General features: G+C 35.1%; 8 protein-coding genes, 1 non-coding gene and 5 pseudogenes across 14 annotated transcripts; 9 read left to right on the top strand and 5 right to left on the bottom strand.

Moving 5' to 3' along the window:
- The first annotated feature begins 7,600 nt into the window (after nt 1-7,600).
- Nucleotides 7,601-12,515, top strand: LOC146908238 (uncharacterized). Its single transcript, XM_085724641.1, has 5 exons — nt 7,601-7,829; nt 7,911-8,155; nt 10,000-10,069; nt 10,158-10,244; nt 12,368-12,515. Exons 2-4 carry the CDS (start codon nt 7,973-7,975, stop codon nt 10,205-10,207), a joined length of 303 nt encoding a protein of 100 aa, XP_085580767.1. The 5' UTR covers nt 7,601-7,829; nt 7,911-7,972; the 3' UTR covers nt 10,208-10,244; nt 12,368-12,515.
- Nucleotides 12,516-26,702: 14,187 nt separating this feature from the next.
- Nucleotides 26,703-28,685, top strand: LOC146908237 (soyasapogenol B glucuronide galactosyltransferase pseudogene; annotated as a pseudogene). Its single transcript, XR_015019030.1, has one exon. The product of XR_015019030.1 is annotated as a soyasapogenol B glucuronide galactosyltransferase pseudogene (transcript).
- A 1,672-nt stretch (nt 28,686-30,357) lies between these two features.
- LOC146908236 (uncharacterized) lies at nt 30,358-43,340 on the bottom strand. Its single transcript, XM_085729245.1, has 2 exons — nt 42,707-43,340; nt 30,358-30,745 (listed from the first exon to the last, which is right to left on the bottom strand). Exons 1-2 carry the CDS (start codon nt 43,219-43,221, stop codon nt 30,358-30,360), a joined length of 903 nt encoding a protein of 300 aa, XP_085585371.1. The 5' UTR covers nt 43,222-43,340.
- Nucleotides 43,341-44,330: 990 nt separating this feature from the next.
- Nucleotides 44,331-46,338, top strand: LOC146908235 (soyasapogenol B glucuronide galactosyltransferase pseudogene; annotated as a pseudogene). Its single transcript, XR_015017585.1, has one exon. The product of XR_015017585.1 is annotated as a soyasapogenol B glucuronide galactosyltransferase pseudogene (transcript).
- Nucleotides 46,339-48,316: 1,978 nt separating this feature from the next.
- LOC146908234 (soyasapogenol B glucuronide galactosyltransferase pseudogene) lies at nt 48,317-51,947 on the top strand (annotated as a pseudogene). The gene has a single exon (XR_015017584.1). The product of XR_015017584.1 is annotated as a soyasapogenol B glucuronide galactosyltransferase pseudogene (transcript).
- Nucleotides 51,948-52,399: 452 nt separating this feature from the next.
- Nucleotides 52,400-56,527, top strand: LOC146908233 (uncharacterized). The gene has a single exon (XM_085722870.1). The coding sequence runs from the start codon at nt 52,400-52,402 to the stop codon at nt 53,564-53,566; it is 1,167 nt and encodes a 388-aa protein (XP_085578996.1). The 3' UTR covers nt 53,567-56,527.
- A 2,470-nt stretch (nt 56,528-58,997) lies between these two features.
- LOC146908232 (soyasapogenol B glucuronide galactosyltransferase pseudogene) lies at nt 58,998-60,943 on the top strand (annotated as a pseudogene). The gene has a single exon (XR_015017583.1). The product of XR_015017583.1 is annotated as a soyasapogenol B glucuronide galactosyltransferase pseudogene (transcript).
- A 3,312-nt stretch (nt 60,944-64,255) lies between these two features.
- Nucleotides 64,256-66,683, top strand: LOC146908231 (soyasapogenol B glucuronide galactosyltransferase pseudogene; annotated as a pseudogene). The gene is made up of 2 exons (XR_015020198.1): nt 64,256-65,215; nt 66,204-66,683. The product of XR_015020198.1 is annotated as a soyasapogenol B glucuronide galactosyltransferase pseudogene (transcript).
- Nucleotides 66,684-78,870: 12,187 nt separating this feature from the next.
- TRNAQ-UUG (transfer RNA glutamine (anticodon UUG)) lies at nt 78,871-78,942 on the bottom strand. Its single transcript has one exon. It is a non-coding gene; the product is annotated as a tRNA-Gln (tRNA).
- A 3,875-nt stretch (nt 78,943-82,817) lies between these two features.
- On the top strand, nt 82,818-85,956 carry LOC146908229 (putative WRKY transcription factor 26). The gene is made up of 5 exons (XM_085722368.1): nt 82,818-83,142; nt 83,236-83,421; nt 84,122-84,720; nt 84,829-84,990; nt 85,227-85,956. The coding sequence occupies exons 1-5, from the start codon at nt 82,912-82,914 to the stop codon at nt 85,681-85,683; spliced, it is 1,635 nt and encodes a 544-aa protein (XP_085578494.1). The 5' UTR covers nt 82,818-82,911; the 3' UTR covers nt 85,684-85,956.
- LOC146908228 (CASP-like protein 4B1) lies at nt 85,900-88,740 on the bottom strand. Its single transcript, XM_085722369.1, has 3 exons — nt 88,270-88,740; nt 87,992-88,127; nt 85,900-86,267 (listed from the first exon to the last, which is right to left on the bottom strand). Exons 1-3 carry the CDS (start codon nt 88,548-88,550, stop codon nt 86,076-86,078), a joined length of 609 nt encoding a protein of 202 aa, XP_085578495.1. The 5' UTR covers nt 88,551-88,740; the 3' UTR covers nt 85,900-86,075.
- Nucleotides 88,741-94,868: 6,128 nt separating this feature from the next.
- Nucleotides 94,869-101,520, bottom strand: LOC146908227 (soyasapogenol B glucuronide galactosyltransferase-like). Its single transcript, XM_085727527.1, has 3 exons — nt 101,391-101,520; nt 100,131; nt 94,869-96,358 (listed from the first exon to the last, which is right to left on the bottom strand). Exons 1-3 carry the CDS (start codon nt 101,499-101,501, stop codon nt 95,001-95,003), a joined length of 1,470 nt encoding a protein of 489 aa, XP_085583653.1. The 5' UTR covers nt 101,502-101,520; the 3' UTR covers nt 94,869-95,000.
- Nucleotides 101,521-103,835: 2,315 nt separating this feature from the next.
- On the top strand, nt 103,836-107,492 carry LOC146908226 (uncharacterized). Its single transcript, XM_085729244.1, has 2 exons — nt 103,836-106,092; nt 106,204-107,492. Exons 1-2 carry the CDS (start codon nt 103,836-103,838, stop codon nt 107,490-107,492), a joined length of 3,546 nt encoding a protein of 1,181 aa, XP_085585370.1.
- A 2,816-nt stretch (nt 107,493-110,308) lies between these two features.
- LOC146908225 (uncharacterized) lies at nt 110,309-122,776 on the bottom strand. Its single transcript, XM_085729243.1, has 2 exons — nt 122,224-122,776; nt 110,309-110,769 (listed from the first exon to the last, which is right to left on the bottom strand). Exons 1-2 carry the CDS (start codon nt 122,774-122,776, stop codon nt 110,309-110,311), a joined length of 1,014 nt encoding a protein of 337 aa, XP_085585369.1.
- Between the last annotated feature and the right edge of the window lie 7,637 nt (nt 122,777-130,413).

Genomic DNA, 130,413 nt, shown 5'->3' with positions numbered 1-130,413 from the left:
GTATTGGAAGACTCGAACTCAAATTGAATTTCCTCTACCACAAATTCACATAAGAAACCCTTCGGCCGACTAAACCTCCAAATGCATACATCCATTATGTGTAACCTAAGAAACTTATTTAACTGGTTTGTTTAGTTCCATCGTGCATTGAAACTTGTTTAACTATTCCAACTAAACATGTGTCACTAATATGCAAAAAAACCAAAAATCACAAAGCCTGATTGTGTTAGACCAAAATTGGCTAAAAGAACAAAACCCTTAAGTTTTGATGATAATAAGGCACATACGAAACATGTTTGAGAAAAATCAGGATTCTATAATGTGTGTTTATGTGTGCAACAAATTCTAAGTACAAGAAAAGTTTTGACTTTGGACCAAGTCAAAGCTCTGGACATGAAGTCAAAGCTTTATATTATTAGCCAACGCTTTGGATTATTTAATTTAAGTCTTTATTCAGATATTTTATGAATCCTATTTAATTTTATTATTAAATTATTTATTTCTTCTAAAGCGAACCAACCCTGAGATAACAGTACTTAGGAAAGTGACATACCTAATATTAGTGAAAACTTACTTGAATCTGGAAGTAACTAAGATAACGAGTACGGTAATTAGGGAAAGAGTAGTAACAACAGAGAAGTAAATTAGCATAATAACTTTATTCTTCGTTCATTCTTGGTAAGGTAGACAAGATAGGGTTGCCCGTTTGTAGAACTATCGAGAAAGAGAGAGAGAGAGAGAGAGAGAGAGAGAGAGAGAGAGAGAGAGAGAGAGAGAGAGAGAGAGAGAGTGAAAGTTGTCGATGAAATTCTAAGATTCATAGATGAGTGAACCTTTAGGACCATTGAAAATTTAGGAACCCTAATTTAAGTATGCGTTTCAATTACCTCTGAGAGAGTAAGGCCCCACACTAATAATCCTTGTGAAGGTGTACGGACCCTTACGAAGGTGATCAATAGGTGAACTCGACAGTTGAAGGGGAATAGACCTAGACCTCTGGAAGAGTAAGACCCCACATGTACAAACCCGTGTGATCAGTAGGTGCAACTCGACACCTGAAAGGAAAATAAAACCCCACAAACTCATCACTTAAATAGAAGATGTAAAACCAATATCGGAATAATGTTTGACCATTAATTTATTCCAACAAATGAATATAAGAGATTTAAAGAATCCTAACCGTCGCTAACATTCTGCAATCAAAATAGGTTACTCCTAATTAAGCCCTTGCTATGTGCAAACAGACTAAATTGCAAAATCCCCATTTATCTTTTATTTTATTTTATTTATTGCTTTATTGTTCCCAACTAAGTAACGCTAATTGCCTAGTTGAAACGACAATCCCCGTGGATATGATACAACAATTATCATTTTATTATTTGGTAAAAGATTTGGTACACTTGCCTAAATCCGACCATCAAGTTTTTGGCGCCGTTGCGGAAGATTGTTGATATTTTCGACAAACTATTTAAATGACTTATTCGTATTTGTCAGTTTTAATTTTTAATTATTTTATTTTCATTTCTTTTTATAATTATCCAAAAAAAGGTATAGTAATAGTAATAGTAATAGTAATAGTAATAATAATAATAATAATAATAATAATAATAATAATAATAATAATAATAATAATAATAATAATAATAATAATAATAATAATTATCATTATTATTATTATTATAACAATAATTATTATTATTTACATTAACTCCTAGAACAGTGCTACTTGGGTATTGTGTTTATAATTGTTTCAGGGAACGAGTCTTGAATTATTTTGCAACAAATCAGTTCAATCATTGCAACAATACATACCCTATAGAATGGCACCAACCTCACATAGGTCAAGTGAGATATCAAGACGAACATCGAGATACAAGGTATTTAGAGAATACGATCGCAAATATGAAGAAAGTAACCGAGAGTTATTTGTAGGACCCCTCTGAATATACTAAAGCATCTTCCGCAAGGAAACACACACTCCTTCCTGGGGTGTCTGAATGTTTTGTTGAGATGCAGATAAATCTCAATAAATTCCAAGACTCCCAATAAGAAACCTATCAAGCCATAGTCTTGGAAGAACGACTCAAGGACGAAGAAGAAAATACCCCAAATAAACCCTCTCCTGAGACTGTAGTGCAAGATGTTAAGGAATACATTCTCACATAAGTCAAGAAAGAACAACACTGTAACAATTAGAAATTCATCTTAAGAAGGAAGAGATGCAATGTGGACAACCAACACTTAGAGAATGGGAATGGGAATCAAAGAAGAAAGAAATCCAAAAGACAAAGCATCTCCCTCAACTTTTCAAAGCATGTTCAAAGAGAAATAGAATAGAACAATATTTGAGCCTCTTATATTGACAAAAATTCCATCATGAGGATTGATAGACGAAAAATACTAGAAGAAAGTGAGAATCCTGACGAACTCCCTAACTACATCAAGCTACCATACCCTAAGAAGTTGAAGAGTGGAAAATCTACTGCACTAATCGGAAGTTGTAATACAATATTTCAAGGACGGTTACCACAAAAGAAGTATGGTACATGAAGCTTCAATTCTATTGAAAAGTTGTCCATCAAAGAAGCTCGGTGTGGTCTAGGTGAAGGCATTAACTCAATTCCATCTCAAATCAAGTGTTTCAAATTACTAAATATTATTGTTTGTGTTTATTTTATTTTGGAAAAAGCTTGATAGTGCGATAGCATTGACAACGAAAAACAGCGAATACATGTGAACCGTAGGATGTGCATTAGATTTGCAATTTGTTTTGACTTTTCTTTATTTTGAAACTATAAAACCACTACCCCATGTATCGTGTGCCAGTCGCACTTTGATTTATTCGCACCATATAGCAATTCTCTTTTATTTTATATTGAATGTCCTCTCCCTCAATATTGACCACGACTTTCTTTGCAGCACAGTATCATAATAGGGTGAGTGTTGAAAAGTACTCCATTTATTATTTCATAATAAGTCTCACATTTACAAAAAAGCATTGTCCTAAAAAATATTAATTTCAATTTTTTTATATAATTTTTAGGGTTAATTAATTTTTGGGGTAATAGTCACTTTAGTCCCTGAATATGTAATGATTAGTCATTTTAGTCCTTCATTGTATCAAAATTTCGAAATAGTCACTGGTTGTACATTTTGTTAGTCAAAATAGTCCTCGACACTAAAATAACCTCTCAATGTTCACAATAACTCTTTTCATATAGAGACTAAAATGACAATAAACATGTACTTATAAGGACTAATATGACAATAAGTAAGTATATTGGAGGACTAATCTGACAATATTAATGAAGTATTTTAACATTAAGGACTATTTTGACTAACAAAATGCACAATCAGGGATTACTTTGAAGTTTTGATACATTGAAGGACTATTTTGACTACTCATTACAATTTCAGGGACCAAAGTGATTATTACCCCTTAATTTTTTGGTCTCTAAAAATATCTCAAATTTTGTTTTAAGTTCATCTAAAAAACTTTCAGCAAGGTTTGGCCCCTCATCAAATCTTTTCCATCATGACTTTTGTGTACCATTCACATTTTTTAATAATTTTTTGCATAAATAATTAGAATATAATAACAATCTCTTCCACAAAAATTTAGAATTTTTGAACAATGTATGAATTAAATATAATTTTTAAGAGCTAAAAACAAAAAAATTCATTTTTGGTTTAGCCATTGTTAAATTTTTTTTACCAAAAGATATTTCCACAACTAAATATGATTGCAAAGAAAATAGTTAAAATAAAAAATAAAATATTTTTAAAATCAACATATTAAATTTAAAGAAAAATTTAATTTTAGTCCAATAAATTATAACTTTTTAGGTTTACGCACTACAAAAAAAATTATTCAATTTTTGCCTAAACAATGAGTGTTTTTGGTCATTCAATCTTGATAACAGCAAATTAAGGACTAAAATTAAATAAAATATTAGGAACATAACTTAAAAATCGAGAGTGTTCTATAGACTAAAACCAAATTTAACCCTAAACTTAACTAATATGTTAAAAAAACACAATAATTTTTACTTACATGAAATGTAAATTAAAGCAATAACAAAGAAAATAAAAATTGACAATAACTATTTAAAAAACTTGGGCACAACACGTTTTAAAAAGTTAATTTTATTCATAATTGATTGTATACTAAATACATTAATAATGTCTTTTTCAATGTAAGCAAATAAGTTATTTGCAAAAAAAAACTCATTATATGTTTAATTTGTTTATGACTATTGTTTTGACAATCTTTATTCTTACAAAAGTTTTCTCCATATTTATTATTGAGACTGAAAGTGTTAAACTAATACAAATAAATCTATCAGTCCCGTGGTAATTTCTTAACTTTCTTATTGATGCTAATTTTTAACAAAGAAATTTGTTTGGAGTAGCTAAATAATTTTTATTTGGGGTAGCTAAATGTAAAAACATACCAACCTATTCAAGAATAATATATTTTTTTTCTGGGGTAGCCATGGCTACCTCATGCCAATGAAGGGAACCGCCCCTGGTTGTATTATAAGTAAAATTTTATATTTTAGATTCATTCAATTAATGATGTATGTAGTCTTTATTATAGACCACATACACAATTTATTGAATGAATCTAAAATGTGAATTTTTGTTTATAATAGATGAATGAGTTGTATACATAATAACACTAAAATACATGATAGTAATATTTATTCACCTGTGAAATATAGGATTAGAATAAATGATACATGGTGTATAAAAAACTAAAATAAATCATAAATGACAAATTTATATAATCATATTGCTTTTATCTAATAATGATTTTACATAATCATATATCTCTTTATTGCAGCTTATTTATATGGGTTAAAATCCTCTCCATTTGTAAATGGAAAAAATGGAGACACTAACAAAAGGAGAAGATCTTAACTCTATTTATATGTCTGCAAATGACACTTTTATTTTCCATATATTGTAAAAGCAAACAAATGAAACACCTCTTATCTTACATATGCTTATGTTCCTGTAAAAGAAATTTAAAGGTCAGAAAGAGAGAAAATTTGAATGTCAAGAAAGCATCAAGAGTATCAATATGTTAAAATTACTATAAAAAGAGTTAACAAGTAAAAATAAAATTATACTTTTAGCAGTAACAAAATTATTGTCGACCTTTTGTAAAAAAAGATAAAATTATTGTCAACCTACCTAATTAACTATAAGTTTACAATGACACTTAGAACCAATACACTTTGGAACGTTAGGCAAGACACAAAATAAAGTTGGACAATCAGTGTCATATTTGCAAATAGAAGATTTCATATAATGGCTCTCTTCAGTGACAACAAGAAGTGGATAAATAAGTAAGATGATAAGATATACAAACTTGAGAATTGTAACCATTTTTCTCATTTGCATGTAATCAATGAAAAATTGTTTGGCCATTTTATAACGTGAAAACATTAATTTTCTACTTATAAAAATCCAAATCCTTTTCAAAATTAGATTGTAAAATGTCTTTAAACTATATCCATGTGTTGTATTTGTCCTTTCCTCACTCAATCATTCATTTGTTTCTTTAAAAAAAATATATATTGATCTATGAACTTGAGTAAGGATCTCATGTTCAAATATTTTAGGTCATTAAAATTCTTTTTTTATCCACGTTATTATTTGTTTCCTCTTTTTTTAGCCTTTCGTGGTAGTCAAAGGATATATGCAAGTATAAGACATTGGGGGTTCAAAGTTAAATTTTGAGGGGATTCAAAATTGAATATTTTAGATTTTTGGTGCAATTTTTAAAATTTGAGGGAGTACAACTGCATCCGCTAAGTCCAATGTTGCTCCACCAAGCTTATTAGATATATGACTTGAAGTTCCACGTTGGGGGACATGTTATTAATTTTAAATTATTAGAAAAGGTGTTTTGAATTTGGATCAAAACTCATATCAATAAACTTTGGTGCATGGAGCAAGGGTCAGCAACAACTAACAAACAAATAGATCACAAGCAATAACATTGGTGTAATGCAAAACCACAATTGAATCGAATAGCAACAAGATAAAAGAGTAGCCAAGAAGAGGAAGGACCCACAATATTGTTTATTTAGTTCTGCTCAAATTGACCTACTTTGGAGGAGAGAGCAACTCCTCATTTCACTATCAAAGAATTTCTTAACAAAGGGAAACAAGGGTTACAAGAAATTAAACTTCAATGAGTTCTCCAAGAACTTTCTACCATTTTCCTGAATCTTTTATCGTGACCAATAGACTCAATGATATCTCTACCCGAGGTATATACAATTGTTTCTCAATCCTACTTTCTATACCAAAATGAATCGACCTTTAACCTTTGATTTCCTAAGAGTGTGTTTGGATGATGTAATTGAAATTTTTTAAAGAATTTAAAATTTTAGGCAATTTAAATGATTCAATTAAATTACTTTCATATTCAACACTTTTGTTTAGATGGAGTAATAAAATTTTCATTGTCATCATTTTTGGGCAGCTTTTATAAATATTAATTTTTGTGGGCCAAATTTGAAAATTGAAATTAGGGGTCAGTTTATAAATTTCAAAAATATTGAGGGGTTAAAATATATTTTTTGAAAAAAATGAGGGGTCAATTTACAATTTTTTGGAAATTTATTTAGGTCAAATTGAAAATTTTGGAAAATTTGAGGACCAAAATGCAAAATTTGAAAAACTATAACAATGAAGAATTTTGAAATTCTTAACTTTTAGGTGTCATTCAAAATTCTAAATTTAACTTGAACAAAATACTTCATAAATTTCCATCAATCTAAAAATTCTTCAAATTATCATCCAAACAATAGATTTACCTCAAAGTATTTAAATTCCCTCATAATATTACATTCCCTCAAAATATTCTCCATCCAAACACACTCTAAAAATCTCATCTTTTGGTAAACCCTAGTTTGCCTCAATCTCTAAACAATATTTGGATTTATAGGAAGAGCCAATGTAAGAAAGCAAATTAGTTGGATGTCGTTCTTTGTTCAACTCACCACACTTAAAAAGAAAAAGACTATTTTTATTTGAATATTTTCATAATATGTATAACTAAATTTATTTTTTTAATAAATGTATAAACAAATATTTATATTTCTTACCTTCTTTTTGTCCCAACTTTTAATCTTTGAATATTCTCATAATATGTACAAACAAATATTTATTCCCATAAAAAATAACATGTTTTCAACTTTCAATGCATTTGAGAGGACTTTTAAGTAGATGAAATATAAACATTTTTGTAAACACTCTTCGAGTCTTGAGATCTATTTGACTTTTATGAGTTTCGAAATTCCACTAACCTAAACTTTATTTTATTAAAAAAATCAAATATCTATGAATTTTGATAGTATGATAAGATGAAATATATATATGAGGAGAGATTAAAATACATCCGATGTAATGTTACACCGTTTAATATCGTTTTACTTTATAAATATTTTTTAAATTTAACCGTCAAATTATAAGTTTATATCACATAACGTAGATTTTTATGAAAATTTAAAATCATTTCGGATATATATTTCCCCTCAAAAAGAAAAAGATGTAATATATTTATATTTAATATTATATTAATAAAAAAAAAAAAACTAAGTTTTCACTAAACAAATTTCGTAAATTGGTGTTTGTGTTAAAACAAGACAAGAAGCATAACAACTCTGTTATACGCCGCACTGTCTTTTTCTCCGATAGCTGCCTCTCTCTTTTTCTCTCTCTAAACTGCAAAACCCCTTCTTAATTCTCCATTCAAATCCATCCATGTTCTTCATATAGCATCACACACACCTTCAAATAACAACAAAAAGGTAACAATTTTCACAATCTCAATTGGGTCAATATCAATTTTCTTTAAATTTATGTAACAAATTTTGGGATTTTTTTTTCAGGTATAAAAAAAATCAAATTTTGAAGAAAACCCATTTGCTGAAATTGAAATTGGAAGGGATATATGGAGAGCAGTATAGGGAAAGATGGAAACGGGCGTTTTCCTTTATCTGGGGTTGTGGCAGATTGTGTGAAACGTTGGTTTAAGGATACTCTTAGAGAGGCTAAAGCTGGTGATGTTAATATGCAGATTTTGGTTGGTCAGATGTATTATAGTGGCTATGGTGTTGCAAAAGATGCTCAAAAGGTGGTTTTTCTTTGCTTTCTTGTTTTTGGTTATTTGATTTAGTTGTTTTTATTTAAGTTGCATTGGATTTTTGTTTGTTTGTTTGTTTGGTTGGTGTTGATTTTTTGGGTTCTCTAGTGTTTGAAGAAGTCAATATTGCATGATAATAGTGAGGAGAATAAGTTTGTGACTATGAAGAAATGAATAAAACCTAGGAAGCACCGACATAGATTTGAACACCAGACATGACACTGACACGTAGAAAGTGATAATAAATTTGGAAGATAGAAGTTGATTGTTGGTAATTAACTACAAGTGTTAGTAACGTGTCAGACTTTAAGACGTATTATGATCTTGATAGTTTTATATGCTAACAACGCTTTAAGTCACGGCCGCGTCGCAATGCTCAGTGTTGCGAAGAATTGCAGCTGATATGGCCTCAATGCAGTTGTGTTGCGATTGTGGAAGCATAAAAAAGTTTTAAAAAAAATCGCGTTTACCAAAGTGAATAAAGAAATTAGTAAAACCTAGGTAGAACCGACATGAATACCAGACATGACACGACACTGACACGTAGAAAATGATAACAACTTTAGTAAATTGAAGTTATTTTGTATGTAAATAATTACGAATGTTAGTAATGTTTCAGATACTAAGACATGTCTTAAATTTGAAGTATCGGTGCTACACAAAACAAACATTAAGTCGTTATGCGATCCTAATACTTGCAAATGCTAACAACGTTTTAAGTCACGGCCACATTGCAATGCTTGGTATTGCAATGGATTGCAGATGATATGGCCTTGATTGCGGTCGTGTTGCGATCGTGGAGCTGCGTTGTTAAATAACTGGTATAGTGCCGCTAAACCACTATTATATATCATATCGGAATTTGGAGCAACCGTGACAAAAGCCGATATCCTATTGTGATTCGACTACGACTACAATAGCAGTGAAATTTTGCAAATCGGCTATAGCGGTTATTGCATATCGGAAGTTATTGTTTTTATGTTTTTCTCCCAAATCATAACATTAAAAATATATGCGAGCTGCATATGACATATTTTTAAAAACATTAAAAATAAAATAATGCTGAGTTGGGGATGAGATGGGGTCTTATATAACCCCTAAACCCCACTACCTAGGTAACCTCTCATCATTAAACCGCTTCTGAGTTCTGCCTTTTCATCTTTCTCTCTTCCCTTCATACTTTACTTCATATTTATATTTTTAGTTTTAAGTAACTTTTAATTTATGTTTCTGGCTTTTGTTTGTGTGAAACATGTCTTATATAATTATTTATTTCAACCGCTTTGCGGCTTCCTCTATTTGCCCGCTACGCTATCCACTTTTTCTCATATTGGATTTTAGGTGATCCACAATTTTCCGCGATTCGCTATTGATAAAACTGTCGTGGAGGCATAAAATACTTTGATGATATTGCTTAGATTGCAGTCGCGGTTTTTTTTTTTTTTTTTTTTTTTTAAATCATGTTTACCAAAATCCACACATTTTTATGAATTTAATTGCATGCTCGTGTTCCTGTTTTATATGTGAAGATTAGAAAAACATTGGAAGTTCTATTGTAGGTGGACATAACGACTTGAAAGTCTTTTGAAGTTAAGCATGCAATTATAAGTCCAGTTTAATGATGTTAAAATGCAATGATTTGTGCTTTGGATTCCTTGCTTTAATTTATATATCAGAAGTAATAGTTTCTATTGTGAAAAATAGAGTTATTTGAATATATAGAGTAATGGTCTAATTATGAAGTATGAACAATGCGTGGAGTCTTTGGAGTGTAGATGTACTTGTTTGTCTGTCTTTTGGTTTGGGAGGTTAACATTATTTGTTTGGGAATGAAGGGAAAACTTTGGCTGACAAAAGCATCGAGGGTTAGGTCTTCAGTTTGGAAAGTTGGAGATAAGCGTCCAGGTAAACCTCTACTGTTTTAGCAGCTTATTGTCTTTTTTTTTCTTTGTAAGTTGGTGTGGCTAAGTTTTGTTTGCTGCATTTTTATTAGGTTATAATGCAAGTGATTCTGACTCTGATGAATCAAACGAGGATTCTTAACCAGACTAAATTTGGTTCCATCCCTAAATTCTGAAAGGTGAGTTTTTCCCAATCTTTTGAACACCCATGTTGTTACTTAATAATGACCTCTTTTTGGTGCCACATTTACTATCTAATTGAAAAACTTGAGCTTTGAACTTTCAGATGTGTGATTTATTTTTTTAGATGATTGGTGTGAAGGATTTTAACAGAGATAACCCAAAATCATAGATAAAAAATTATGGCATATTATAAAATACGGTAAACGTGCACCTTGATCATGGATGGTAATCGAGTGATTTCGTCAGAGAAGCCTTGAACAGAGTAGGGTTGAGAGATTCTTCTCTCCCTTCCTGATGCCTTTAGAACGAGAGTTTTTTGAACAACTATCTGACCTAATGGGATAGTCAGTATATATAAGCACCAGTAGGGAGAGGGATCTCTCAACAGACTTACTATGAGAAACTGCCCAACCCATCACGGCCCGTTTCTAATTACTGCCCATTAATAAATATCCTTTTATTCAGTGCATTATTATAATTAGAAATGGGCCGTGATGGGTTGGGCCGTTTCTCATAGTAAGCCTGTTGAGAGGTCCCTCTCCCTAATGGTGCTTATATATACTGACTATCCCATAAGGTCAGATAGCTGTTCAAAGAACTCTCATTCTAAAGGCATCAGGAACGGAGAGAAGAATCTCTCAACCCTACACTGGTCAAGGCTTCTCTGACAAAATCACTCGATTACCATCCATGATCAAGGTGTACGTTTACTGTATTTTATAGTATGCCATAATTTTGTATCTATGATTTTGAGTTATCTTTGTTAAAATCCTTTATGGTGTGTTTTGTATCAGGTTGCTCAAATTTATTTCTGACTTGGAAATATTAATACCCTTTTTTCTTAGTATTTGGATTTAATGCAGTAAATGCATCACACAGTTTTCGATCTCAAATTAATTGTCAAAATCGTTCATAACTGATTTTAGTGTTGTGTTATCTAAACGGTCTGATCTCAATTTAACATACAAGATCGTTTAGTGTGTGACATGTGATTTGATTTCAATTTCATACAAAATTCAAGAGTTTATGTTGAATCTACATTGAAAGGGGTTTCAGGAATTAGAGATGTCAATATTTTCTTTATTAATACATAACCGTGTATGATTTGAATTTGAAAGCTTAATATGACCTACGTGTTCTCTTTTATAATGTTTGTTGTTCTTTTTAACCTTGCCTTTAATCTCATGCATGGAAAATGGAATGTAATTGTCACAGTTAAGAATATCAAGATGTAAGCTCTTCCTTATTGTTTTGAATCCTTAACTGTTGTGGTATTGTCAATTGACTGTTTTCAACATTCTTTCTTCTGAGAAAAAGCTATCAATTGTTTATTAGATATATAGATAATAGTACAAAGCAACTTGTTTGGTGGTTGAGTTTGGTACTTGGTTTTTATCACTTTTCTTTTTAACCGTCAAGAAGTTTAACTGTGTTTTTGGAACAGTCCACCTTAAGTTTTATAGTTAGATAACTTGCTGAGTCTAGGATAGAGTGCTTATCAATTTGGATGAACATACATTTCATTTGTTCTTATCTGCACAAAGTGAGAGAGTGGCAGCGTCGAATGACAGCATAGCTTTGTTCTAAAACGTAAAAAAAAAAATTAAAAATTAAATTATGTAAATTTTACCATTCACAAATGGACAAATTTTTGGTGTGGTTTCGGTAATAAAATATTAAATGATTCAATGTTGATTCTACCAGTTGGAAATGTAACATACTGATATGAAAAGACTTAATTAAAAGTGTAATGGAAACTGAACGGGTACAATACTACAAAGTACAAACTAAGTACATGTTTGGGATCACGGTGACTCCGTGGTTTTGTTGAAGTTTCAAACCGTAGCTTTGTTCAAAATCATGGTGGTTCATTGTGATTCGCCAAACTCACTGTCAATCCAAACAACACCAAGTTAGTTGCCCTGAACTTTTGTATTCCAGAAGGCATCTTTTTCAACAATGATATTTTCTGGGGTGAGTTTATGTAATTTGTTGAAAATGCTAACTATCTCGAGTCTTTGCCTTAGTGAGCTTCACTGAAATTCAGAACAGACCATTTTCTTCTTCATATTATATTGCCCTTTATGGTAAATTGATTTTGTGCTCCTTTGTTTTGTAGGTATATGCATTGCGCGACATCATGCTTCTTCATGGCCACCATATGGATGTTCTTTTAGTTATACATTTGCTTTGTGATTAATGTATGATTTGCTATACCATTTTTTTTATCAATCAATGAAAACAAAAAAGAATCTTATTTGATTTTTAACCATATTGTTGATTGTTAATTTTAGAATTCTTTCTCACTTTCCTTGACATGACATCACATCTTGCAAATAGAACAGGGAGAGTCTAGCTTTATAGTTTATTTTTGTTTTTTAAACTTTTATCATTTTATTGACTCATTTGTCTATAAAATGATGTAAACCCTTTCATTTTTATAGACTCGTTTCGTTTTTCTGACTTGAAGCTTCATGGCATGCGCCGCCATTCTGTCACATGTTTTAGTTAATCTGTTACATTAAGGTTTGGATAAAGCATGTTTTATTTCATCAGTAGGAGTTGAACTTGAGACTATGTGGTTTACACCACTCACACACACTCCTCACCAATCACTTGCGCTCGACTCCGGTGTGGTGGATATAAACATACGAATGCGCGTCCATGAGTAGTCCCCATGATTGTATCGATAACACTAATGAAGTTCTTTCACTTCTTTGTCAATGCAAAGTTATTTATTTGTTAGAATTCATGACTTGTGTTTTTATTCACCTCTAGTAACATCAACATTTGCTTATATGGCCAAAAGATTGTGTATCCTAATCAAATCCAGTTATGTGGATGTTGCTAGAGGTAAATGAAAATCTTGAGGAGTTGAGGTATACTCTCGTCAATATTGTCATTTTAGTTGATAGTTGAGTTTAAATTTAAAAATGTACAAATTTAGGACTAAATAAAAGAGAAGTATGATATCATTCCAACTTGTCTAACATAAACATTCATATTTGGTAAGTAGCTTTCACGACCAAAATAAATAGATTGGTAAGTGGTTGTTTGATGAGAATATTACAAGACATGTATTGGTGATTAATTTCTAACTTATGTAAGCTTTTCTTAATTAAAATAATTATATGGTTTTTTATTTATGAAAAAGGTCCTTAGAAGCATATAGGAGTTTACGAAGAAGTTAAATGAGATGACTAATTTCTAACTTATATGAGAATTTATTATTTTAAAACTCTTCTAATATTCCCCTTTCAAAAAATTGTTATTATTTAAAGACTTTAATTATTGTAAAACTCTTCTAATATTTCTTTTTCTGCGGGTGGTTGCTGAGTTTCAATAAGCAAGTAAAACATGAAACTTATTAAGATAAGTAAAGTTTTTTGCTCTAACCAAATGAAGAGAGTAAAGTTGAAATGATTTGTAATAATTGTTTGACGTTTAAATGCTGGCTTCTTGCATCTATGAAAATCTAGAAACCTATAAGCGTTTTTCATTATTTAGAGATAAAACTTGTATCAATTAAAAAAGTTTTAGAGTTTAAGCCTAATTTAGTACAGGCAATGGTGAGGTAGAAGAGGATTATCATAGGGAGTTAAGAAAAAAATGTAAGTTTTAAAAAAAAACTTTTGAACACATGCTCTTCAATATTATAAGAATATTACATACAATAGTGAGTTTTTCAAACAATAACTTCTCATACAAGTTGAAATTATATTTTGCATATACTAAATTAGCTCTCTTACTTAACAAACTCATAAACACAACAAGTTTATAAGAAATTTTTCGCAATTAAAGAACTAAAAGTTTATTTAAATGGAAACTTTGTTTTGGGAAGAACCCTAGAGTTGTGGAAGAATCCTAAAGGTGCATTTATCGCTTTTTGACTAAATAAATTAGCAACAAGTTTAAGTGAGGTAGAAGTAAGGGAGAATGTGAGAGATAAATACGAAGGTAATCAAAATTAGACCGGCCATTAAAACGACGTATTCATATGTTCAAGGTTCAAAGTCGGATTGAAGTTCAACAGGGGTTCATTGGTTTAATTAAATATATATTATATTTTTAATTTTATATAAAGCAATAATACACAAAATATAATAGTCATATATTACACACTATTAAAAAAAAAATCATTCAGGTTCAACTAAATCGCCGATACAATTACAAGGTGGTTTCAATGGAAAATTGGATTGGACACTGGTCTGGTTCCCGTCCAATCGGTTGAACCGGCCGGTCCGGTTTTGATCACCCTGATATATAGATATGGGGAGGTGGGAACTCGGGACGGTTGTCGTCGGGTGGAGGAGACAATATTACTTTTTTTGAGTTGATAGACGAGATAACAATAACCTTTGGAAAGACAAGCAGAATAGTCAGAGTTCGAACCCCATTCACAACGTCCGACTTGAACTAGGACTTGTGGGCAAGTCAATTTCATATTATCCTCAGAATGCTCATTTTTCGAACCGTACGAAAATTTCAGGTGGAGAGAAGAAATTATGGTTTACAGTTATATGACAACTTGAAAAGCAATAAGTGGATATTATATCTTTAAAAGGAATAGTGTCCTTGGTCAGTGATGTCATAATGCTGGTTGCTACTTTGCTAAGTTTTAGGAAATTGCTTTCCTTCCTTTTGTTTTTCTCATTCACCGAACTTAAAACTGTCAGCACGAGTTAATTTACGCTGAAAAATATACATCGTGAATTAACTCAAGTTGAAAAATGTTGAACGTGAGTTAACTCACGGATGCAACACTGAATTAAGGGAATGAACAATTTTAAAAGGGAGAATAGTAATTTCCAAGTCTTATAGGTGTATAGTGTATTTAATTTATATATCATATCTCTTCTGAACTCAGACTCAAAATCACACCAATAAAACTATGATGTGTGGAACAAAGGAAAATAGTAATCAATATCAAAGTGACCCAAGCAACAACAACAATAACAACCAACCTAGATCTAACATAGGAATCAAGTGAAAAGCACAAAACCACAAGCAAAAGATAAAGAGAAACACACCAAAGATTATTTACCGAGTTCGGTCCAATATGACCTACTCTGGGGAGAGATAGATATCTCCAATTCACTATCAATGAGTTCTTACAAAGAGATACAAAAGGATTACAAGAAATTAGCTTCAACAAGCTCACAAAGAACAAACCCTAATTTCTACCCTTTTCCCAATGTCACCAATGAACAAGGCACTCAAAGATTATCACTCACCCAAGGTGTTTACAATGTTTCCCAACCCAAGAGAACCTCTTAAGAGAACTCTAATCAAAGACCCTCAACCGTAAAGTTACCTCCTTTGATTTTCCAAGTTTCTCTCTCTTGAAGCTCTACTAAAAAAATGAACTGAAACACTTAACTAGTGCACTGTCAAAATCGTGTCACGATTCCTTGCGTACGACCCAAGGTACACAAATCTTATCCACAAATCGTGTAACGATTTGGCTTCCAGGAAAACCCTCCCATTCTGCCTCAACAATTGTGACACGCCATAAGAATCGTGTCACGATTCCTCACTTTTACAAACTTTCATTTGTGAGTCATATTGTAACAATATCATCGCTTGTGGTTCTAGTTGAAAGTTTCAAGTTTGAAAAATCAACCATAAGTGGCTAGTTTTTATGTCAAAGTTAATACAATCCAATACCAAAACATAAACAACCTAATTAAATTAGAGTAGATATTTTACAAAATCAAATAGAAAAAATTTGTCCGCCTTTTATTGTTGTATCAAATCAATCGATTCTAGTTGAATTGAATCCCGTAACTATCAATTGATTGTTCTTGCCATAGTCACCAGGTTCGCGATTCGCTCGGTACGCGGTACGAATACGCGGTACGCAGTTCGCCATTGATGACATGCTGTCATTACGTAATTTTTAGGACTTATTGTGACATTTTGTTAGAGTTCTCATGCAATTTTCACTATTCCGGGGTACAAAAAGATGAAAAACTGAAGTTCTGCCAGACCAAATCGCGCCACGCCAAAATGGAGCCTTGCCGCGACTTTGAAACAACAAATACACACTTCCTGTAAAGAGGAAATCGCGGCACGCCTATATACATGGCGCGGCGCGATTTTGCTAGGTCAGGCCCATAAATCTCTATAAATACTGCACTCAGCCGGAAGAAAAGGGGTTACGATTTTGGAGAGCAAAGTGCGATTTTGAGACATCAGAGACGGCTAGAAGGGCGATTTCTTCATCCTTTTACCAATTCATGTATGTTTTAATTATTTCATTGATTATGCTATTTGTAAACTCGATTATGAGTAGCTAAATCTCTTAGAGATTAGGTCAGAGATGAATCTATGTAACCCTAATTGATACATGTTGCTGTGAAACTCTATTACTTATTAATGATATTCTAGTTTTCATTCAATTCAATTGTTCTTAATGCTTTTTATATCCTGATCAAATATAAACATGATTTTGTGAGAACGAATGACTACTGACCATAGCTTTCGACTTAGACCTAATTGAATTGTTCTAATAAACATGGTTAGTCTAGGAATGGATAATCGTTTGTTAGTGATATTAGGTTAACGTGCTTAAACCTTTGATGATTATTAGACCACCTAAGGAATTAGGGGCTGTAGTTTTAAAAGAGGGTCCTAACTCAAGGGATTGATTAGGGCTAATTTGTTAACTATCGTGAAACTAGAGAATCATTAGTAACAATAGGTGCAGTAACCAATTAGGGGAAACATAGAGGATTCGAAGACCTGATCTCATCTCTCTCCATATTTTCTTAATCAAATCTATTCTTTTTTATTTGATTTCTTAAAATCAAACCAAATCTACTGCCTAGTGGCAAAACAAAATACGCTTTTATACATCCTAATTATATAACGCAATTGAATTATTGAAGTTAAAAACAGTCCTCGTGGGAACGATATTTTTACTACTTCGATAGTATTTGGTGCACTTGCCAAACGTCTATCAAGTTTTTGGCGCCGTTGCCGGGGACTGTTGAATTATTTCAACAAGGCAATTACGTTATAATTTAGGGTTTTTGCAATTTACTTTTCTGTTTTTAATTTTTATTTTTCTGTTTTCATATTCACTTGATTACTTTGCGTTGTGCAGTGCTACTAAGGTATTTTGCTGTTTATGCGAGGTAAACAGAGCTCAGACGACCTAGAATACGATCCGGAAATTGAAAGGACTGCTAGAGCACTTCGGAAAGCTGTCCGATCGCAAAGGTTAGCTCAGTCCGTTCCACCGGGTGTTCGAGAACAAATACCGGAGCCACTCTCAACTGAATCTGAAACAATCTCTTCTCCTAAATCTGCAACTATGGAAGGAGAAGGAGTTGTACCACCGAGACCTAAGCTAGGAGACTACGGGTTAGCCACTCATCGCGGTCAACTGACCCACACTTTTCAACCAGCTAACCCTGTAGCTTTCGACATCAAGACAACTGTCCTCAACGGTTTGAGGGACAAGCAATTCGATGGGACTGAAGCTATGAGTCCTCATGAACACTTGAGCCGCTTTGCTGAAACCTGCGAGTTTTGTGTGCAACCAGCCACCGTGACTGAAGCTCAAAAGAAGCTAAGGCTGTTTCCTTTCACCTTGACGGGAAGAGCAAAAGATTGGTTGCTGACAATACCAAACGGGACTGTCCAAACATGGGAAGAGTTAGAGCTGAAGTTCTTGGAGAAATATTTCCCTATGTCTAAATATTGGGAAAAGAAGATGGAGATCTCTAACTTCAAGCAAGGAGAAGGTGAATCATTATATGATGCTTGGGAGCGATTTAACTTACTTCTTAAGAGATGCCCAAATCATGAGTTCACCGAGAAACAATACCTCCAAATCTTCACTGAGGGGGTGACTCCAAACACTAGAATGTTCTTAGATGCTTCCGCGGGAGGTAGTCTCAAAAGCAAAACTGATCATGAAGTACAAGCTCTAATTGAAAACATGGCTGGCAATGAGTATCGTGATCAAGCTAAAAAGAAAGAAAGAGGAGTGTTTGGGGTGAGTGAACAAACTGCTATCCTTGCTAACCAAGCAGCTATGAACAAACAAATCGAAGCTCTAACTAAGGAGTTTCAAGGCTTCACTTTGGCTCATAAGCAACAACAAGTAGCTGCAATCAAATGTGACTTATGTGGTGAAGAACATCCCAACGGTGAGTGTGTTCCAGAAGGATCAAGTGAAGAAGCTAACTTCATGGGAGGTTATCAAAGGCAGAATCAATACTACAATTCAGGCATCAATAAGCATCCAAATTTAAGCTACTCAAATAACAATGCTTTGAACTCTCAAATGCTCACTCCTCCTCAACAACAACAAAGGAAGCCATCAGCTCTTGAGGAAACTATGATGAACTTCATGAAGATGACTCAAGGCAACTTTGAAGAGATGAAGAAGAGTCAAGAAGCTGAAAGAAAGAACAATGAAGCTTCTAGGAAGATGCTTGAAACTCAACTGGGGCAATTGGCTAAGCAGTTGGCTGAACAAAGTAAAGGCGGATTCTCAGGTAACACTAAAGACAACCCTAAGAACGAGTCTTGTAATGCTATTGAATTGAGGAGCAAAAAGGTTTTGACACCTTTAGTTCCAAGAGCTCCAAAGAAGGTTGATGATGTAGTTGAGGTGGAGGAGGATGATGTAGTTGAAAAAAATGATGAGGGTGTAGTTGAAAAAGAAAATGATCATGGAGTAGTTGAAAATGAAAGGAAGAAAAAAATAGAGGGAGAAAAAAGTGAGAAGTTAATTGATGAAGATTCAATCTTGAGGAAGTCGAAGAATCAAATTTTGAAAGATGGAGACAAACCACAGGTTATTCCATCATATGTGAAGCTTCCATACCCTCACCTTTCGAAGAAGAAAGAAAAGGATGAAGGCCAATTCAAGAAGTTCATGCAACTTTTCTCACAACTTCAGGTGAATATTCCTTTCGGTGAAGCTCTCGATCAAATGCCGTTATATGCTAAGTTCATGAAAGACTTGTTGACTAAACGAAGGAAGCCTAAGGATGATGAGAATATTGCACTTTCTGAAAATTGTAGTGCTATTCTCCAAAAGAAGCTGCCACCTAAGCTGAAGGATCCTGGTGCTTTTACTATCCCTTGTTCAATTGGACCGGTAGACATTGGAAGAGCTTTATGTGACTTGGGAGAAAGTATAAATCTGATGCCTCTTTCAATGATGAAGAAGCTTAAGTGTGGGGAACCAAAACCAACAAGAATGACCATTACTTTAGCTGATCGGTCAATCTCTTATCCTTTCGGTGTGCTTGAAGATGTGCTAGTCAAGGTTAATGACTTGGTGTTCCCAGCAGATTTTGTGGTCCTAGATATGGCTGAAGATGAAGACATGCCACTCATTCTAGGAAGACCTTTCCTTGCAACTGGTCGTGCTTTGATTGATGTTGAACGTGGAGAGCTAATGTTGAGGTTCCATAAGGAGCAGGTAGTCTTCAATATCTTTGAGGCAATGAAGCACCAAGATGAGAATCCCAAGTGTTACCGAATTGACGTTGTGGAAGAAACAGTCGAAGATAAATCCCTTGAATCTCAACCTATTCGATCTACGGAGGTGGAAAGTGTGGAATCTATAGACAGACAAGAAGTGATTGAAGATGTTGGAATGATAGAGGGTGTTAAGCAACTGGAAGTAAGCAAAGAACAGATGCAACAACAATCATCAGGAGACATCCGTGACAACAAGTATGGGGGATTGACAACTGGTAACAATGAAATAAAGACTACTACCATTGGTCCAGGTGGTAAATTGGCTTATAAAAGGATTCCCTGTGGGATGCGTAATGGGCCGGCTGTTTTTCAATGGTGTATGCTTTCAACTCTCTCTGATACTTTAGAAAGAATTAGGAGGTACTGTGACGAAGGGTTGGCAAGGAACAAGCCTGTTGATGAAGCTGTGAACCTAAGGAAGTCTGGTGCACAAGGAACTTTCAAGGGTAAGGAACAAAAGCTGAAACGGTACCGTAAAGGAGGACTCCCAAACAACGAAGAGGGAGCCACATCAACTGATCCTTAGGGATGGTCATCAGTCAAGCTAGTGACGGTAAAGAAGCGCTGAGTGGGAGGCAACCCACTATTTATTTTTTCAGGTATGATTTTATTGCTTTCAAAAAAATAAAAACACAAAAATATTTTTCTTTTCTTTTAATACAAGGCAGGAAAGTTTAAACATTTGTTCAAGGATACCTCTTGCCAAGAAAGTCATGCAAGGTACTGCTGTCTTGCATGATTTTCTCCTCAAAAGTTTTTCAAAGATTCAATGAACTCAGGCATTTTTCAAGAAAACAAAATTTTTGGCCTGAGAAAGCAAGGAATTCCCCCCTGTACATTCAAAATCGCGCCGCGCCTATATATGGCCGCAGCGCGATTTTCAGAAGCAGCAAAGGTGACCCCCTGTTTCACCAAAATCGCGGCACGCCAATATACAAGGCGCGGCGCGATTTTGGCTGTTATGTGAAAAAAATAGCCGTTGGAACTTATAGCCGTTACTAGCCGTTCCAAATTTGCCCGTTATTGCCCGTTACAATGCAAAATCGCGCCGCGCCTTGTATATTGGCGTGCCGCGATTTTGCCCAAACAGCACTATAAAAACCTCACTATTCATCATCATTTTCATTCCATTTTTCCTACTTTTCTTTACCAAAAATTTCCCTAGACTTCCCATTCATGAATTTTTCCCATCTTAATCTACCTTATCACTTCCTAAACATCATCAAACCACAATCCAATCACAAATTCATCAATCCAAACCATTATCATTCACAATCCATCACAATCCATCATAATTTTCCCAAACTTCACAAAACTTCCTTTTCACCATCTTCCTTAACCACAAATGGCCTCCAATCCACGAAACACCCGCTCAAAGAAAGTCACCAACCCCAAGCCATCCACAAGCAAAGCCAAACGTCCTCGTACCGCATCCGAACCACCCGAAAACGCCATTCATTTTATCAATGACCAAGCCCAAGAGTTCCACAAAGCCATGAAAAGTTTTGAAGTTGTGGGGGAGAGGAAGTTTGAATTCACAAAGCTTGTGAATTATCCGTTCTTTGAGGCTGAGTTACGAAGGAGAGGGTGGACGAAGTTGAATGAGATGATCGATGAAGCGAACAACAAAACCGTGATTGTCGAATTCTTTGCAAATGCACGGGTTTCCGATACACCCTTTCAATCTTTTGTTTGGGGCAAGATCATTGATTTCAGCCCTGAAGCCCTTAATGCATTGCTGAATGTTCAACCGCCGGAGGAGTGTTGGGTTGAGAAACTGAGGAGGGAAATCACTGACGATTTCAATGCCACCAAGCAAGATCAAGGGGATGGCATCTTTGAAGGATTGAGGACACCGGGGGCTGGACACTCGGATGATGATGTGAACATGGGCTGATCTACTGATGGATTAGCATTTTCTGCTTTGTATTTTATTTTCAGTCATTTTTCTTTGATGTATTTTCTTTATTTTCTTTTTAATGTCAAAGTCCATTGAACTTATTTCCCTATTGTAATTGCTCCTGCACTTGTTTAATTAATGAATTTGTTTTGTTTCATGTGACCTATTCCAGTTTAGTAACAGTTGTTTGATGAAACGGTATTCCAAAAGTTCTAAAGGAGGGGTGACTTGATTCAAAGGCGAAGTGTACGGCGTTGCGAGGTAGTCACATACTCCCAGAAATCTCAGCCATAAGGTTCATTGCCAAATTTTGTTTTTCAATTTACTTATATTTAGAATAGTTTTCCATGCAACTACATTTCTAGAACTTGCATTGTTTCTCTATTATTGATTGGTCTTTGTCAATTACACACTGAGGCAAAAGTGCTTGGTCCTGTGAGCCTTTGTGAAGCCTACCCTGTTTTAAATTGTTAAATTTATCCTTTCTTAACCAATTGTGAGCCGGTAGGATTAGAACTTTTTGTTCGGTGACAAACTACATTACAAGCCTAGAGACTTTTAGGACTTGTCCCTTAATGTATTTTCTGAGTTAAGGCATTGTAGAATGTTGCTAAAGATTAAGTTTGGGGTTGCTATTGGAATTTGCAACCAACTAAGTTTGGGGTGGGGGTACTAGAGAATTAGAGAACAAAAAATGAAAGAAAAAGAAAAAATTGTCATGCAAAATATACACAAAAATGGTGTATCAAAAAAAAAGAAATTGAATGATGAAAAAGGGACAAAACATTTAAAATCCGAGTAACTTCAAACTCGATTGTCCCTAAATGTTAAAAATGTTCTCTAGTACCTTTACATTGATTGTTATTCCAAAAGGGTGAATGAATGATGGATTGAAATTTTGTGCTTTCACTTCCGTAGGAATGCCTAACTCAAATTTTGTGTAGCCTACTTATCCAAATATATCCCACCTTTCACCTAAGCCCCGTTATAACCCTAAAGACCTCAAAAGTGTGTAATGATATTGACTTTGATTGATATTTAGAAACTTTTCAAGCGTATGGTAATATGTAGACCTGCATGTCGACTGGTAGAACCCTGTTTCAATTTGATGCGTGGAGTTGTGAACTGGTGGATGCGAACAAGTCAAACTAGCTCATCTTTAGCTAGAAGGAGAATGAACTTTTGGGTACTATCGTTTTGTTAGGTAACTGTTATTTTACTGTCGTTTGTCATTGTTGCAAGCAAATTCCTTGAGGACAAGGAATGGTTTAAGTTTGGGGTTGTGATGACATGCTGTCATTACGTAATTTTTAGGACTTATTGTGACATTTTGTTAGAGTTCTCATGCAATTTTCACTATTCCGGGGTACAAAAAGATGAAAAACTGAAGTTCTGCCAGACCAAATCGCGCCACGCCAAAATGGAGCCTTGCCGCGACTTTGAAACAACAAATACACACTTCCTGTAAAGAGGAAATCGCGGCACGCCTATATACATGGCGCGGCGCGATTTTGCTAGGTCAGGCCCATAAATCTCTATAAATACTGCACTCAGCCGGAAGAAAAGGGGTTACGATTTTGGAGAGCAAAGTGCGATTTTGAGACATCAGAGACGGCTAGAAGGGCGATTTCTTCATCCTTTTACCAATTCATGTATGTTTTAATTATTTCATTGATTATGCTATTTGTAAACTCGATTATGAGTAGCTAAATCTCTCAGAGATTAGGTCAGAGATGAATCTATGTAACCCTAATTGATACATGTTGCTGTGAAACTCTATTACTTATTAATGATATTCTAGTTTTCATTCAATTCAATTGTTCTTAATGCTTTTTATATCCTGATCAAATATAAACATGATTTTGTGAGAACGAATGACTACTGACCATAGCTTTCGACTTAGACCTAATTGAATTGTTCTAATAAACATGGTTAGTCTAGGAATGGATAATCGTTTGTCAGTGATATTAGGTTAACGTGCTTAAACCTTTGATGATTATTAGACCACCTAAGGAATTAGGGGCTGTAGTTTTAAAAGAGGGTCCTAACTCAAGGGATTGATTAGGGCTAATTTGTTAACTATCGTGAAACTAGAGAATCATTAGTAACAATAGGTGCAGTAACCAATTAGGGGAAACATAGAGGATTCGAAGACCTGATCTCATCTCTCTCCATATTTTCTTAATCAAATCTATTCTTTTTTATTTGATTTCTTAAAATCAAACCAAATCTACTGCCTAGTGGCAAAACAAAATACGCTTTTATACATCCTAATTATATAACGCAATTGAATTATTGAAGTTAAAAACAGTCCTCGTGGGAACGATATTTTTACTACTTCGATAGTATTTGGTGCACTTGCCAAACGTCTATCAGCCATCTATCAACGTTGCAATTGCTCCAACTGTTAGGCATAGGTCTATTAAGTAGGCTTGGGAATTATCGTTAGAACGTTGTGAAACTAAGTAAATAGTTGTAGGCTATGGACCCGGCTACCAAGAAGCGAGAACATGACCTAAATCGCTCTTTTATCTATTTTTACTTTGTTATGAAATAGCCAACCATGTACCAATTGCAACCCCCACCAACACATCTTAATTACAATCGTAGTAGTTGAGTAGAAATTTCACAATCCCTGTGGAAATGTACTCAGTGGCGGAGCCACTCATGACCTAGGGTGGGCCACGGCCCACCCCAACCCTAAAAAAAATATTTTTTTATAGGTATATATTTACATATTAATATATCAAGTTATATTATATATAATATGTTGCACTATAATTCAAAGTTGTATAGCGTGCTCCAGCGGTTAGGCATAGGTCTATTAAGTTTTCATGTTTCTTCAAGTTCGACTCTACTCTCACTTGGATCTTTGGTAAAGTATGTTTCAAGTTCGACTCTCACTTGGATCTTTGGTAATTTTTTATGCGTTTTTTTTTAATTTATCAAAAAACAAAACCCCTCGTCAATCAGGATTTGAACCGGCGTATGCTGGTAGACAAAATGATTTCCTTGCCAGCATGGTAACAATCTTCTACGTTGAAACATTGCTTTAAAGTATTATATATCTTAAAAGAATTGGTCCACCATGAGTATTATTTCTTGCTCCGCCCCGCCATTGAATGTACTTAACAACTTTATCATTTGATGACAATTTACTGCACTCGTTAAATCAACCATCAAGTTTTTGATGTCGTTGTCGGAGATTGCCGATAAATCACAACAAGGCAACTGCTATTTAAGGTGTCTTTTTCTTTATGCGCAACACAGGGCAAGTAAGGAGCTGCTCTATGATCGAGAAATCGAAAAGACAATTGGAGAAAATTATAAGAACATTTGATTAGCTGAGTTGGCGGAAGAAGCTAATTAGTTAACTTTGATTCACTCACTTTTTGACGAATTATACAAGGAGGATAATCTGTATGATGGAGGGGCACTCGAGGACTCAATGGAACGACAAACTCTCTCTAAGAGTTTTAACGCTATTCCATGTCCAATCTCCCTAAAAGATTTATCGTTACTGCATCGCTAAGACTGGATTCGAACCCATGACCTAGTAGAAGAGACCCGTGTCATCTAATCTACATGCTCTTAGGTTGATATTTTTAAAAGTTTAGTATAACATAATAGTTTATATGTGATTGGAGATATATTGTGAGTTTCAATGAATTTTATACAAAGAGTATCAAATTAAAATCATATGCAGTCCCAATCGAGTTGAATGACTCTGTTGGAAAATAAAATTAATTTGATCCAACCAAATTCAATTTATATTGAATCAATTTTTTATTGATCTAACTACCAATTGAAAAAAAAATTATATATTTAATATTAATATTTTAAGAGATTGAAGGATATGCACCAGGGACGGAGCCATAAATTATGTTTAGGGGACCAAACATAAAAGTGTAGTATAGTAAAAAATATATATATAAAATTAAATGCTAACTTATATAAAAATATTGAAAAATTATATGATATGTCTGAAGTTAATATTGTCAAACAGATGTAGACAAAACTAACATTTTCTTCTAATAAATTAATCATCATGCTTGTTTTAGATTTTGCTTAGTTAAAAGACTTTTGTGAGGCATTATCATGGTCTTTTGATAGAAAAACAACACGGGTTTATTTCTTTTTGGTAGTGGTCGGGGTTTGAACCCCGGACCTTGCATATCATTAAAAACATTATACAAAGGGATTATCTCTCTATCATTAAATTGATCGAAGATGGTCCAACTATTTTACGTGTTTCTCATCATTTGTTATCTTAAGTTAGGTGTTATGTCATATGTCCTTTGATTTTTGTTGTCAACATGTTTCTTATTAATTTGATAAAGTGGTTGGTCCTGCCATGTATTGTCTTAGTCAGTTTGTTACATTAAAAATGTTTAATTTATTTTTGAATTTGTTGCCCTTAACCATCTTGGAGGATTAAGTTTGTATTTCTTTTTCTAAAGGTGTCTAATTTACTTTGAACATTTGACTTCTTTTGTTCAAAAAAAAAAAAAGTTGAAAATTAAGTATTCAATAATCAATATATTGGATAAAAAAACCGAGTATACAATATCTTATAAAGTTCATAACAAAATATAGACTAAAAAAATCTTAAAGGGGATTGTGGACTGTGCTGGTCTCTGACCTACACCTAGTACTTACAATCAATTAATCCTTGACAATATTCACATGCATCGTCCTTCTTTGGTTTTGCAATATGAATCTTATGCCTTTTTTCTTTAGGCTAGACTCATGCATCGTCCTTCTTTAGTTTTTTTTCTTCTGGAAGCAAGAGGTCATTTTGGGAGCATTTGGGTCCACCCGAACAAGACTAATCTTGTGGAGTTGATTGTATGTCTCAATCAATCACCTTCACCATCTCTAAAAGTTTTGCAAGATGGCATTGTACTGTTGTTTTGCAAGATTGATCTTGTGTTCACTATTAATTACCGACAATTATATAAGGACCCTCTCTTTAGAAACTATATGGATACTCATAAATCTCGCCTCTTAGACAAAAAGTACTTGTGGAGTTAATTGGTGGAGCGACGTTTTTCTGTTTTTTTGTCTCATTATTCGTATCCAACACGTAAATAGAACCTACCATCCTTAAATAGAACCTACCATCCTTAAACACATAAATAAAACCTACCATCCTTAAAAAACAACTCTCCCAGTAATAGAACCAAGAAACAATGGAGTCCCAACAATCCCATTACAAACTTCATATAGTTTTTCTTCCATATCCATCTGCTGGCCATATGAACCCTATGATTGACACTGCAAGACTATTTGCCATGCATGGTGTTAATGTTACCATCATCACTACACATGCCAATGCTTCAACATTCCAAAAATCCATAGACAATGACATCAGTTCAGGATACTCCATCAAAACTCATCTTCTTAAGTTCCCTTCAGCTCAAGTTGGTCTCCCTGATGGTTTTGAAAACATCAAAGACGCCACTTCAGCTGAAATGTATTTAAAAATCACGCGTGGAGTAGGAATGCTCCAAGATTCTATTGAAGTTTTGTTTAAAGAACTTCAACCAGATTGTATAGTGACAGATATGAAATATCCTTGGACTGTGGAATCAGCTGCAAAACTAAACATTCCAAGGATTTACTTTTGCAGCTCAAGCTACTTCTCCGATTGTGCAATTTATTTCGTTCGAAAATATAAACCCCATTATAATTTAGTTTCCGATACACAGAAATTTACAATTCCTTGTTTACCTCATACCATTGAGATGACCCGTCTGCAGCTTTGTGATTGGGAAAGGGAAAACAATCCGATGAAGGCCATTTATGAACCAATGTATGAATCTGCGGAAAGAAGCTATGGGTCACTGTACAACAGTTTTCATGAACTTGAAAGTGATTATGAGAAACTTAGTAAAACTACAATCGGAATCAAATCATGGAGTGTCGGACCAGTTTCGGCTTGGGCAAACAAGGATAATGAAATAAAGGCGAATAGGGGACACATGGAGAAAAGCTTAGGAAAACATACAGAATTGCTAAATTGGCTTAACTCGAAGGAAAATGAGTCTGTATTGTATGTAAGTTTTGGTAGCCTTATTAGGCTTCCTCAAGCTCAGCTTGTAGAAATTGCACACGGGCTTGAAAATTCAGGTCATAATTTTATCTGGGTAATAAAAAATGATAAAGATGAGGATGGAGAAGGTTTCCTGCAGGAATTTGAGGAAAGGATGAAAGAAAGCAGCAAGGGCTACATCATATGGGACTGGGCACCACAGCTGCTGATATTGGAACACCCTGCAACTGGAGGGATTGTGACTCATTGTGGTTGGAACTCAACTCTTGAAAGCGTAAATGCTGGTTTGCCAATGATCACGTGGCCAGTGTTTGCCGAGGAATTTTACAATGAGAAGTTGCTTGTTGATGTTTTGAAGATAGGCGTCCCAGTTGGAGCAAAAGTAAACAAGTTATGGACTAACATTAGTGAAGAGGAAATGGTGAGAAGGGAAGAGATAGTAAAGGCTGTGGAGATTTTGATGGGAAGTGGCCAAGAGAGCAAAGGAATGAGGATGAGAGCGAAAAAGCTATGTGATGCTGCCAAGAGGACTATAGAGAAAGGTGGAGATTCTTACAACAACTTGATTCAGTTGATTGATGAGCTGAAATCATTGAAGAAATCTAAAGAACTCGGTAATAAAGAACATTAGAAAATTCAAATGAAGGTCTAGCTATTTCTTGCTGCTATCTGTAGTTCAATAAGATGAAACAATATCAAATCATTGTTGTGCACTGCAACAGCAATGATGATAAAATAAGTTAGTTTTTAGTAAGCAGTTCTCACTTCCTGCTGCTCTGCTGTCCAACTTGTCTCAGTTTGGCTGTTTTAGTATTTCTGTTTTGTTTTTTCGTTGCTGGATGGGGTTCTATTTTGGGCGCTGAGATTTAGTCGTTACATTGAGATCCTTGTTCTTATCGCTCTTGCCTTCATCCGTGGCACGTCTTGCGAGCGGATGCAAATGTTTAATAAATTTAGCTAAAAAATCGTTTTCTACTTTTGTTTGCCATATAATAATTTCCTACTATTATTGAAATGAAATTGAATTTTTCCAAAGAAAAGAAATGGAATGGAAATTCATAAGGAGGAGCATAAGGTTTAATAAGAACAATTGAGATTAAAAACTAAGTTTATGCATATATCCAATTTCATAGTTATGCAGAATTTTGTACAGAACACCCAATAACCCTTTGTTTGGAAACATAGAAGAATGATGATAACTTTTTTTTTTTTTTGTGGTGTCTGGGGTTCGAACACCGGACCTTGCATATATTATGCATTGTATTTGTCTTTACCACCTGAGCTAAGCCCACGGGGACAGAATGATGATAACTTAGAATAGCAAGTAACAGGCTAAGGATAACCCAAATATGCCTTTAATTGTTCAAGAGCAACAATTAAAACCCTAATCTCTGCAATTTAGTTGACACCGCATGTAAACCTACGCGTTGTGCAGGTGCTTAAATAAGCGATTCGGTATCTAAAAATGATGAAATATATTTTATAACAAATTAGTGTGTTCATATCCAAAACCAATCGGTGCGTTTGTAATCTATCAACATAGGAAGTAGACACTCTAGGGTTTTTTAGAGGCTTTGAAGTTGTTGGATGAATTACAATTTCACCATAAAATTAGACACTTGAGAAATTTACCAAACTATAATGTTAGTTTCAACAAGAGCAAGTAAATTTTGTATCATTATCAATCTTTAGGTAGATCATCAATACTTCATGCCAGTCATTATTTGCATCCTGTATCATATCACACATTGTATTTAATTATCACTACTTAAATAGAACAAGTTTATTCATGTAATAAACCAAATTGGATACAGTGAAAAAAATTGACAGTCTTCAAATGTTCTAAGGTATAAGGTACAATGTTGTAACTCATGGAAATATTTGACCTAGTCTTTAATATTTTCATGAATTTGGGGAAAAAATCCACGCATTTTTTATAAAGCAATGTGATACCTTTGAAATTATTATGCCACACAATTTTGGTAATTTATTACATTTTATTAGGTGTTTATTTTTTTTGTGGCAATTCTTTCTACCAATTTCTTCAAATTTGTAATTTTTTGAAAGTATGTTATAGTTAAAAAAAATTGTATTTCAAATTAAGAACAACACAAAAAACCCCTAAGAAAGTGTTCATAAATTTTGTTCTCGGTTACAATTGAACTATAACAAATCACTCGGAACCACATAAACAAAACGGATGTTATAGTTGCAAAATTCTTAATACATGCATAATTTAAGCCACATTGAGTGACTAATAAATTGAGAGGATCTTGACCCTATTTTGGTGGCTAAGACAAAACATGTAAATCTTGCTTTAGGTTATCATAATTGGTGTTCTATTTTCGTGCATCTTGTTTTAGGTAGAATGCTTTTTAGTTGGTAATAGATATTCTATTTTGTCTTGTAAAATGAAAAAAGGTTTGTAGAACTCGACATAGAAAAAAAAAGTTACACAACACTCTCCCTTTCCAACAAGCCGACCCTAGTTTTTTCTCTCTAGGTTTTCTCTTTAGTTTCTTCAACGAGGGGTGATTTTGGGTCAATTTTTTTACCTGAAATCACCCCTTTTCATATTTTTTTCTCTCTAATTTCAATCAAAATAATTAATTTTCACATAGATCTTGGTTTTTTCTTCGTGATTTCATCATAGCACCAAAGAAGATTGTTGTAACAAGGATACAAGGTGACCATATTGCTCTTGAGTTAAACCAGTCTGAGAGATAGATGAATTTCCTTCACTAGAGGTATGAGATTCCATAGCATGCTCAGAATTCACAGCATTTGAAGAAGCAACAGGTTTATTCGTATTGGGATAACCATGTTTTTGATAGCAATACTCCACAGTATGGTTAGTTCGATGACAAAAAGTGCAATATCTGGAGTTGTTTTTGGATTGAGAGGCACCAGAAGGCTTACCACGTTGAAATGGTTTTCTGGCCTCTGAAGTATTAACCAAGATGCTAGAGTCTTCAATAGAAACTGATGGAGTAGGTGCAGTATTGTTACTTTCCTCTTGAACCACCATAGTGAAGGTGAGAAAAACACAAGAGGGGGGGGGGGGGGGGTTGAATTGTGTTTTGAAAAATTCTTCGTTTCTCCTAAAAACTGAACACACTGATCAGAAGCTAAGTGAGACAGCTTCTGAAGTGATAATCAGAATCTAAATGCAGCGGAAAAAACAGAGAGAGAGAAGAAGAACGACACAAAGCAATTATCCTGGTTCCTTCCACAATCCGGAAGTAGTCCAGTCCCCCTTGCACTTCCAAGGAGATTTCACTATGAGTAATATCTGATTACAAATGCTCAAGCACACAAGCAAGAGACTTCCTTTGCTCAAGCACACAAGCTAGAGACTTCCTTTGCTCAAGAACACAATCAAGAGACTTCCTGCTCAAGCACAACTGCAAGAGACTTCCTAACTAAACAAAATTACACAGAAAATTGTTTAAGGTTGAACACTTGATATACAATCAGAGGTGCTCACAATACAAATCAGATACAGACTCAATGGACTTAAGAATTTCTAAGATATGACTTTGAGACACAGAAATTCTAAGTGAATGCAGAACAATTTCAGCAGAGGTTTGGTACTTGTGAAAATCTTGTGAGTCTTTCGTTCAGCGTTCTTGCATTACCAAATCTCTAGGTCTTCACTCCTTTATATAGAGGTGTGAAAGAGACGTTGTGAAATTGCCAGCACACCAAAGAGTCGTTGTTGAAGCTTGATCTTTCACCAATGATCTTTTGCCTGATTTGGTTGTTGTCCTATGAAGAACCAATTTGAAATCCATTCCTTATCCAAAGGAACATATATGCAGGCGAGACCGTATTCTGGAGCTGTTTTCTTGTCTTGTAGCGTGGACACAAAACAGAGTGGTGGAGAACGTGGTTGTACAATTCGTACAAAGTACAATGTCAACGCTTTCGTCCAAATTGCAAGCACAAGCCTTCAAACACCTTTGAAATGACCGTTGCATTGTTCCACTAATTTTCTGCTATGTTTTCGAATCCAATAGACAGCTTTTGCAATGTAGATCCTTCAATCTTTGAATGTTTTGCAAATCCAGTTGATCTTCAGCTTCTGGTGAAATGACTTCTGATGAGGCAGCTTCTGATGAAGCAACTTCTGCAGCTTCTGATGGTGCAGCTTCTGATGATGTGGCTTCTGGACCTCTTGTCTTCAGAAGCACTATTCTTCAGGAGCAGCTTTACTTCAGGAGCGGTATTTCTTCAGGAGCAGCTTTGCCTTCAGAATCATCTAAGCTTCATTTCCTTTGCTCTTTATTTGCTCATTCAGAACCAATGATGATGTAACTTTATAATTATGGTCCTGTACACTTGAACAAATATTAGCTAGTCCAATTTACAATTTTTAATACCTTGTTATCATCAAAACTCTTTAAGGTTCATTGTTAAACACATTTTGTTCCAACAATCTCCCCCTTTTTGATGATGACAAACAAAAGTATTTAAAATTGATCAATTGTTGTTAATCTAATTAACAAGTTGACTTTGGGGTTCTGAGGTTTGTAAGCTCAAACTCCCCCTGAGTCTGATAGTCTTTAAGGTGAGGTTTGTAAGCTCCCCCTAAGTTCTATCCAGGTTAATTAAATTCATTTTTCGCACAATAAAAATATCAGAGCTTTTTAAAAAAATTGAATCATTGAAAGAATTAACTTATAGATAAGAAGAATGGTTCAATTAATTTTACTTGAATTTTGATACTTCTTCGTTCGTTCATAGCTTATACCAATAAGGTAAAAAAAAATGATAGAAGTTTTTCAAAAATTTCAAATGCTATTAATGGGGCTCAGAGCCTTTAAATACTTGTCACATATACTCCCCCTTTTGTCATTATCAAAAAAAATAATAATAATAAAAAAAAATAAAAGACAAAAAGATTTGAGAAAAACTCAAACAGGAGAGAGTATACAAGAAATTAATTAATTCAATCAGATCAAAATATATGAGCATGAATATCCAATTATCAGAAGCAGCTAAGCAGTCAGAAGCAGTAAGCATTCAGAAGCATAAAAATAAAACAAGATGGTTTCAGAAGCAAGGACTAAGAATTTTAAAACAAACAACAAACAAAAATAACACAAAGGTGTGCAACTAAGGGTTGGTTTGTTGTTGTTTCTTCATCTCCTCCATTTCTTCAATTTTCTTTTGCAACAGTTCTTCAAGCTGTTGTTGCCTCTGGAGAAGAGCCTGTTCCCTTTCTCTAGCTTCTTGCTGCTGCTGTGCCATCTGTTTCTTCAGAACCTTACACAACCTTGCTTCTCTGGTCAAGTAATCCGTTTCTAAGAAGAAAGGCTGGTTTGTCAGGAGCAGTGTAGAACTTCGTACTCTGAGACTCTGATTCAAATGCTCCATTAGCCTTCTGACTGAAGCTTGCTTGACACTGATGCATTTAGCCTTGATATCTTCAATAAGCTCAGCTGCCCGGTTCTGAAGAGATGCCCAGGAGTCTTCATATGCACTTGTGAGATCAATTGTCCTTCTTTGATCCACCAGATTATGCATCTGACTCAGGATTGCGAGAAGCTCAGCATTGATATATCCAGATTCCAGGATGTTTGTGGGTGGTTGTTCAAGGGTTTCAAGATCAGAATCACTGATTTCCAAATCTTGAACAGGGTTAGGAACTGGAATGGTAAAGTGTGTTTGTGTGTTTGAAGATGAAGGCTGGTCAGAAGCAATGTGTGTGGTAGAGGTTGAGGCTTGAACATTGACTTGAGAGATGTCAACATCCATAGGAGTTGGTGCTGGGGAGTGTTCAATTTCAGTTGGTGGTTGTTGTGGTGAAGTTGATGTTTGAGTGTTGAGTTGGGGGTCAATGGTAGCTATTGGTGATTGTGGGAGTGTTGTGGGTTTATGTGGTTCAGGTGTGTGTTGATGGGGGTTTTCTGAAACAACATTTTCAGAAGCAGCTGCTTCTGGAGTTGTTTCAGAGGCCTTTTCTGAGGTAGACTCAACATTTTCTGGAGGAATCATGTTGAGAGGTTGAATGTTAAGGGGTTGAGGGTTAAGGCGAAAGATATTATTGATGACTCTATCTCTCTGCACAGCCAATTCAGTCAACTTCTCATTGATTATATGACCAACTGGTTCATAAGTGTTTGACTGAGATGGTTTTGTGTTGGTATTGGTTGATGTTGACTGGCGTTTTACTGGTTTTCTAACAAGTTGAGCCAAGGGTATATCATCATCAGAATCTGAAGATGATGATGAGGATTTTGAAGAAGGTGAAGGAGAGTCACTGGATATCTCATGTACTACAGGTTCTGAGTGTGTGAAAATATTACCTGTAGTAGAGGGTTCTGAGCAATCATCTTTAGTAGTGTCAGGAATTTTAAGAAGTTGTGATGCTTCTGTTATTACCTTCTCTTGAAGCTCAGAAGCAATCTCCATAGCTTTTCCAATAGCTTCTGACACATTGGTAGCAGCTTCAGTCTTCTTAGAAACATGAGGAAAGTTCTTGGTTCTCCTTACTGCTTGCTTTCTTTTCTTCTTTGGTATAGCAGGTTGATCAAGAGTAATGCCAACATCCATGATCATCCTGGAATCCATGTCTTTAATGGCTTCTTCAATTGAAGGTACTGATGAACTACCAATCTTGAGCTTGTCAGTAGCAACTTTTGCCTTTTTAGCAGATTGTTCAACCTCTAGATATTGCTCTGCAGTCATCTTCCTTTTTGACTTTCTGCCTCTGGCTCGTGGCAGAGCACCACCATACATTTCCTCTGGAATATCTTCCAATCTGATTCTCTCATTGGTTGCCTCAAAATGTTCCTTGATATAGTACATCTGCACTTCAATGGGATCCTTCTTGCAGATGGGTGGAAAGTCCTTCATAAGATCAGACTTAACAAGTGATTCACTCAAATCTGTATGAAGCTTGGTGACAGCAGGGATCAACTTCATATTCTTGAGGGTTTGTGCATTAATGAACTTTCCAGTTTTAGTATCAAGTAGCTCATCTGTGAAGGCTTCAGCACTGCTTAGCTTGTCCAAGACTCCTCCTTGATAGAATATTTCTGACAAGAGTCTTCCATAAGGTACCCAGGTTCTATTCTGCAGCTGACTCTGTTTCAGACACTCTATCAAGTATTTGAACATATATTTTGGCACGTTCACTTTCTCCTTCTTAATAAAGTGTTGAAGAAAGACCTTTTGTGCCAAATTGGGTTTCTCACTACCACCACATGGAAGTAAGTCCTCATTCTGAATCTTCAGAAGCAGCTTCTTATCTATGCTTAGATCAGCATACTTTCCTGCTTGCGTTGAGTTGTACAGGGCCAAGTTTACTTTCTCTTTCCAGAGGCGTTCTTCAGCTGTATTTGAGAGATCAATTCCAGAGTATTTTCCAGAGGCCTCTCTACAGAGTACAACTTCTATCTGCCATTCCGCAATTTTCACTGGAATACCACAAATACTTGACCTGATTTCAATACCTGTAAATGGCTCAAGTCTCATTTCTTCTCTGGTCTTCCCTTCCAGTTCGGGATAAATCAACACCATCTGACTTTCTTCAGTTATAGACGCAGCTTTGTCATAAACCTTAGCCCTCACCCAGAAGTGTCTTACCAATGCTTCGTATGTTGGTCCATTCAACATCTTGAAGTAATGCATAAGTTCCTGCTTTTCATAGTAGCTTCTGATCCAACACTCATGGAAGGCGAGTGATTCAAAATCCACCGGATTTTCTATTTGAACCTGTAGTTCCCATTCTTCCAATTTCATGCTTCTTCCTTTGTAGTCAAATTCAGGGACCATATGTGAAGTAGATACTGAAACTTCTCGTTGCGAGCTTGATGATGCCATTTGATGACGATTAACGAAGATTTGAAGAAGATGAAGATTTTAGGGTTCTAAGGTTGAGAGAATGCGCTTACTTCGCAAGAGGTTTGAGAGCAAAAGTGTTTGTTGTGAGTGAGTAGTGTGTGAATTGTCAAAGTGTTAAAAGTAAAACGATTGCAATTCAAAAGAGACAAACAAACATAACATTAATGACAAAATTGGGGGCGCGTGAAAAGTACTTTCAAAGCTTTTAAATCATCATTGCCCTTTTAGTTATACACCAACACATACAGGCCACGTAAGAAGTTCACAGAGTAACTACCAAGTTAGTGGGCCAGAAGTTAATTTTTAAAAGGTAACTTCCAACGTTTCCACTAATTCAACTATTCAGAAGCAACAAATCCAGCTTCTGGACTTCAGATGCTGACGTCATCATCAGAAGCGAGTTTTCCTCAGAACCTCAATAAAGAGCTTCTGATGGACTACCGCTTCTGAACTGACTTCAGAACCTAAAACCCTATTCAGGAGCAAGCAAGCATTTAATCAGATACAAAGTGCATGTTCAAATTTTTCTTTATAAAATCAAATCTTTCAACAGTTAAAGGCTTAGTAAATATATCAGCCCATTGATTTTCAGTATCAATGAATTGTATATCTAAAATTCCTTTTTGAACATAATCTCTGATAAAATGGTGTTTGATTTCAATGTGCTTAGCTCTTGAATGCAAAATTGGATTTTTAGACAAACAAATAGCAGCAGTATTATCACAATAAATGGGAATACTGTTAGCAGTTATCTGATAATCTTCCAACTGATGTTTCATCCAGAGTAGTTGTGTACAACAACTTGCAGCCGAAATGTATTCTGCTTCTGCTGTAGACATAGCAATAGTTGTTTGTCTTTTGCTAGCCCAGGATATAAGATTATCACCCAGAAATTGACAATTGCCACTGGTTGACTTTCTTTCAATCCTATCACCAGCATAATCAGCATCACAGAATCCAATTAGCTTATAATCTAAGGATTTCCTATAAAGGAGTCCAAGATTAGTTGTTCCTTTCAAATACCTGAAGATTCTCTTGACAGCAGTCATATGAGATTCTCTAGGATCTGATTGGAATCTTGCACACAAGCATACACTGAATAAAGTATCTGGCCTAGATGCAGTGAGGTATAACAAAGAACCAATCATACCTCTATACAGCTTCTGATCTACTTTAGCTCCTTCATCTTCTTTGCTTAAGTTGCACGTAGGGTGCATTGGAGTGTTCATCACTTTACAATCTTCAAGTTTGAACTTCTTCAGAAGCTCCTTTGTGTACTTTGATTGATGAACATAGACTCCATCTTTGCATTGATTGATTTGAATGCCAAGGAAGAACTTCAGCTCTCCCATCATGCTCATTTCAAATTCATCCTGCATTAACTCAGAAAATTCCTTGCAAAGAGATGCATTAGTAGAACCAAATATTATATCATCAACATATATTTGCACAACAAGAATATCTTTCCCAAGGGTCCTTCTGAAGAGTGTAGTATCAACCTGTCCTCTTTTAAAATCATTTTTGATTAAGAAATTACTTAGTCTATCATACCAAGCTCTGGGAGCTTGTTTCAAGCCATATAGTGATTTCTTCAGTTTAAAAACATGGTCAGGATATTTAATATCCTCAAATCCAGGAGGTTGCTTGACATACACTTCTTCTTCTATGACACCATTTAGAAATGCACTCTTGACATCCATTTGATATAATATTATGCCATGATTAACTGCATAGGAAAGAAGTAACCTGATTGCTTCCAATCTTGCAACTGGAGCAAACGTTTCAGTGTAATCAATGCCTTCTTGTTGACTATACCCTTGTGCAACAAGCCTGGCTTTGTTTCTTGTTACTTCACCTTGCTCATTCAGCTTGTTTCTGAATACCCATTTTGTTCCAATAATGTTCTTGTGCTGAGGTTTGGGTACCAGATCCCACACATCATTTCTTTGAAATTGATTCAACTCTTCTTGCATAGCTAAGATCCATCCATCATCTGAAAGTGCTTCATCAACTGTTGTAGGTTCAATCATTGAGATTAGTCCAATCATGGACTCTTCTTGTCTGAAATGTGATCTTGTTCTTCTTGGACTATCTTTGTTTCCAATGATTAGCTCCTCAGGATGTGAAGACTTGTGTTTGAATGTGTTTCTGGGAGGATCTTCTTGATGTGAGCCATCTTGTGCTTCATCAGAAGCAGTTTCATCTTGCACTTCTGATGTGGGTTCAGCTTCTGGACTTTCTTCAGATTCAGCTATCTGATCAGGTTCTGGAGTAGCTTCAGGAACCTGTATCTCTGCAGAACTTTCACCTTGCTTTGAAGTTTTATCTTCAAGCTCCTTGTCATCAAATTTAACGTGCATAGATTCTTCAACACAAAGTGTTTCTGAATTATACACTCTGTATGCCTTTGACCTTTCAGAGTAACCTAAAAAGATTCCTCTTTGGGCCTTGGCATCAAATTTCTTTAGGTAGAGCTTGTTGTTCAGAATGTAACATGTACATCCAAATTGATGAAAGTAAGAGATATTGGGTTTTCTTCCTTTAAAGAGTTCATATGCTGTTTTCTCCAAAATAGGTCTAATATAGATCCTGTTTTGAACATAGCATGCTGTATTCACTGCTTCTGCCCAAAAATGTTTTGGTAAATTGTTTTCATGAATCATGGTTCTGGCCATTTCTTGTAAAGTTCTATTCTTTCTCTCTACAACCCCATTTTGTTGTGGTGTTCTAGGAGAAGAGAATTCATGGAAAATTCCATGTTTTTCACAAAAAGCTTCAAATGGCTCATTTTCAAATTCTCCACCATGATCACTTCTGATTTTCAAAATTTTTGATTCTTTTTCAGATTGAATTTGAGTGCAGAAGCTACTGAATACATCACACGCAACATCTTTACTCTTTATGAATTTCACCCAAGTCCATCTGCTGTAATCATCAACAATGACTAATCCATATTTACTTCCATATAAGGATGCAGTACTCACTGGTCCAAATAAATCAATATGGAGTAATTCTAAAGGTCTTGAGGTTGAAACAATGTCTTTGGTTTTAAAAGATGATTTCACAATTTTCCCTCTCTGACATGCACCACAGAGTGCATCTGAATGATAGTCAATGTCTGGTAGCCCTTTCACCAGTTGTAACTTACTAAGCTTAGAGATTAACCTCCAGTTAGCATGTCCCAACCTTCTGTGCCACATCCATTTCTTATCATTCTCTGATAGTAGGCAAATCACCTTCTGATCAGCCAGTTCAGAAAAATTGATTTTATAGACATTGTCAACTCTCTTTCCCTTGAACACAATGGATTTGTCTTCCTTGTTGATTACTGTACAGTTGGGTTTTTCAAAAAGCACATCATAACCATTATCACAAAATTGACTAATGCTCAGAAGGTTATGTTCAAGACCATCTACCAACCATACATTATTAATTGAGGTATAGGAATTACCAATAGTTCCTGTACCTATGATCTTGCCTGACTGGTTGCCTCCAAATTTCACATTTCCTCCCTCTTTCATTGTTAGGCTGAGGAACATGGACTTGTCTCCTGTCATGTGTCTTGAGCAACCACTGTCTAGGTACCATGATCTTTGCTTTGGCACTGCTCTTAGACATACCTGCATCATTGACATTTTTAGATTTAGGTACCCATTGTTCTATGGGTCCTGGAAGGTTAGTACTTAAGGCTTTACTCTTCACTTCTTGTACCTTGTGCTGTGAGTTGGGTTGCTTCTGATTAACCATCACCTTAGGTTTTGGTACTTCAGAAGCAGTAACTGTCTTCTTCTGAAACTTAGACTTCAGAACCCCAGATTTTGGTTTCACCAGACTCTGAGGAATAGGTTCTGATCTTTTCAGGATCCTGACCTTTGAAGTCTTGGAATAAGATTTGATCATAGCCTTTGACTTAGAATTCTTTGGCTTTGAAGTAATCTTAGCCTTAGGACTAGAAGCTTCAGGTTCTGATTGAACAACAGTTTCCAACTCAGCCCCTTCTGGTACAAAGAATGTTTTCAGACCTTCCTTGATGCATTCACAACAAGATTTTAGATTGGTTTTCTCAAGTTTCACTTCTGGAAAACCAATTCCTCTGCCATTGTTCTTGTAAATGCTATAAATCATAGAAGCTACTCTGCTTCTGTCAATGCCAGATATAATAAAATCTTCAAGAGCAATTTCATGGTTACTTAAAGGTTTTTCATTACACTTTTCTTGTAGCTTCTGACATAAGAACCTGAGCTGATCTTCATATGTTTTACACATGAAGTCAAAGCCCCTAAGTCCTTGTTCAGAAGCTTTCAGATCCAATAGAGTTGATTTTTGCTGTTGTACCAAATCAGCATATTTTTCTTTTAAATCCTTCAACTCATTGGTTCTTGCTTCAAAATGTGTAAGAAGTTCTTTAAGATACTCAACAAGTTCATCTCTGGGAATTTTGGAATATACCTCGTTTTCATCTTCTGAGTCTGAATCTGATCCAGCTTCTGAAGTTGCTGTTGCTACCAACCCAACAGCTACCTTTGCATCTTCATCAGCTTCCTCTTTATCAGATCCAGATTCACTACCCAAATCATCCCAGGTTGCCGTTAAACTCTGCTTAATCTGCTTCTTGAGTTTGCTTGGTTTGAATGTAGACCTCTTTGACTTATCCTTTGACTTTTCTCTTTGAAGATCAGGGCATTCAGCAATGAAGTGTCCAGGCTTCTTACAGTTGAAGCATCCCTTCTGATCTTCTTTCTTTGAGCTTCTGGAGTTACCCCTTCTGGAGAGAAACTTTCTGTTCTTCTTTGCCAGATATTGAAGTCTGTTTGAGAGCATGGCCATTTCAGCAGCATCTGGTTCAGAATCTGAACTTGACTGTTCTTCCTTTTCAGATTCAACTACTTTGAGAGCTTTTGATGACTTGCCTTTGGATGGAAGAGCTATTGATTTACTCTTCTTAGTAGACTCATGTTCATTAAGACTTAACTCATGAACTTTGAGAGAACTAACAAGATCTTCGACACTTAAAGTGTTTAAATCTTTAGCTTCCTCAATGGCAGTCACTTTTGGTCTCCATCTTGCAGGTAAGCTTCTGAGTATCTTGCTTACATGATCAGAAGCAACATAGCTCTTCTTTAGAATCTGTAGCCCAGAAACTAAGGTTTGAAACCTTGAGTACATCTCCTCAATAGTTTCATCATCCTTCATCTTGAATAACTCATACTGATGTACAAGCAGAAGAGCCTTTGCTTCTTTGACCTTCTTGCTCCCTTCATAATTTGAACAGAGAGAAGCAAACATAGCTTTAGCAGTGGATTTGTCACTCATTTTCATGTACTCTGCTTTGGGTATGGCAATGACAAGAGCTCCTCTGATAATATGATGCTTCTTGTAGAGTTTCCTCAGTTCTGGAGTATGTTTCTTTCTATCCACAGCAGCTCCTTCTTCATCAAGGACTAAATCACCAACACCATCTTCCAGAATATCCCATAATTCTTCATCTAGGCTCATGATGTAACTGTAAAAATTGGTCTTCCACCAAGAGAACTCTTCAGCATCTCCATTGAACTTTCGAACTTTTCCAACACTGGTTTTCTTACTATCACTATAATCATGTGAGACATTTTTATAGCTAGTATCACTAGAACCAGAACCATTAGGAGGAGGAGTAGTCATGTTTTTCTCAGATCTTTGACTGTTGCACGGTTAAGTGTTACACAACAAACCAGGCTCTGATACCAATTGAAGGTGAGAAAAACACAAGAATGGGGGGGGGGGGGGTTGAATTGTGTTTTGAAAAATTCTTCGTTTCTCCTAAAAACTGAACACACTGATCAGAAGCTAAGTGAGACAGCTTCTGAAGTGATAATCAGAATCTAAATGCAGCGGAAAAAACAGAGAGAGAGAAGAAGAACGACACAAAGCAATTATCCTGGTTCCTTCCACAATCCGGAAGTAGTCCAGTCCCCCTTGCACTTCCAAGGAGATTTCACTATGAGTAATATCTGATTACAAATGCTCAAGCACACAAGCAAGAGACTTCCTTTGCTCAAGCACACAAGCTAGAGACTTCCTTTGCTCAAGAACACAATCAAGAGACTTCCTGCTCAAGCACAACTGCAAGAGACTTCCTAACTAAACAAAATTACACAGAAAATTGTTTAAGGTTGAACACTTGATATACAATCAGAGGTGCTCACAATACAAATCAGATACAGACTCAATGGACTTAAGAATTTCTAAGATATGACTTTGAGACACAGAAATTCTAAGTGAATGCAGAACAATTTCAGCAGAGGTTTGGTACTTGTGAAAATCTTGTGAGTCTTTCGTTCAGCGTTCTTGTATTACCAAATCTCTAGGTCTTCACTCCTTTATATAGAGGTGTGAAAGAGACGTTGTGAAATTGCCAGCACACCAAAGAGTCGTTGTTGAAGCTTGATCTTTCACCAATGATCTTTTGCCTGATTTGGTTGTTGTCCTATGAAGAACCAATTTGAAATCCATTCCTTATCCAAAGGAACATATATGCAGGCGAGACCGTATTCTGGAGCTGTTTTCTTGTCTTGTAGCGTGGACACAAAACAGAGTGGTGGAGAACGTGGTTGTACAATTCGTACAAAGTACAATGTCAACGCTTTCGTCCAAATTGCAAGCACAAGCCTTCAAACACCTTTGAAATGACCGTTGCAATGTTCCACTAATTTTCTGCTATGTTTTCGAATCCAATAGACAACTTTTGCAATGTAGATCCTTCAATCTTTGAATGTTTTGCAAATCCAGTTGATCTTCAGCTTCTGGTGAAATGACTTCTGATGAGGCAGCTTCTGATGAAGCAACTTCTGCAGCTTCTGATGGTGCAGCTTCTGATGATGTGGCTTCTGGACCTCTTGTCTTCAGAAGCACTATTCTTCAGGAGCAGCTTTACTTCAGGAGCGGTATTTCTTCAGGAGCAGCTTTGCCTTCAGAATCATCTAAGCTTCATTTCCTTTGCTCTTTATTTGCTCATTCAGAACCAATGATGATGTAACTTTATAATTATGGTCCTGTACACTTGAACAAATATTAGCTAGTCCAATTTACAATTTTTAATACCTTGTTATCATCAAAACTCTTTAAGGTTCATTGTTAAACACATTTTGTTCCAACACATAGAATATACTTTGTTTATGGAAGGAAGAGGATCCATGAGAAGAACCTGATTCTTCACAACAGAAAAGCTATCATTCAAACCAGTAAGGAATTGAATCACTTGATCTTCCATTCGAAAATTGCGAGCAGCACGCATAGATTCACAACGGCATGGAAAGGGACAAGTGCACATAGGCATGGGACGATGAGAGTTAAGCTCCTCCCAAAGAGACTTCATTTCTGTGAAGTAATCAAGCACAGATTTATCACCCTGCTTCAAGTTGTTGATAGCAGAATGAAGGGAAGCAACACGAATGCGATCAACCTTCGAAAATCGTTCTTGTAATTCAATCCAAACGTCAACAGCGTGTTCATGAAAGACAATAGTTTGAGCTATTTGCGGTGAAACCGAATTGATGATCCAAGAATGGATCAAATTATTGCAGCGTTCCCACGCATTTCTGTTCAAATCATCCATTGGAGGAATTGGAACAGATCCATCAACGAAAGCAAATTTGTTCTTCGTTCCAAGAGCGCGTTTCATAGAACGACTCCATGCGAGATAGTTGGAACCGGTGAGAAGTGGTGTAACCGTAACCGAATTCGGTCCTTCACTAGGATGCACATAGTAGATGGAATCAGTGTTAGGTTGTTGGATAATGATCGGAGCTGCATGAGGAGGCATGATTGAAGAACAATTGAAGAAGATGAAGCGAAAAACAGAGTAAAGAAAAGAAGCTTGCAGAAAGCTCAATTCGCCAAAGAAAGCGAAGAAAAGAATGAGAAGATGAAAAACGAGGAAGAAGAAGAAGAATCACGAAGGATTCTGAAAGAAAATCAAGCTAGAATGAAGGAAAGAGAAAAGCTTGCAGAGCAAGCAACAATGGCGGAAGCGAGAAAAGGATCGTAACTAACTTTCTCTTTCATGAAGAAGAGAGAGAAAGAAACTGATACCATATTAAGAAACTATGAAAAAGAGTATTGATTCATTCGATTGGAATGAGAGTACATCATAGTATATATACATCAAGGAGTTGTACTATCTTATTCTAGATTGTACTATACAAATGACAAAATGTACTACACTAGCTTTGTTGCTTGTACTTCAAGTTATTTGTGTTCTCATGCTCCTTAGGTGTGGATGCTGTATTGTGTAATAGGTATGTTGTTTGTCGTCTTGTGTGGCGTAGTTTGATTTCCCGTTTTTTTGCCGTGTTCATTTGATTAATATTGAAATATCAATTATTCAATCAAAGATTTGGCGTCAACATTGCAGATTTGGATGCATGGTATTCTGATCACTTTAATTTTATCATATATTTTTGTAGGCATTATGCCGTTATACGCTGTTAACTTGGATGCTGTGAGTTTGTTTGCAGATTCATCTTTTACGTTTTTAGTAGTGTTGAATGATGTACTATATCGATTTGAGTGAATGAATATTTTTTTTATTTGTCAAAATCTTTTACGTAGTGTTGAATGATGTACTATATCGATTTGAGTGAATGAATATTTTTTTATTTGTAAAAAAAGAAAAAGGGATTGTTCGTAAGAAAATAAGATGCACATTTTGGTACGAAACAGTTCGTGATACTCGTGAGTCTCGCCTCTCACGAGATAAATTGGTGGATGGATGTCGAGTGGTTGTAAATTAAAGCGTACAGTCTTCATTCATGTGAATCTGTTATACCGTACGAAGGAAAGACAAATGATTTGTTATATATAAGCACATGAAACTTATGTTCATTTATTGGAACCTACCCTTAACTATCAATTCTCCTAGCAACAATGGAATCTCAGCAATCCCATAACCAACTTCATGTAACATTTATTCCACATCCAAGTCCTGGCCATATGAATCCTATGATTGACACTGCAAGATTATTTGCTATGCATGGTGTTAATGTTACCATCATAGCTACACATGCTAATGCCTCAACATTCCAAAAAGCCATAGATAGTGACTTCAATTCAGGATACCCTATTAAAACTCAACTTATTCAGTTCCCTTCAGCTCAAGTTGGTCTCCCTGATGGTGTTGAAAACTTCAAAGATGCAACTTCATTTGAAATACAACAAAAAATCGGCCTTGGAACATACATGCTCCGAGATTCGATTGAGGCTTTCCTTCAAGACCTTCAACCTGATTGTATAGTGACAGATATGATGCAGCCTTGGACCGCCGAACAAGCTTCAAAACTAGGTATTCCAAGAATTCACTTTTACGGCTTAAGCATCTTCTCCAACTGTGCAGCTGATTTGATCATGAAGTATAGACCTCAAGATAATTTAGTTTCTGATACACAGAAATTTACTATTCCTTGCTTTCCTCATACAATTGAGATGACTCCTCTGCAGCTTCCTAATTGGATAAGGACAAAGAGTCCTCACACTGACTATTTTGAAGCAATGTTTGAATCACAGAGAAAAAGTTATGGAACATTATACAATAGTTTTCATGAACTGGAAAGTGATTATCAAAAACTTGGTAACACTAGCATGGGGATCAAATCTTGGAGTGTAGGACCAGTTTCATCATGGGCTAACATGGATAATGAAAAAAAGGCCAATAGGGGACGCATAGAGGAGCTTGGAAAAGAGGCAGACTGGTTAAATTGGCTTAACTCAAAGCAAAACGAGTCCGTACTGTATGTAAGTTTTGGAAGTCTAGCTAGGCTAACTCATGCTCAGCTTGTAGAAATTGCACATGGGCTTGAAAATTCAGGTCATAATTTTATCTGGGTTGTAAGGAAAAAGGAGAGGGATGAGAGTGAAAACACTTTCCTTAAAGATTTTGAGGAAAGGATGAAAGAAAGCAAAAAGGGCTATATCATATGGAATTGGGCACCACAGCTCTTTATATTGGATCACCCTGCAACAGGAGCGATTGTGACTCACTGTGGTTGGAACTCAACTCTTGAAAGCATAAATGCTGGTTTGCCAATGATTACATGGCCAATGTTTGGTGATCAATTTTACAATGAAAAGTTGCTCGTTGATGTTTTGAAGATAGCGGTCCCAGTTGGAGCAATAGAAAACAAGTTATGGACTAGCACTAGTAGTGAAGATGTAGTGGTGAAAAGGGAAGAGATAGCGAAGGCTGTAGAGATTTTAATGGGAAGTGGCCAAGAGAGCAAAGAAATGAGGATGAGAGCAAAGAAGCTAGGTGATGCTGCAAAGAGGACTATAGAGGAAGGTGGACACTCTTACAACAACATGATTCAGTTGATTGATGAGCTGAAATCATTGAAGAAATCGAAAGCACTCGGTAATAAAGAAGATTAGACAATTCAAATGAAGGTGATGTAATCTTGGTGCTTCATAAGGTCTAGCTTTTTCATGCTGCTATCTGTAGTTCAATAAGATGAAACAACATCAAATCATTGTTGTGCACTGCAACTGCAATGATGATGAAATAAGTTAGTTTTTAGTAAGCAATTCTCAGTTCCTGCTGCTCTGCTGTCCAACAGGTCTCAGTTTGGCTATTTTAGTGTTTCTGTTTTGTTTTTCGTTGCTGGACGGGGTTCTATTTTGGGTGCTGAGATTTAGTTGATACATTGAGCTCCTTGTTTGTATCGCTCTTGGCTCTTGCCTTCATCCGAAGCACGTCTTGCGAGCGGATGCAAATGTTAAATAAATTTAGCCAAAAATTCGTTGTCTAGTTTTGTTTGCCTTATAATATTTTCCTACTATTATAGAAATGAAATTGAATTTTTGCAAAGAAAATAAATGGAATGGAAACGCATAAGTAAGAGCAGAAGGTTTAATAACAACAATTAAGATTAAAAACTAAGCTTATACATTATCCAATTTCATGGTTATGCAGAATTTTGTACAGAACACCCAATAACCCTTTGTTTGGAAAAATAGAAGAATGATGATAACTTAGAATAGCAAGTAACAGGCTAAGGATAACCCAAATATGCCTTTAATTGTTCAAGAGCAACAATTAAAACCCTAATCTCTGCAATTTAGTTGACACCAGATGTAAACCTACGCGTTGCGCAGGTGCTTAAATAAGCGATTCCGTATCTAAAAATTATGAAATATATTTTATAACAAATTAGTGTGTTCATATCCAAAACCAATGAGTGAGTTTGTAATCTATCAACATAGGAAGTAGACACTCTAGGGTTTTTTAGAGGCTTTGAGGTTGTTGGATGAATTACAATTTCACCATAAAATTAGACACTTGCGAAATTTACCAAACTATCATGTTAGTTTCAACAAGAGCAAGTAAATCTTGTATTTAGGTAGATCATCAATACTTCATGCTAGTCATTATGTGCATCTTGTATCATATCTCATATATTGTATTAAATTATCACTACTTAAATAAAGTAAGTTTTTCCCTAAAATAAATAAATAAATAAATAAAGTAAGTTTATTCATGTAATAAACCAAATTGGATACAGTGAAAAAAATTGATAGTCTTCAAATGTTCTAAGGTATAAGGTACAATGTTGTAACTCATGGAAATATTTGGCCTTGTCTTCAATATTTTCATGAATTTGGGGAAAAAATCCATGCATTTTTTATAAAGCAATGTGATACCTTTGAAATTATTATGCCACACAATTTTGGTAATTTATTGCATTTTATTAGGTGTTTATTTTTTTTGTGGCAATTCTTCACTTTGAAATAATCATCACCACCAATTTCTTCAAATTTGTAATTTTTTGAAAGTATGTTATAGTTAAAAAAAAATTGTATTTCAAATTAAGAACGACACAAAAAACCCCTAAGAAAGTGTTCATAAATTTTGTTCTAACAAATCACTCGGAACTACGTAAACAAAATGGAGGTTAAAGTTGCAAAATTCTTAATACATGCATAATTTAAGCCACACAAACGTATGTCAATGCACAATTAACAATTATAAAAAAAGTATATATTTAATATTAATATTTTAAGAGATTAAAGGTTATGCATCAGGGACGGAGCCAGAAATTATGTTTAGGGGGACCAAACGTAAAAGTGTAATATATTAAAAAAAATATAAAATTAAATGCACAACTTATATTAAAAATTAAAAAATTATAAGATATGCTCGAAGTTAATTGTCAAACATAGACAAAACTAACATTTTCTTCTAATAAATTAATCCTCAATCATTTGTTATCTCAAGTTAAGGTCTTAGAGTTGTGATATTTGTTCAACCATATCTAACAACTTTGATGACAACTTTTATTTATTCTCTTTCTATTGGTTCAAAACAATAGAGAGAGAAAAAGAAAGAGAGAGATTAAGAATATAATGTGAGTATGAGAGAGAAAAAGAAAGAGAGAGATTAAGAATATAATATTAATCAAGGTCTTATGTCATCTGTCTTCTGATTTTCGTTGTCAACAAGTTTCTTATTAATTTAATATAAAGTGGTTGGCCTTGCCATGTATTGTCTTCGTTAGTTTGCTCCATATAAGTGTTTAATTTGGTTTTGAATTTGCTGCCTTTAATCATCTTGGGGGATTAAGTTTGTATTTCTTTTCCTAAAGGTGTCTAATTTGCTTTGAGCATTTGACTTCTTTTGTTCACAAAAAATAGGTGAAAAATAAGCCTTTAAGATTCAATATATTGGATAAAAATGACCAGGTATACAATATCTTATAAAATTCATAAAAAATATAGAGACTAAAAAAATACTCTTTATGTCCCAAATCAAGTGAGTCGTTTACTCATTTCGCATATATTAAGAATAATGTATAAGTGAATGAGAGAGAAAAATGATTTTAAGTGTTCTTGTCAAGTATTGGTGCATTCACATTATTATAAATGCAAAGTGAAATATATTCAATTGAGAGCGATGAAAGTAATATTAATTAGAGTTATATAATTGAAAAAAAATAATTAATATTGCATTGAAAAGTGAAATGAGTCAGTTATTTTAAGACACTATATTTTTTTTTTACAAAAGGGTGACCTATTATGGGACGGAGAGAGTAATATACTACTATAAAAAAATTTAAAAAATCTTAAAAGGGATTGTGGGCCACAATTTGTGGCCTCTACTGGTCGAGAAAGTCTTGCATAGGCATAAATACAAATGAAAAATGTTTGGGCACACTCACATGATGAATAGAGAAATATAAATGAGAAAAAATTTAGTCACATCATTCAAATATTTTCTCTTTTGATTTTATCACTTTATGTGTGTTCGCCTAACCACTTTTTATTTGTGTTTGTGACCAAATAAGTATTTCTTGAGTACCGGTCCTAGGCATGGCAATGGGCAGGGTGGGGACGGGTTTTACATTCCCCGTCCACATACCTACTCACATATACTTACCCGTTACCCTACCCATACCCAGCGGGAATGAGAAATTGAATCACATCCCGTTCCCCGAGCAAGGGGATATATTTTTTTTAATAAAACTATAAGTATTTTTTAGCCCCGAGCGCAATGTTGTAATGCATTATCCAACAAAGAGATGTTGTCGATCGATGACTATGGTGAAGGAGAAGAAAGAGGACGAGAGTGTGAGATATGGAAGGAGAAAAGAGGGAACTATGATAAGTGACTATCATCTGAAAAACTGAGACTCTGACTGTGTGAGTGAAATTATTTAGGTTTGGGTTTCTATTTATATAAAAGGGATAATAAATTAACTTTCTATATTCAGAATGGGTTTGGATATGGGTTCGGGCTGGGTACCTATATTCTCGTTACTCGTCCCTTACCCGTGTTTTAAAATTGGGGAAAACCCAAACCCAGTCAAAACAGAGAAAACCCGTCAAATTGGGTTTGGTTCGAGCGGGTACCCGTGGGTATGGGTATTGTTGTCATGTCTACTAGTCCCCATTCTAGCTCGGTCTCTGAGATACACTTGGAGCAATTCTTGCTTGGGCACAAACCCAAATCAAATTTATTTGGGCGCACACACGTAAATGTAAAAAAATTAAAAGAAAAGTTATTTAGTCACATCATTAAAATCTTTTATCTTTTAAGTTTTTCAATTTACGAGTGTGTGCTCAAATAAAATTGATTTGGGGTTGTGTCCAAGTTAGAATTTCCGATACACTTTGTACTAGCGATCAATTAATCGGTGACACTATTCACATGCATCGTCCTTCCTTGCTTTTGCAATATGAAACTCATGGCCCAATTCTTTAGGCTATAGTTTTTTTTTTTTTTTTTTCAGGAAGTAGAGGTAATTTTATGAGACTTTGGGTCCACCCGAACAAGATGATCTCGTGTTCATTCACTATTGGATAGTATGTCTCGATCAATAACCTTCACCATCTGTAATGGCATTGTAATATTTTTGCTTGATATGTATCCAAATTAAACATGATTTTTGCAAGATGGCATTGTACTGTTGTTTATGGCTCTCGTGCTAGTGATATAATAATTCCAGTTTATTGGATACTCGTGAATCTCGCCTCACCCGGGACAAAGAGTACTTGTGGAGTTAATTGGTGAATAGAACCTACCATCCTTAAATATCAACTCTCCCAGTAACAGAACCAAGCAACAATGGAGTCCCAACAATCCCATAACAAACTTCATGTTGTTTTTCTTCCATATCCATCTGCTGGCCATATGAACCCTATGATTGACACTGCAAGACTATTTGCCAAACATGGTGTTAATGTTACCATCATCACTACACATGCAAATGCTTCAAGGTTCCAAAAATCCATAGATAGTGACACCAGTTTAGGATACTCCATCAAAACTCAGCTTCTTCAGTTCCCTTCAGCTCAAGTTGGTCTCCCTGGTGGTATTGAAAACACGATTGATGCCACTTCACTTGAAATGCTCGTTAAAATCACACTTGGAGTAAGGATGCTCCAGGAATCTATTGAAGTTCTGTTTAAAGAACTTCAACCAGATTGTATAGTGACAGATATGAAGTATCCTTGGACAGTCGAATCAGCTGCAAAACTAAACATTCCAAGGATTCACTTTTACATCTCATGCTACTTCGCCTATTGTGTAAATTATTTTGTCAGGAAGTATAAACCTCATGATAATTTAGTTTCTGATACACAGAAGTTTACTATTCCATGTTTTCCTCATAACATTGAGCTGACACGTCTTCAGCTTCGTGATTGGGAAAGGGAAAACAATGCTACGACAGCCATTTATGAACCAATGTATGAATCAGCGGAAAGAAGCTATGGCGCACTATACAACAGTTTTCATGAACTTGAAAGTGATTATGAGAAACTTTGTAAAACTACAATTGGAATCAAATCATGGAGTGTCGGACCAGTTTCAGCTTGGGCTAACAAGGATGATGAAAGAAAGGCGAATAGGGGACACATGGAGAAAAGCTTAGGAAAACATACAGAATTGCTATATTGGCTTAACTCGAAGCAAAATAAGTCTGTATTGTATGTAAGTTTTGGCAGCTTTGCTCGGCTTCCTCATGCTCAGCTTGTAGAAATTGCACACGGGCTTGAAAATTCAGGTCATAATTTCATCTGGGTTATAAAAAAAGATGATACAGATGAGGATGGAGGAGGTTTTTTGCAAGAATTTGAGGAAAGGATTAAAGAAAGCAACAAGGGATATATCATATGGGACTGGGCACCACAGCTTCTGATATTGGATCACCCTGCAACCGGAGGGATTGTGACTCATTGTGGTTGGAACTCAACTCTCGAAAGCATAAATGCTGGTTTGCCAATGATCACATGGCCTATTTTTGCTGAGCAATTTTACAATGAGAAGTTGCTTGTTGATGTTTTGAAGATAGGGGTCCCAGTCGGAGCAAAAGAAAACAAGCTATGGCTTGACATTAGTGTAGAGGAAGTGGTGAGAAGGGAAGAGATAGTTAAGGCTGTGAAGATTTTGATGGGAAGTGGCCAAGAGAGCAAGGAAATGAGGATGAGAGCGAAAAAGCTAAGCAATGCTGCCAAGAGGACTATAGAGGAAGGTGGACACTCTCACAACAACTTGATTCAGTTGATTGATGAGCTGAAATCATTGAAGAAATCGAAAGCACTCGGTAATAAAGAGGATTAGACAATTCAAATGAAGATGATGAAACATCAGCCAATTATTTTTCTCTAGCTATTTCATGCTGCTATCTGTAGTTCAATAAGATGAAACAACATCAAATCATTGTTGTGCACTGCAACTGCAATGATGATGAAATAAGTTAGGTTTCAGTAAGCAATTCTCAGTTCCTGCTGATGCTTTGCGGTCCAGCAGGTCTCAGTTTAGCTGTGTTTCCATTTGTTTTCTATGTTGAGCTTTAGTCTATACACTGAGCTCCTTTGTTTGTGCACTTGCAAGTGTTTAATAAACTTGGCTTTTAAAAACCCTACCAAATTCCACTCGCAAACAACTTATATGATAAATTGATAATTGCCCAAACTTTATAACACAATGAGCGTAAGTCCAAATTCCAAATTCTGATATAATTTGTTGAGAATATGGATCGGAACCTATTATTAGAGTTTATTGCATATTCCTATGGTTATGACTGTTATGATTTTAATTATAGGAATTATGGGAGGTTACAAATTTATGTTGATCTGTTACAAATTTATAGGCAGTTTTATTTTGTTTTATTTCTGATTATGAGTTTCTTGTATTTAAAGGTTGTTAGAAGGAATGAAATGTGTGAGTTTTCAGTTTATCAGATCTCATAAGTCTTGTTTAATTTCTTTTCTAAATTCCAACAGTGGTATCAAGAGCATTCTTGTTCTTGAGGGACCTGGTGAGGTTGAGAGTTCCACTAAACACCCAAACACTTACCAAAGAGTTGAAAATGCACTCTGATAACTCAGCCATAAAATTACCAATCTTTGAGGGTGAGAATTATCACCTATGGGCAACCAGAATGGAGGCTTATCTTGATGCTCATGATCTTTGGGAGGCTGTTGAGGATGATTACGAGGTTGAGCCATTACCAGACAATCCAACGCTGGCACAAATCAGAAACCATAAGGAGAGAAAGCAGAGAAAATCGAAGGCAAGGTCTTATCTATTTTCTGCTGTTTCCGAAGCAATCTTCACAAGAATCATGACTCTGAAGTCAGCAAAAGCAATTTGGGATTTTCTCAAACAAGAGTATGAAGGAAATGAGAAAGTCAAAGGGATGCAAGTGCTGAATTTGATCAGGGAGTTTGAGATGCAGCGGATGAAGGAGTCAGAAACAATCAAGGAGTATGCTGACAAACTTCTAAGCATTGTCAACAATGTGAGGTTGCTAGGAGGTGAGTTTTCTGATATAAGGATAGTCCAAAAAATCCTTGTAACTGTTCCTGAAAGGTTTGAATCCACCATTTCATCTTTGGAAAATTCCAAAGATATGTCAACAATTACTTTGTCAGAATTGGTGTATGCTTTGCAAGCCCAAGAACAAAGGAGACTTATGAGGGAGGAAGGCACAATTGAAGGTGCATTGCAAGCTAAACTGAAGCTCAATCAAAGTCACAAAGGAAAGAAGAAAAAGGGCCAATGGAACAACTCTGAGAAAGGAGAAAGTTCCAACAAAGGGAGCAGTAAAGCTGATGATGAGAAGACAAATAATCCTGCATGTCAGCATTGCGGAAAAAGAAATCATCCACATTTTAGATGCTGGAAGAGGCCTGACATACGCTGCAACAAATGCAACCAGCTTGGACACATTGCAAAAATTTGCAAGAACAAAAAGCAGGCTCAATCTGAAGCTCAAGTGGCTGATCAACAAGATGATGAGGAGCAGTTATTTGTAGCAACCTGTTTTTCCACTAACAACCATGGTGAAAGTTGGCTAATTGATAGTGGATGTACACATCATATGACCAATGATGAGGAGTTGTTTAAGGAGTTGGATAAAACAACCATTTCCAAAGTCAAAATCGGCAATGGAGAGTGCATTTCAGTTAAAGGAAAGGGCACAATTGCAATTGAAAGCTGCTCAGGTACTAAAATCATTACTGATGTGTTTTAGGTACCAGATATTAATCAAAATCTGTTGAGTGTTGGCCAATTACTTGAAAAAGGTTACAAAGTGTTGTTTGAAGATAAAATGTGTTTAATTCAAGATGCAAAAGGGAATGATCTGTTTAAGGTCAAAATGAAGGGAAAAAGCTTCTCTTTAGATCTTATGGAAGAGGTGCAGGCTGCTGTTTCAAGTCCAATCAGTGCTACTGAGCTTTGGCATAAACGATTGGGACATTTCAATCATGCTGCACTGTTGTATGTTAAAAAACATAATATTGTGGAAGGCTTGCCATCATTAGAAGACTATGTCAGTAGCTGTAGTGCATGCCAATACGGGAAGCAATTCAGGCCACCATTTCCTCAATCAAATTGGAGAGCATCACAAAAATTGCAGCTGATTCATACAGATCTTGGAGGACCACAACCTGAATTATCTTTAAAGGGAAGTCGATATTACATTGCCTTTATTGATGATTTTACTAGAATGTGCTGGATTTATTTCTTGAGATTTAAGTCTGAAGTTGCAGGAGTTTTTTGGAGGTTTAAAACTTGGATTGAAAATCAATGTGATTTTAAAATTCAAGTTATAAGATCTGACAACGGGAAAGAGTATGTATCAGATCAATTTAATTCTTTTTGTGAAGAGGCTGGAATTGAACATCAGCTTACTACTCCTTACACTCCACAACAAAATGGAGTAGTCGAGAGGAAGAATAGAACCATAATGGAGATGGCTAGATGTATGATGCATGAAAAAGGCCTTCCAAAGAAATTCTGGGCTGAAGCTGCTAATACAGCCGTGTTTCTATTAAACAGGCTTCCTACAAAGGCTGTTCAAGGAAAAACTCCTTTTGAAGTATGGTATGGTCATAAACCTTTTGTTCAAAATCTTAAAGTTTTTGGATGTATTTGTTTTACCTATGTGCCAAAGGTGAAAAGAGACAAGTTAGATAAAAAGGCAGAGGCAGGAATCTTTATTGGCTATAGCACAACTTCAAAGGCTTATAGAGTCTTTCAACCACAAACTGGTAAGATTCTAATAAGTAGAGATGTTCATTTTGCTGAAGATAAACAATGGAGTTGGGAGAAAGATAAACAGAATCAATTTTCTGATTTATCTTTAATTAAAGATGAACAAATAGATGATCCACCTGTTAGAGGAACTAGATTGCTTTCTGACATTTATGAAAAGTGTAATGTTGCTGTGTTAGAGCCTGAAAATTTTGCAGAAGCGAAGAAGGATCCAAAGTGGATTGTTGCAATGCAGGAGGAGCTTAACATGATAGAGAAGAACAAAACATGGGAATTGGTTTCTAGACCCCATCACAAAAATGTTATTGGTGTGAAGTGGGTGTTTAGAACCAAACTCAATGCAGATGGATCAATTAACAAGCACAAGGCCAGACTTGTAGTGAAGGGATACGCTCAAGTATTTGGAGTTGATTTTTCCGAAACATTTGCTCCAGTGGCTCGGCTTGATACAATCAGATTGGCCCTTGCTTTGGCAGCTTAAAAGGGTTGGAAGGTGTTTCAACTAGATGTGAAATCTGCTTTTCTCAATGGTTATTTGCAAGAGGAGATATACGTTGACCAACCAGAAGGATTTGAAGTTAAAGGGCAGGAAGACAAGGTTTATTTGCTGAAAAAGGCCTTGTATGGTTTGAAGCAGGCTCCAAGGGCCTGGTATAGCCGGATTGATGAGTACTTGCTGAGTATTGGCTTTACAAAGAGCCTCAGTGAGTCAACTCTTTATGTGAAGTGCTTGAGTTCTGATATTTTAATTGTTTCTCTGTATGTGGATGATCTTTTGGTTACAGGAAGCAATAATGTGTTTGTTGAAGAGTTTAAGCAAGATATGATGAAGGTCTTTGAAATGACTGATTGTGGAGAAATGGCTTTTTTTCTCGGAATGGAAGTCAAACAAAATGAAAAAGGAATCTTTATCAATCAGAAGAAATATGCAAAAGAGATTTTGAAGAAGTTTCAGATGGAGAACTGTAAGCATGTGGATACCCCAATGGTTCTTAAATTGAAGCTAGGCAAGGAAGATGGTGCAGAAAAGGTTGATGAGACTGATTTTAGAAGTCTTATCGGCTGCCTCATGTACCTTACAGCAACAAGGCCTGACATAATGCATGCTGTGAGCATTCTCTCAAGATTCATTCATTGTGCAAAAGAAGTGCATCTTCAAGCTGCTAAACGTGTGCTTAGATACATCAAAGGTACTCTTGACTATGGAGTATGGTTCAATTACAATCAAGAATTTAATTTTCATGGATTTTCTGACAGTGATTGGGGAGGATCATTGGATGATATGAAAAGCACATCAGGTTATTGTTTTACACTTGGTTCTGGAATGTTTTCTTGGTCTTCAAAGAAACAGGATATTGTAGCACAGTCAACTGCAGAAGCAGAATTCATTGCTGCTACTGCAGCTGTTAATCAAGCTTTGTGGCTGAGAAAAATTCTAGTTGATCTACAGATGGCTCAAGCAGAACCAACTAAGGTGCTTGTAGATAATCAAGCAGCAATTGCAATCTCTAACAATTCTGTTTTTCATGGGAAGACTAAGCACTTCAATATTAAGCTGTACTTTCTTAGAGAAGTCCAAAAGGAAGGAGAAGTCTTGTTACAATATTGCAAGACAGAAGACCAATTGGCAGACATCTTTACAAAGACTCTTTCAAAAGGAAGATTTGAGAACTTGAGAGAGAAGCTTGGTGTCAATAGCTTCTGATCCAAGGAGGAGTGTTGAGAATATGGATCAGAACCTATTATTAGAGTTTATTGCATATTCCTATGGTTATGACTGTTATGATTTTAATTATAGGAATTATGGGAGGTTACAAATTTATGTTGGTCTGTTACAAATTTATAGGCAGTTTTATTTTGTTTTATTTTTGATTATGAGTTTCTTGTATTTAAAGGTTGTTAGAAGGAATGAAATGTGTGAGTTTTCAGTTTATCAGATCTCATAAGTCTTGTTTAATTTCTTTTCTAAATTCCAACATAATTGTATCTTTGTAAAGGTGTTGATAAATGGCTCACTACTCAGCTTGCTTCATTTCATTACTTACCAAAGCATTGAGATTGCATCCAATCTGAAAGTCCCTCTCTTTGCTTCTCACGATGATGCTCTTTAATTGTTCCAGAACGACATATGACCTACTGTCCAAGAGATGCGGTTTATTCATTAGAGAAATGATATTTGTACAACCATTTTTTAACAACTTTTGTCACAACTTTCATTCTCATAATCACATTATGTTGTTACTTTCTCTCTTTATTGCTTTGGTTTTTATGTTAATACCTCATTTTCTTTGTAAAATTTTGGTTGTCTCAAAAGTCGTCATATAAATGGTTGTTCAAATAACACAACTCTATGCATTAAACCCTAATCTCAGCAATTTAGTTGACATAGTTGACATGTCTACACATCCTCTCATAAAAAAAGTCACAATACATATAAATGTTGACTTTTTGTTTCTTTATCAATATGTTGACTTTTTGTTTTGAACAAGCTGAAATGGAATATATTTGTTATGGAAAATAAAGAATGGAAAATATCTCATTTCTCATTAGTTGTGAATGAATGTACATCAGTTATTTATAGGCAAGAAGTAGATTACAATGAGCCTAATCACAAACTAATTGAGCAAGATTAAACTAACTAAACCTAGTTAACTTGTATCTCAAGTAAACTAGTAGAACTAAACAAAGAGTTTTACCCAGCAAAGTAAGTGCAGGATTAAAATCAAAAGTACAAAAGTTAATTACAGGACCAAAACATCGAATAACAACCAACTAGCTGAACAACTAAGTGACAAAATACATACACAGATTAGGATTAAGCCATCTAAGATGAAGATTAAAAACTAAGATTAGAATTTTCACTTTTAACCAAACAAAAGACAAAGATTTGACTTTGTCAAACAAGTGAATTATCCATTCATCCTTGCGCTGAAAAAATACGACTATTCTTTTCCTTCCAAAGAGTCCAAACGCACACTAACCAAATCTAGTGTAACAATGACCGAAGTGATCTAAAAACGCCACCTAAATTTCTAAATTGCACAAGATAATCAGAAAAATAAAGCGGGTTCATTGAATGGATTTCGAGCCATCTCCTAATTAAGCCCCAAATACTTAAAAAAAAAATCACATAGACAAGCAAACATAGACACTTTTAACGGAACTGTTTTAGTCCAAATAATATAATTAGAAATCGCTTGAAGAACCGGCTCCTTTTTGGTCAGCATATGATAAAAACCATAGAACTATAACCTTTGTCCGAATCTAGATGTCGTCTCCGCCGATCTTCCACACCATCCTGCAAAAAAAAAAAGTTATTTAACAGCTCACAACATTCTCCCACCTGCTCAACCTCCTGAACCAATAACTGTCACCACCATTTTCAAGCCTCCCCCTCCCCCCAATCAATAGTACATCTCAGCAACTGACAACAATCGAGTCTCTGATAAATCATAAATCTGTCTACACTTTTTTATTTGAATGCAGCCACGCATTCAAATAAAAAAGTGTATTGGCCCAATCACCCACCACCCTATCCAAATTGTCATCAAACTAACTACCCACTGTCAACCCATTACCTCTAAGGATACCCATCGTTTGCCGCCACCATGTAGAACATTACTGCCAACCCTCCCTAAAATGACTACTATCAAACGAATACTTCACCCGTAACACCTTGTACCACAAACTCCCTTTATTCGCATACATTCTCCCACACCATTTTCCTAACAACGACATATTAAATTCCCCAAATCCTATGAACCCCCCCCAATCCTTCATTCTCCATGTCGAAACAAATTGTGTCCCAATCAACCCACACCACCCCCACCACCCCGCGTTGCTATATCAGGCAAGGTGAAGAGGACGATTGTCGTAGGCCTAAAAAAATAAGTCCAACATTTGGATCCCAAAGTATAATTTTTTTTTGAGACATGCTTTTTTTGGCCCCAAAAATGCTAAAATTGTTCGGTTTGACACTCTTTAATGACTCATTTCCATAAAAACAATGTGAAAAGAACAATAAAGTGACATACCAAAAAGTAGGCGAACTTGACAAATGAAAATTTATCACATTTTAAAACGATGAAAAATGTGTAAAAGGTTATTTTTATTTTGTTTTTATAATGACTATATTATAATAATTCCCATTTTCAATTAGAAGATGTAAATAAATTAACCTAAATTAATTTATTAGTGATATACAATTATCTCAGCTATGAATTGAACCTTTTAACAATGCTTTTTAGTGACTCATTTACAGAAAATAAAGTGAAAACAATTGACAATTAATATATTTTTAAACAAATAAAAAAATATGTGTGAATATTTTATTTTAAAGAAAAAATAAAGGAGAAAAATGTTAGCAGAAAAGAAACTGGTGTCAAAAAATAAATGGTGTGAATGTTGTAATTTTAGTAGTGAATACTTTTCTAAGTCTGCTATGAAAGTGGAATAGTTTTCAACCAGATATTTTTGAGAAAATAAATAGGGAAGTTTCTCTGTTTTTTTCGTTTTCCTATTTCAGCCACAGAAACTACCATTAAATATCAACTCTCTAACCAACAGAACCAAGCAACAATGGAGTCACAATCTCAACAATCCAATAACCAACTTCATGTAATTTTTCTTCCATATCCAACTCCTGGCCATATGAATCCCATGATAGACACAGCAAGACTATTTGCCAAACATGGTGCTAATGTTACCATCATCACTACACATGCTAATGCTTCAACATTCCAAAAATCTATAGATAGTGACTTCAATTCAGGATACCTTATTAAAACTCAACTTATTCAGTTCCCTTCAGCTCAAGTTGGTCTCCCTGATGGTGTTGAAAACTTCAAACATGGAACTTCACTTGAAATGCTTGGTAAAATCAACCTTGCGATACCGATGCTCCAAGATTCAATCGAGGTTTTGTTTCAAGAACTTCAACCTGATTGTATAGTCACTGATATGCTGTATCCTTGGAGTGTTGAATCAGCTGCGAAACTAAACATTCCAAGGATTTACTATTACAGCTCAAGTTACTTCTCCAACTGTGCCTTCCATTTTATCATGAAGTATAGACCTCATGATAATTTAGTTTCTGATACACATAAATTTACTATTCCTTGTTTTCCTCATACAATTAAGATGACTCCTCTGCAGCTTCCTGATTGGTTAAGGACAAAGAATTCTGCCCCTTCCTTTTTTGAACAAGTGTTTGAATCGGAGAAAAGAAGTTATGGAACACTGTACAATAGTTTTCATGAACTTGAAAGTGATTATGAAAAACTTAGTCAAACTACAATGGAAATCAAATCTTGGAGTGTAGGACCAGTTTCAGCTTGGGTTAACAAGAATGATGAAAGAAAGACTAATAGGGGACACATGGAGAAGAACTTTGGAAAAGAGACAGAATTGCTAAATTGGCTTAACTCAAAGCAAAATGAGTCTGTATTGTACGTAAGTTTTGGCAGCCTTGTTTGGCATCCTTATGCTCAACTTGTAGAAATTGCACACGGGCTTGAAAATTCATGTCATAATTTTATCTGGGTCGTACGAAAATATGATAGAGATGAGGATGAAGATGGTTTCCTGCAAAAATTTGAGGGAAGGTTGAAAAAAAGCGGAAAGGGCTATATCATATGGGATTGGGCACCGCAACTTCTGATATTGGACCACCCTGCAACAGGAGGGATTGTGACTCACTGTGGTTGGAACTCAATTCTCGAAAGCTTGAATGCTGGTTTGCCAATGATCACATGGCCCATTTTTGCTGAGCAATTTAACAACGAGAAGTTTCTTGTTGATGTTTTGAAGATTGGAGTTTCTGTTGGATCAAAAGAGAACGAGTTTTGGAATAGAATTAGTGTAGTAGCAATTGTGAGAAGGGAAGAGATTGCGAAGGCTATTGAGATTTTGATGGGAAGTGGACAAGAGAGCAAAGAAATGAGAATGAAAGCTAAAAAGCTTGGCGATGCTGCCAAGAGGACTATCGAGGAAGGTGGACACTCTTACAACAACTTGACTCAGTTGATTGATGAACTGAAATCATTGAAGAAATCCAAAGAACTTGGTGAGAAAGCAGATTAGATAAGTCAAATGAAGGAGTAATGATTGATGCTTCAGGAGATGTAACTGATGAAGGTATTCAATAAGATGAAACAACACCCAATGATGATAAAATAAGTTAGTTTTTAGTTTTACTAAGCAATTTTCATATTAAGCTAAGAACATGATGTAATGATGAATTAGATTTCCCTTTCTACTTAGGTTTGTCTGTTATAATTTCTTCTAATATTTTATAGGCTGCAATCGATTGTTGGTTTTGGTTTTAGTAAAAACGAATTGATGTTGTGATCCATTTGATGATGCTTAGGCCTGAATAAAAGTGATCATAGATAATGGGTTTTTGGACACTTAATATAATTTGTGTAGAAAAGTAGTGTAGGCCCAAACATTAGGGCCATGATGGGTGGTAACTAGGGTTGCATGGTTATAAATAGAGAGGCTAGGTCTCCTTTGCCATCATTCTGACTATTCTGCTCATTAGTGGTTTGCCCCATCGAAAACCCTAAGTTTCGGAGCATGTGAAAGGCAAAGGAAGACTCTTGTCTCAAATCACAACGAGTCCAGTAATCATGGTTTCAAAGTAAGTTGTTCTAATTGCATATAATAACATGGTCTTGGTCATTTAATTTTTGGCTTAATAGCAGTTTTAGCCCCCCAACTTTCCCAAAATTGTGCTTTTGGCCCCATAAGAAAAAAAAACTACAAAACCGCCCCCTAAGTTTTGCACATGTAGCAGTTTTGGCCCCCAAGGCCAATTTTGACTTGGTCTACGCTGACGTGGCACCCTAAGTGAGGTGCCACGTGTTTTTTTTTTTTTTGTCTTGGGGGGCCAAAACTGCTACAGTTGTAAAACTTGGGCGGTTTTGTAGTTTTTTTTCTTAGGGGGCCAAAATCGCAACTTCGTGAAAGTTAGGGGGCGAAAACTGCTATTAAGCCTTAATTTTTACATTGCCTTGTGCTACTTTATTTATCTCGTCATATTAGTTCATCGCTACAAATATTTTAGTGTTTCATCATCACACCATACACTATGTTTACTACATAAAAACTTCGGGTCAAGTAAAGTATATGTTGATTAGAAAGGTTTCAAAATCATGAGTAGTGTTATGTTAGGGTTCTGGTGCAGCTTGGATTGTATTAAAAAAAAAATAGGAATGCTAAGCTTGGATTGACATATGATAAAGCCTCTTTATATATTGGAAATTCCGCCTCTTCATTAAGTTTGGGCAGCGGTCGTTTAATAATTCAGTCTTGTAAGATAAAGTTAGACCATAAATTCAAAATCTAAGATATCGGTATCTTTGCAAAGGTCAAGATAAAATGGACCACTTCTCAGCTTGCATGATTACATCATCCATATTCAGAATGGTGATGTTTTAATTGCAGCATGCAGGAAAGAAGATATAGCAGTAGATAATCAATACTCAAGCATTGAAAATGAGATGGAGTCTACAAATTGCATAGGAGCAACAACTCAACAAATGTCATTGTTTCTTTTAATGCAACAAATACAATGGTTGTAAACTGTATAAATCGTAAATCTTCCCTGGCTTTAGATCATTGGTTTTCTTAATTACTAATTCTTATAGAGGTTAGGAAATTAGGTTTGAGTCGTCTCCGTCCTTATTCCCCCCGCTCTTTAGAACAATGTGGTACACTACTCCGGTGGATCCTACACGAATTATCTAGAGAGCTTAGTGTGGGTTTGACTGTCGTGACACATCAAATCAGTGATACACCGCATAAGTTGCTTTGTTTCTTAAAAGATAATTCCAATAAAAATGAAGAGAGGATTCAAGGAAACTATAATGGTCGTTAATCATGAATCACGAAAATCTAATCTTGTATTGGACAGGGCAAATTTTTTTTTTTTTTTGGTACAATTGGACAGGGCAATTTAATCCTGCAATTCTATTCATCTTTACTTACTTTTTGCTTTGAAATAAGTTTTGCTAATTAATGAGTTAAACGACAATCTCTGTCGAGAACGATACAACTTATGACTTTACTACTTGTTGCGATTTGGTGCACTTGCCATTTTCTTCCATCATGTATATGTGAAGTATCCTACAAGTATCCGATAAAAGATTTTTTAAAATTAAAATAATTATTTATGATACTTCGTGGATACGTATCCGCGAGTATTTGTTAAGTATCGGTATCTGATATGCGTATGTCTCTGTATTTGTAGTATCCAGGCTTTATGTGTAATAACCACCCAACATCAAAATATCAACACAAATGGGATACACACTAATCGCCGTATAAATACTATGAGCAATTTCATTTTTTTTGGCCAATTTTTTTTAATATTTTTTGAAAAAAAAAATTATTATAGAGAAGGATTTTTGCAACATAAAAGTTGAGTTGTAACCACTTTTGAAACATAAATTTCATTTACCAGTTTGATTGCTTCATTTTTTATGGTCAAGTATGACTACTTCCTTAACCACAACAATGTAAGACGTTAATATCTTATTTTTATATAACCCACTTGGGTTGACATGGTGGTATCGACTTGGGACCTGAAAGTGAACTCCTCTCGAAGTTTCAGGTTCAATTCTCTCTGGTGTCAATTTAGGTAGACTAAATTAGCATCTTCAAAAAAAATATATCTTATTTTTACATAGTTTCCAACTTACATAAGCACATACAGGGTCGTTCCTAGCATTTTAGGTGCCTTAGGCATAGTTTGAGAGAAGGGTCCCTTACATATTACATCATAAACTTTTTTAGTTTCTTGTTATAATTTTATTAGTGCTTCATTTTGTTTTTTTTCTTCGCTTTTCACTACAAGATAAAAGTTTTTTTAGGCAACATCTTCAAATAAATTAAATACTCTATAGAAACCAAAACTAAACAAAATACCATAGAATTAAAGAGAAATTGCTCATGCGAAGTAGACTGAAATTTTTCTAGTAGGTCCATTTTCAACTAAAATATAATTTGTTTAGTTGTGAAGATTCTCCCAATTTTCTGGAAAATAAATATCACAAATATTTTTAATATTAGCAAGACACATTATTAGGAACAAAGGGCCCCAAAAAATATCACAAATTTCTTGGCACATTATTAAGAACGAAGGGTCCATTTTTTTATTTCGGAGGGTGTAAATAGAAAGCTTTGTTTTATATGGGGTATATATATAACAAATTGCATCAAAATGGCCAAAACAATAATAAAATTCAACCCAGTCTTTAATGTCAATATTTTGGGCCTATCTATTGGTATATTTTACCATATAAACCCCCCTAAATCCAGTTCTTTCTATATACACCCCCACAAATAAAAAATTTCCCTAGGCCCCCTACAGACATGGGCCCTAGGACGTTGCACTCCCGGCCTATGCCTAGGGCCGGCCCTGAGCACATAACAACGCACATTCCTATTATTAATGTAGTAGTGAAATTGGTTAATGACATAACTAAATTTCTGTTTTCCAAAATCATTATCTATAATTATAGTTCTGGTGCAACTTGCTTTGTACAAAAACATCTAGGAATGGTGAAAGCCTCTTTATATATTTTTGTTGCAACTATTAACATATATTAACTTCAATAATTTCATCATCCATAAACAATATGGTGCTGTTTTTATTGCAGCTTGCAATAAAGGAGATATAGTAGTGGATCAAATTCTTACCAAAGCTTTGAAAATGGTAAATGGTCCCTACCTGCCACTGGTCCAATAATTCAAGACTGTATAATTTAGGGCAAATGCTTATATCAAATGAAACCGGTGCCCTTCATTGGAACCTACCCTTAAATTAAATATCAACTCTCCAAGTAATAGAACCAAGCAACAATGGAGTCTCAACAATCCCATAACAAACTTCATGTAGTTTTTCTTCCATTTCCAACGCCTGGCCATATGATTCCTATGATAGACACAGCAAGACTATTTGCCATGCATGGTGTTAATGTTACCATCATCACTACACATGCCAATGCCTCGACATTCCAAAAAACCATAGACAGTGACTTCAATTCTGGATACTCCATCAAAACACATCTTATTCAGTTCCCTTCAGCTCAAGTTGGTCTCCCTGATGGTGTTGAAAACATCAAAGATGGAACTTCACTTGAAATGTATGGTAAAATCAGCCATGGAATATGGATGCTCCAAAATCAAATTGAGGGTCTGTTTCAAGACCTTCAACCTGATTGTATAGTGACAGATATGATGGAGCCTTGGACCGTGGAAGCAGCTGCAAAACTAGGTATTCCAAGAATTCATTATTACAGCTCAAGCTACTTCTCCAACTGCTCAGCTCATTTGATCATGAAGTATAGACCTCATGATAATTTAGTTTCTGATACACAGAAATTTACAATTCCTTGTTTTCCTCATACAATTGAGATGACTCCTCTGCAACTTCCTGATTGGTTAAGGACAAAGAATCCTGCCGCTGCCTTTTTTGAACCAGTGTTTGAATCTGAGAAAAGAAGTTATGGAACATTATACAATAGTTTTCATGATGACCTGGAAAGTGATTATGAAAAACATAGTAACACTACCTTGGGGATCAAATCTTGGAGTGTAGGAAGGTGGACACTCTTACAATAACTTGATTCAGTTGATTGATGAGCTGAAATCATTGAAGAAATCTAAAGCACTCGGTAACGAGGATGAAATAGAAGAGTAACGTTTAACGCTTCAGGAGATGTATCTGATGAAGGCTTTCAATAAGATGAAACAGCATCCATGTATTTTTATCCATCTGTTTTTTTGTTGTTGTCTGGAGTCCAATAAAATGAAACAGCACCCAATGATGATAAAATAAGTTAGTTTTTAGTTTTACTAAGTAATTTTCATAGTTAGCTAAGAACATGATGTCATGATGAATTAAATTTCCTTTTCTACTTTGGCTGGCCTTGTAATACTTTATTCATCTCCTCATATTAGTTTTTCGCTACAAATATTTCTGTGTTTCATCACACCATACACTATATTTACTACATAAAAACTTCGGGTCAAGTAATGTATATATTGATTAGAAAGGTTTCAAAATTATGAGTAGTGCAATGTTAGATTTCTGGTGCAACTTTCATTGTATTAAAAATATATAGGAATGCTAAGAGTGGAGATCAACTCATTGAGACTCTACCATATGAAAGTGGCCAATATTGACATTTTGTTGGAAATTCCGCCTCTTCATAAAGTTTGGGCAGCGCTCGTCTAATAATTCAGTCTTGTAGGATAAAGTTAGACCATAAATTCAAAATCTAAGATATCGGTATCTTTGCAAAGGTCAAGATAAAATGGAGCACTTCTCAGCTTGCATGATTACATCATCCATAATCAGAATGGTGATGTTTTAATTGCAGCTTGCAGGAAAGAAGATACAGCAGTAGATAATCTATACGGAAGCATTGAAAATGAGATGGAGTCTACCAATTGGAGCAACAACTCAACAAATGTCATTCTTTTAATGCAATAAATACAATGGTTGTAAACTTTATAAATCGTAAATCTTCCCTAGCTTCCGTTGATCCAATAATTCACTATTAAACACTAAAATAGACATGAATACCGGATACGATACTGATAAGTCAACATTGATAATATTTTGAAAAAAATGGTAGAGATAGTGAAGGCTGTAGAGATTTTGATGGGAAGTGGCCAAGAGAGCAAAGAAATGAGGATGAGAGCAAAGAAACTTGGCGATGCTGCCGAGAGGACTATAGAGAAAGGTGGACACTCTTACAACAACTTGATTCAGTTAATTAATGAGTTAAAATCATTGAAGAAATCTAAATCACTTGGTTTGATAGCAGATTAGATAATTGGTTTCAGTAAGATGAAACAACATCCAATCATTCTTGAGCACTACAATGATGATAAAAGAAGTTGGTTTTCATATGAAGCTAAGAAAAGGAATTATATTTGTTGTCTACTTTGGTTTGCCTTAAAATATTTATCATTGGTCATATAAGTTCATCATTACAAATATTTTTGTGTGCCAATATCATACCGTGGGCTTTAAAAGAAGTTGTAGGATTGTGTTATAAAGTAATGGCAATTCTCGCCTCATAAACCGGCTTTGTAAGATTGAGTTAGACCAGAATTCGAATTTCCGAGATATTTGTATTTTGTAAAGGTCTTGATAAAATGGCTCGCTAATCAGCTTGCATCATTTCATTATCCATAATCTTGTTGGAACACTAGTTAATTCTAGTGAAGAAAATTGGAAAGAAAAACACTATGAAAAAACAAGTGTGTGGGTGTGACTTAAAAATGTCCCACATTGAAGGGTCACCCCAACTAGTAAGTGTTTATATATGGGAAAAGTGATCTCCAAGGGTGTGCCCTTGGGGTACCCAATTTTGTGAACGGGTGAACGCTTAAAAAAAAAATTGATATATATTTTTTTGTCACTTGAAAATGTTAAATTAATTAATTAATTAATTTAATCATTATCCGTAAGCGCTACGCGTAACAAATAAATTTGTTACGATCCGACCCGATCCAAAAGCATATCCAGAAACTTCCGGATATATCCAATTAAGAAACAAAACGCGTTTGCTTAAGGATTAAGCAGACTTAATCCCCAAGTCACTCGTTTTTTGTTACAAACTCTCCCTATAAAAGGAGAGCTCGCCCCATTTGATTCTTTACACCGAAAATTCACAGTCGATGCTTCCTGTGTTTTTTCCTCTCTTCTCCCTCCGACTTGTTTTTAACAAGTTTCTTCTGCTTCTACTCCTTTCTGTCCCTTCGGTATTAAGAGTGTTCTTAAGACCATAGTCCCTTGGTCTTAAGTTCATAGTCCCTTCGATAATTTATGATTCTTCGGAATATGGAGTACTATTAAGATCATATTAAAGAATGATCTTAACAGTATATATATTATTTTAATAATTTTAAGGAGAAATGGTGGTATCACCATATTTGAGTGGTCGTAGTGCCATATTCATGTTTTGGAGAAGTTAGAATGGTGGTAACACCATATTTGAGTGGTCTCAGCACCATAATAGAATGGTAATAATACCATATTAATTTGAACGGTTTCGAATAGAGCGGTTACGTACCGTATCGAGTGGCTTCGATCAAACGATTGAGCCATATTTTGAGGGTGTAATTCTCGAACGATTTATCTACAGTGTAGTAGTTAATCGAACAGTTGTAGCTGGGCTTGTTTTATCCTGGAGGCGGCGTGGTTGATAGTCTACCTTGCACAACTTTGGGTAGTGCCATGAAACGTCTTAAAGAGAGCGACCTGGTCGTGACTCAACCTAGTAACAACTTCGGTAGATGATAGAATTTGGAAATTCAAATTTAACAGTTTGGAAATCCAAAAACAACAATTTTAAGACGTTTCGATATGCTATGTCTACCGGAGATGTTACTTATTGAGATTAAATTGTCCCTAAATAAATTATGGATAAATCAAGCTATAAGAATTACATATTTCGACCGAAACGATGAAGTGTTTGTTGTTGATATAACAACAACACTAAAAAGTTTAAGATTATCATTGATAATGATAAAACAGACGAGTTTGTGAAACATAAGAAAATGTTTGGACTGAAAAAGAAAAATAACGTGAGGTTGCGGTTTTGTCTTGATTAACTCAAAAATTTTCAGGATGAAAATTAATAACACATGCTTACGTGTTGTTTTTCCTTATGAATCAGTAACATGAAATTCTTATTATATAATCATCATCATGATAAGAAATAAATTGTTAAAGTTGATCGGTCATGTTCTCAACAGAGCCTCTTTAATGAATAGTTTGGAGTGTACCGTCGAACAAGAAGACAATTTAACCATCATAATGGTTCCTGTACAAAATATGAACATTGAAAAATCAATGAATGGATCAAATTGAAAAAGGTTTTGATGAATTAGAAATTATATGAGAAATTTGTTTCAAATATTTCATATAAAAATAAGAAAGAATCTGAATTTCAGATTTCTATTGAATAAGACTGAGTTAACTCAGACTTAAAGAAAGACTTGTGTACCATGCATTCTTGTGGGAAAAGACTGCACTTTGATGGTATGTTAAAAATTAAATTCTCCTTCTATGTTATTAGTTGTGTGATTTTAATATTTGACATATCAAAATTGATCATGAACAAGTATAATTTTTGAGTAACTTGGACTTAATTCCAACGTTATATAATTAGACAATTTTATTTATTGCAGTCAAGATATATGAACCAAAAGTTCATATAAATCAGAATTTAGAGAATTGAATCTCTAAACATAATAAATTATGATATGTGTTAATTTGAAGACACATAAATTAGAAATGATAAAATGATATTTTTATCATATTTATCGATGACTGTGAATTTTGGAAAATAAAATTGATGAGCTTGAATGTTCAATTTTTATAACGAAAATTGAAATTTATAGAGTTCCCAAGTCTAAGAACAAAAATTCTAATTAAGAAATTTTTGAAGAAAAGACAATCCAACTTGTCTTATTTTTTGAACTTGGGATTGTCTGGACTATATTTAGATCCTGGACCCAAGAGAGATAAACTCACTAGTAGAGCCTATGAATATGTATTCATCGGGTATGCGATAAATAACGAAACATATAGGTTTTATGACCTAAATGTTAAAGTGATCATAGAATTTAAAAGATGTCGAATTCTATGTAAATATATACCCCTTTAACTAAAGAATAGTGGGGGCACTAGTGGGGGCTCTAATGGGAGCACGACATTAGTGGGGGCAAATTAAATTTCCCTTTTAAAAATTAAGAACTAGTGGGGGCACTAAATCTGATCACATTCATGTTATCAGAAATAGTTATGAAACAGTTATGAAAACATCGTACGAGATGTTATAGAACCTCAAGGAGGTAAGAAAGCTAAAATTGCTAAAGAGTATGAACTTGGTTTATACAATGGAAGAAGATCCATTAAGCCTTAAAAAGCTATATCCTTAATGGATGCTGAATTATGGCAAGAAACAATAAACGATGAAATGAATTTTCTAGAGTCTAACAAAACATGAAACTTGGTTGACTTGTCTCATAGTTGCAAAACCAATCGGTTGTATTTGGATTTTGAAAAAAAAAAAAAAGAACTAAAACCTGATGGTACGGTTGATGAATACAAGGCTTTCCTTGTAGTTAAAGGTTTTAAACAAAGAGAAAAATATAGACTTCTTCGACATTTATTCACCAGTCACGAAAATCATATCCATAAGAGTACTAGTCCCTTTAGCCGCCGTTTATAACTCGATAGTACTCCAAATGGATGTGAAAGTTGCCTTTTTATGGTGAACTAGAAGAACAAGTCTATATGAAACAACCTGAAAATTTTTGCAATTCATGGACAAGAAAACAAGGTCTGTAAGTTAGATAATTATTTGAATGGTCTAAAATAAACTCCTGAGGAATGGCATGAAAAATTTGACATTCTAATGTTATCGAATGAGTATAAAGTGAATGAAAGTGACAAATAATATTTGCACGATCATATGTCTCTATGAAGACGACTTGCTCATATTGGATTTAAAGATTCATGTTATGAATTATGTGAAATCATTGTTTATCAACAACATTGATAAGAAAGACCTAGACAAAAAAAAAATTGAAGTAATTCTTGGTTTCAAGATTACTAGATCAGAAAAGATAACTTTTTTGATAAATCTCACAAAGTTGAGAAGATCTTAAGGAAATGTAATTATTTCACCGTAAACTTGCAATCACATATTATGATCCAAGTGTAAGAACACTTGAGATGGAGCTAGAAAAAAGAATATACGAGCATCATTGGCAGCACTTAGCTATGCCACTGAATGTATTAGATCCGACATTGTCGATGTCGTGAAACTCTTGTGCAAGTTTACTAGTAGACGGATGGAAAGCATTGCCATGCTATAGAAAGAGTCATGAGAAGACTATGACTCTAAGATTACTTCACTAGGAGTAACATATTGTACTTAAATGGTACAAGATATAAAATAGAACATCTTTCAGATGAATATTTAGCAACTAGTGTTTGCACATTGAGCATCACTAGAGGAGTTGTTTGTTAAAACAAATGATATTGACTCAGTCCACTATGGAATGAATCTGAGATGAGAACACTAGATAAAACTAGTGAAGAAGCAAGTTGGCTAAGATCCTTGCTAGCTGAGATCCCTCTATGGGAAAAACCGTTACCTGCTGTGTTAATTCATTGTGATAGTACCGCGGCCATTGCAAAGATTAAGAATTGTTATTACAATGGTAAGAGACGACAGATAAGGCGAAAACATAGCACGATTAGAGAGTGTATCTCTAAATGGAGCGGTTAGAGTTGATTTTGTACGTACGAATGAAAACTTAGCTGATCCTTTGACGAAAGGACTTAATAGAGAGAAAGTCCAAGAAACATCCAGTAGGATGGGACTAATGCCTATAGCCCACAAGTGATGGTAACCCGACCTACATGACTGGAGATCCCAAGAAATAGGTTCAATGGGTAAAAACAAGTCATGAAGTGGTAGAACATGCTATGAGAGAAAGAATTTAGAAAGCATGATCCTGCAGCGAAAGAAGGATGAGGTAATAGTAACTCTTAATGAGATCTATACTCTATGTTGAGTGGGGTACACAGCTACAGGAGTACCCTTGATAGACTCACCTATACGAATGTGGAACTTAGGCCGATCCTATGGAATTTCGAGGCAGAATTCCTAGAGCATTCGTTAAAACCGGGATACACGTGCAGGGCCTTAAAACGCACGGGCTTTTAGAATACACCTATGAAAAGGTTTGTGTGTGGATTCTATGTCTGAGATAGAGTTCAATGTTGTAAGCAACTCTTGTTAAATCAGAATATCTTCCACTATGCTAAGGTTCAAGTTGTTGGCGACACCTTTGTATATTAGCAAATCTTATGGAAACGTTTTACGTTATTTCTCGAAACCATTTTGAAGTCAAGTGGGGGATTGTTGGAACACTAGTTAATTCTAGTGAAGAAAATTGGAAAGAAAAACACTATGAAAAAACTAGTGTGGGTGTGACTTAAAAATGTCCCACATTGAAGGGTCACCCCAACTAGTAAGTGTTTATATATGGGAAAAGTGATCTCCAAGGGTGTGCCCTTGGGGTACCCAATTTTGTGAACGGGTGAACGCTTAAAAAAAAAAATTGATATATATTTTTTTGTCACTTGAAAATGTTAAATTAATTAATTAATTAATTTAATCATTATCCGTAAGCACTACGCGTAACAAAGAAATTTGTTACGATCCGACCCGATCCAAAAGCATATCCAGAAACTTCCGGATATATCCAATTAAGAAACAAAACGTGTTTGCTTAAGGATTAAGCAGACTTAATCCCCAAGTCACTCGTTTTTTGTTACAAACTCTCCCTATAAAAGGAGAGCTCGCCCCATTTGATTCTTTACACCGAAAATTCACAGTCGATGCTTCCTGTGTTTTTTCCTCTCTTCTCCCTCCGACTTGTTTTTAACAAGTTTCTTCTGCTTCTACTCCTTTCTGTCCCTTCGGTATTAAGAGTGTTCTTAAGACCATAGTCCCTTGGTCTTAAGTTCATAGTCCCTTCGATAATATATGATTCTTCGGAATATGGAGTACTATTAAGATCATATTAAAGAATGATCTTAACTGTATATATATTATTTTAATAATTTTAAGGAGAAATGGTGGTATCACCATATTTGAGTGGTCGTAGTGCCATATTCATGTTTTGGAGAAGTTAGAATGGTGGTAACACCATATTTGAGTGGTCTCAGCACCATAATAGAATGGTAATAATACCATATTAATTTGAACGGTTTCGAATAGAGCGGTTACGTACCGTATCGAGTGGCTTCGATCAAACGATTGAGCCATATTTTGAGGGTGTAATTCTCGAACGATTTATCTACAGTGCAGTAGTTAATCGAACAGTTGTAGCTGGGCTTGTTTTATCCTGGAGGCGGCGTGGTTGATAGTCTACCTTGCACAAGTTTGGGTAGTGCCACGAAACGTCTTAAAGAGAGCGACCTGGTCGTGACTCAACCTAGTAACAACTTCGGTAGATGATAGAATTTGGAAATTCAAATTTAACAGTTTGGAAATCCAAAAACAACAATAATCATAATAGCATCATTCCAATACTTACCAAAGCATTGAGATTGCATCGAATCGGAGTGTCCCTGTCTTTATGATATCTCAAGAAAAGATGTATTCTGTATAAAGTTGATCCAATTGCATCCCATCTCATTTTCTTATTTTCGTATCTCCTAGTACATTATGCAGATAGTTTGTGTATTGACAGAGGAAGCAGCCTCTTGCAGAAAAACTCATATTATGCGGCTAATAGCTTTGGTATTCCAAAGTGATCCAGTACTACTAAAAAGAAACCATGCTTGAATTTTCAATTCTACTATACCCTACAAAATCATCAGAACTTAGATTGTTCCAGTTTTCTCATAAGACACCCTGCATCAGAGCTCAATTATCACACACTTTTTTGTCGTAATGCAATATTGTTAACATCAAATAAAAAATTCTATACCAATTTTCCTACGTATCAACAGCAAATAGCATGTGGTTACCTCTCAATAAGATAAGAAGGAGGGAAATGCTGTAAAAATCCAGAGGGCTACGGGCTACTCATAGCAAGGGGTTATGGCTGTATCCCTTCCAACTGCTGAAATTGTCGGTTACAAAATCTTGAATATTTTGTGAGTTGTATGTAACTAACTGCCAATGATGGAACCTTATGCTATAAAAAGGCACATAATAATAGGCTAAGTGCAACACCAGTACTTTATACCCACAAAACCTATTTTACCTTTTTTTAGAGTTACCTAGTTTACTCTTGTTTGTTTTAGTTTATATTCTTGTAATTTCTATTTTAAATAGAATTCAGTCTTTTATTTCATCTTTTCTTTGTTCTATGTCTTTAATCTCTATTTTGAATCTACTATGATTATGAGTGAGTATAGATTTCTCTGTCTTAATTGTAGGGTCTATAATGATGGATCTCGAATAATTCTAAGTCATTCTTTTTGTTGAATTTTATTCTTCTTAATTCATACTTAGCGTTCGTAATGCTTGCAAATGTTAAGACCATATGTTTGCATGATCTTAAATATCAAATAAGGAATTGAAATGTAAAGTTTGATGTTGGATCTACAAGGTTGAACAAATGAATCAAAACATGGAAATAGTTTTAGTACTCTTGACGTCAAAAGGGGTAATTGTTCTTAATGGATTTAAGCTAATATTTTACCATAAAAACAGGAGAATGTTAGCCTAAACACATCATTGTAATTGTCCTTGTGAGCTTAACTCAGTTAGTATGGACAATGCATAAAATATGCAAGGTCCGCGGTTCAAACTCCGGCCACCAAAAAAAAAAAACATCATTGTAATTTAAAATAAGACAATGATTACCATAATTTATGACCTTTACATTCATAACTCAAATCTTAGAGGATGTTAGTTTCATTACATCTATCATTGTGAAAATTACAACTCTATAATGGTTATAAAGGAATTATTTATAGAGCATGTGGCCATTGCGCAGGTCCATTCCTAACATTTTATGGGCTTTAGACTAAGTTTGAGAAAAAGGTTTCTTTATATAATAGATCATAATTTTTTTTATAAATGGTGAATGAGAAGTGTATTAATCATGGTGATCCCTATAATACATGTTTTAAAATCTCAACTATTATAACACTCCAAAATATCGTGTGTCGGATGCATCTCATCCTATATATTATGAATAAAAAAGAATAAAAAATATATATTAGGCCGGCCGAACCAAACGCAACAAAGCAAAGTAAAACGATCGTAGAAATTATGAATAAAAAAGAATAACAAAAAAATATATTAGGCCGGCCGAACCAAACGCAACAAAGCAAAGTAAAACGATCGTAGAAATATATACCAAGCTTTATATAAGTTTCATGATCTAATTTGATAATTCAATTGATTTACTACCTCTAAAATTTCTCAAAGAACTTAATTATCATTCCAGTAACATGAAAACCTTTTATCATTTATCAATAGAAAACGATCTGTTACTTATCAAAAATCACAACAAAGACCAAATTTGATGTCCCAAACATAAAACTTTCATGATGAAAGTCATATTATATTATGAAATTTAAATACAAATTTATGTTAGCTTCAACTTGAAACACCGAAAAACATCCTCAAAATAAAAAACAAATTTAGTCTCTGAGAAGGAGTAGATATTTTACGTTTTACATGTTGCTTCTAAGTTTTGCGATCTGGCCAATGAAATGTTGGGGGGGGGGGGGGGGGGGTGTTGAAAATGAATACGCCAGGTTAGGGGTGTGAAAATGAAATGTTGTTGAATTGTAAAAAAAAAAGAGTGAAACTGCTTATGGGCAGAAGTCTGGTTTGTGCCCTCTTTACGGTTATTTCTTTTGATGCCCCCTTTAAGCCCAGTATTACTCTATACACCCCCTCTGTAAAAAAAAATTGGACCTCATATAGGTATGAGTCCTAGGCCGCCATACCCCCGACTTATGTCTTGGGACATCTCTGGCATTGCGCAACAAACTGTTACAAGAAGAAACCATATTCTAAGAGGTAACCATCAAATTTTAGGGGCTGCATGGAGGTATATATATCACAAAGAGGTGAGAAAAGGGTTGTGGAATACGTGTGATGAAATTTTTCTTCACTATCTGATTCTCTAGTCCCTCTATACTTTTTCATATTCAATACAATAGCAACAATTGTCTTCGTTACAACTTAATCCATTACAAATTCCAAGGTGTTTTCATTATTCTACCAAAATCATCATTTTAGCTAATCACTAGTGAAAATAGATTGGCACTCGATACAAAGTCCTCGTGGAAACATTGTTTTTAGGGTTTTGCTAACCAGTGCACCAAGGGTAATGGTTAAGGATATCAAAAATAGAAAATTTTCATTAAAAACAACAATCTTTTGACTTTCATAAAGTTAAACATTCCACTTTTCACCAATTCCCAATGCATAATTTCTATATTAATCTTCTTAACCATTGCGCTTAGGACACTAGTTAGCATTTCCCTTGTTTTTACTATGTGATATAATCGTTTACTTGCAGCCTATCAAATATCTATCAGGATCAATTTAAGGTTGTGGAAGATGAAAGGTATTGACGTCCCTATAAAGGAGCAAGATATCGTGCGTGGGTCATGATGAAACAACGTGGGGTTGGCATGGGACTTTGGAGTGTGTTCCTTCTTCAAAACAAAAATTAGTCATACATCAAAACAAAAATTAAAACAAAAATTAGTCTACATACATCAACTTTTCAAAATAAATGTCTTTTAATAAATGAATGAATATAACAATTATATAAAATTTCCAGTTAACTATTGATTATTTTCAATTGTCATAATTATATAGTTGAATTTAATGATTATAAAGTAGTGTGCACGTTATTAATTATGGATAAAGTTGAAATAAATTACTCCCTCCGATCCTATTTAAAAGAAACATTTAACTTTTTTATTTATTGCATAAATGATATATTTGGTCTTATATTCTAAACAAGATTCATCAATTAATCAATGAATCTAAAAAGTTAAATTTTTCTTATAAATAGGACTGGATAGAGTATCTATCATGATCAATTTAAGGTTGTGGAAGATGAAAGGTATATATTGCATTGAAAATGTGAAACAACACTTATTTTTATACAAATTTCTTTTGCTAAAATTAAACGACACTTATTTTAAGGGGGATGAAGTAATAAAATATCAGGAGAGGTGGTTGTGTATATGATAATTGGGGGAGGGATTTATATTTTTTTTTTTAACAAAATTGGGGGAGGTATTTTTTATTTAAATTAGAAATTCTCAAATTAATCCTATAAAACACTATGAATAAAATTTACAAATAATCTTATCTAAATACTGTAAAGCTTCTGGTGATATTCATTAATTCAGCAACGGCCTGCAGATCTTCACTATTGTTTCAGTCTTTCAGAGGATTGGCTGCTACCGATTGCATATGTCGGGTAACAAAACCAACGCTGAATTTTGCAGTAAAAACACTGAATTATGTTAACTTCTTCTCATACATGTGGGAAGCACATGGCTATGTTTCTGTCTCGCAATATTAGTCGTTTAAGGTTTATGCACGATTGTTAAGGAAATGATTAATTGTGTTGATTTCAATGGTAAAATTAGTAGCATTTACTAAAACACCCTTATTAATTGTAGTTATTGGAGTAGTTAAGTTGGATAAAATTCAATAAATAAGGGTATAATAGTGGAAAAAAATAGTAAATGTTGCATTGATATCGTAAAGTGACAATTATTTTGAGAAAAAGAAAAAATGTTAAAGAGACAATAATTATGAGAGGGAGAGAGTATTAATTAGTTAAATGTTTCAACCATATCCATGTTCTTTTTCCTAGCTGAAATTGTAGCAATATTTGTAGTCTTTTTCTTTTCACATTTCTAAGATGGTGGATGCTGTTGTAACAAGGGCATTCTGAATTTGACCAGCAGTAAAAAGTTGTCCTTTTTTTTTTTTTTTTACATGAATTGTGTGTGTGTGTGTGTTTTTTTTTTTTATGTCTGACTTTCATATTTCAATGTTACATTTACTAGTTTTTTTGTTTATTATACATTTACCTTATAAATTATTTTACACTTACATAAGTGAAGAGAGAATAAATAAGTGACTAGACCAAAAAAAGACCAGAGTATATTTAAAATTTGTTTATTAATTGAAGTTTTCATTAATGACAAATGTTAATTTTAATTGTTAGTATTTTTTAGTTTGTTTGTTTTTGCTGAAAATTGGCAATTGAGGTGCGTTTGTCTTAAAACCACTACATCTAGCTTCTATTTTATCATGGTTGAAGAGTTGTCAAACGCGACTAAAAGTGATTGGACGTCAAACCAAACATTGATTTAATAATTTTTTCCTTGTCAAGAATTGAATCGTGAACCTCAAACTCCTCAACTCTTTTAATCTCTTAGTTCAAAACAGCTAACCAACCTCTTTTTTAATTAAAAGTTTTTATTACTTCATAAACAACTTATGTTTTTTGGCTTTATTAAATATATAAGTGTGTGTGTGTGTGTTTTTGTGATAAGTATTTGGCTTGATGTGATAATAAGCCAAATCCATCTAATTTTCCCATACTTGGAATGGAACATATGTGATCTATCCACACAAATAGAGAAAGTGAGCAAAAGTAAGAGATAAAGAAGATAAATGCATATGAAGGCATTGTAATTGGTTATTAGATGCTTACATTATACACTACCCAAAAAAAATATGCTTACATTATACAGCCTCTCCCACAAATACATAATTTTTGCAAATAATATACATTGTTGCCTTTTTACAACAAACTTTGGAATCTCATGTTTACAACAAACTCTATAGCAAAGTTAGTTGTAACAGACCATGTTTGACAAATCACAAATGTGCCTTTGCATTGAGCATGGGAGATTATATAACTGAATGTGGTAAGGAAGAGAAGTGTGGAATTTGTGAAGATTACTCTCTCACTATAAACTTTCTATTCTCTTTCTTCTGAAATTCTACTTTCTACTTATTTCATTATCTGTACTTTTTATTACCACAAATGGATTGCTTCCATACTTTTTCTTGTGCATCTGTTACTGTCTTAGTGTTACGGTCAGGGGTACTATGTTCTGTTTATATAAAGTGTGGAAGTAAGGAGCTAGACTTCTTCTATGGTTATAGGCCCAAATGATTTCCATTCTTTTTTTGGTTGCAACAAAAAAATATCTTTCCAGACACAAACCATGTTTATTTATTTTATAACTTTATTGTTCGTTTGGTTTAATTAGTTATAAATAAAATATAATTTAATTTATATACACGGATAATTTAATTTATTTTACAAATCCGTTCAATTAAATCACGAGAATTTAGATATTTTTTAAGGTATTTTGAGAACTAGCTTCTTCTTAAAAAAAAGATATTTTGAGAACTAAGTTAAAAAAGTGACAATGTGATGTAATTTTTTATTTTGGTAAAGTCCTGTGAGATTAATATGAGATGATAAGTTTTAAAACCTTAAAATACCCTATTAAACATGTGATCCAGTCAAGTTTGAAACGAGTTATTTAAGACACATTTAATAAACCGCAAAATAAGTGTTTTACTATCATCATTTTAAACTGTTTTTATTCACAAAAAAATAAAATATTTTTAAACTTTTTAATTTTTTAATTCACGAAATTATAGGATAGAGCCAGAAAAATAAATAAAATAAAAAAAATAAAAAAGACGGAACAGGTCCTACCGGGAGTCGAACCCAGGTCGCTGGATTCAAAGTCCAGAGTGCTAACCACTACACCATAGAACCCATTTGTGCTAATAATGCTTGTGATTCCTTATTTGTATTATGCTATCGTTTACATCATTAAATCCGCATGACAACTACCAATAATAAAACGAAGATAAACGAAAAACTAAAACGTGAATACTTATTTATTTTATATTAAACTAAAATATAACAATTTTATTAATATGTGCAGTAAAATAAGCAATTGTCCCCGTCAAAAAAATAAAAACAAGAGAAGCATTGATGAATGGCTTTGGACTAGAAAGTAAATTTTTAGGGGTTTACCGTTCGCGAAACTATCTTATAGATTCATTTAAGGTGCAAAGAGATTTGATATGTTTGAGGGTCTCTTCGAACACCCATTTTCCTGAACTTATTATGTGTGTGTTTTGCCGTTGAGTTTTTTCAAACAAAAAAATTTGTATTCCTACTACTTGGTCTAAATCGTTTGTAGGCATTAATAAAGGAAAAATTGAGTATGCATTTTATACGATTCAACGACTAGGTGAACATGAGCCTGTGTTAGAGATGATCCAAATTTTATACGATTCAACGACTAGGTGAACATGAGCCTGTGTTAGAAATGATCCAAGTAAGTCCATCATATAGCTCGATTCCAACTATTGTGTTTTTTTTTTTTTTGTGTTAGGAGACAAAGCTTTAGGCATACTCTACGCACTCACATATGCCCGATATATTGGTTGATATGGAGTCAACTTTGAATATGAGTGAAATCTCGTTGTGGAAAGATATTTGAAGAGTCTAAATTATGTCACTGAGGTGTGAAAGTGAAACACTTTATCTAAGTGTTGAGCGTTGCATGCTCAAAACTCTAATAGCATCTTAAGCTCTAGATTGGTTTCTTGACAACCTTTCTAAAGAATGTGATTATGGTGAACAATGATGGGAGTTCTATCGGTAATCCAACGGGGTTTAATTTTGGTGGCCTACTCATAAATTCTTTAAAGTGGTTAGATCACTAGGTTCGTAGGGAGCTGTAGTTTTACGTTCAACACAATTTGAAATCGCATGTTGCTTAGATATTGCTTAGGATCATGACTATATGAACATGATTTATGAGTCTGATTATCAAATTACATTGCATTTTATTAATGAGAGTGTGCCTTCTCCTCGTCAATATGCTCCTCAATTAGACCACAATTGATACATGCTTTCTATAAGAATGGCATCCTCACATGCTGCGTAAAGGAAATTCAAATGTTGTCTATCTTGCTAAAATTAGTGATTTGGTCTCTCATGAACCTATATGATCTTCAATACTCACCCTCTCCTATCTATGTATATGTTTAGTTGATGCTACAAGGTTTTAATTCCTGAGGCATTAGTTTCTCGCATTGTTTTTTTTTTTATTTTTTACTTTTTCACTAATTTTTATAAAATTCTTAATTTAATAGAAAATATATAAATTAATTTTTACTAAGAAATAACAAAATTAAATTTTAAGCGCATGTATTAAAAAAATAATAAATTTAGACATGTTTATATAGACTAATTTATCCTCATTTTTTATTATTTTTTGGTTACATGAAATTAATTATTACTATTTTGTTACAATCCTCAATTTTTATTTAGTATAATATCAAATTGTATTCATTTAATATATGTTTTTAGTTTTTCTAAAGCTACAAAGAGAAAAATAAGTTTAATTATATTTTTAGAACAACTTAATTTGATAAAAATAAAAATACTTAAGACAAAGCTTAGAAACATGGGAAATTAAATTTACAACAAAAAATTCACTAACAGTGGTACTACTATTTTGTAAAAAGCAAAGGCACATTAGTACCAAATGTTTTAACTTGATAAAATTAGTTTAACTATTAATTAATTTTATCAAACTCGACAAATTCAATTAGAGTTAAGTTATCAGATATTTCCTATAAATTCATTTGTTATAAGATAGCTTATCGACTATTTTTTATTGACTTAATTCCACTTTCCCCCTATCTTTTGCTAATTGTGCGATTTTGCACCCCTTTTTTTTTGAGCGATTTTGCATCACATCTTTTGCCAATTGTGTTTTGTACAAAATCATCATTAAAAGAGGGGATAGAGGACAAAAGATAGGGTGCAAAATCGCTCAAAAAAAAGAAGAGGGGGTGCAAAATCGCACAATTGACAAAAAGATAGGGGACAAAATTGCAATTAAACAGAAGAAGGTTCATCTAACCAGAAAGGGGGCAAAAAGATAGGGTGCAAAATCGCTCAAAAAAAGAGGGGGTGCAAAAATGCACAATTAGCAAAAGATAGGGAAAAAAGTGCAACTAAGCCTTCTTTATTTTTCTTTACCAAACAAAACCTAAAGTTAACAAAATGAGTAATGTTAAGGACACTCTCTTTTCAACATTCTATGTAACACCCACTTTCTTATTGGATGAAATTAATGTATGTCCCACCACTTTAAATGAAACTCATTTTCAATGTGTAGACTCACCTTGATTTAAACCAATAATAAAGTAAGTGTTTGAGAGAGTGTTAAAAAGAGAGTGTTGTTAGCGTTACTTTAAAAAAATACTTTAGACCATATAGGAAGTTAAATTTACAACAAATTTTTTACTAAGACCATTTACAATGGTCTGTTTAATGTGAGTTTCAATATGCCTTTCCTTCCCAATGGTTTGTTGAAAGCTTGTTGAAGTGTGACATGGATGAGAGAGAGGATGAATGCATTCAACACAATTGAATCTGCACGATCTGCCACGTGTCGAAACGTGATTGGACCAAATCTGGAGCGTGTGCTACACTCACAGACAACACGCGTGAACTGCAGAGCATGGAGAGAGAAGATGAATTTTGGAAGGGTAAGGGACACGTGCTACACTTATACTGGTTGCCCGGATTCTTATAATTTAAATAATTGGACCTCAACTATTTTGTTTTAAATTAATTTTAAAAAAAAAAAATTTATACCAAAATTCATAATTTTTTTTTCTCTATAAATAGAGACTTGGTTCATTTGATTTGGACACAGAAAAAAAATCAAGTTTTTCACTATCTTCATCTTATTATTATCTTTCTATTAGCAAACTAAGTGAAATTTTAATCTTCTTTTTAGTGAAATTGATCCCAATAATAATCGATAATTGTAATTGTTAATTATTTCTTTATTTTAATTTAATTATAATCAATAATTATAATTTTATGTAATTATAAAAACAAAAATATAAAATTAAATAAGAATAAGAAATAAAAGGTGGTGGGGTAGAGTGTTGAATGAAAAAAACCATTGGAGATGTTAAAGTTGAATGAGTGTTGAATTAAGAGAGAGAAGAAGATGTGGAGTGTTGGGAATTGAAAAAGTGGGTGTTGAAGGGTGTTGAATGTGTTGAACTATTGTAAATGGTCTAACAATAGTACTACCATTTTGTAAAAGAGAAATGATATTTTGACAACTGCTTTTTGACAACTTTTAGACAACTTTCTCTCTCATACTCACATGATGTTGTTATCCTCTCTCTTCCTTTTTCTCTCTCCATTGTTTTTGACCAATAAGAAGTGAGAAAAACAAAGTTGTCAACAAAGTTGTATCAAATGGATGTCAAAATATCATTACTCTTTGTAAAAAATAAAATATATCAAAAAGAACATTATTAGACATGTATCATGCAAAGTGCAAACCCTCTCTCTCTCTTTCTCTCTCTAAGCCTAGTCAAATCCACAAGCTTTGACCATTGACCAAGCATGGTTATTCCACGGTCAAACAAATCTTCACCTTCTGAGAAACAACACCTTCCAAGACTTTAGCTACTCCAACAAGTTTTTCAACACATTAAATCTTTCAATCATTCACCTCTCCTCTTATTTTCTCTTTGTTTCCTCTTCTTACATCAATATTCTTCCTCATTATATATTCAAACCTACATAACCTTTTCTTCACCACCAAACCTCACATTTCATAACATAACTTTAAGACTTTAATTCTTTTCTTTGACGAACTCAAATATCATACCAATATCATAACATCATAACATGACTATGGATGATCATCAATATCATAACTGGGAAACTTTTGAACTTAATACTAATAATAATCATAATCATAATAACCAAGTTGGTCCAATTAATGATGCACCTAAATTCAAATCTGTTCAACCACCTTCATTACCTCTTTCATCATCACCTTCTTTTCACTTACCATTTTCATCTACTTTTAGTCCTACTGATTTCTTGATCTCACCTTTCTTTCTTTCTTCTCCAAATGTAAAGTTTCTAACTCTCTTATTCTTGTTTTGTTTAGGAAAATAACATGTTTTATGACATTTCTAACTGTGTTGTGTTTTGTTTATGTTTTAGGTTTTTGCTTCTCCAACTACTGAGGCTTTTGCTAACCAAAGCTTCAACTGGAACAAGAACAGTTTAGGTGAAGAAGAGCAACAAGGTGGTGATAAGAAGGATGAGAAGAATTTCTCTGAGTTCTCTTTTCCAACTCAAACTAAGCCTGATTCTGTTCTTCAATCTTCCACAAACATGTTTCAACAGGTAAGCACTGTTTTTTTCTTAAACAAGTATCATTTTGTGTGTTATCTAGGGCTTGTTTGAATTAATTTTGCTTTTTTCTGGAGTTTATGACATGTTAATAAGCTGTTTTCAGCTTATTTCTAAATATAACTTATAGCTTATGTGTAAAAGTTTGACTTTATTTTATCTTCTGTTATGAAATTAGCTTATACAAAAGCACTTATGTTATAAACACACTTAATTAAGCTGTTTATCCAAACATAGCTTTATTTGTTCTAACATTATTGGCTTGTGGTTTGTTTTGCTTGTGGGGTCAGTTTGTTTTTTGTTTACTGTTTTTGATGGAGTTTTTTATTTTCTGCTTATTTGTACTTTTCTTTTTGTTTTCTTTTTCTTGTTTTAGTATAAACAAGGTTTGTTGAATAGTTCAAACAAGGCTAAAAACTTTACTAGTATATTCTTAAGTCTTAGGTTGAAAATATTTCAATGTGTGTTTCCATGCATTTGATAATCAATAGACTATATCATAATGATTATCATGTTGAATAATCACAACAACAACTTAAAGTAAAACAAGGTTTAGCTTATTGGACCGAAATATGGTTTGTGATAGAACATTGTGGCATAATTTGGACTATGTAGCCGACCCTGCTTAGTGGAATAAGGCTCGGTGATTGTTGTATTCTAATTAAATTAAATATTTGTTTTATTTGAACTTCAGGAACAGGTTAAGAAACAAGATATATGGAAATTCAATGAACCTACAAAGCAAACAGATTTTTCATCCGAGAGGACGGCATCGAAATCTGAATTCCAATCAACTCAGAGCTATTCCTCGGAAATTTTACCAATCAAACCAGAAATACATAGTAATTCAGTTACTGGATCCGGTTATTATAACTACAATAATAATCCATCTCAATCTGTTAGAGAACAAAGGCGATCAGAAGATGGTTACAATTGGAGAAAATACGGACAGAAGCAAGTGAAAGGAAGCGAAAATCCGCGTAGTTATTACAAGTGCACGAATCCAAATTGCTCAATGAAGAAAAAAGTCGAGAAGGATTTAGATGGACAAATTACTGAAATTGTGTATAAGGGAACTCACAACCACCCTAAGCCTCAGTCTAATAGAAGAACAAACTCTCAACCTACTTCATCATGCACTAACTCCGGAATTTCTGATCAATCAGCGATGGATCATGTCTCCATACAAGAAGATTCTTCGGCTTCTGCTGGAGAGGAAGATTTTGAACAAACATCACAAACTAGTTATTCTGGAGGAAATGACAACGCCCTTGTACCAGAGGCGAAAAGATGGTAAGATATAAACAATTTAAGGTCTAATACGTCATTCATGATTTTAGAGTGGAATTGTTTAGTGCATTTTAATTTAGTTGAACTAATTGCGATTTTTCTTTGTTGCAGGAAGGGTGATAATGAAAATGATGGCTATTGTGCCTCAGCTAGTAGAACTGTTAAAGAACCGAGAGTTGTAGTTCAAACTACAAGTGAAATTGATATCCTTGATGATGGCTTTAGGTGGAGGAAATATGGACAGAAAGTTGTTAAAGGAAATCCTAATGCAAGGTAATTAACTCATGGAAACAAAGACCCTTTAGTCGATAAGTTCTAATTTGCGGTTATGGTTACACTGTGAACCTTTATATTGCGGTAAAATGTGGTTGCTGCTGTTGCAGAAACCTCTAAAACTGTTATATTGCGGCTGAAATTACGGTTGCAGACTGCAATTTAGAATTACAAATTCATTTCAAGTTGTTGCTATTACCAACACCTTAACTTATTTATTTGTTTAAAATCTGCAGGAGCTATTACAAATGCACTGCCCCTGGCTGTAATGTGAGAAAACATGTTGAAAGAGCTGCACATGATATCAAAGCCGTGATCACAACTTACGAAGGGAAACACAACCATGACGTACCAGCAGCACGCGGTGCTGCAGGTTACAACCTGAACAGAAATTCTCTGAACAACAGCAGCATACCAGCGCCTATTAGGCCCTCAGCGGTGAACTGTTATTCCAATTCAGCAAGTTTCACCAATTCACTTTATAATAATACCGGACTTCCTGCCAACGGAAATCAGGAGTCATTTCCACAGGACATGTTGCAGGGTCATGGAAATTTCGGGTATTCATCTCTCGGAAGATCGATGGATTCAGCAGCCAATCATTCACAATACTCAGATGCTGCATACTTAAAGGCCAAGGATGAGAGGAAGGACGACTCATTCCTTCAGTCATTTCTGTCAAACGACTTCTAAACATGGGGCCAGAACTTCATATGTTATCTTCGATATCTTTTTTGTATAGCATGTAGAATTTTAGTTATTGTATTCATAGGAGAGAATAGATACAATGTTTAGTTGATTACTTGAATGATCTTAGTCACAGGCACTACATCCATAGGAGATACAAAAAATGAGCTGACTAATGAGCACTGTTATTCTTTTGTTGGTTTTATAGGAAAAATTCTCAAGTTGAAAAAATTATATATTATTTGTATATGAAATCAATATCATAATCTTTCATTGTTACATACAATTTCACAGGGAGAAGAATTTCTGACTCCCTTTCACAACAGTGATATACAGATAAATGTGATTTACAAGTAAACTGAAGTATGAAACAGTGTATGGAGAATTTTGTTGTAGTTTCAGATATAAGATTGAGTTGATAGTTTGTAGCCAGATATGAGAGCCGATGCTGCTAAACACACGAAGGCGAAAATCGACATGCTAATGGCTGCCGCTGAAGCATCTGTAAATATATTGTCCGCACCTTCCCTCATTCTATTCGTTATTGGAATTGCCGAAGACGCCGATGATATCAAAAGATATGCCATTATCTGCAACCAAAAATTGGCCAATATTCAAGCTTAGCTCAAATTGCTACCATTTCATAGTCTTACAAAAGATAACATAACGTTATTGAAGAGTTAGTCATAAGGTTTTTGAATAAACAAATGTGTATAAAGCTTTGAATTATTCAAAATGAAGTTTCAACACACACAGGAGTCATTAGAATTTTGTGGTGGTCAAATTCAAAAGGATTTGTTGACTTCTCTAAATCAATGAATCAAGTTCGTTTAATTTTTTTTCCATTATTGAAACACTTGAAAGGTCATTGACATTTGAAAGTTGAATGAGACCTTAGAAAAACACTTTTCAAAACCAATTGATGTTAAATTAGTTTTCATTTTCACTTCTTTCATAAAGGTAACTTCGTAGAGAAGTCACTAGTTTCCAAACCAGTCTCTTCATGGTTGGTTATAGCTCAATTTCTTAGTTTAGACACAAAGACTAAAGGTGATTATCAACAGCTCAAAGATTAATTACTTTTGAAATCTGCTAAATAAATAAGTAAAGTTAACACTAGTCTGAAAATGAAAGGTCCTTCTTTTTTCAAAATAAATTTGCCACAGAAATCTCCCACACAACAGGTGATATATGATAAACTAATTTCAGATAGGTGATTAGGCCCGTTCTTGGGCAAGAGCAAGGAGCTCTACGGATCTGGACCTCCAATTTAAGGAGGCCTCAAATATTTGTAGGGATAGGGGTATAATCGTCGGGGTGTAAGATAAAAAAAATAACACTTTTACCCACGGACAAAATCGGTCGATAAATGTTATTTTTCCGTAGATGAAAGTCTAGAAGACAACAATTTTGCCGTCAATTACTCATTGTCCATATTTGAGTGTCTAATTGTCTGTAGATAAAAGTCATGTTTGAACATATACTCGTATATTTAACTAAAACTTAATTATTTATCGTTATAAATGGTGTTGGATTTTTTCTCAATTCTTTTCAAACAAAAATTGTCAAAATTACATCTGGCCTCTAAATTATTGGGAACAGCCCTGGTGATTATATAAACTTGACTCTTGAATTTGATGAAAAAATTGTCAAAATTACAACTTGCCTCTATTACTGCTGGGAACAGCCCTGGTGATTATATAAACTTGACTCTTGAATTTGATGAAAAAATTGTCAAAATTACAACTGGCCTCTAAATTATTGGGAACAGCCCTGGTGATTATATAAACTTGACTATTGAATTTGATGAAGTTCAAAATCAATCTCTATCAATCAGATAAAGCTACAAACTACAATAGTGAGTGTGACACACATCTTGACCCAAAATTATTAAAAAACAGTGCACTAATTGGTCTTCATAATTGATGACAATTAAGAACATGAGATTCATATCACTAGCAGTTGAACTTCTAACATTCTAAATCACTTGTACTCTAATCAACACATCGGTTTTCAGAGAATTTAATGCTAATTCAACACATTACTTTGATTGATACATTACTCTGACACTAACAACACTATCATAGTCATATTCAGAAAAATGTATTACCCTATGAAGCACAGATACAAACACGGACACTGGACACGACACAGATACTGACACGCCGACACCGTTAATAATTTGAGAAAAACACATGATTCAGTGTAATTATATGTGTCGGCGTCGTGTCGGTGTGAGACATGTGTCCGTGCTTCATAGGTAGTACCATATAGAAATGAATGTGATGAAAGAGAAATGAATGACATAACAAACCTGATCACCAAAAAAGTCAATCAAAGCTGCCATTCTTGGTTTAATCAATTGTTTCCCAGTAGAAAGTTCATGAACTTGACGAAAAGCTTGAGCTCCAGTATACAAACTCGACAAAATCGCAATTGCCAACAAATACCTACAAGAATCCACCAAAATCAAATTCAACTCCATCAATTATCAACAACACCCCAGAAAAAAAATTAAACAAAAAAATCAAATTTTGATCCAAACCCATTAATCTAAACACAAAATCATCAAAAGGGTTTCAAGATTTTTACCTATACTCTTCATATTTATCAAAGTCTTTCCAATCACCATGCTTGTTACTAGCCATTACAATGAAGGAGATCAGAGAGAATAGCAGACCGATCCCTCTCAATCCTAATGATCCTCTCTTTACCAAATCCTCCCTCTTCCATCGCCGCAATATTCCAGCGATCCCTGCAGTCACCGGTGTCTGGTGAGGTGTCTGATGATCCTCACCAGACGCCGGTGGCGCTGTTGGTGGAGTCTCAATGTGTATCTTAGGAGGAGATGAATTTTCTTCTATATTCGACATTTTCTGAAGATGTTTTATTTTTTTTTTATTTGATTTTTAAGGTTTGGATTTAGATATAAAAGATTGAATTGTGAACAAGATTGGAACAAGGAACAAGAAACTGAAATTTGTTTTTGTTGAGTTGTCTTTTTTATTTTTGTTAAGGTTAGTTTCGTGTGTTACATGTTTTGTTTTTTGCTGAGCTGGCAATATATCGGTAAAATCGTTATGGAAGTTAATAGAGATTTCAAGATAAGAACCAATGTGCTATGTGACTATGTGAGAGGATTAATGAAAAAAGTGAGATGACGTGGCTTAATTTCATTGGTTGTTGAGGTTGAGTGTCAAGTACGACAAAAACATTGCCAGCTATTGCTAGTTCATAGTATTAGTTTACTCCAATCAAATTTGTCTTTTACTAATTTTCTTACTTTTCATATTGGACTGTGGCATTTCATTTCTTATTCAATTTTACAATGCTATTATGATTGTTTTCTTGCTTTTGATGGACTATTCCTTTCACATGTTTACAAGTGCATTTAAATATTTTTACTCTATTTTTGGAAATACCTTTCTTCATTCTAGAGACATGATTTTTTAGATAGTTAATTATCTACTTATCAATAAGGAGAGAATTTGACACCATATTTTTATAAAAAAAAAAACCCTTAAGACATTTGATAAATGGATCTTTTCACTTTTTTTTTCTTTTCCTGAAAGAACGAGTCTTTTAGCGACATTCACTTTTTCATTTCATGTAAGACATATGTCTCACATTTGCATACCAACACCATATGTCTCACATTCACTTTTAGCGACATTCACTTTTTTATATGATTGTATTTGCTTCGACATTATTTAGCGATAAACTTCATAATAAGATTTCTAAAAGCTTTACAATATACATTGCATTACTAATATTAGTTTTGTCCCTAAGTGTAAAGCCCCTTAAGTAAATTGTTGAAATTAAAGGTTGAGATTTGATCCACCAATCCATCACCCATCAAATTCATTCAATGCACCCACCAAGCAAATAATTCGTTAATAGATTGGATTGGAGCCATCCATCTAAAATTATGGATGAATCAGATCCATCCACCTTATTTTAAAAGTTCATTAAAACGTGTCAAATAAAAATACACATTCATTTTATAAAATTTTAATAATTTATAAAATTAATTTAATAAATAAAAAAAGAAAAAAGCAAAAATTATAAATAATATACTAAATAAAATACTGAAGGAAAAGAGAATAAAAATCAAAATTTTAAAATTAACTTAAATTTTAATGATAAAATATTATTAATTTAATGTATTATTAAAATAATTGATATTAATTTGATATGGTGGTGGTCAACATTAGCGCTCTGCCGCCCACAACCAAACAGCCGTGAAGGTCATTAATTGGAGCGTTGTTGTCAACCACTGTGGGTTGTCGTAGCGTCGATGTTGACCACCGGTCAATATGGAGAAGAACAATCAAATAGAAGAACTAATTGAAAGATAATATATCAACCAGATTAATCAATAAAGAGAAGCAATCAAACAAACAAAAGAATCAATATAAAGAATTAATCAAATAGATGAAGAATTGTGGCCAAAGAGATGAGTCAAACCAAACCAAAACAAACAATCAAACCAACCATATGAACCAACAGAAGGAAATGCCTCTCTAAGGCGGGTCGCGAAGTGATGATAAAATCAGTCCTGCAAGCTATTCTTTCCTATGCAATGAGCATATTTCAATTACTGACAACTCTTATCACAACCATTGAAAGAATGATTAATTCCTTTTGGTGGGGTCATGGTAACACTACTAGTCGTGGCGTCAATTGAATGTTTAGGGAAAAGTTGTCGATGCATAAAAATTATGGTAGCATGGGGTTTAAGGACTTATCAACTTTCAATTTGGAAATGTTGGGCAAGCAAGGGTGGAAATTTCAAACAAAGTCGCAATTACTTGTTTCTCGTATTCTCAAAGCTAGGTATTTTCCTAACAATAGATATCTTATGGCAAAGTTGGGTCATAACCCTAGTTATGTATGGCGTAGTATTCTTCGGGCATAATTCATTGTCCATGGTGGTTGTTGTTGGTGTACCGATCCAGATAATTCTATTCCTATCCTTGATGAACCTTGGTTATTAAATTGTGAATGTATTGATGGCAATATAACAGGAACACATTTTGTCCCTGATTTTATTAGTGAGGCAAGTGTTTAGTGAGGATATTGCGTCTTATTTTTCTTCAAACTCCATTAATTTATCAGGTTCATACTAATCATATTGATTGGAAAGCAAAGAAAAATGGTATGTGTTTCTCTTTGTAGTGCGTACAGGTTGTGTGTTGACGAATTAGTTGACACCTCTCATTTGCAATGTCGGTGTTTTTGGTCGGGTATTTGGAGGATGATAGTTTCTCCAAAGGTGAATAATATGATTTGGATGATGTAGGGGATTTTTGCCGAATAGAGTTTGTCTTTTTCGCAGACTTTGAATCGTACAAGTATTTGCATGTGTGTGTGAGACGATGATGACGCATTTGTTCTAGCAGACATTGTGAGTTTTTCTCCGATTTGTCCTGTCTCTGTTGGCGAAGTGCTTGGTTTGTTTATGCACTAGAATGGTTAAGTGACATGCAGATGGATAATGTTGATTTTGTGGTGGAGTCTAAAACAACCAATGATGCTTTTCATCATAACAATTCTAATGTCTCAGAATATGGCCATATTATCTTAGAGTGCAAACGACTTTTCACTTCCCACTTTACAAACTCTCGGGTGGATTTCAACAGGCGACGAGCAAATGACGTAGTTCATGCTCTTGCAAGAGAAGCCACATTATGAGCTAGTCCCACCATTTATTTTAATATCCCTCATAGAAAAATTGCTTGGGTGGACTGGAATTCTATTTGCATGAGTAAGGAGGTTGGAGTTTTGGGGGTGCGGAGATTGAAGGAGTTTAATATTGCTCTCCTAGGTAAATGGTGTTGGAGGTGTTTAGTTGACAGGGAGGGTTTGTGGTTTAAGGTGTTGTCCTCCCGTTATGGGGAACATAGGGGTCGGTTGAGAGAGGGAGGGTCGACTGGGTCGGCGTGGTGGAGGGAAATTATGAAAATTCAAAATGGGATAGGTGTGGAGGGTGGTAGTTGGTTTGAAGAGAGTATCTCAAAACGGCTAGGTAATGGCTTTAATACTTTCTTTTGGTCTGATTGTTGGGTGGGGAATGTCTCGTTTATGGTGAGATTTAGGAGGTTGTATGATTTATCGATTCATAAGGAGGTGTCTGTGGGAGCGATGCATGCGTTAGGTTGGGGGGAAGAGGGTGAAGCTTGGGGGTGGAGGCGTCGGTTGTTGGCGTGGGAGGAAGAGCTAGTGGTGGAAATTAGGAGTTTGCTTGTTAACGTTATTTTGCAGGATGCTGAAACTGATGTTTGGCTATGGCGTCCTAATGTTGGAGAGGGTTATACTGTCCGTGGTGTTTATCAAATGCTCATGAGGCAGGAGATGCTTAATCACGATGTACTTTCTGAAGCTCCTTGGCATAAAAATGTTCCTTTGAAGGTCTCTATTTGCGCGTGGCGTCTTCTCCGCAATAGATGGCCAACAAAGGACAATTTGGCTCATCGAGGTGTAATTACTAGCGACTCCCAATTGTGTGTTACAGGTTGTGGCCAAAATGAGAATATCAATCATTTAATAATCCATTGTCCTATCTTTGGTGGTTATGCTCCCCGTAGGTCTTTCCTTCATTTGGTTTGGCTTTGTGGTATTTGGGTCCTTTGGAATGAAAGAAACCAAAGACTCTTTGTCAATACAGCTAAATCAGTAGAGCAACTACTTGAGAAAGTCAAGATCACGTCTCTTCGTTGGATGAAAGCAAAAAATGTTTGTTTTCCCTTTGGTTATCATATGTGGTGGCAGCATCCCTTTGTTTGTTTGGGGATTGGCTGATGTATTTTATTTTCTTTTTCTGTTGGTGGTGTTTACAGAACTTTTGATGTAACTTCGTTTTGATTCCTAATGCACTCCTTGTGCTAGGGACCAAAACTTTTTGTTAATATATCTCATTTTGGCTTGTTCAAAAAAAAAAACAATATTATTATTAATGAAATGCTATAAGCACCTTTATTTAAAAAAAAAACACCAAAGGAACCAACGGAGAGAAGAACAATGAAAAAAGGAGCAACCACCAATCAGAAGAAGACAATCAAAGAGATGAAGAAATATACCAACAAAGAGAGAAGTAACCAAAAAATTCTAATCTACCTTCAATGCAAACTTTTCAAAAACACATTGTGAGTACTATAATGACTCTCTGAATTATCAAAAAGGACACCATAATAGAGCACCAATTCAATAGGGACTAACTTTATCAAATAAATAATCAACCAAATCAGTCAGACAAATGACCGCAATTGAGAATACCATATCGACATAGAGAAACACAACAATCAAAGCAGCGACAACGCAAAACAAAATCAACTCCTCAAACTGTGAGAAATCCAAAACACTATAGCCAATGATGATGTTGGCAGAGACCATATACAAAATCACTTGGTCCCATGAACATATCTAATGATAAAAACAAAGGTCATGCTAACTTGTGTCCTCAAGCACACGTTAAGGAGCTTAAAATGAAAATTAAAAGACATTGAATGCATAATTTTTAAGAAAAAACTTTTACATTTGAGTTCTTAACTTATGCCCCAAGGACATAAGTTAACATTTTTTAGAGTCTTCAAATTTACGCAAGACAACTTTCCATTATGCAATGACTTAGCACAATTGCCACATACTAGATCTGTACCCTTTGTCCAATGTATGCAATGTTTGAAGATAAAATTTAATGAGAATGGCATTGCAGAAATAGTTGAAATTGCTAAGGTGGTTAGAGATCTAATGCTTGGAGAAGAATCAAGTAGGATTCAACAAAGAATTGAAGAGCTTAAATATGTTGCAGCCTGTGCGTTAGCAGAAGATGGGTCCTCTACAAGGGGACTTTCTGAATTTGGCACTCGAATGGAAAACTTGTCATTCTAAAAGGAAGTTTAATTTATTGACGTTTTAATTTATCGAATGGAAACTGTGTGAGAGTTTTAGTCTGTTTATGTGTTGTACTTGTAGAGTTTTAATTTATCAACAAATAATCGAATGGAAACTGTATAAGAGTAACAACTCTTTGAGAAATTAAGAATTTGGAAGGGTCATTTCTATTGTACTTTTTCGTTAGTAGCTCTTATTGGTAATAAAGAGGGTTGATGCTCGGAAAAAAAGGAAACTAAGCAATAATCAAACGAAAGATAGCAATCCTCGACACATCAACTTAAAGCAAATGACTAATCTGAGTCAGGCATGACCCATAAAACACCAAAGTAGAATCCAATGAACATCCAATAGTTGCAAGAACATTCATATATTCAATGTACCTAAAAAACTATTTTTTTTGCTAATAAATGTGAGCGAGGGAAGTATTTTCGGTAAATTACGGCGGTTTTACCCGCCAGTATTGACAATATTATATGTAATTTAGAAAAAGGTAAACGACAACATTTTCTACGTTCAAAACGTTACTTGGATAATGTAGAAAATGTTTTCATTTACATTATAAGAGTTTTATTTTGAATAAGAGTTTATTCTGTAAAGGTAAACGACAACATTTTTTAAATTCAAAACAAACTCTTATTTAGATAATGTAGAAATAAACTCTTTTTTTTTTTAAGGATAGAAATAAACTCTTATTTCTTCAATTCTTTTTAGGTTGTGGAACTTATTTTTTTTTGAACAAGCTAGGTTGTGGAACTTATTGATTTTACTAGAATGATGAAAATTCATTTCAAAGAGAAAATACTTGAATAATGTTCCTCCGTATTTGTAATACTCCTTATTTGACTTTATTTTTGTTCCTAAATGTAAACCCCTTTTCAAATTACTAGATGTATTTATTATTTTTTCCTAAACATATCCCTAATTAATACTACTAACTTATCTTGAAATATGAAAAGTCAAATTTAATACACATACAAAGGACAATTTGGTAATATTAACACAAAAAATAGACACATTAATTATATTAACAACTTTTCTTAAGAAATGTAAAAAAAAGCAAAGGGGACTTACATACAGGAACGACGAAGGGAGTATCAATTAGCTCTACAACCTAAAAAACCATACTATCTCCGTCCCTAATTATAAGACCCTTTTGAGAATTTTTTTTGTCCCTCTTTATAAGACCCATTTGCTATTTCCAATTACATTAATTATTTCTTTACATACATACCCCTATTTATTATACATATTTTTCTTCAATCAACATTAAATAGCATGTTAAAAACATAAACTAATTATCTATCTTAAAGGATAAAATTGTAAAAATAATAGTGATTACAAATAATTTTAATACAAATATCAACTATCTTAATTCCCGTGATTTTGACAAAAGGATCTTATATATAGGGACGGAGTACTCCATTTCATTAATTGAGTTTTGTTTTCTCAACCCCTCTTGATATCTTCAATGATTTAAGCTCATCTATTAATTGCATCAAATTATTGTAAGAGGGTCCACCCACCTCTATGCTCTTCTTTGCTGCATCACAAAGTTTTCTTGCTCTCATCCTCATTTCTCCACTCTCTTCTCCTCTCCCCATCAACACTGCCACAGCTTTTGCAATCTCTTCCCTTCTCACCAAAGGATCATCATCATCATCTACATCAGACCAAAACTTGTTAAGTTTTGATCCTACTGGAACTCCAATCTTCAACACATCAACAAGCAATTTCTCATTGTAAAATTGCTCAGCAAACATTGGCCATGTAATCATTGGCAAACCAACACTCAAGCTTTCAAGAATTGAGTTCCAACCACAGTGAGTCACAATCCCTCCGGATGCAGGGTGATCCAATATCAGAAGCTGTGGTGCCCAATTCCATATGATATAGCCCTTTTCGCTTTCTTTCATCCTTTCCTCAAAATCATGAAGAAAACCATCTTTGACTTTGCCACCGTCTTTTTTCCTAACAACCCAGATGAAATTATGACCTGAATTTTCGAGTCCATGAGCTATTTCAACAATCTGAGAACGAGAGAGTCTTGTCAAGCTTCCAAAACTTACATACAACACAGAATCATTAGGCTTAGAGTTAAGCCAATTTAACAATTCTGACTCTATTGCAATGTTTCCATCATCCTTGTTAATCCATGTTGAAACTGGTCCCACACTCCATGCTTTAATCCTCATGGTGTTCTTGTAAAGTTGCTCATAATCACTTTCAAGCTCATGAAAGCTATTATACAGCGTTCCATAGCTTTTGCTTTCTGATTCATATATTACATCTAAATAATCTGCAAATAGATTTCTAGTCCTATACCATTCTTCTAGCTGCAAAGAAGTAATCTCAATGTTATGTGGAAGTTTAGGAATTGAAAAAAGTTGGTCATGAGAAACTAAATTCTCATAAGGCTTATACTTTCTGATAAAATGAGCACAACAGCTAGAAAAGTAGCTTGAGCTGTAATAGTAGATCCTTGGAACGCCGAGTTTTGCAGCTGATTCGACTGTCCAAGGATAAAACATATCGGAGACTATGCAATCTGGTTGAAGATCTTGAAAAAGAATTTCAGTTTCATCACGAAGCATTGCAATTCCATGACTGATTTTAGCAAGCATTTCGATGGAAGTTCCATCTTTGATGTTTTCAACACCTTCTGGAAGACCAACTTGTGCTGAAGGGAATTGAAGCACACAAGTTCTGATGGAATAACCACAACACGTGTCGTTGTCGATGGCTTTCTTGAATAACAAAGCATTTGCTTGTGTAGTGATAATGGTAACTATTATGAAACTGAGAAACAAAGAGAAATTTTCATTAATTGAAGAAAAGGAGTACAATTACTATATATACACATTGCATTGTACTATCAATCTACTAAGATTGTACTACATTACAGTTACTTGTACTGCAAGTAACTGGAGAATGTACTATGCTATTGTTACTTGTATTGCTAGTAACAGGTGTCTTCTCCTCATTGGTTGGAGAAAGCTCATGGTGTAATAGCCCCCCACAAGTTGGAGATTGGTATATGTTGACCATTCCCAACTTGGATAGAAGATTGTTGAATGGTTGAGGAAGAAGAGACTTGGTGAAGAAGTCTGCAACTTGTTCCTTTGAAGATACTGGCAACAACTTGAGAATCCCTGCTTGTACCTTCTCTCTGACTATGTGGCAATCAATCTCCAGGTGTTTGGTACGTTCATGGAACACTGGATTGGCTGCTATATGAATAGCACTAAGATTGTCACAATATATGACTGGTTTCTTTGTGCACTGAATTTGCAAATCCTTCATCAGATATAACAACCATTGCATCTCACATGATGCTGAAGCCAAAGCTCTATACTCAGCTTCTGAGGAAGACCTTGACACTGTTAGTTGCTTCTTAGTTCTCCATGAAACCAGTGACTTGCCTATAAAGAAACACTGGCCAGATATGGACCTTCTGGTGTCTTTACATCCTGCCCAGTCAGCATCTGAAAACCCTTGAATGTGTAATTCTGAATCTCTAGGAAAAAAGATTCCAGAACCTGGACATCCTTTAAGATATTTGAGAACCCTCATGCCAGCATTGTAATGGATTTGTGATGGTTTGGTGAGGAACTGACTGAGTTGTTGTGTGATGAAAGTTATGTCAGGTCTAGTTGTATTCAAATATAGCAATCTGCCTATAAGCCTCCTGTATGATGGAATGTCATGATAAGGAGAACTAGAATCATGGTGTAATTTGACATTGGCATCAGAAGGAGTAGAAACAGGTTTAGCACCAATCAGACCTGAATCATCTATAAGGTCAAGGCAGTATTTTCTCTGACACAAAGAGATTCCTCTTGAGGAATGAGCAACTTCAAGACCAAGGAAGTATTTAAGTTGGCCCAAATCTTTGATTTTAAATTCAGCATGAAGAATGGACTTGATTTTAGTGAATTCAGTGATTGAATTCCCAGCAAGAATAACATCATCAACATAAACAAGGATGATTGTGAAACTGTCATCTGCTTGTTTAATGAATAAAGAGTGATCAGAGGAAGCTTGATGATATTGCTGCTGAAGTAAAACTGAAGTGAGCTTCTCATACCACTTCCTGCTAGCCTGCTTGAGTCCATACAGAGATTTATGAAGCTTACAAACTTGATTGGGTTTGGATTGAGGTACTCCTTGAGGAATGAGCATATATACATCTTCCTGAAGCTCTCCATGCAGAAAAGCATTGTTAACATCAAGTTGATGCAAATGCCAGTTATGAATGGATGCTAAAGCAATGACAACTCTAACTGTAGTGAGTTTTGCTACTGGAGAGTATGTGTCAAAATAGTCCAATCCTTCAATCTGTGTGTACCCTTTGGCAACCAATCTGGCTTTGTATCTCTCAATTGAGCCATCAGCATGATGTTTGATTTTGTAAATCCATCTACAGCCAATTGGTTTGATGTGATCAGGAAGATCCACAATTTCCCAAGTGCCAGTCTTTTCAAGAGCAGTTAACTCATGTTGCATAGCCTCCCTCCAACATTCAAACTTACTTGCCTCAGCATAGGTTTTGGGTTCAATATCATGCAACAGAGACAAAGCAAAAGAGGAGTGAGAATGAGACAAATTAGCATAAGACAGATATTTAGAAAGAGAGTAATTGTTAGTTGGTGGGATATTGGTATTGGTAGGAAGGGTAGAACAAACAAAATCCTGAAGATAGGAGGGAGTGTGTCTTATTCTAGAGGAAGTTCTCAGAGGAATAATGGGTGGGGGAGGTGTAGGGGAAGGTGAAGGTATGATGGGAGTAGGAGGTGGAGAAACTGAAGCATCTGTGTCAGATGAGGTATTGACAGGAATATCATCATAAGAAGAGATGACAGGAGTGGGAATAGAAGGAAAATAGGTCCATGAAGAAGGTGAAGATATGGGCTTATAAGGAAGGATGTGTTCATAAAAAGTAACATTTCTGGAAACAAAGACTGTTTGGTCATTCAAATCAAGTAGGACATAGCCTTTATAGCCTGACTTGTATCCCAAGAAAACTGCTTTTCTGGCTTTAGGTTGTAATTTTGTTCTGTGGGCTTGAAGAGTGGAAGCAAAGCATAAACATCCAAACACTTTAAACACATTAGGGTCAGGGATAGAGTCATGTAACATTTGATAAGGAGATTTATGGTGTAAAAGGGGAGTGGTGACTCTGTTAATAAGGAAAACTGCATGAGAAACAGCATAAGTCCAATATGATTTTGGTAATTTGGATTGAAAAAGCAAAGCTCTCCCTACATTGAGGATATGTTGGTGTTTTCTCTCAACCCTAGCATTTTGTTGAGGGGTTTCAACACAAGATTTTTGGTGAATGATGCCCTTAGAAGCATAAAAGGCAGGGAGGTAAAATTCAGGGCCATTATCAGTTCTAAGAGTCTTAGGGGTGATATGATGTTGGGTTTCAATGAGAGTAATAAAATTTTGGACATGTAAAGAAACCTCAGATTTAGATTTAAGCAGTACTATCCAAACATATCTGCTATAATCATCCACAATGGTTAAAAAATATTTATGGCCATGAATAGATTGAATAGCTAGAGGTCCCCAAATATCAAGGTGCAAAAGTTCAAATTTGGAAGAAGCATGAAAATAACTATGAGGAAATGGCAATTTCTTTTGCTTAGCAAAGTGACAGATGTCACAGGCAGCTTTATTATCAACAACAATGTCAGGATACAATTTATTCATATGAGACAACCTTTGATGAGATAAATGGCCAAGTTTGAAATGCCATAAAGCAGACAAAGGAATTGAAAAAGTAGAATCTATACTAGAAACAGAAGCTTTATTAATGGATTTGTTACAATGGCTAGACTTAGAAACAGAAACATAAGGAGGAAATTTGGTTGGGAGCTTCAACTTGTAAAGACCATCATGTGGTTCACCCAAACCAATCATCTTCTTGGTTGTCAAATCCTGTATTATACAACCAGATTTATGAAAGTGAACAAAACAAGATAAAGATTGAAGCATTTTGGAAACAGATATGAGATTCACTTTGAACTGTGCAGAAAATAAGACATGAGATATATGAAAATCTGAAGAAAAATGAACGGTACCAGCTTGATTAACATTAACAGTTTGACCATTAGGGAGATTAACATGCATAGGAGGAATGTCATGAATGTCACTAAAAAATTGCAAAGATGAACAAATATGTTCATTGGCACCAGAGTCAATAAGCCAAATGGGATTAATGACATGTAAAGAGTTAGAAGAAATGGTGTTTATACCTGCTGAAGTGGATGGATGAGAGGTGACATGGTTGGAACTGACAGGGGTTGATGCTGAAGCATTTAAGTTTGATTGCTGAAGAAGGGATACAAGATGAGTATATTGCTCTTGAGTTATACCAGCACTTGAAGAGGATGAAGAGGCCTCAGCAACATTATTCATAGGCTTTTCATCAGATGCTTCATGAATTGAAGCATTGGCAGAAGACTTGGGCTTGATGAATGGCGGAAATCCATGCTTTTGATAACAAGTATCAACTGTATGATTGGTACGGTGACAGAAGGAGCAGTACCTTGAACCCTTGCCACCAAAATTACTTTTACCACGCCCATAGCTTCGTGTAGTATCAGTAGCATTCACCAGAATATTAGAGTCATCATGAGGAGTTGGAGGAGTAATCTGAACATTATTACTTTCTTCTTGAACCACAAGAGAGTACACTTTATTGATAGAAGGAAGAGGATCCATCAATAACACTTGAGTTTTTATAACAGAAAATTGTTCATTCAAGCCAGTTAAGAACTGAATCACTTGATCCTCCAAACGAAAGGCACGTGCAGAACGCATAGCTTCACATCTGCATTGGTGAATGCAAGTACAGAGAGGCATAGGTCTGTGGGAGTTGAGTTCTTCCCATAAAGTTTTCATCTCTGTGTAGTAATCAAGAACGGAATTGGAACCTTGCTTGAGATTGTTGATAGAGGAACGTAACATAGAAACACGAATTCTATCAGCTTTGGAAAATCTATCCTTGAGTTCTTCCCAAACATCAATAGCACGCACATGAAAGATAATAGTTTGAGCAATTTGGGGAGAAACCGAATTGAGGATCCAAGAATGGATCAAATGGTTGCATCTTTCCCACGCATTCCTATTCAAATCATCTTCATCAGGTTCAGGAGTAGATCCATTGATGAAAGCAAGCTTATTTTTGGCGCCAAGTGCTCGTTGCATGGATCTGCTCCAAGCAAGATAATTGGAACCGGTGAGAAGAGGCGTGACGGTAACTGTATTTGGACCTTCACTAGGATGAACGTAGAAAATGGAATCAGTGTCAGCATGTGGTTGTTGACGAACCATGGCGAATCAAGGAAGAACGAGAAAACAGAGACGTAGAAAAATCTGGAAAATTTCCAGAATTGCACCAAAAACGAACAAAAATCAATGAATTCACAACGAATTCAAAGAGAAGATGATGAATTCACGATGAATTCAACGAAGAAACTATGAATTCGCAACGAATTCAACAAGAACGAGAAGAAAATTGCATGAGAAATGCAGCGGAAACTGGATCGTAACAAACTCTCTCTTCAAAGAGAGCTCTTGATACCATATTATGAAACTGAGAAACAAAGAGAAATTTTCATTAATTGAAGAAAAGGAGTACAATTACTATATATACACATTGCATTGTACTATCAATCTACTAAGATTGTACTACATTACAGTTACTTGTACTGCAAGTAACTGGAGAATGTACTATGCTATTGTTACTTGTATTGCTAGTAACAGGTGTCTTCTCCTCATTGGTTGGAGAAAGCTCATGGTGTAATAGTAACATCAACACCATGTTTTGCAAATAATCTTGCTGTGTCAATCATAGGGTTCATATGGCCAGGAGTTACATGTGGTAGAAAAATAACATTGAGTTTTTGAGATTGAGATTCCATCTTTATGACAAGTTTTGATAAGATACTCTAGTGGCAAGTGCGTATTAATAATTTTAGAGGATGGTCATACGAATACAAAAACCAGGTCCACAGTACCTTTGTTTCAATCTTTCTCACGCACGCCACGCATCACATGCATCTTACCATATGCTCGCACATCACGAGGTTATAAGTAACCAACTGTCGGTAGTAAATATCAAGTCGTTAATTGTCTCATTTGGTATTAAATGTGACGTCCTTAATTGTTTCTTTGTCTCACAATATTAGTCGTTTAATGTTTGTGCACGATTGTTAAGAAACAAAACCAAAAAACATCAAAATCAATACAATCATTAGTTAATGTAACTTTTTGGATTAATTGTAGTTAGTAGAGTAGTTAAGTTGAATGAAATTCAATAAATAAGGGTAATAATAGTGGAAAAAAATAATAAATGTTGCATTGGTATTGTAAAGTGACACTTATTTTGAGAAAAAGAAAAAAAATACTAAAAAGACAATAATTGTGAGACGTAGAGAGTATTTAATTGTCTCTTTTAATGGAATATTCTAGAATTTGGAGAAACTCATCATGTAAAAAGTGTTTACAAAAAGGGTCTGTTCTTAAATAAGAGATCACATACAAATATTTAGATGTATTTTTAGATGTACTAGTTTGAAACCCGCGCCTTACACGGGAAATTTTTTGCTGATTTTTTATTTTTATATTTTAATCAATGTTGATAATATTTAAAATACATGTCGAAATCTCTCTCTCTCTCTCTCTCTCTATATATATATATATATATATATATATATATATATATATATATATATAAAGGGTATACACATATCTTTGAGGTGTTTTTTATTCAACTGTTTACATTTATTTAAATTATTTTATCATTTTGGGTTTTAGAGACAAAGAGGTAATCACGCTGGAAATGGAAATTGAACACACGATTTTGCGGTCTTTATCAAATGTGTCAACCTATATCGACTATTTATATAACATTATTTAAATTATTTTATTATTGTAATGACATCTTTTGATCTTTTTTCCAATTTATTTTTTTTGTATATTTGAGTGCAATAGAAAATATATAGTTTAATTAATATAAATTGAAGTGGGTTGTATTTAAACAAGAGTTTTTAAAAAAAATAAAAATTAATCTATATAAACATGCTTATTCACAGTTAGGAATGAAAGTTCTTTAATCCAAAAACTAATGTGATATACATGCAAAATAATCTATTAAAAATACATCTTACTTTAATAACTTAAATCAATTTAAACGGAAACCCAACATGTGTTAAAAAGAAATTAAAAACTTATGTTACATCGCAAAACTAACCTAATACCAAATTAGAAAATAAACTTAATCTTGGAAGATATCATCCCGTGAAGTGAAATGATACAAATTTTATGGGAAATTTAGTATGATATACTTTATCTATCTTGAAATTGTGCCTAATAGTGCATTAATTTCAAAGTTAAGTTTGTAATTTATCTTTTGAATTGCATACTTGGTGGATAAATATCTAGCTTTGTGATCCTTGTGTTCGACTTTTTCCTTGCTATTCCCGGCACATCTTTTAAAAAAAATCCAATTTTTTATTTTTGACATTTTTTAATAAATCCTTGTTGTTTCTTTTTATTTAATGCAAAACTATATCGTATTCATTATTCGACAACTAATAACCGGGAAAATAAATACTCCTTCTGTTTCAAAATATATCTCAGAGTTTTAAAATGTGCATTATTTATCTAACCTACTTTGATCATTATTTTTAACTAATATATCAGTACAAATGTTAGCATGTAAAATATCATTCAATTTATCTCAATGAATATTTTCAAAAAAAATCAAATTTTGATTATTTTCTATTATAGATAACTAATTATAATAATAATCAAAGTTCATTATTGACATGTGTAAAGTAGTTGACGACGACGCGTATTTAGAAGCGGATGGAGTACAATGTTAAAACTCCATCAAAGAAGAGGAAAACAAATATGAAAAAAAAAAGTGATGAAAAAGTCAATAATGCTAGTTGGATTGGAATCAATGGACATGGAAAAATGTGTACCTACAATTGATGTAATCTTGTTATATAAGGAAACTTTTTTAATGGAATATATGAAAATTTCATTATATCATCAAACTACTTCTTTTGTTCTAAATTATGTGTTATTATATCTATTTCACATATATTAAGAAATGCAATCAACGTTGTATGGAAAAGAGTAAGTATGAGTCATTTTACAAAAATATGCTTCATTGATGGTATGAAAAACGTAAATAAAAATAAATGGAAAAAGTTAAAGTAATGAATAGTAAATGACATATTGGACAGATGTCAACAACCTGGACAGATGTCAACAACCTCATCCACATTCCAACTAGGGGGGCTGATTTTACTTGGTCAAATGGTCGTAGCAGTAGATTCCATATCCAAAGAAGACTTGACAGAACCATTTGTAACCAACAATGGTTTGATGCTTGTAATATGGTCACTTGTTCTACACTCACAAAACTTAGATCTGATCATTTCCCCATTATGTTAGAATTTAAAAATCAAGACCTTCATTTTGTTTCTCAGTTCAAATTTTTGAAGATGTGGGTGGCTCATGCTGATTGTGTTAATGTGGTGAAAAATACCTGGGATACTTATATTGTAGGTTGTCCTATGTATATCCTCTATGAAAAGTTGAAACTGTTGAAGGCAGCCTTGAAGCAATGGAACATAGACACTTTTGGAAATGTCAATAATCAAGTCAATTCTGCTAAGGAGAAACTTGATCAGATTCAGTCTGATATTGATACTTTAGGGCATACAGACAGTCTCATGATGCAAGAACAAGAGGCTCAAACTAATTTAGAACAAGCTTTGAACATTGAAGAGATTTTTTGGCAACAAAAATCTAAAACCAAATGGCATTGTGAGGGTGACCGAAACACTGCCTATTTTCACAGGGTAGCTAAGATTAAAAATGCCTCAAGCCTTATTACCTCCATCACAAATGGTGATTCAGTGTTAACAGATGCAAATGAAATCTCAGAGCATATTGTCAATCATTTCTCTACTCTTTTCAATAATACATCAAATACTAGAGATAATGGATTAGTGGAAGAAGTGATTCCTCATTTAATCACTGATAGAATCAATTCAATGCTTACTTTACTTTCTTCTGATGAAGAAATTTTTCAAGCAGTGTTTTCTTTGAACAAAGATAGTGCCCCTGGTCCTGATGGATTTGGAGCACTATTTTTCCAAACCTTTTGGGACATTATCAAGCTTGATGTCACAAAAGCAGTTTTGCAATTTTTTTCAACTGGTTGGATCATGCCAAATTACAATTCAAATAATATTGTGCTTATTCCTAAGACTAACAATGCAGGTTCAGTCAGTGATTATAGGCCAATTGCTATAGCCAATTTCAAATTTAAGATTATCTCAAAGATTTTAGCTGACAGATTGTCCAAGATCATGCCTGCAATCACTTCTGTTCAGCAGAGGGGTTTCATTAAAGGTAGAAGTATCAGGGACTGCATCTGTCTTACTTCAGAAGCGATCAATCTTCTTCACAAAAAGTCATTTGGAGGCAACCTAGCTCTGAAGGTGGATATAGCCAAAGCTTTTGACACCCTTGACTGGAACTTTCTCTTGCATGTTCTCAAAAAGTTTGGTTTCAGTGAAACTTTCTGCAAATGGATTCATTCCATTCTCACTTCTGCCAAACTTTCAGTTTCTATAAATGGTAAAATGCATGACTATTTCTCTTGTTCTAGAGGGGTGAGACAGGGAGACCCTCTTTCTCCCCTTCTCTTTTGCCTTGCAGAAGAAGTAATCAGTAGATGCTTAACAAGACAAGTGGTCAATGGTAATCTTCAATTGATTCAGGGCACCAGAGACACTGCAATTCCATCACACATTTTATATGCTGATGACATGATGTTGTTTTGCAAAGGTACCACCTCAAATCTCAATTGCTTGAAAGACATTTTCTTTAAATATGCTGAGGCATCTGGCCAACTTGTTAACCCTCAAAAATCCTCCATATATGCTGGTTCTATTTCTAATAACAGACTATCCCAAATAGCAAACATGCTAGGGTTTAAAATTGGATCCCTACCATTTATATATTTAGGTGTCCCAATCTTTAAAGGCAAGCCAAAAAAGATATATTTTCAACCAATTGCTGACAAAGTCAAAATTAAGCTAGCTGCTTGGAAAGCTTCTCTTCTCACCATGGCAGGTAGAGTGCAATTAATTAGGAGTGTGGTGCAAAGCATGCTTCTTCACTGTCTTTCAATCTATTCCTGGCCAGTTTCTTTGATCAAAGATTTGGAAAGATGGATGAGAAATTTCTTATGGAGTGGTGACATTAATCAAAAGAAATTGGTGACTGTTGCATGGCACAAAGTCTGTAAACCTTTCAAGGAGGGTGGTCTTGGTATCAGGAACTTGTCTGACATCAATGAAGCAGGGAATCTTAAATTATGTTGGGACATCATGCAGTCTGATTTGCAGTGGGCATCTTTTATGAGAAACAGAGTTTTGAGGAAAAACAAGCCTATTACTTACCATATTTCATCTTCTATCTGGTGCAGTGCAAAGCACAAGTTCCCTAGCATTCTCAACAATTCAATATGACAGCTAGGTGATGGGAAAAACATCAATTTTTGGTGTGACGCTTGGTGTGGGGAACCTTTTGTCTCAGCTTTCAACATCCCTCTAAGTGTTCATAACTCTCTGCAATCTTCAGTAGCAGACTATATTTTTAACAGCAGGTGGAGTGTGCCTCATGTCCTTGAAACTGTTTACCCTTCTTTGCAACATAAATTGAATTTAGTTACTATTCCTCTGATTCAAAAAGAGGATAAACTTTTATGGAAAAGCTGTCATGATGGTAACTTGTCATTTAGAGATGCATATTTGTTTCACAACACTAGCAATGCTCACTTTCCTAGTTGGGCCACTTGTATTTGGAACAAGGCCGTTCCTCCATCAAAATCCATGCTAACATGGAGAATATTACAAGAGAAGATTCCTACTGATGATCAATTGCTCAAGAGAGGCTGTCAGCTTCCCTCTATCTGTAATCTTTGCAACTCTTCTGTGGAGACCACCAGTCATCTGTTTCTTGAGTGTAGTTTTGCCACTCAGATATGGAACTGGCTTAGGTCTACTCTTAATTTTGATATTAGGGTTGCGTCCCTGGCTGACCCTTTTCTAGCTTTGGATAAAGCTGGATCTCCTCAGTGTAAGATAGTTATTCTTGCTTCCATTATCAACTCTTTTCACACTATATGGTTTTGCAGAAACCAAAAACGTTTCAATGACAAATCCATTAATATTAGGGCAGCAATTAACTTAGTGATTTCTGCAACTTCAATGTCAGGAAACAACACTTCTCTTTCTGCTTCATCTTCCATGTCTGACTTTGTTATTCTTAAAAGTTTTAATGTTATTATTAAGCCTCCTAAGTCGAAAATCATTAAAGAAGTTCTTTGGACTCCTCCAATTCTCAACTGGACCAAGTGCAATACTGATGGAGCTTCTCTGGGAAATCCTGGTCAGGCTTCTTGTGGTGGTCTTTATAGGAATATTAACTCTGATTTTATTGGTGGTTTTGCTATAAACCTTGGAGTTACTACTGCTTTATGTTCTGAACTCATTGCTGCAATGGTAGCTATTGAAATTGCTTACAAAAAAGGATGGTTTTATCTATGGTTGGAAACAGATTTGATGCTTGTTTCCCTAGCTTTCAAGTCTTCTAAAATTGTGCCTTGGCATCTTCAAAATAGATGGAACAACTGCCTGCACTTGCTCTCCTCTATGAACTTTCATGTTTCTCATATCTATAGGGAGGGAAACAAGTGTGCTGATACTCTTGCAAATCTTGGTTTATCTCTTGTATCTCATGCTTGGTTTTCTCAGCCTCCTTCTATTATTAGGGCAGATTTAGTTACTAATAAGCTAGGTTTACCTAATTTTAGGGTTTCTTAACCTTTTGAGGCTTTTGGTTCTTGTCCCCCCTCTTTTTTTTGTATCTTATCTTTCATTATCTATCTATTTTGGGGTTGTAGCTGTTGCTGCAGTTTCCTTTGCCTTTAAAAAAAAAAATGACATATTGGAAAAATAAGTATTCCCTCCGGTCACATATATAAGCAAAAAGTAACTTTTTAGGTTCATTGAATGACTAATGTACATGTAATTCACATAAACGGAATTCACATAAAAGTAACACCCCGTTTTCCCAACATAAAAATTTCATAATAAATTATCAGAGTAATTCACATAAACGGAATGCTACATCTCTTTATCATAAAATCTTAACAAAATAGATAATAATTTATCCTTCAAAAATTCATCAACATAACATTTAAAAACTTCGCAGCGGATTTAGTTTAACAATAGAAATAGTCTTGGCACGCAGGCATCATCATAAAAGTCTCATAAATCTTAGTTCAATAATAATTCTTAAACTTCAAAAGCAATACGTAAAGGAACAGAAAATAGTATCAAAATCCCCATCCCGTTACGTATCAGAGCACCTAAGGACACAATGAGAGATAGACACCCACGACCGCAGCTAATCTTGATTACCTGCAAGTTACCCATACGAAGAGCAACATTTTCAAGCAGAAGGGGTGAGATTTCTCAAACAATAATATTAAGCTCATAAATCATAAATTACATTTAACAACATAAACATCTTATAATTTAACAACTATAATTAAATACATAAACATCATCATTTATCTTAGCAAAATATCATCATATAGCAGTCACAGTCGTCGTCACATATCATCATACTAAAAGACATCACAAAGTAATTCGTTAAAACATCACAACTTAACAACTTGACTTGACAATGCATCTAAACTCGACTATGCAACTCTTAACGTCTTAAACCATCTTGAATCATCATGAAAATGCAAATGCATGTGGTACCAATCTAGGGCATAAGCCCTCGTCGCTTATGAACATTAATATACTCCTAGGGCATAAGCCCTCGTCGCTATTGAGCAAAAGCTCCTAGGGCATGAGCCCTCGTCTCTGGTTGAGCAAAAGCTCCATCGTCGTGGTTGAGCAAAAGCTCCAGGGCATGAGCCCTCATCTTTAAATGAGTATGCATGGACTCAACATCTTACGTCTTAGAAACTTCATGAACATCTACGACATCTTAACATCTTGACAACATAACATCTTAACAACTTGATGACTTCATAACGACTCGACGACTTAACAAACTCTTTGACTTAGACCGACATTTACATCTTAAATAAGATCAACAACAACATATGCAACACTTATAAAGTCACATCATATCAGCATCATAACTTAACAGTATCAAATGATAAACATCAACATCTTAAACATCGCATCAACATAAGCATCATAAATAACACATATTTAAATCACACATCTTCCAAATAACACTTCATTATATAACACATCTTTTTCACATTATCATTAAATCATACATCTTCAAATAACACATCTTTAAATATTCTCATCTTCATATAGCACATCTTTAAATTATCCACATCTTTATATACACATCAATACACATTTAAAAATAATAGAAATAATTTTCATTGTAACAATGGTCTCTATAAAAATCACCCTGAATCTATAGTTTATGATTGTAACTAACATAATTTCAATTCTTCACTGTACATGTAGATTTATAGACACTATTTTTCTTAATTTTAATATCAATAGCTAGATCTGTAGAAAGAAGCACTAAAATAATTGATGCATGTTATGATTCGAAGACCAGAAATATGGCTTTCCACTATAGTCTGCTACCTATAATTTGATACCTATACAAAATAATAAAGGGACTAAATTGCTGCTTAAAAAGGACATTCTTGGCTTTACCAAAATAGAATTCATCATCAAACATGTTAATTTGAAAAGCACAAAATCAAGAAAACAGAAGTTACTGGTTTCACGTGTGGAAAAACTAGAACATTTAGACGAAACATAACATCGAATGCTTGCTGTGTATATATATATCTATGTTGAAAACGGCTTATATCATTTTATAAAATAAAATAAACAAAAGCCAAATTGTTTATAAGTACAGTAGTTCATAAAATTGGATAAATAAACCAAACGCCTTAAATAAAAATTAGGATTCATTCAAAATAATTATTCTCAATAAATCAAACGTGAAAACATCACAATTCAGAAACTAAAATCAAACATATAACTGCAGCAACAAATTAGAGCACAAATTTAACATGAATTCATTAAAAGATGATGAAAACAAATAAAATAAACAAAAACCCTTCACTACCCATATGTTCATACAACTCTAATTTCTCATAATCTCACTAACTCATCCTAAAGCATGTTAGATGCAATCTAATGATTCACAGACCTAATATTAGTGAAAGATAGTCTCACCCTTACCTTAGATTGTTTTTCTGAAATCAAAAGCAGTGTTCTTCGTTCCTAGGGTTCTCTCTCTGAGTTCTCCTCTTTCTTCTCTTTCTCCAAAAAGCGGTTTAACGTCAAAAACTCTTTCTAACCCGAGCTTCCTTATTTATAATACTAATCACTATTCCTAAATCTATTTAGGCCCAATAACTTATTCTTCTTTCTATTCTAACCTCCAATTCTACTTACACTAATAATTCTCATATTCTAATAAATAATATAATAATGCCACATAATAAAATACTAACACCTCATATATATAAATAAATCACATAAATAAACTCTAACTTAATAAAAATAATTAAATAAAAGGAGGGTGTTACAACTCTCCCCAACTTATAGAATTTTCGTCCTCGAAAATTTACCTCAGATCAACGATCCTCACTCTCCGTCTGAGTTCCAGATAAAGCAAACGCTCTCCCAGTAGTCTGAGCCTTCTTAGGCTTCTTGCATTGCGAACCAATATGTCCTTCCTCATTGCAGTTAAAACACACAACATCATCAAACTTGCATTCAGTACTAGTATGCCCCTTCTTACCACAACGGAAACACCGTTTCACATCTCCAGTACAAGCATTACTCTTGTGGCCTTTCTCACCACAATTATAGCAGACAACCTCAACAGGAACTTCTTTCTTCTCAGGTCTCCTCTCATCATTAACTCTCTGCTTGCCCTTATCAGCTGGGGCACTATAAGGCTTAGGACGACTCTGCTGACCTTTACCTTTCCTCTCATTAACAATCTTGTTATGAGCCTTAGTATCATCTTCATAGATTCTGCATCTGCTCACCAAATCAGAAAAAACACGGATCTGTTGGTAACTGATGACACCTTGTCATTACGTAATTTTATATGTATTTTCATCACAAAAAGGAGTTCACAGAAGACTTATGCAGCAAAAAGAGCAGAAAAACTGAAGGAAACGCAAAGAAATAAAACGTGTCACGATTTGGTACAAACGTGACACGATTTGGGAAGCATAAGAAGCCTTGTTTCGACATTAGGAAAACGTGTCACGATTGGTAAAACGTGACACGATTTGGTGAAACCCTAATTCAGTTTCTTGCTCCAGAAGGTAAAAACGTGTCACGATTCACTTAAAACGTGACACGATTTGGGCGATATTCTGTGCCTATTTATGCTGAAGTCTATTCCAAAAACAAGGGTTACGAATTCTAGAGAGCCAAGTGCGATTTTACAACTACAAGGAGGACCAGGAGGACGATTTCTTCATCTTCCAACCACTTTGTGTATGTTTTATTACCTCTAATGATTATGTTATTTGTAAACATTATTATGAGTAGCTAAATCCATTAGAGGTTAGGTCTGAGATGATTCGTTGTAACCCTAATTGAGATATTATGTTGTGAAACTCTATTTATTGTGAATGATATTCTAGTCTTTATTCAATTCAATTGTTCTTAATGCTTTTTATATCCTGATCAAATATAAATATGATTTTGTGAGAATGAATGACTACTGACCATAGCTTTCTACTTAGACCTATTGAATTGTTCTAATAAACATGGTTAGTCTAGGAATGGATAATCGTTTATTAGTGATGTTAGGTTAACGTGCTTTAAACCTTCAAAGATTATTAGACCACCTAAGGGATTAGGGGCTGTAGTTTAAGGAGAGGGTCCTAACTCAAGGGATTGATTAGGACTATTTTGTTAACTATCGTGGGATTAGAAGATCATTCATACGAATAGGTGCAACATAACAATTAGGGGAACATAGATGATTCGAAAGACCTAAACTCATCTCTCTCTTATTCTTGAAAACCAATTTATTTTTAGCAATTATTTTTATGCAATCAAACCAATCTACTGCCTAGTGGCAAATCAAAATAACCTTTATACATCCTAAAATACAACGTAGTTGAATTATTGAGATTAAAAACAGTCCTCGTGGGATCGATATTTTTACTACTTCGATAGTATTTGGTGCACTTGCCAAACGTCTATCAAGTTTTTGGCGCCGTTGCCGGGGACTGTTGAATTATTTCAACAAGGCAATTACGTTATAATTTAGGGTATTTGCAATTTAATTTTCTGTTTTTAATTTTTATTTTTTATTTTTCTGTTTTCATATTCACTTGATTACTTTGCGTTGTGCAGTGCTACTAAGGTATTTTGCTGTTTATGCGAGGTAAACAGAGCTCTGACGACTTAGAGTACGATCCGGAAATTGAAAGGACTGCTAGAGCACTTCGGAAAGCTGTCCGATCGCAAAGGTTAGCTCAATCCGTTCCACCGGGTGTTCGAGAACAAGTACCGGAGCAATTCTCAAGTGAATCTGAAACAATCTCTTCTCCTAAATCTGCAACTATGGAAGGGGAAGGAGTTGTACCACCAAGACCTAAGCTTGGAGACTACGGTTTAGCCACTCATCGCGGTCAACTGACCCACACTTTTCAACCAGCTAACCCCGTAGCTTTCGACATCAAGACAACTGTCCTCAACGGTTTGAGGGACAAGCAATTCGATGGGACTGAAGCTATGAGTCCGCATGAACACTTGAGCCGCTTTGCTGAAACCTGCGAGTTTTGTGTGCAACCAGCCACCGTGACTGAAGCACAGAAGAAACTAAGGCTGTTCCCTTTCACTTTGACGGGAAGAGCAAAAGATTGGTTGCTAACAATTCCAAACGGGACTGTCCAAACATGGGAAGAGTTAGAGCTGAAGTTCTTGGAGAAGTATTTCCCTATGTCTAAGTATTGGGAAAAGAAGATGGAGATCTCTAACTTCAAGCAAGGAGAAGGTGAATCATTGTATGATGCTTGGGAGCGATTCAACTTACTTCTTAAGAGATGCCCTAATCACGAGTTCACCGAGAAGCAATACCTCCAAATCTTCACTGAGGGGGTAACACCAAACACTAGAATGTTCTTAGATGCTTCCGCGGGAGGTAGTCTCAAGAGCAAAACTGATCATGAAGTCCAAGCTTTGATAGAAAACATGGCTGGAAATGAGTATCGTGCTGAAGCTAAGAAGAAGGAAAGAGGAGTGTTTGGTGTGAGTGAACAAACTGCTATCCTTGCTAACCAAGCAGCTATGAACAAACAAATTGAAGCTCTAACTAAGGAGTTTCAAGGGTTCACTTTGGCTCATAAACAACAACAAGTAGCTGCAATCAAGTGCGACTTATGTGGTGAAGAACATCCCAACGGTGAATGCGTTCCGGAAGGATCAAGTGAAGAAGCTAACTTCATGGGAGGTTATCAAAGGCAGAATCAATACTACAATTCAGGCATTAATAAGCATCCAAATCTAAGCTACTCAAATAACAATGCTTTAAATTCTCAAATGCTTACTCCTCCTCAACAACAACAAAGGAAGCCATCAGCTCTTGAAGAAACTATGATGAATTTCATGAAGATGACTCAAGGCAACTTTGAAGAGATGAAGAAGAGTCAAGAAGCTGAAAGAAAGAACAATGAAGCTTCTAGGAAGATGCTTGAAACTCAACTGGGGCAATTAGCTAAGCAATTGGCTGAACAAAGTAAAGGAGGATTCTCAGGTAACACTAAAGATAACCCTAAGAATGAGTCTTGTAATGCTATTGAATTGAGGAGCAAAAAGGTTTTGACTCCTTTAGTTCCAAAAGCTCCAAAGAAGGTTGATGAAGTAGTTGAGGTGGAGGAGAACGATGTAGTTGAAGAAAATGATCATGGAGTAGTTGAAAAAAATGATGAGGATGTAGTTGAAAATGAAAAGAAGAAAAAAATAGAGGGAGATAAAAGTGAGAAATTGATAGATGAAGACTCAATCTTGAGGAAGTCAAAGAGTCAAATCTTGAAAGATGGAGACAAGCCACAAATTATTCCATCATATGTGAAGCTTCCTTACCCTCATCTAGAGAAGAAGAAAAAGAAGGAGGAAGGACAATTCAAGAAGTTCATGCAACTTGTCTCACAACTTCAAGTAAATATCCCTTTCAGTGAGGCTCTTGATCAAATGCCTTTGTATGCCAAGTTCATGAAAGATTTGCTAACAGGAAGAAGAAAGCCTAAAGATGATGAAAATATTTCTCTTTCCGAGAATTGTAGCGCCATTCTTCAAAAGAAGCTACCACCTAAGCTGAAAGATCCTGGTGCTTTTACTATCCCTTGTTCCATTGGACCGGTAGACATTGGAAGAGCTTTATGTGATCTAGGAGCAAGTATCAACTTGATGCCTCTTTCAATGATGAAGAAGCTCAAGTGTGGGGAGCCAAAACCAACGAGAATGACCATTACTTTAGCTGATCGGTCAATCTCTTATCCTGTTGGCATACTTGAAGATGTGCTAGTCAAAGTTAATGATCTTGTGTTTCCAGCAGACTTTGTGATCTTAGACATGGCTGAAGATGAAGATATGCCACTCATTTTAGGAAGACCTTTCCTTGCAACTGGTCGTGCTTTGATTGATGTTGAGATGGGAGAGCTAATGTTGAGGTTCCATAATGAGCAAGTGGTGTTCAATATCTTCGAAGCAATGAAACACCGAGAGGAAAATCCCAAGTGTTACCGGATCGATGTTGTTGAAGAAATAGTAGAAGACAACTCTCGTGAACCTCAACCACCACAACCTCTTGAAAGAGCAATTGTAAATTCTATAGAGAGTTGTGAGCATGATGAAGATCTTGAAGTAAGAGATTGTGTGAAGCAACTAGCAGCAAGCAAGCAAGAGTTGGGACCGGTAAAAATAGAAGAATTAATGGGTAAGCACTCTATGGATGCTCCTATTTTGAGTGGAGAAGGAGAGAAAAATCCAGAATTAAAAGAACTCCCTTCTCACTTGAAATATGTTTTTCTCACTAAGGATGCCTCTAAACCAGTAATCATCAGCAATACCTTGACACCTTTGGAAGAAGAAAAATTAATGAGGGTGTTAAGAGACAATCAAAGAGCTTTGGGGTGGAACATTTCTGATTTGAAGGGTATTAGTCCAGCTTATTGCATGCATAAAATACACATGGAGGCTGAATACAAACCGGTGGTTCAACCTCAAAGGAGACTTAACCCAACAATGAAGGAAGTGGTAAAGAAAGAGGTGCTGAAGTTACTAGATGCAGGTATGATCTACCCTATCTCTGATAGCTCATGGGTAAGTCCGGTCCACGTGGTACCAAAGAAAGGTGGAATGACGGTGGTGGCTAATGAAAAAAATGAATTAATACCCACCCGCACTGTTACTGGTTGGAGGATGTGTATAGACTACCGGAGGTTGAACACCGCAACAAGGAAGGATCATTTCCCTTTACCATTCATGGACCAAATGATTGAGAGGTTGGCTGGCCAAGCCTTTTATTGCTTTTTGGATGGGTATTCGGGGTACAATCAGATTGCGGTAGCTCCAGAAGATCAAGAGAAGACAGCCTTCACTTGTCCATTTGGTATATTTGCTTATAGGAGGATGCCCTTTGGGCTGTGTAATGCGCCGGCGACCTTTCAAAGGTGTATGCTCTCCATCTTCTCTGATATGATAGAGAAGAATATTGAGGTATTTATGGACGACTTTTCTGTGTTTGGTAAGTCTTTTGATCAATGTTTATTTCACCTAGATGCTGTCCTTAAACGATGCACCGAAACTAACCTTGTTTTAAACTGGGAAAAATGTCACTTTATGGTGACCGAAGGTATAGTTTTGGGGCATAAAATAAGTGCGAAGGGCATAGAGGTGGACCAAGCTAAAATAGAGGTTATAGAGAAGCTCCCTCCACCTGTTAATGTTAAGGGAATAAGAAGTTTCTTGGGGCATGCTGGTTTCTATCGGCGTTTTATAAAAGATTTTTCAAAAATTTCCAAGCCCCTCTGTAACCTCTTGGTCAAAGAAACTGAATTTAATTTTGATGATGAATGTTTGAATGCTTTTTCTTTGATTAAAAACAAGTTGGTAACTGCACCAATAATCATTGCACCCGATTGGGATGTACCATTTGAACTTATGTGTGATGCAAGTGATTATGCTGTTGGTGCAGTTCTAGGCCAACGCAAGAACAAGTTTTTCCATGCAATTTACTATGCAAGCAAAGTTTTAAATGAGAATCAAATTAACTATTCCACAACAGAAAAAGAGTTGCTTGCGGTAATTTTTGCATTGGAAAAGTTTCGTTCTTATCTAATAGGCTCCAAAGTCATTGTTTTTACAGATCATGCAGCTCTTAAATATCTCTTGACAAAAGGGGATTCAAAGCCTCGGCTGTTGAGGTGGATCCTTTTGCTACAAGAATTCGATCTTGAGATTCGTGACAAGAAAGGAGTAGAGAACGTAGTAGCTGATCATCTATCAAGGCTGGAAAATGATGAGGTGACAAACAAAGAGAAGGCCATCAAGGCCGAATTTCCTGATGAACAACTGTTTGCTATTGGAGAAAGGCCTTGGTTTGCTGACATTGCGAACTTTAAGGCCGGTAACATAGTTCCTGATGATATGACCTATCCTCAGAGAAAAAAATTCTTCAAGGATGCAAACCACTACTTGTGGGATGACCCGTATCTGTTTAAGATAGGAACTGACGGTTTGATAAGACGTTGTGTTGCAGGTAAGGAAGCTCATAGTATCATGTGGCACTGCCATAGCTCAGCTTATGGGGGCCACCATAGTGGAGAAAGAACCGCGGCAAAAATTTTGCAAAGTGGATTCTGGTGGCCCACCCTTTTCAAAGATTGCCACGACTTTGTTGCACATTGTGACAAATGCCAAAGGACAGGTAACATCTCTAAGAGGAATGAGATGCCCCTATCAGGAATCATCGAAGTTGAACCATTTGATTGTTGGGGCATCGACTTTATGGGACCTTTCCCTTCCTCTTACTCTTTTCTTCATATTCTTGTCTGTGTTGATTATGTCACTAAATGGGTTGAAGCGATACCTTGTGTTGCTAATGATGCTAAGACAGTTGTTAACTTCCTGCATAAAAACATTTTCACTAGGTTTGGAACACCTAGAGTCTTGATCAGTGATGGGGGGAAGCACTTTTACAATAATTTTCTTGAAAATTTGCTCAAAAAGTATAACATAAAGCACAAAGTTGCAACTCCCTACCACCCACAAACAAGTGGTCAAGCAGAGGTTTCAAACCGTCAGCTGAAACAGATCTTAGAGAAAACAGTTGCGTCAAATAGGAAGGACTGGTCTAAAAAATTAGATGACGCACTATGGGCATATAGGACTGCCTTTAAGACTCACCTCGGGCTCTCACCCTATCAGTTAGTCTATGGAAAGGCATGTCATCTACCAGTTGAGCTAGAACATAAGGCGTACTGGGCCATTAAGACCTTAAACTTTGATCAAGAAGCCGCTGGTAAGAAAAGACTCTTGAAACTTAATGAACTGGAGGAGATGAGGCTTAGAGCATATGAAAATGCGCTCATTTATAAAGCCAGGACTAAAAGGTATCATGACAAAAACTTAGTGTCTAGGGATATTAACTGTGGGCAATTAGTTTTGTTGTATAATTCCAGGTTGAAACTGTTTCCTGGAAAGCTCAAGTCAAAGTGGTCTGGACCGTTCTTGGTGAAAAGTGTGTCACCTCATGGAGCTGTCGAGTTGATGACACCTGAAGGTGACCGAAGTTTCAAGGTAAATGGGCAAAGAGTTAAGCCATATCTGGGAGGCGACCTACCGAAGGCAAGGGTAGGACTTATTTTGAATGATCCTTAGGGGTCGTCATGAGTCAAGCTAGTGACGGTAAAGAAGCGCTTGGTGGGAGGCAACCCACATTTAGATTTCAGGTAGTATTTCTTATTTCCTTTTTATTGCTTTCAAATATTCAAAAATACAAAAAGATTTTTTGCTGAAACGAACAGAGGAAGAAAATTTGTTGTTTTCCAATACTGTGCAAATCGTGACACGTTTTGGGCCAAACGTGACACGATTTGCCCCCTCTGAAGCTCCTCTCAGAAATTTTTCTAAGTAAAAAAAGGGTGCCATTCGACATTTCCAGAAAACGTGTCACGATGCTGAAATCGTGACACGAATTTTGGCACCTAAAAATTTTCCTAAGTCTCAAATTGGTGCAATTCGACAATTGGAAATCGTGACACGTTGGCCAAAACGTGACACGATTTCTGGGCAAGAAAATTTTCAAAAATGAAAAATCGTGACACGTTTAGCCCAAACGTGACACGATTGTAGCAGTTTCAAAAATTTAACCGTTACAAAACAAAATCGTGACACGTTTTTGGCAAAACGTGGCACGATTTTCCCAGCCTATAAATATATCCAACACGATTTTCATTCCATTCACTTCCAAAAGTAGCCAAACTCTGCCAAAATTTTCCCAGAACCCTAACCTACGATTTTCTAACCCTTTTCTACCAAAAATCTTCATCTTTTCATCTTCTAATCACCAAACCATTACCATACACCTTCATCATCACCAACAAACAACCAAACCCATTATCTCCATCTTAACCCTAACCCTAATATCCAGTTTTGTTTCTTCTCTAAATCCTAACCCTAACCATGGTTGAGACCCGCAACAAAGGCAAGTCCCAAGCCACATCCCAACCAGCCAAAAAGGCCAAAATAGCCCCCAAACGCAAACAACCTGTCAAACCTAGCCCTAACACCGCACCCCCACCGTCCATCAACCACCGGTTTTATAATACTGCTGCCCGTGACCGTTTCAAGGACATCCGAGGCTATAGGGTGATCCCGGAGAGAGGTTTTGATTTCACCAAACTCATCTCCAACCCTGAGTTCCATCAAGTGATCACTGAGAGAGGGTGGGAGTCCCTTGTTAGTATGATTTTCGAGCAGGCCAACAAAACCATTGGGATAGAATTCTATTCTAATGCTAGGTATATGGGGAGGAAGTATGTGTCCTATGTGAGGGGGAAGGAGATAGACTATAGCCCGGAAAGGATTAATCAGTTGCTGGAGATTGTGCCACCGGAGATTTGTGATGTGAAGAGGAGGATGGAGGAGTGCAAGAATTGGGATGATGAAAGGTGGGAGGAGTTGCTAATGCAGATTTGTGTTGAAGGTGCTAAGTGGCATGGAGGGTCACATATGCTGTTGAGGGCTGACTTCAAGCCCCATGCAAAGGCGTGGGCATCTTTTGTGGTGCAAACTATTGAGGGCACCTCTTGTACTTCAGAGATTCCGCTGCCCCGCTTGTTGACGCTGTCTGCTATTCTTGATGGTACACCCATCAATGTTGGTGAGTTAATTGCCGACAATATCTATATGTTTGCTTCAGGTACCAAGAAGGCACTCCCTCATTTGAGCCTTATCAATTGGCTTTGTGAGGAGGAGGAGTGCGATTTGTTTGCTAATGATTTGAGTGCAGCAATGATGAAGCCCATCACCGACACTTACATGGATGGCTTTGTCAAGGATTATCATGACCGCATGCAGACTATCATGGGTGCCGAGGCAGCAGCAGCAGGACAGCCACAGCCGCCACCACCACAACAGCCACCGCCACCACCTCAGAGTCAGACTTTTGCTGGAGAGGGGAGCAGCCAGCAGGGTGCCTATGCACCTATTCATCCTATGATGCTGGACTACATGTTCGGCCATGCCAACTGGATGAATGAGGTGTCAGATCAGGAGTATTGGAACCGTCCGAGGTTTGGTCAGGAGTTCACTGAGGCGGTCTGCCTCAACAGGAGGAAGATGACTGGGTCTTTCGAGCGCTTTGATGGGTCCGAGGAGGCTATGGACCACTACTTTGATGTCACCAGAGGTCGAGCTCAGGATAGAGAGCAGGAGATCCGAGCTGACTTTGCTGCTGGTGGAGCTCAGTCTAGGCAGCACTTTGGGGAGGATACCTATGCAGAGGAGGACCCCAACACTTGGATTCCGGAGGACCAGATGCAGGATTGAGTGGGCTACTGATGGCCCACCTATTTTTATTTTTCTGTTTTTTGTTTCAGCACTTTGGTTATGTAACTTTAATTTTATGTTCAAACAATTTTTATTGCTTTTAATTAAGTTTAACTCGGTTTTATTCCCCCCGTTTATGTAATTATTCCTGCACTTGTTTATTATTGATGAATTTGTTTGTTTAGTTGACTTTTTACAGTTTGATAACAAATAGTTGTTCAAGTGGTATTCCAAAAGTTCAAAAGGAGGAGTGACTTGGTTTTCAAAGGCGAAGTGTACGGCGTTGCTAGGTAGTCACATACTCCCAGAAATCTCAGCCATAAGGTTCATTGCCATATTTTGTTTTTCAATTTACTTATATTTAGCTTAGTTTTCCATGCAACTACATTTCTAGAACTTGCATTGTTTCTCTATTATTGATTGGTCTTTGTTAATTACACACTGAGGCAAAAGTGCTTGGTCCTGTGAGCCTTTTGAAGCCTACCCTGACTATAATTGTTAAACTTTATCCTTTTCTTAGCCCCTTTGAGCCGGTAGGATTAGAACTTTTTGTTCGGTGACAAACTACATTACAAACTTAGAGACTTTTAGGACTTGTCCCTTATTGTTTTTCTGAGTTAGGCATTGTAGAATGTTGCTTAAAATTAAGTTTGGGGTTGCTATTGGAATTTGCAACCAATTAAGTTTGGGGTGGGGGTACTAGAGAATAAGAGAACAAAAAGAAAAAGAATTGTCATGCAAAAGGCAAAAATACATTCAAAAAATTGATGTATGAAAAAAAAAAAGATGAAATGAATGATGAAAAAGGGACCAAACTTTGAAACATGTGAGTAACTTCAAACTCGATTGTCCCTAAAAGTTATAAATATTCTCTAGTACCTTTGCATTGATTGTTATTCCACAAGGTGAATGATCGTAGGATTGAATTTGTTCTTTAACTTCCGTAGGAATGCCTAACTCTAATTTTGTGTAGCCTACTTATCCAAATATGTCCCACCTTTCACCTAAGCCCCGTTATAACCCTAAAGACCTCAAAAGTGTGTAATGATATTGACTTTGATTGATGTTTAGAAACTTTTCAAGCGTATGGTAATATGTAGATCTGCATGTCGACTGGTAGAACCCTATTTCAAATATTTGCGTGGAGTTGTGAAGTGGTGGATGCATACAAGTCAAACTAGCTCATCATTAGCTAGTAAGGTGTTGAACTTTTGGGTACTACTGCTTGAATAGGTAATTGTTATTTCACTGTCGATTGTCAGCTTTGCAAGTAAATTCCTTGAGGACAAGGAATGGTTTAAGTTTGGGGTTGTGATGACACCTTGTCATTACGTAATTTTATATGTATTTTCATCACAAAAAGGAGTTCACAGAAGACTTATGCAGCAAAAAGAGCAGAAAAACTGAAGGAAACGCAAAGAAATAAAACGTGTCACGATTTGGTACAAACGTGACACGATTTGGGAAGCATAAGAAGCCTTGTTTCGACATTAGGAAAACGTGTCACGATTGGTAAAACGTGACACGATTTGGTGAAACCCTAATTCAGTTTCTTGCTCCAGAAGGTAAAAACGTGTCACGATTCACTTAAAACGTGACACGATTTGGGCGATATTCTGTGCCTATTTATGCTGAAGTCTATTCCAAAAACAAGGGTTACGAATTCTAGAGAGCCAAGTGCGATTTTACAACTACAAGGAGGACCAGGAGGACGATTTCTTCATCTTCCAACCACTTTGTGTATGTTTTATTACCTCTAATGATTATGTTATTTGTAAACATTATTATGAGTAGCTAAATCCATTAGAGGTTAGGTCTGAGATGATTCGTTGTAACCCTAATTGAGATATTATGTTGTGAAACTCTATTTATTGTGAATGATATTCTAGTCTTTATTCAATTCAATTGTTCTTAATGCTTTTTATATCCTGATCAAATATAAATATGATTTTGTGAGAATGAATGACTACTGACCATAGCTTTCTACTTAGACCTATTGAATTGTTCTAATAAACATGGTTAGTCTAGGAATGGATAATCGTTTATTAGTGATGTTAGGTTAACGTGCTTTAAACCTTCAAAGATTATTAGACCACCTAAGGGATTAGGGGCTGTAGTTTAAGGAGAGGGTCCTAACTCAAGGGATTGATTAGGACTATTTTGTTAACTATCGTGGGATTAGAAGATCATTCATACGAATAGGTGCAACATAACAATTAGGGGAACATAGATGATTCGAAAGACCTAAACTCATCTCTCTCTTATTCTTGAAAACCAATTTATTTTTAGCAATTATTTTTATGCAATCAAACCAATCTACTGCCTAGTGGCAAATCAAAATAACCTTTATACATCCTAAAATACAACGTAGTTGAATTATTGAGATTAAAAACAGTCCTCGTGGGATCGATATTTTTACTACTTCGATAGTATTTGGTGCACTTGCCAAACGTCTATCAGTAACCAATGGCTCGCTTGATGTCAGCACGCAAACCATTCTCAAACTTGATACACTTAGAAAACTCAGCATTGTCACCAGTATAGTGTGGGTAGAACTGAGCCAACTCCACAAACTTCGCTGCATACTCTGTCACCGACATGTCTCCTTGCTTCAGCTCAAGGAACTCGATCTCTTTTCTTCCGCGAACATCCTCAGGAAAATATCTGTTTAGGAACTCTCTCTTAAACACAGCCCAAGTAATAACCGCATCATCTTGCTCTAGAGTAGGTTGGATGCTCACCCACCAGTCATCAACTTCCTCCGCCAGCATGGGCGTACCAAAACGCACCTTCTGATCATCAGTACATTGTAAAACTCTGAAAACCCTTTCAATCTCTTTGAGCCATGTCTGCGCTCCATCAGGGTCGTACCTTCCTTTGAAAATGGGAGGATGATTCCTCAGAAAGGTCTCTAACATTCTCCCTTCAGCATTAACACCAGCATTTGGATGTTGTCCCACAGCTTGGGCCACAGATTCCAACGCAGCAGCAATCGCAGCATCATTCCTTCCAGCCATTCTAGTTCTCTTATAGCAGATAAAATTTGCAGCCTCCAGGTCTCTTCTCTGCACAACACACAACATTTAGAATAACATAATAATGGTATTCCGACTGTTAAACGACACTACGACTCATCTACTTGGCCGGACGGACCGACCTGCTCTGATACCAATTGTAACACCCCGTTTTCCCAACATAAAAATTTCATAATAAATTATCAGAGCAATTCACATAAACGGAATGCTACATCTCTTTATCATAAAATCTTAACAAAATAGATAATAATTTATCCTTCAAAAATTCATCAACATAACATTTAAAAACTTCGCAGCTGATTTAGTTTAAGAATAGAAATATTCTTGGCACGCAGGCCTTATCATAAAAGTCTCATAAATCTTAGTTCAATAATAATTCTTAAACTTCAAAAGTAATACGTAAAGGAACAGAAAATAGTATCAAAATCCCCATCCCGTTACGTATCAGAGCACCTAAGGACACAGTGAGAGATAGACACCCACGACCGCAGCTAATCTTGATTACCTGCAAGTTACCCATACGAAGAGCAACATTTTCAAGCAGAAGGGGTGAGATTTCTCAAACAATAATATTAAGCTCATAAATCATAAATTACATTTAACAACATAAACATCTTATAATTTAACAACTATAATTAAATACATAAACATCATCATTTATCTTAGCAAAATATCATCATATAGCAGTCACAATCGTCGTCACATATCATCATACTAAAAGACATCACAAAGTAATTCGTTAAAACATCACAACTTAACAACTTGACTTGACAATGCATCTAAACTCGACTATGCAACTCTTAACGTCTTAAACCATCTTGAATCATCATGAAAATGCAAATGCATGTGGTACCAATCTAGGGCATAAGCCCTCGTCGCTTATGAACATAAATATACTCCTAGGACATAAGCCCTCGTCGCTATTGAGCAAAAGCTCCTAGGGCATGAGCCCTCGTCTCTGGTTGAGCAAAAGCTCCATCGTCGTGGTTGAGCAAAAGCTCCATAGTCGTGGTTGAGCAAAAGCTCCAGGGCATGAGCCCTCATCTTTAAATGAGTATGCATGGACTCAACATCTTACATCTTAGAAACTTCATGAACATCTATGACATCTTAACATCTTGACAACATAACATTTTAACAACTTGATGACTTCATAACGACTCGACGACTTAACAAACTCTTTGACTTAGACCGACATTTACATCTTAAATAAGATCAACAACAACATATGCAACACTTATAAAGTCACATCATATCAGCATCATAACTTAACAGTATCAAATGATAAACATCAACATCTTAAACATCGCATCAACATAAGCATCATAAATAACACATATTTAAATCACACATCTTCCAAATAGCACTTCATTATATAACACATCTTTTTCACATTATCATTAAATCATACATCTTCAAATAACACATCTTTAAATATTCTCATCTTCATATAACACATCTTTAAATTATCCACATCATTATATACACATCAATACACATTTAAAAATAATAGAAATAATTTTCATTGTAACAATGGTCTCTATAAAAATCACCCTGAATCTATAGTTTATGATTGTAAGTAACATAATTTCAATTCTTCACTGTACATGTAGATTTATAGACACTATTTTTCTTAATTTTAATATCAATAGCTAGATCTGTAGAAAGAAGCACTAAAATAATTGATGCATGTTATGATTCGAAGACCAGAAATATGGCTTTCCACTATAGTCTGCTACCAATAATTTGCTACCTATACAAAATAATAGAGGGACTAAATTGCTGCTTAAAAAGGACGTTCTTGGCTTTACCAAAATAGAATTCATCATCAAACATGTTAATTTGAAAAGCACAAAATCAAGAAAACAGAAGTTACTGGCTTCACGTGTGGAAAAACTAGAACATTAAGACGAAACATAACATCGAATGCTTCCTGTGTGTGTGTGTATATATATATATATATATATATATATATATATATCTATGTTGAAAACGACTTATATCATTTTATAAAATAAAATAAACAAAAGCCAAATTGTTTATAAGTACAGTAGTTCATAAAATTGGATAAATAAACCAAACGCCTTAAATAAAAATTAGGATTCATTCAAAACAATTATTCTCAATAAATCAAACGTGAAAACATCACAATTCAGAAACTAAAATCAAACATATAACTGCAGCAACAAATTAGAGCACGAATTTAACATGAATTCATTAAAAGATGATGAAAACAAATAAAATAAACAAAAACCCTTCACTACCCATATGTTCATACAACTCTAATTTCTCATAATCTCACTAACTCATCCTAAAGCATGTTAGATGCAATCTAATGATTCACAGACCTAATATTAGTGAAAGATAGTCTCACCCTTACCTTAGATTGTTTTTATGAAATCAAAAGCAGTGTTCTTCGTTCCTAGGGTTCTCTCTCTGAGTTCTCCTCTTTCTCCTCTTTCTCCAAAAAGCGGTTTAACGTCAAAAACTCTTTCTAACCTGAGCTTCCTTATTTATATTACTAATCACTATTCCTAAATCTATTTAGGCCCAATAACTTATTCTTCTTTCTATTCTAACCTCCAATTCTACTTACACTAATAATTCTCATATTCTAATAAATAATATAATAATGCCACATAATAAAATACTAACACCTCATATATATAAATAAATCACATAAATAGACTCTAACTTAATAAAAATAATTAAATAAAAGGATGGTGTTACAGTCTATAAATGTGACCAGATACAATAATTATACCATGAACCTAAAAAATAGATTTTTGCTTATAAATGTGACCCGGGAGGGGGGGGGGGGGGGGGGGGGGGGGGGTATTAATGTTTCATTGATATTGTAAAATGATGTAGAATTTGGAACAAACACATTTTTCTAGAATGACATATAGTTTGAACCGGAGGGAGTACAATATGAACTCATCATTTTGGATCGTTTCTCTAATATGAGACAGTGGAAGTACATAATAAGAGATGTGAAATATCAAGCTAACAGAAATTTTCTCCGCTAAAATTAAAAGTCAATCCTGATTCACGTGACACCAAAAATAATTCTCGCAACTAAAATTTTATCTCGTGTTTTTTTTTCTTTTTGATATCACTTGCACCAATGAGATTTTTCTTCCTAAATTGGTGGCATAGAGTATAGTTTCATTACGTAGACCAACAATCAACGTTCCTCATCAACATTAGGGTGTGTTTGTTTCAAGTTATATTTGTAGATTCCTGGGAACACTAGTACAAAAAACACTTACTAAATCAAGGAATTTAAATTGGAGGCTATCCACAATACATGACTTAAAAAGTTAGGTGTAAGGAAAGCTTTTAACTTCAAATGATATTAGATTGTTTGACCCAATTTAAAAAAACTATTTATTAAAAGTAATATAAGCCAAACAACATAGTTCCAAAACCAAATGTAAAGCGGCAATTGAAAATCTAAAGTGGCTCTCACCAAAATTTTCCCCTCACCAAAAGCGCCAAACTCATAAAAGCAACAAAAATTTCTCTCTCCAAAAAATTCCCTTTTCCATTCTTTCTTCTCCATCGTACAACTCCAAATTTCAATCGAACTCAATAACCATGAAATCCAATTGAACTCAATCACTCTGAAACCCAATCGTGAAACCCAAATCACCTGAAACCCTAATTGCTTCTTCACCGTCTCTTTTCCTGTTCGTGTTCATCGCAAGAACTCATTCTGTACCAGAAACGAAGCAAAGCCGAGTCCAGATCGAGCGTGAAAGAGAAGAAACGGAACCGCCTTTTCCTTTATTCGAATCAACAAACGATCCAGTGAAGCAGAAGAAGAATGAAGTGAATAAGCAGAGAATATTGAAGTTTTTCCCGTCGCGAGTTTTGCTATCTCCGATTTGTATAAGAGGTAACATTTTCGCACACTTTCCAATCTGTTAGTTCCGTTGCGTTCATGATGTTTTGTGAGAGTTTTATTTGTGGAAAAACCGTTTGGGAAGCTTGTAGATCTAGGTTGAATCTTTGATGTTTGTTAGAATTTGTTTGCGGATTCGGATAGAGGAAAGGGAAGCGGTTGTCATGATGTAAAAGTTATTAACTTGCTTCAATCATGTTCTGAAATATGATTTTCGTTTTTTTTTTTATATTTTCGTTTTTTTTTGTTCTGAAATTAGATTTTTGTTTTTTTTTTGTTCTGAAATTCTTTTCAACTAACTTCAATTGTGTTTTCTTTGATCCCACTGTGTGATTTTCGTTTTTCAATTCTTTCTCAGCAGCTATTTCAACAATATTGTGCTGACTAAATGTCTAATACTAACAATGAACGAGGGTTTAATTCTGCAGAAATTATGTATCATAGATATTCGAAAAGTTAATCAGCCAAACAATAGTTAAGAGCCATTTAATCTGTAGTAGTATTCTCTTAACTACAATAATATGAAGCTTTATAATATAACGGAAGGACGAGAAAAAGATCAACCAATCCAGTAACAAGCAGAGTGGTGCTCATAAGTCTGAACAAACCTTGATAGAATATAGTTCAATGACGGTAGGTGTAGGTGTGTCTCTATAGCCTCGTCGATTTTAGAAAGAGAAGTCTCATATTGGCCGCGCCTGTCATAATGCTGAACCAGTACAAATTTATTAGTGATTGGAAGCTGGAAATGAGTATAAATATATAACTATAGCCACAAACCTCAAGCAAGAAAAAACTAAGTCCACAAAAGAGTTGAAGGCAATTCTTTACTATAGCACAAAAAATGTTATATATAAATTTGATTCAAATTCTTCTATGGTTATGAGTTATGAGAAAGTAAGAAATATCTATAAGCCAACAAGCAAAGTGACTGATATTGATATCAGTCTCCGACTGCTTTTGGTGTTGTTTCTTTACTTTAAACTGCGGAATAGATATATCAAAAACTAGGGTTCTCCTACCTGAAAGAATTGTAGGCTTTAGTTTTTGATATATCTATTCTGCAGTTCCATGTAACGGAAAGTTGGGGACAAAATCGACTGTACTTTTAGGTTCCTTCCTCGTCGATGCATTTGGAACTGATATCAAGAACATCATCAAAACTAAGATTGAAATCGTTTTTCTACTATGTCTATGTTTGTTACAAGTTTATTAAATTTTATTCCCGGGTATAAAATGTTCCTGGGAATAGAAAAGTTTTCCCAAAGAAAATGGTGGGAATAAAGTTCAAATGGAGATGAGAATAAAATTATGTATAATTACCTATTATATTTCCTATTTTTAAAGTTCCTTGAAATATTATAATGTTAACCAAACATCTTTTTCGTAAATACCTTAGAATAAAATCCCTATCTTTATATTCCAAGGAATGTTATTCCTAGGAATAAATTTGTTATACTTGAAACAAACACACCCTAAGAATTTTATTTAAAAATAGATCACAACATTTAAGCTTTACTATTTAAATAGAATGATAATAATTGTTATTGACCCAAAAGAAAAGGCAAATTGAATTAAAAATCACAATTTTAAAACTTTAGTTTTTTATATTAAATGCAAATTGAATGTCCTCGTGAGCTTAACTCAGTTGGTAAATACAATGCATAATATATTCAAGGTCCGGGGTTCAAACCCCGGCCACGAAAAAAAAAATGCAAATTGAATTATTTTTTTTTAGGCAAAACACAAAATATAATAAATAAAAAGAAAGAGATACAAAGACTGGGGGGACATTAGACCTGACCCAGGAATAACCCAAACGGGAATACATCGTGATAAAACAGTCCACGTGGATCAACTATAATCTATCCAAACAAAAATTCACTAATCACATGCGCAACCCAGCGAACCCGCGTACGGATGCGAAACCAGATTACAAAAAAAGAATGAAAAGTGAACATCTGCATAGGACAAATAAAGTTTAAAAATGGCGAAAGGATTGACCGCCAACACGGTATCAGAATCCCAGTGCCAACAGCTCACTGTCATCAGCAAGCATAAGCTCTTTCGAGCAATAACCAGAGTGAAAGTAGACATGACCCCTCGAAACCTGCAGATCTCAACAAATCTGGAATATCAGAGAGTCGAAAAAATCATACCACCGAACACAGCAGGTTCAAACAACGTGTAAGAACTCAGATCGAGGGATGAGTCCAATACGTCAGTAACAGACCCTTTCGGGTTAACAAACCAGACCCTTTCGGGTTTTAGAAACACACACCCTTTCGGGTTTTTTAAATCAGGCAACCACCGCAAAATGAGAAAAGTCTAAATCCACCCAATCTCTAAACGAACAACAAAATAAGCACAAACGAACCGACGTCGGAGAACAGCAACAGCGTCGACCCAACAAACGAAACACACCAACACCACCAAAACCCAACAAACACAAACCACCAATTCGATCCGGTGACAAAACAGAGACATCGCTACCATCAACGGCGGCGCCACCACTGACCAGCCCCACGAACAGGAAGAACACCAACCAAAACGTTCGCAAACCCCGACCGAAAGAGGAACAAGAAGCCAATCCAGAACAAAAAATCAAGTTCCAAATCAAGAGATCCAGACTTAGAACCGAATCTGGAGTGGGATTGAAAGAGAAAACCAACGCAACCACCACCGTATGAGCAGGAACAACCCAAAACAGAAACAGAAGGAGGGAGCGACGGTTGACAGGAGAGGGTGGTGCGGCCTTCAATCACGGCGAGAGCACCACCACCATATGATTTCTACATCTTGACCTTAAAATTTGGATTGGGGAGGAGAAGGCAGTGAAAGGCGGTGAAGCTTTTTTAGAGAGAAGGCAGAGTGTTTTAGTTTAGAGAGAGAAAAAAGCAAATTGAATTATTTATATAGAGATCACACCATTTATTCCTTAAAATATTAAGCCTTTTTTAATATCATTTAAATCATTTTATTTGAACGAATACATCAAACCCACGTTATTGGCATATGATGGTCACTTTGTTGAGCATATACTATATTTAGTAAAAAAAATATAAGATTTTTTCTACTTACACCCTGAAACTATCCGCTTGCACCCAAAATATATTAAAATTTATTACCAAAACTACCCTTGCTCATAAGGAAACAACGTATATGCAGAATCGTTTAACACCCATAAATTCAATTCACGTGCACCTACGTGAATTGAATTCGATTCACCTAAATGAGTTTATTTATATAATCCTATTCATGATCTTCCTTAAAAAAAATCATATACGTGATCTTTGTTGCAAATAAGTGATATGCACTTGAATTGCATATGAATTCACATATTAATTTTATATTTTTTAGTTTCAACCATACACTGTCGGAGAAAAGAGTTCTAGTCAGAACCAAACAAATTTAATTCTGGTCATGAAAAAATACGTGAATGTGTAACTTAAGAATCAACAGTATTTGAGTTGATTCTAATTTTTTTAGTCATTTTCAACAAAATTTGGTACATATATTTTTTTTGTGTATTGATTGTGACCATATCTTAACAATATTAAAATGTTTTACATTAAAATCATTTTACGGTCGTTTTCACACGATATTTTTCTACGAGTAAAAATTTGTATGACCTTTTTCCTTTTGAGCAATGCTATATATCAAGAAAGATTTTATCAAGAAATTGTTCCGAAATTAATGTTAGCCAATAAAA

This window comes from Medicago sativa, chromosome 7 (assembly GCF_051527215.1).
Source record: "Medicago sativa cultivar Bolivia chromosome 7, Bolivia_mono, whole genome shotgun sequence".
In the NCBI taxonomy this organism is placed as follows: Eukaryota; Viridiplantae; Streptophyta; class Magnoliopsida; order Fabales; family Fabaceae; genus Medicago; species Medicago sativa.
This window is presented reverse-complemented; position numbering and strand designations above follow the sequence as displayed.

What these genes read in the sequence shown, in the direction of transcription:
- LOC146908238 (XM_085724641.1), top strand. Translation starts at nt 7,973, where the DNA reads ATGGAGAGCAGTATAGGGAAAGATGGAAACGGGCGTTTTCCTTTATCT. An exon ending in TTGCAAAAGATGCTCAAAAG is followed by an intron (nt 8,156 to 9,999) that starts GTGGTTTTTCTT and finishes TTGGGAATGAAG; the next exon opens with GGAAAACTTTGGCTGACAAA. An exon ending in AGTTGGAGATAAGCGTCCAG is followed by an intron (nt 10,070 to 10,157) that starts GTAAACCTCTAC and finishes CATTTTTATTAG; the next exon opens with GTTATAATGCAAGTGATTCT.
- LOC146908236 (XM_085729245.1), bottom strand. Translation starts at nt 43,221, where the DNA reads ATGAAACGCGCTCTTGGAACGAAGAACAAATTTGCTTTCGTTGATGGA. An exon ending in CTTCCTTCCATAAACAAAGT is followed by an intron (nt 30,746 to 42,706) that starts ATATTCTATGTG and finishes TGTTTTTCTCAC; the next exon opens with CTTCACTATGGTGGTTCAAG.
- LOC146908233 (XM_085722870.1), top strand. Translation starts at nt 52,400, where the DNA reads ATGCACTCTGATAACTCAGCCATAAAATTACCAATCTTTGAGGGTGAG.
- LOC146908229 (XM_085722368.1), top strand. Translation starts at nt 82,912, where the DNA reads ATGACTATGGATGATCATCAATATCATAACTGGGAAACTTTTGAACTT. An exon ending in CCACAAACATGTTTCAACAG is followed by an intron (nt 83,422 to 84,121) that starts GTAAGCACTGTT and finishes TTTGAACTTCAG; the next exon opens with GAACAGGTTAAGAAACAAGA. An exon ending in GTACCAGAGGCGAAAAGATG is followed by an intron (nt 84,721 to 84,828) that starts GTAAGATATAAA and finishes TCTTTGTTGCAG; the next exon opens with GAAGGGTGATAATGAAAATG.
- LOC146908228 (XM_085722369.1), bottom strand. Translation starts at nt 88,550, where the DNA reads ATGTCGAATATAGAAGAAAATTCATCTCCTCCTAAGATACACATTGAG. An exon ending in GATAAATATGAAGAGTATAG is followed by an intron (nt 88,128 to 88,269) that starts GTAAAAATCTTG and finishes GGATTCTTGTAG; the next exon opens with GTATTTGTTGGCAATTGCGA. An exon ending in TTGACTTTTTTGGTGATCAG is followed by an intron (nt 86,268 to 87,991) that starts GTTTGTTATGTC and finishes TTTTGGTTGCAG; the next exon opens with ATAATGGCATATCTTTTGAT.
- LOC146908227 (XM_085727527.1), bottom strand. Translation starts at nt 101,501, where the DNA reads ATGGAATCTCAATCTCAAAAACTCAATGTTATTTTTCTACCACATGTA.
- LOC146908226 (XM_085729244.1), top strand. Translation starts at nt 103,836, where the DNA reads ATGTCAACAACCTGGACAGATGTCAACAACCTCATCCACATTCCAACT. An exon ending in TTCATCTTCTATCTGGTGCA is followed by an intron (nt 106,093 to 106,203) that starts GTGCAAAGCACA and finishes CTTTTGTCTCAG; the next exon opens with CTTTCAACATCCCTCTAAGT.
- LOC146908225 (XM_085729243.1), bottom strand. Translation starts at nt 122,776, where the DNA reads ATGGCTGGAAGGAATGATGCTGCGATTGCTGCTGCGTTGGAATCTGTG. An exon ending in TGACATCAAGCGAGCCATTG is followed by an intron (nt 110,770 to 122,223) that starts GTTACTGATAGA and finishes CGTAATGACAAG; the next exon opens with GTGTCATCAGTTACCAACAG.